This window comes from Lichenostomus cassidix, chromosome 7, assembly GCF_008360975.1.
Source record: "Lichenostomus cassidix isolate B80296 chromosome 7, HeHo_3.0, whole genome shotgun sequence".
Lineage (NCBI taxonomy): Eukaryota > Metazoa > Chordata > Aves > Passeriformes > Meliphagidae > Lichenostomus > Lichenostomus cassidix.
This window is the reverse complement of record NC_139488.1, coordinates 23995295-24139473: the sequence shown is the minus strand read 5'-3', so window position 1 is coordinate 24139473 and position 144179 is coordinate 23995295. Positions and strand designations below refer to the sequence as shown.

The window sequence follows — 144179 nt, the reverse complement described above, 5'->3', positions numbered from 1 at the left end:
TATTTTAATTGGAGACTTTCTTTGTTTAAACAATAAAGAAGTAATATGGGTCATTTCTGTTGTGGAGCAGCACAGACTGTCTGTCAGGCAGAGACAAGACTTGTATAACAATGAGATGGAAAATGCTGACTTTATGTTCTCTTCTATTATACTTGTGACCTGGACTTCTCCCTCTCTGTCTTTTTTTCCTCTCTCTCTCATGCTTTTTTCCTCCTAATGCCAAGCCCTGAAAACATCCCAACTTGCCAAGCTCTCTTCCTACAGACAGCTGAAGCTGCTAATTGCAATCCCATCAGTAAAACGCAGACCTGCCCCTCATCTCTCCTGTACCATTCCTGTCTTTCCCTTGCACTTAATGAAGTGTCTCACACTGCAGAGGGAGTAGTTTGTAGACCAGGCTTTCACCAAGATACTTACAATGCTGTGCTCACAGCAAGGAATTAGAGCCAAAGCTCTCTAAAAATCAGAGGAAGGAAGAATAATACACTGTTTTGTAACCTGGGCAGGCAGTGGGCTGCAAATACAAAGTGACTGGGGATGGCTGTATTGCCTGGATTGCTTTGGATGCTGCTGTGTCTCCCCTGAGACAGACTGTTTGTTTCCTTAGGCCCTGATGTAGCACAGCAAGTCCATGCTCCAAGATTCATCCCTTTGCTTTTTGTCAAAAGGTCAAGAACACTCTGTGGATACAGTGTGCCTTTTTCTTGAGAGGCAGAAGAAATGTGCTTCCTGGGAAAGAGCAAAATCCTTTGGCATGGGAGTACTGTTGCACGGGGGTTGACCTGCGTTTCAGATCTGCTGCTGGAGGCTGGTGACAGAAGCTACTCTTGTGGCACCCAGCAAACTGAGTGAGCTTCCTGACATGGCATCACAGCCTGACACCATGCTTTGCTTCCCCTGAGTTCGAGTTCCTGTGGTTTGTGGGTGCAAACATTATTTTTTCTCCGCTGTGTTGGTTTGGTTTGGAAGTCTATCCTTTCCAATAACATGTTGTACTGAATTAACTTTAAAATTGTGACCTGAATCAAACTGACTTGGGGCGCTCTCTAAAATTTCCCCCAAAAATGGTCATCAACATGTAAGGGGAAAAATTGCTCATAGGCTGCCTTGAACATCTGGCAGCATTAGTTTTAACTGCTAGGAACCAGAATTGCCTACAAACATTGTGTTTCTGGCAAACTCTTCTCAGGCTGAAAGTTTTAAAATCTAAGTGGTTGAATGTAACAGAATTTTGTGCTGAAAGTGTTCCCAGCCATGGAAAGAAAGAGGCAGAATCCTCAGATGCAGCCAGGTTTGGTGGGGAAAGTATGAACCTTTGCCATGCTTGTGATCACCAGGTGCTAAATGCAGTATAAGGAAAAGTGCTCCCAGGCAGAAAAAGCTTTTAATTCTCATTCATTTATTTTTGTTGGTGTGAATGAGATGTATATCTCACCTTAGACAGACCCTCAGTGCTAAATGTGGGCAGCTGTTTCCCCTTAAACTTCTCTGCCAACACATCTTAGGCAGGGCTCATCTGCTGTCCCAGGTTTAGGGCTGTCCCTGCTGCTCAGCCTCGTCATCCCCTGGGCTGAGACCACCTCCTGCCTCTGCTGCTTCACATAGCTCTGGTCTCCAAAGGTGAACAACTGGTAATGTATCCCATTGCTGCTAAAAATACCAATAAGGACCCACACACACACGCAGAGAAATCAAGGAATTCATCAAATTAATGGACAGCCCCTGCAGCACTGTAAATTCAAGCATATGGATTTCAACATCTTCAGGGGTTTTAATGCCATTTTTCCCTTCTGGTATCTAAGTGTTATAAAACTCTGGGCAAGTCAGTGAACCAGGGAATGAAACTGATTTGAAATAAAAGCAAAATGACTCAGGGGTTTAATTGTCCAGGCTGGGCAAAGTGAAAAAAAGTAAATAAGCACTTTGTTATACATGATGGAAAACAAATTGGAGCGAGTTCAATGCTGCAAACTTTCTTCAGGCAAAATTCTCATCAGTTTTACTGGCAGGGGCAGGTATGAGTTCCCAGAGCAGGACTCAGTGGCTGGAAATCATCAAGAGCTTCCAGAGCCACAGGGCATTTCTGAACATCAAACTGGAAACAGCCAGAAGGTGGGTGATTTTCAGAGCATTCCACCTGTATAAATCTGGTTTTCTTAAAATATCTCCACCAGAGCAACAAAAGGTCTGTTGTTGAAGTTGTGCTCCCTCAAATAACATGTGTGAGGTGAAGAATACTGAATTTACCACCCTACAGTGGGTTGAATTATTTTCATAAAGTACTTCCGTCATGAAAGGTCTGCTTTTTTCTTTTAATTACAGGTGATATTTTTCACAGGAAAACTTTGTTTCAAGTTGATGATCTATTTTTTTTTAGTCAAGAAGAGTCAAATAAGAGGATTTTAGCTTTGCACTGACATTTCAAAAATGCCAAGAACATCAGCATTTGTTTAGATCAAAGATGTCACTATTCATCAATCTGATAGTTCAGAACTGGGATTTTCCAGAGCAAAAGCATTCAACAAAAATTTTATTTTCATCACAGCCGAAAAACACCTTTTCAAAAGTTTCTCTCAATCTTCAGATGTAATTACCACGTCCACCACTGGTCCTGTGTCTCAGAAGTCCCAGAATGGTGTGGGAGTGGGGACACACAGCTGCCACAGCCCCAATCCTGGGCACTTGCACAGGGCAGGAGCACCTGATCCACCTCTGGGAGAAACACAGCACCTTCTCAAGGGCTCACCTCTCTCATCGGAGCTTTAGAGCTGAGATCATGAAGAGACTCACTTTGAGGAGTCAGAGATGTGCAACATCCCCTGCATTTTGTTATTGTAAAGAGAGCAAACAGCACAGCCCTAGCCATGAGGCTGCACAGGTATCTCCATCATGCCCCCATGCTGCCACCTCTGCCTGCTTCTCCATTCAGGTGGGCACTGCTGCCTGCTACCCATCCACACAAAGGGAGGGAGTCAGGAGAAGGGTCCCTCCCTGTCTGGCAGTGCTCACCCACCTCTCCAAGATGTGGGTGTGACAGCAGAGCAGAGACACTGCACAACAGTCCATAGAGCTCTGCGGTCAAGGAGAGAGTGTCTGGCATAAAGTTATGCAAAACCACTGGGAAAGTGAAGGAAGAACAAAGAAGCACTTCCCAGCATTAAACTGGGCAGGCAGGGGAGCTGGAAATTCATCTGGTTTTCCCACCCAACAGGAGTTTCTCTCCCTTCTCCAGGTGGCAGCACTAAAGACAAGGTACATGATTTCCCCCAGGCCCGTTCACGTCGCGAGGCTGAAAGCTCCTCCAGAATTGGCAGCACTGCTAAAATCTAATCAGGTGCTTCTGTGCAACAGACCCAGAAGCAATTGCAATCAAGCCAATTGCTGCATCTGATTACACATGAAAACCCTCGTGCCGCTAAGTGTTTTGCAGTGCTTAATAAAATGTGCTGGTCTTGCCTCAAATTGCATCAGGCAGGGCTGGTTTGGGGTTTTTTTAATGTTAATAATTATGTGAAAGGAGAGAAAGAGGAAGAATAGGATGGAATTTGAAAAAGCAACCAGTAAAAGCAAGGTAAAACAGGCCAGAAACATACTCATTCCCTCATACACCTTCATCGTAGTGAAATGAGATCTTCAGGATGAACTTCATAGAAATCCCAGCAATCCCAGGAGGGAATATGGCCAGGTGCCCATATCTCCTTTGCTGGCCTCATGACATATAGTCACACTGGTTAACCAAAGGCAATGATCTAATGCCCCAGAGAACAGTAGATTTTGGGTTTAACACACGATGGGTTTGGGGGCACACACACACAAACACCCCTGAACAAAGGCACTGCACAAGCCAAAACAAGCAAAACCCCCAGTATTTGTACCCCTTCTGGCTGAGTTTCTGTTTTCCCCAAATTTCCAGCAACCTGCATAAAATGAATTTTCCTTGTTAACCTATCACTCAAAAGCCATGGGTTTTGCAATTGGTACATCAGCACAGCCCATACTGTGTTCCCTAGAGTTACTCTTGATTTTAAATGGACCAATTGGAGAACAGAAACTGCATGCCTGTGATAACACTGGAGAAATCTTGCCTGCACCATGTTTCTAAGTGGAAACTCAGCATTTCACAGACCCTGCTGGTCACACAGCTCCTCCAGCCAGTCCCACTACATCCCCATCTCCCACACATGCAGTACAGGACCACCATCATCCCAGTCAGTATTTCTCAGACCTTTGTGACCATCAGAGTGTGATCCCTTGGCTCTCTGGGCCCCAATTCCATGTCTGTGCAGCTCAGACTTGCTGCCTGGGCCAAGCACCTCCAGCAGTGCATGGTTACTCCTGAGCTCAAAGGAATGCATCTGCCAGACACACAGAGCCTCAGCCATTTCCAGAAATTCCCAGAGTGAGGAAAGCCCCATAGAGCCTGTTTGAGCATATAAGAGAAACCAAGAGTGATGGAGAAGAGCGATTAATGAGCACAATGACAACCACATGCATTTTCTTTTATAACATAAATTGTCCCACTGTCAAATCAGGTCTAGTAATGGCAGAGGAATTTATTTTGCTGCAATAATGAGTGAAAGCTTGAAGCTGCCACAAATCCTGGAGCAAGAGGCCACTCATCCCTGCTGCAGTAATTTTCAGCTGTGAAATCCAAAATTCCATAAAGAGGAGATACTCTCCCCTACCACTTTGACAAAAGCAAAAAGGGAGCAAGGAATTGCAGTGGGAGAAGAAAGCACCAGGTCAACAGCTATTCCCACACACATCCAACCTCTGCCAATTACAGCAGAGACTTGCCTCTGCTTCCTGGATTTCAGCAAGGGGGCCATTGGAGTTGATGAATTAATAACCTTGGAAAGTCAAACCTGTTTCTTGCAATTGCTGGTCAGGGTTTGGCAGAAGTGCTGCAGGAATCACTGTCTTGAAAGGGAACTGCAGCTGGAAGCTGGGACTTACAGACACCAGTGCACATCTTCTTCCCTTGAGGAAAGACTGAGCTCAGCAGCCAAATTCCAGGGCAGGATGTTGTATCCTAGCACAATTAAAGAAATTAAAGTCATAAAATGTTTCATAACACAATAAAGAATACTGACAGCAGGGAATCATTAAAAACACTATTATTTTAACATAGGGCCAAGACAACCAATAGTCAGAAGCACTACCTTCCTCTTAAAATGACTCAGCTGCCAGGAGTGGGAGGAAATTTGAATTCTCTTGCTCTTCCATGCAGTTCCATAGGTCCACCACATCCAACTCGTCCCTTTGGGTTCCTTGTAAAGGCCTCTGTGCCCCCCTTCAAAGCTCACCAAGATAATGAAGGGCACGTCTGTGGTTTTGGAGTTGCTGTTGAAGTCCATTCAGAGCCCCAAAGCAAAGGCATCAGGAGGGTTAAAGCATCCTGAGTGCTGGAAAAAGCACTGCTTAAAACATTCAGCAGACGGATGAGGCTGTGCATGCCTGCTCAGAGACTCACATCAGGAATTAAGCCTGCAGTGCTCATTAATAATAATGGGAACTAAATGCTGTATTGCATGTGTCGTGATGGGAACGAGCTCCTTCTGGTACAGCATGGGGCTGTCCTAAACAGATGATTTAATTAGTATGTTACAAGTATTGATTCTGGGAATAAATATGAATTCAACAAATATTGCTAATGAGCTTCTCAACCCAGCAGTATGTCCTCCACACAAACCAGAAGCAGTTGCTAATTTAATAAATGCCATATCCCCATGCTGACAGGAAATCTTAAAACCAGTCTTAATGGCAAGACCAGAAATAATCTCTGCCTCCCTCAAATCTCTGTTTAAAATCAACATGTACAACTGGCCTTTCCATGTTCTCATTTTACTGTGGAGGTTTCTCTTTTAAAAGTTATTTTTTTAACAAGCAGAATGTCCATGTGAGGACTGGGAACAGGCTTCCTGAGAGGGGTCTAGGAGATAGGTCTCTGCTAATCCTTGGGGTAAAGCCAAATATCTACATAATATTTTCTGGTCTTTTCCCTGCATAGAGGTGCTGTGAGCCTTCACAGACACCTCTGCCAGACATGAGGACCACTTCAGGCCCTGCATTAAAATAATGTGTTTAGAGAAGTCCTTCTGCACCTTCTCCAGTTCATGCTTGCAACTTCCTTTCTTTCTGTGCTTCTTCTCATTCTGCTTCTGACTTAAAGTCTTTGGTGGGGGCTAAACTCTACTGTCTGCACACTTCTGCTGGTGCAGCAATAGAGGGATCAGCACAATTTTAGCCATCTTTCTCCAAAATCTGGCCATAAACCTAAGTGCCCAATGGGACTCCAGGTTGATCCACAGAATATGAGCAGCACCAGGTCCAACTGCAAGTCATCCCCTGCTATCCATCAGCAAGTCAGGCCTGTCCCAGATAACCCTGCATCTCTTGGTTCAGATTGCTTCCTCCTGATGACCCCTTGCACCACCAGATTTTGGCATCCATTGTGCCTCAGGGTGCTTGAGTAGCTCCAAATTGTGAAGAAGGGAAGGCTTCTCGCTACAGCAGTGAAGTAACCCTATGCAGTAAATAGGAGAGGCTTTGCAAGGATTCTGTCCAATGAATTTGACCTTCACTTAATAGTTACTCATAAGTATATATATGAACAAAAACATTCGCCTGAATTATCTACATTTTTGCAAAAGAGAGATTCCCAAGCTTGTATATATGCTCATTAACTGATGCTTTCCCATCTGCTCTTTGCAGGGAATATGCAGGTTTGTTGATGATATTAGCTGTGGTAGTCAAGGGAAAAATCTCTGACTGTTGTGCATTAGCTCAGCCTTTCTCTGTTCTGGCAAGTTTGACTTATCATTAAACATCCCAGAAATGCCAGCTCTAAAAATCATTTCTACTTTGATGTTATTTTCCACCTCTGAGAAATTGCTGCTCTCTTTTGGGGATTTGATTTTTATTAGAAACTTTTTTAAAGGCCAAAAAGGTAGAAATGCATCAACAAAATCAAACTACTCTATCTCCAACTCAAGAACTGAGCCAAAACCCTTCCACATTTCAGCCATTTTTCTGATGCACATTTTCCAATCCATCTCATTCTCTCCCTTCTTTATTACACAAATATATGAAAGAAAAATAGATTTTTTTTTCTAGTCAAATTTATTATCCATTATGTTATATGAGAACCTAAGAACACTCAGTCTGTGTTTAAAGTGTCCAGCCCAGTATCCTTCCACAGCACAGGAGGTCAAGTGAACCTATACAATATTTTCCCCCAAGAACTCCTTTCCTTCATGAAGTCATTAGCATTTTCTTTGTGTTCATTAACACTTGCACATAATAACTAATTACATGTAGTTCAAGAAGCTCAGATTCAGTGTTAGTTTCTGATAACTAGTTGGTGCTAATCTCTACTGGTGTTGAAAGAGCTGAGTGCCCTCTTCCCTGTTCCCATCTAACTAAATGCCAATCCATATGCACTTATACAGGGATCCTGAGCAGATAACATTTCTCACCATTTCCAGCCTCCCCAGAGAAGTGTTTTCACAGCAAATGTTCCCAGCCTTGTGAAACACTTAGTTTTTCTTGTCCAGTCATGTCTCCAGAGTGAGCTGCTCACTATCAGCTGTGTGCATCTGTAGGCCAGAATCACTCTCATGAATAAATAAGAAGGCATGATCAGTTATCAGGAGTATCAACGTGCTGGAGAAGAAAGCTCACTAGGGGAGGGGAAAAAAGCTTTTATTACTTTTATATGCCCTTTTAGTCCTATTAGAATGGAAACTGTGGGGCTAGAATGTGAAGGGAGATAGAGGGCTGGCAATGCTTGATTTTATTTTTTAAAAAAACCCGAAAATTTATGCCCATTGTCAAGTTCCTGTTCCCACCTGGGAAATCCTGTGTGGCCTTTAAGCCCTGCTCACAGAGTGCAGGGGCAGTGTAGCAGCACCAGTTCCAGGAGGAGCTGTTAGCGCAGGAAAGTCCTCACAGTTTGGCTTGTTGAGGAGCTGGAGCACCACCAAGCCTGGGTTTGGGTCCCAGGACTGCAGCCAGTTTCCTTCTTATAGCAAGAGCTGCTTCTGTCCCTCCTGCCTAAGCAGCAAAGGATGCAGAGCCTGGCCCTGCATGTATTTGTTATTGCTACCCATAGGCTGATACAAACCTTCATATCTTCCTTTTGGTTCAGGTATTCCAATGCAAGAACTTCAGGCTTGATTGTTCTCTGCAAGCTTTTCCTATAGACCTTAATAAAGAATTGAACTATATAACAATTATGGCATGGAGATTCTGCAGGGACCAGTTTTGAGTCATTGCTAAGAGATCTTAATGATCCTTGAATTTGTGAGGAGGAGAGAGGACCTTGCTTCTCTCACAAGTCCATTTTTCCCATGTAGGATCAGGTCCAAAGAAAAAGGTGGCAATTTTCTTTCAGGGAAATTTCTGCAGGTTTGATTCTGCAGAGAAAACACTGAGATGAAAGGTAACTTAATGAGTTGTTTGGTTGGCTTTGTCTTTGGTTGGATTTTCTAATGTCTAATAGATTGTCAGGTCTGAAGGTTTTTCCAAGTCTGGACAGTAATAGCAGTGCACTCTTATCTGGACTTTACTGTCTATCAAAAGCTGTGATCATGCTGTGATCACAGCACAGAAAAATTCTCCTTAACCTCTTTCAGGTCTCTTCTTCTCACAATATGTGTAGAAACTGGCTATATTTGAGATTTTTACCCCTCTGCCAGATTTGGTGACAATTCAACCCTCTAAAAAAATTCATGCAGGTCGAAGATGAACACACATGCCTAAGCAGTCACTGGAAGCACAGACATGTAAGTCAAGGACAGCATGACAGAGGATTAGCTAATCCAAGGTTTTCCTTCAATGCTGATCAATGCCAGCTATTTTAGGAAACATATTAGAACATGGCAAGCATTCAATGATACTTCAAGTATTTTTCCAGCCTCCAGGAAATCCTGTTAAAGGTATTCCCAAAACAAAGGGGATACCCATCAAAAGATTTTTTTTTCCAATGAATTTGCCTACTTATGTTTGACCTGCATGTAAACTTCTGGCATCTACAGCAATTGCAGCAAGGAACTCCACAGCCTAAGGGTACATTTTGTGAAGATGATTTCCTTTTGTTTGCTAAGGCTGCATCATGACAGTTTCATGCCCCCGTATTGAAAAAGGCATGGGGCTGTATTTCATTAGATTTAGGGAAAAGCAATCAAAAAAATCACCCCAGTCTGTACAAAAAAGTATCTGGCCTGCAGGCTACTCCAGAGACCAACATCAGAACCTCACTAGGCATGTTAGATGTTCAAACACACACAAACCTGAAGGTTACTAATACTTGGTTTACCCATCTCTCATGTAAAGACTTCTGAAAAAACCTCTGAAACCCAGAAAAGAAAAAGTATGGGAATAAAAGTTCTCAGTCCAAACTCTCTGTCTTAAAGCTATACATCACATTGTGAAACATCAAAGAGATTTGATTCTGGCTTTGGAGACTTTTGTAAGTTCTTTCCCTATATAAGTAGCTGACCCATCTTTTCTACATACAATATATTTAATATTATCCAGTGACTACTGGAATCAATGAAAGCCCTCCAGTTCAGCTGAAAATAGTTAATCAGGCTCCAAAAGCTGATCTTTGTTAATCTGCTTTGAAAAATCTAAAAATCAAGGCTTATTTTCTCTTTTGAGGCCTCTCAACATCTTGAAAAACTTCTCAATCAGACCCTTGGATTACATTATTTCTTAATCTGCTCTGCAAACCTAAAATAGAGGGAAAAAATAAGATTATCAATGCACCAAAGAATGATGAAGGTGATTCTCTATGTAGGAAAACTTAGGGCTGCTAATACTGAATATAGGTCAATAAATCATTCTAGTAAGAGTGACCTAATTAACACTTAAGCACTGATTTGAATGCATGAAGCTCATTATCTTGGCTCAAGGTTCATTCTCACAGAAAAGAAAAAAAAAAAATTAAAACTAAAAAACTCATGGAAAACTTTGTGGAAGCAATGTTTCCAGACAAGATGAAAGGCAAATATTTCCTCCAGTTCCCAGTCTTAGATTCCTCCTGAACAACAGGAGACAATAGGAAACACAAATAACTAAATACTTCTGAATGAACTAAGTGCAAGGTAGTTTAGACACAGTTAATCTGAAAACTAGGAATTATTTCTAATAGATGGAGGAGACAATTTCTAGAACAAGAAAAATGTGATCCATAGTCCTGCCTTTACAATGTACAGCTGCATATAAACTCATGTACTCTTATTCAGTGTTTGGGAAAGGTGTATGAAATTGGGAAATTGAATCCATTTATCTCATTAACTGAAAAAATACCCAAAGTGGAATCCTGTTCCATACAGCTCACTTGACTTAATTAACTAAAGTCTGAATCAGTGCTTGTTTGCAAATACTGTCATTCTAAATCAGGAGTCAGAACCAGCAATTGTTCCTTTTCTATTAGAATAATTGAGGAGGGTGCTATTTGATTAGCCCATGGCTTTATTGATTAATTTATCATTTCTTTGTTTGGCTTGGATTTTGATTGATTTCCTGTGCTTGCAAATGAATAGGTTGTCATGAATATAAAAGCACTGCACTCACAACCACCACCACAGCTCACCTATCTGCTGTTTTCCTGATGTTCTCTTCACTGAAACTGCCTCCTTTTGCCGTCCAGCAGTTCTCACTCACAGCATCTGCTGCCTGAACTAATGAGTGCACCTGGGCTACAGCTTCCAAAACAGTACAGGGTTCTTACCACAGACACAACAGGAAGAGCACATAGTCACAGTGCCTCTTTGGCATTAAATTAAGGTCTATTCAGACACAAGTCTCATTGTATCATGGCACCAGATTGCAGCAGACTATGACATTTGTAGAAATTGCTGCTGATACGCAATAGTTAATATTTTAGGAAGAAAACAGAGATATGATGGTATTACAGGGCAAGACCATACCCATGTGGTCACGCCAACTTGTCCTGTTGATTTTGGAATGGTAGAAACTCACACTGGTTCTGCAAAGGGAGCCTTGCCTTTTGAGTGAATTCCCTGAGATTGTGTTAAAGCATGCATTACTGTCTTTCCTCCCAGTCACCACCCATGGTCATGGACTCATTTGTAAGCTTCTTCCACAGGCACAGCTGGATGTGTTAATAACCAACCAGCAGGTTGGCTTGGAATTGTACTGAGCTGGGGACTCAGTCCTGTGCTGCAGATCAGCTGGGCAGTGACAACTTGTTGAGCCATGGGAGCTCTGGCACTGCTGTCACCTGCACCTGATCTTCTTGGCTTGAGACCAACACACCTTGTTCACCCACTGCCACCTTCTTACAAAGCAAGTAGGATAAAGCAGATGTATCTTTCAAGAAAGCCAGTGTCAGAAAGCTCAGCATCAGCTGTGAATGCTGGTAATTTGTAATATGAAAGGGAAATCAAGTGAAAAGGGAAATGCTCCAGACACTCAGTTCACCACAGAGTTTGGGTTTGTTTGTTTTCTAGTAAGACAGTGATGAATTGCAGCTTGAAATAATGAAGGGCACGTGGTCTTTGGGAGCTGAAACCAGCACCCCTGAAAGCTTAGTGTTCAGTGAATGGAGTAGCTCCAGATTTGAAGCAGTATAAAAACAATATCCAAATATCCATGTTCTCTATCCTGCTTGGGGACTGAGATTTGTAGGCAGGGCTGTTCACTTCTCCACTTTGCTTTTTAGATCTCTGGCAAATTATTTCATGTCTTTGCCTTTCTCACGTGAAATAGATTATCTTATTGCCTGACTCTAGCTGGGACTTGTGAGGAAGAAGCATCCAATATGCCCAATAACTGGGTTTGAATGAGGGAAAGAATGAGGAGAGAGTAAAAGAGAGTAGTAACAATCATACTGCCTGACATTAGGAAGAACTTAATTAACGCTTGTTACTTTGGTTAGGTTTGATTCTGCCAGTTCATTGTAGAAAGTCCTAGCCCCAAACTGATCAGAGTCCCCTTAATGGTCCTTATTTTAAAAATAAATAATATTTAAAAAATAATAATCTGATAAAACAAAAAGCTTGCAAGCAGCTTGTTAGTCTTTTCATACTCACAGATTTCTCAGACTAGCAGACGAGCTGTTGTTATTAAAGAAATCTAACACTAAAGAAAACCCCAAAGAACCAATTCTCACACATGCCCTTTTAGAACTTAGACTAAGTAGTTCCCATAAAGCACTAGTTCATTATATTTTTAGATTTATATGAAGGTTCTTCATGTATTCATTAAAAATTAATCTGCATTAACAGCATATATTTTTTAGTATCATTAAGGTCACAATGTTTTTTAAAATGTTTTCCCAAACTTTTTATAGCTACTTGATCTATTCATATCTTATAAAAAACTTGACTGCCTAAACAACTAGACCTCAACTATTTTAACAAGTTTTTCTCATCCTACTGCTGTCCTCTAAACATATTCCATTTGAAAAAATTAACAGAATATGTGAGACTTAATCATTGGAATTGAAAGATATGATTTTCATTTGGGGAGAAAGCACTTGGCTAAAAGTAGCTGATTATTGTTTCTGTAATGCCAAACACCAAAACTTCTAAACAGGTAGAACCTGTAGAAGTTGAGATTCCTCCTATTTACTGTTATCAAAATACACTACTCCAAAATCATCGCCAGGACTATCAGAAATTAGAGGGCATGTTACATTTGAATATGGAATACATGAGTTACTGAAAGGAATTTGATCTTATTGGTAGAAGTTCAGCAGCTAAGAGATGTAGGTTTGACTTGTGCCTCTTCCTCCTGTGTCTTTAGGAAGCCAATTAATAGCTCAGTGCATCCATCCATCATCAGCAAAAACAAGTATTGCACTCTCACCTCGTGGAAGATAAATCCTTTAATGCTGTGCAGTGTTCAGGCACTGCATGGACCCATTGTCTGAGTACTCTGTGTTTAGTTTTCTAAACCAGCAAGTGTTGTTTAATTACCGTTCTGTCCACAACATTGCAAGAAATCAAATCCCAAGTGAGGATAGCTATTCTTTTGTTAGCTCCTGCTGCACTATTGGAAAAATTAGAGGGGCTATACTAAAGAAAAATTAAACTGACAGTTGACAAGAGATGAACTACAAAGATCAATTAGGAAAGAAGAACCAAAAAAAAAAAAAAAAAACCAGGGTGGGGAAACTGCAGAAATAAGCACTGTGCTTTTAACTATGTGGCAGGAGCAATGTTCATTAGAGTAGTACCATTAGGAATTGAAAATGGGAATTCTGATTTGTATATATGTGCCTTTGTAAATGTACTTACATATATGTATGCATGTATTTATTCTCATCTGTACATTAGTATCTCTTCAAATGACAGTCATGAGTTCTTTATCTGTCTCTGAAACACAGTCCACAGACACAGAGTATATTATAAGATAGTCTCTTACTAGTAACGGTTTGAAAATATAGAACAACAGACAGCTTGAAGTGGACCCAATTCATCTGTGATGAAAAGCAGAACAAAGACAGTATTTCCAGGCTAGAGAGAGAGAAGGCATAAATGTGGTGCAGATCAAGTGTTTGAACATTTTTCCATTTACCCCCATAAAAGTTCCATATTAAATTGAAAGGGTTACACTGAATTTTTAACAGCATGGCATAGCCCTGTTCTATTGTTACTTCCCTCAAACCTAATAGTAAGCAAACCACAGAGATAGAGAGAGGCACAACTCGGGGTTTCTTCCCTGATTAAAAGACTATGGAGTGTGATAAAAGCACAAAAGCTGCTGGGAAGTTGGGTATCCAGATACCATCTTTTAACGTTTGTCACTTGATGGGCTGTTGATGTACCCAGGATGATCCTTAGAAGCCAGGTAAGTAACCCTGCTAGCCCTTTTCATTAAAAGACTGCGCAGCAAAGAATGTAAGGTAGTGGAGAAATAGAGAAAGTGGGATACTCTCCTTTTCACCTCATGAAATAAACTATAATGATAACAATCCTGAAACATCGATCTGTGCTGCCTGGCATTATAGAAACCTCATCAAAAACTAATTAAGAGCCAAATTCCACACTATCTACTTCAAGATGTATTTCTAAAAGCTTTTCATGCCCCTCTAGAGCTAATTCTGTGATCTTATGAAAATAAAGCTCTCATCATTAGTCCCAGGCACACAAAGACACAGGTAGGACCTAAGCAGCCCTTTTTGCCTGACTACTAAAATAGCACTTTGCTTCCAGGTTTAGATCTGATGCACAACAGAAAAAGTCAGGAGGTCAACAAACACAATTAGATTCAAAGCACAGACAAGCAGATCTTCACTTCAGGCCACATCTCCAAACAGCAGCCAGTTGGCAGAGAGAAGCTCAGCAGGTTAGCCTTGTCCTCTCTGCCCACTTGCCAGAACAAATGGTGCTATTTCAGTCTGCCGTGGCTGCAGGCAAACGATTAACTCTCAGGCTGATGAATTGAGAGCAGGACTAAGTGGAGCAACCCAATTTTTCCGTGGGGTTCTCTAATCACAATTCACCACCTAGTAGGAAGAAGTGTAATCTTAGATTTTTGCAGCCTTTCTGCTGGGTAACATGATTATATTGCAAAGCCATGATACAGTATAATGCTGTATACCTTTATGGAGCCTCAGATGGCAGCAGCATTTTTGCAGCATTGTAATACAAAACCCAACCCACATTATACATAGAATATATTTAGTCCCTCTTACAGAGAAGTTGAGAAGATACGACTAAGCTGATCAATAAAGAGTCTACAAAACCTCCCTGCAGTGAAGCAATATAGGAAAAATGAACTCAGGATGTGACAGAATTCAAAAGAAGCGCAGGAGAGAAATCCTGAAATTAAAGAGAAATAAGGAGTCATCATCATCTGTGAGTTGAAGAAAAGTATTTAAGTGGGTTTAAGGTTGACCAGGACATGGGTAAGGTGAAAAAGGATTTCCAACAGACTGAACTGAAGCCAGAGAAGTTGTGGGGATGAAAGGAGGAGAAGGAAAGTATTCAAAGAAAGGGACAAGAGTGTTTGAAGTGGAGAGTCAGTAGAGGAAGCCTGAGAAAGCCAATATAGGGCAAGGAAAGAAGAAGGATTGAGAAATTCGAAAAGAGACAGGAGAAGTAAATTCCAGTAGAAAGACAGAGAAGAGTTGAAAGAAACAGAGAAATGGGTGCAAAGAAAAAGAAATTCATTACATCCCAGGAGATGAGATCCTTTGGGAAAGCCAAAGGAGTGTGCTGAGGCATTCACACTTTAGTTCATTTTCACTTCTGGCTTTTGACAAGAGGTTCTGCCTTTGCTTCATCCATAACCCTAGAGAAAAAGTCAAAACAGTCAAAAACAGAAAAAGTCAAATCAGAGAAAAAGTTAAAACATTAATATATTAGATATTTTCCTGGCTTACTGTCTCTGGGAAAGAACAGTGGGAACATTGCTCCTAGGGAGAAGCCTCTGGCTGCCCAAGCCCTCTGACCTGGACAGGTACCTTCTCCTTTCAAGAAGTCCAAACCCCACACCCTGGCAGCACCCTACATCAGGGAATGCATAAAGCTGGGTAAACCCATGATTCCTCAGATCTGCCTGTTTTGCCTTCTCTGTGATGATGTCACTTTGCCTGGCTCAGAGCAGCTGACAGAAAGAAGTCTGGTGGATGTGTTGACACTGCTCACCTTTCACCTCACCCCAAACCAAGTTCCTTACACCCATCCAGTAGCCCTTCCCAGCCTGGAGAGAGGGCAGAGATTCTTGTGTCTTGCTGTTTGGCTGTCAGTAACAAACAGCACTGGATGGGAAGCCTGCAGACTCCCTGGTATGAACAGGAAAGAGTTCTCTCTGGCCTGTCTGCCCACCTTTCTGCAGGTTGGTTTTCCATCGGCTTTGTGGCTGTCCTGCTGCACAGAGCTCATGGAATGGATAAGCCTGTTCTTGCTCATGGGCCTTTCATGTCTCTCTAGGCAAGCTGGAAATTAAAGACTGGGCCACTAAGCATTCAACTAGGGTTTCTATAGCAATTGGCTTCCCATTCCCCATGGATAGGCTGAGATTACACCTAGAAGCAGTAATTGCCACAGGTTTGTTATAATCTAACAAAGGGACTACTTACCAATACACATTCTCCAGCCTCTGTGGTATGTGCAGATTGTGTCTAGAGGCAAACTGCTACCAAATTTAAACTAAGGTCCCCAGACCACACAGCTAAAAGACTTGTGGTCTTATCATTTATATTTCATACAGAAGCTGCTGAGGGAACAGAGCTGGTTTAATCCCTCCCACCAGCAGCTCTCCCTAAAGCACGAACAACCTCCTTGGAAGCACTTCTCCACCTCTCACCACTAAGGGAGTCCAAACAGGCAGGCTGATGTAGGTGTCTGCAGTGTGGCTGGCTAAGTGAGTTCCGGCAACTGCAAAATGAAGAATGAAAATAAACAAACAAAAAAAAATCAGCAACAAAACCAAACAAAAAACACAAACAAACAAACCAACAAACCCCTCCAGAAGATTCTTTGGACTTAACCTCTTATTATTGTTACAGTGCTGATTCCACTGGTCTTTACTACAAGGATTTATCACAAGCCATTTTAAAAAGAGAGGGTGGAAGTAAGAGGATTGTTTTTGCTTTAATTGCCTTACCCAGGTGATTAGCTTTCTGAGATGAACTAGAGTAAATGTCAAGGGGAGAGAGTGTATACATGCAGAAGGGAATCTTCCGCCTCAAGAACTAATCAAACCTCCATAGAAGTTCAGAAGCTTTCCAAAAGCCTTTTCCAATTTTTTGATCACTCCAGAGATCTTGTTTGCAGAAATACACTGCAAGTCTGATGGAGTGGATTGGTATACAACCTTTTCACTGCCTCAAAACAAAGAAAGATATAATCCTGTAGCAGTCTGCAATGTACTCAATGAGAAATATCTAGCATTAGCAGAACTTGCTCTGCAAAGGCAAATCTTTTGGGAGCTCGTGGAACCACCTGAACCATCAGTAAACTGGAGCAGCCTGGCAAAACACAGATTCACAATTGCTACTAAGATGCTTTATCACAGTTTTCTTTTGAATGTTTTATAAGCTCAACACACTCATTGGTATGAAAATTGGACTCACTCATATCTGCTCAAAAGCAAGCTGGTGCCAAGTTAAAAATGCATCCTGTGCATTACACCTCTGCTTGGAAACCAAGGCTTATTGGTAAAGTCCATTTTGCAATAGGAAAGAATTGTAAAGAGAAGAATTCCCTTCTCAAAGTCCCTTCATGGCCTCTGCCACTTACACACACAGTAACCCCTGCAAAGAACAAAATAGTTCATACCTTCTCCCAAGACAATACTCAAGAATGGTAGGCTTTAGTTCATATTTGCTTTTCTCTCCCACATCTTATTTTTCAAGTAAACACATGAAAATCAGGATTGGAAATATAACAAACATTTGTTCTCAAACAGAGCAGAGATTTGAGAATATTGTCAAAGTCAGTTAATAAATTCAATAAATCCCTTAACGTTTTGTAAGATTGTTCCGGTGGTATCATCACACTTGAGACATAGGGTCTCACACTTGATTCTAACTCCTTTAATATGATTTGTCATGTGACCTGGCAGCAAAAAATTCCTTGTTGTGGTAATTTAGACACCCTTTCCTCTGCCTTCATCCCTGTAAGGACTTTATTCCTCACTTCCTACTAAGCATATAACACAGCACAGAGATGTTAGCTTTATGCCAGGACATGGGAGTTTCCAATGCCTCTAAAGTGGCCATGGCCCTGGGAAACTGGGAAAGGACTTGAGAGAAAGAGGGCAGAGACTCATTGTTTGTTTTTTTAAGTGCAGCCTCAAGGCCTGGCACACAGCATGCTCAGCTCCTCTGAGATAGGATGCAGTGCTACCAGGGCTTTAGAGGGAGGGGAGGGCTTTGAAATATAGGGGAAAGAAGCCCCCCTGCATTAACAGCGTCAAGTAGAGCACTGTTCTCAGCAGGCAGGTAATGAGATCACACCACATTGAAAGTCAATGAAGACTTTGAAGTTCTGACTTTACAAAGACAAACTGATTCTTACATTTTTTGCCTTTCCCAAGCTAGCAGTTCTGGCAGGCACCTGAAAAGAAATGGTAACTAGACGTAGAGTAAATATAAACAATTACTGTGTTTTCCCCTGTGTTATCCCAGTGGTACTTGGCATTTTAAGAGTTTAAAGTTTAATTACATCTTTGCTTTTGGTACATTGGATAGCCATTCACCTATGAAGAAAAGCATCTGAGAGGGTTTCAAGCTCATTTAAAACACTCAGAAGCAAAAACTGCTGAAGCGTGTGAGGCTGGCTCTGTGTTTTGATGTGCTATAGAATAATGTAAGGAATTATTTATACATTCCCTAAGTGGAGCATTTTCATTGTGCTTTCAGCTAACTTGCAAACTCCACTGGTCCCATCTCAGGAAAGCTCTCTCTCCACACTTGTTAATGTTTCAAGTAATACACTGAATTTTTCCTTGTCCTATAGCACTATTGTGAGAAAAGAGATATTTGAAAGTCTGCCCAGATTGCAGTGTTACAAGAAACGGGGAAAGAGATGATCAAGAACATTTCAGTCACTCCATTGCTCACAGAATATCTCATTTATTCAGATTACCCTCTCCCAGCTTCCTCCAACCACCTTGGTTTCTGATGCTTTTCCTGACATTATTTACAAGACAGGAGCTGGGGACCCTTCATCTGGAATGTCTTTGAATGTGTTCACTAGCCAGGAACCCCCATTAACAATATTAAGCTCCAAAGGTCATGTCCACAATTTCATCATGTGCTCCCCACAATAAGCTGGCAGGGCAGGCTGTTTTGAGGGACAGAAATGGCCATGTAGAAGGCAGCTTTTGATCTTCATCTGGGGGGCAAGGAGCTGGGGGAAATGGCCATCATCAGAATGCCTGCAGAGGTTTCCTACTTGCCTGGTTACATCCTGAGTCCCACCACCCTCCTTTGTTTGCCTGTGTTTGCCTCCTGCATCCCTCTTGTGCTGTCCTGAGCATCCATCCAGCTGCTGCCAGGGGCACAGAGGCCCTGCTGTGCTCAGCTCCACCAGCCTGAGCTCCCGAGTGGGGGAATTGATTTTGCTAACACAGGTCTGAAAACACAGCTTCTTCTGCTGTGGTAAATCAACACAGCGCCACAGGATCGGAACAATAAAACACGTAGCAAGCTGGGGGTCTATTTCCTCTGCCTGAAGGGTGCTCCATCATGCCAAGCTATGATTACTGCAGCCCCACGCCAGCAATCTCCTCCAGTTCTCAGGTCCAGTCTCAGTAGTTGGCTATAGGAGCACATAGATGTTTGTTTTAATCTAATCACTGCTTATTTTCAGTTATCCAGGAAAATGAGAAAATCTTTCACATACACAAAGCCCTGTATTTCTTTACCTCTGGCTCTGAGTGGGCTGGTGGCAGAAAGACAGGACCTGGCCACACATGCTCTGATTTGGGGAAAAGATGGAAAATGTGTTTAGTTAGGGCAACAAAATCGTAAAAAAGAGCATAAAGAAACAGAGGAAAATACATTATCAAAATCAGTTTAAAAATGGTTTAAAATTTCTTATACATACATGTATACATATATGACTATATTTATATATGTAGTCGCTGTGTACTTATGCATAAAAATATGCATTCATGTATAGAAAATGCCTTCCTCACCACATGTGGGCTTCACTAAAAAATCCACTATTTTCATTCTATTGTGTGAGGGAAGTGCATAGCCTGGTGTGATTTCTCAAAGAAAGAAGGGGGAGCATTTGATGACACTGACTCCTACTCTGCCTCCTGCCACTTGCAGTGAGGCTTTTTTCCTCACTCAAAGCTGTCCAAAGGATTCACACATGCACACATACACTATGCTTGTATCTTTGCTCAGATGCTTGAATGACTGTTCTGGCCAGCAGTTACCCTCTCAGTCACAGGGAAAGCTTGTCTTTCACCAGCAAACTTTGTGAGAGGCCTCTGGACTTCCTCGCTGTTGTTTCAGGTTTTGTTATTTCTCTTATTTAGCTGCAGAAAATTGTTAAAGAGAAGTCCAGCTCCCCACAGTGCCTTTCAAAATCATTTCAAATGTACCTCACTGGGCTGAGACAGCTGTTTTTCTCTTCTCAGGGAAAAAAAAAAAAGAGAGCGAAAGACATAGAGAGAGTCCTTTTTCTCCTTTTTTTCCACCCTGCAGACTCTCTTTTAAAAGGCACGTGTGTTTCCACTTCTGACCAAGGTTTCACAGCAGGAAGACAGTATCTGTCCTACCACCAGCAGCCTCCAAGCCTCACTCTGCAGCCTTTCCCTTCCACATGGAAAGGCTGCAGAGCTTAAGGCGTTACCTCTGCTTCCCTCTGCCATAGCTGGGGGCAAATCCCAGGGTAGCATCACATCATGTTGCTCCTTGTCCCTGAAGAAAGAGAGCTTACAAGACTTTCATTTCAAGATCACAGTCAGGTGTACCATGCACCAGGACCAGCTGTTGTCAACTCCTTGGAAACCTCTCTGGTAAATCATGGTGCCTGGGCCTCTCATCCATCCATCCTAAACCCCACCATGGCTCCACGTGCTCCTGCAGGACTGCTCCAGAGAAACACCCAGGGTTAAGGGAGCACAGTGACACCTGCACTCCTAAACTGGACAGTCCTACCAGGTCCTGCCTCAGGGACACACTAGGGATCAACGTGAAGTTTCTCACAGGTTTGCAGAAGAAATCAGGGTGTCTGCAAGACTGAGTTGTGTGCAGGCCACCTTGACCTTGGGCAGGGCTGGATTAGACTGTGGAAGATATTCAGGCTGCTGAACCCGAAAACATTTACAGAACCAGGAATCTATCACCTCTCACAAGGCTACCAGGTCGATGAGCAAGCTATCTTCTTGCTATCCAGCTTTCTTTTCTGAGGAGTCACTCATCACTGGCATGGGATGTCCCCAGCTCAACCAGGGAGAAGAAATTGTCAATAATTATGGTTTAGTCAATCAACCTTTTGGACTCTAGCCCTCACGGGGCTACTGCTGACATCAAGAAAAGGGATAAGGGGTGTTGGGGGATCAAGGCTTGCTAAACCAAGGGCCAGATGAGCAGAATTTTAAGGCATTGGAAAAATTATGTCAAATATGATTTATAATCATAGCTGTTACAGAGCAGATCCAATGAAAAAAAATAAAACTCCTTTGACAGAAAGAAAGACAGCTACAAAATAACCTTTTTGAGGCACTAGCATTCCCATGAAGGAGTCTGAAACCAAATCTATACTGCAATCTAACAGTTTTCTGCAAAACCATGCTGCAGTCCATTGGCTGGGTCATGCACATGAGCTGAACTGTGACTCTGGGATCTAAAGGCATCAGTCACTTCTGTCAGACTAGCGTTAGTAGTTGTGAAGCAGGAACCAGGATCTGATTTCTGCAAAGGAACACAGACAAGTTTGGTCAATATAATATTTGCTGTGCCTACACTGACAGCTGGATTGGATCCAAGCCCCCTGGCCACCCTCTGATTTACTGGAGCCTTTTAGCAGCTGCATTTCTGCTTTAGCTCAGTGGTGAGCCAGAATTAGCAAGTCCTGCTGAGATCCCCAAAAAAGGGTTGTGGTAGGTCAGAGCAGTAGCCATGGGGAGAAAATGGCAGGTTTCTGTCAGTGTCCAGTTAGGGATTGTGGCAGCTCTGTGGGAACATTTTCCTAAGATAAACTAAGTAAACATCTCATTAAGACCCTTTCCCTTTCCTCTTGGCCATCAGTGGATAGTCACTTTCTCATCTTCTCAGAGAAACTCCTACACTGGATTGCCACAGGACCAGCACTGAGTTCAGCTACATCATCCCTGCAGAGAGCTGTCTTGGTTCATCACGTCAAAGTCACCATGGCTCTCCTGCAGGCTCTCACAGCCCCCAGTCTGGATAAACACAGCACAGAGTCAGGGCAGCAAGAAACAGATACATCTTAGAAAGTCATCCCCAAGCTTAAGTAAAACACAGCGAGCTGTGAACCCACCCAGGGGACACTCAGACCCAATCACACTCAAAGCTCAGGTTCAAAATCAGGCTGGAGTAGAACATCATGTTGATGATCAGGACATTATTACAGAGCAGCTGGGCTGCAATAATTGTACTCCTCCTTAGCCCTTGGTGACATCCCAGATAATAAAGTATGGTTTGTCCCCAAGAAAAAAAAGGTTACATCATGCTGCTTCAGTCTCAGAATAAAACTATGTGAACAGAGGGGCAAACAGCAGTGCCCAAATGCCTCCCAGTAACTTACTGAGCTGCTTTTATTTGGAAAATTGTCTAAGCCCCATATTTAACAGTATTTCTTTTAATATGCATGCTGGAGGCTGTTTCTCATGTCAGGCTGAGTAGCTTAGGGCTGTTCTGTGGTCTGTAATGGAGCACACTTTGTTAAAGTTCCTGTGCAGGTGCTGGGAAAGATCACAGGCATTACCCTCCATGCCAGGGACACATGCACCACTCCTCTCAGCACATCTCACCAGCCTCTCCAATTGCACAGGAGTCATCCCTATGCTGTTTTATACATTTTAAAGTCCATTACGGCTGACACTTATGCAAATGTAAGTGTCTCATCGTTATTAAAAGGGACATTTAACTTTGAGCTCCTATAAGAGGGATACGTGTGTGTTGTAGCCATCCAGGAGCCTCTCACACCTTCTGCCTACTGAGACAAATGGGTCATTTCAGCCAGCCACCCATCTTCCTCCCTGTGCAACCATGAGCTATTGGCACAAGGGGCTGAGGAAAGCCAGAGCCATACTGACACTGACTGACTTGTTCTATGCCTGCACCAAGGAAGGTCAGACAGACATTTTAATCTTCATCAGCACAAAGCCCTGCATCTGAAAAGGAAAAATCAAAAAATAAGCTAAGCTCTCACCCCTTTCCTGATTTCCAGTTACTTCGCCTATGTGTGGAACTTAGGGACAGGGCTGGCAGTGTTAGGCTAACAACTGGAATTCCAACCTAAATGGTTCTATAGCTGTATTTGGTCACATTGCACTGTTTGTTAAGTAATCTCAAAAAGCTTTTTGAAAGGTGGCTCCTGGCACTGACATACTTGCAGAAAGGGCAAATGGAAGTGTATCATGGTGAGGGACTTTGCCTGGGGTCCCAGGGATTAGGAGCAACTGGAGATGGTTTTGAGGCCTCAGCTTAATTCAGCCTGCATAGTCCAGGCTGGTGCTAGGTAGCTGCTGGAACTTTCAGCTTTTGTTCCTACAAGAAAATAATTATTTGGTCATGAGATTTCTCATACACATATATCTGGCATGTACACATGGAATTAGTTATAACTGCCTCAATTCTAAGCCACATGAAGTCATTAAAATTCATTCCAATTAATGGCAATGAGCCGAAAACAAACCCAACACCTGCAAGCCAGAGAGAAATCAGCAGTTACAATACTTTACATATGTCACCCTACCTTGGAAATTTTGCTGGAGCTTTAATGTGCAGGCTGTGAATTGAAAATGGGGATTTTTTTGCTTAGACAGATCTTTCCAGGTGAGGAGTTGAGAAGGTTAGGGAAGCCAGTGCCCAATTAACCTCATTGTGGCACACTGCATGCAGCTGGTCCAGAACTCCCTGCTTGCAAAAGTTTAGAAATTTTTCACTCAACTTATAGCCAAGGAAAGTGAAGCACAGAAGGAAAGGCAGAGTGGCACTAGAACTGGTCTCTTCTGAGTCCCACCTCTAGGAAGAACATGCAGACAGTTTTTGACCTGGTAAGGGTTGAACAAGGAGCACAGTCGGCAATCCCACTAGCCCACACTGCTTGGGCAGGGAGCTGGGAGCCAGGAGTGTCCTGGGAATCTGTCTGCCAAAAGCAGGCACGTGCTGGTGGGGAGAAGAGCCCAACAAGCTGCTGAGGTCCAGCTGCAGCTGCCCAACACCTCTGTCAGTCAATTACAGCCCTCTGGGGAGGGAAGAGATCTTGAAAGCACAAGAGCGCACAGGTTCTTTTCAACAGCCCAAAACATCACAGCCTCTCCCAGCTCCACACCAGCCTCTGTGCTAGAGGGGATAGAGCTGAGTCCCCTCCACAAAAATACTTCCTTTCCAAGGGAAGGGAAGAGCTCCCCAGCTCGGGAAAAGTTTATTTATGGGGACTTCTCTTTAGTCTCATGTAGAGGAATATGCAAACTGCAATGAAACCATTTCCTTGTGTCACTCCATCAACACATACATCAATACATACTCTAGGCTGATGGAGCTTCTGGGGCAGGAGGCAAGAAAAAAAAAGATAAAAACTTCTGAAATTCATGTGAACTACTTCCCGTGCTTTTGTAATGCAGCAGCACTTCAGAGACAGAGTGCACATTGTATTCATTCTCTCTTCTATCTGCAGTGTTGATATTTGCTTTAATGATTTTTTTTTTCTTCTTCCCTAGGTATTCAGTGGGAATTGTCAGCATCTCTTTTTCCCTGCCAGGAGTGAATGAACCACAAGTGCATTTTGTATTCAGCTTAACAGACTGATTGACTTTAGACTAAGTTTCACTGTTTCCCATCTGACTTTCATTACCTAGAATAAGATGGTAAGTCAACCTGAACTGAAAGTAATTAAGGGAGTTTTGGAAGGGGAGGGTAAAAAAAAAAGGCAGAAGAGAAAAATCATTCTCTCTTCAAACACATAATTGTACAAAAATAACACAAAATGCAAATGACTTATAGATGTGCCAATCTGGCTCATTTGTTGTCACTTTGAAGACAGTAACTACAAAGGGCTAATATTTGTAATCTACTGACAAAGTAGTACTGCTAAAGTGTGCTATTTAGCATCTTCCAAAAACAGACTCCTCCTGGGTTTGTCTAAAAGTATCTGAAGGAAGCTTAGAAATCACTGCTCATTCAGACATCCCCCAAAATACCAAATCAGGCAGGATATGGGATAGACTCCCATGAGTTAACATTCCACCTCTTGGATTTCACACAAAGTCATGTACAGCCCTTTTGTCAGCATGACTGGCTGCAAGTTCAAGAGTATATGGTTTTAAGAGCTCTGTTCAAGGCCAAAATATTTCAAATGTACCTTGTCCAAACTTGGATTTGCACATGAAAGGCAGGATTTCTTGTGTAGCCATGACCAGCAGTAGAAGCTTTCAGTACTGGTAGATGAAAAAGGTAAAATCCCAGAGAGCTGTAAGGGACATCACAGAATCATATTGGAAATTATCTAAATATACTCCAGTTTGCTTTGGAAAAAAATACCAAACAGACTTGTAGGGACAACATGCATAGAGAATGCCTGTGATGACACTTTGTAGCTCCAACTGCTTCATCCAAAGAAATTTCTCTTTTCAACAAGTGCCATTAAAACTCTGGTATTTGATGGCAATTACCAGAGTATTAGGGGTTTGGGTTTTTTTCTGGGTTTTGTTTTTTCATTTCTTCTCTAGGCGTTCAGTGGGAATTGTCAGCATCTCTTTCTCCCTACCAGGAGTGAATGAACCACAAGTGCATTTTGTATTCGACTTTGATGAAAAGTCAAACTTCATCAAAGTACGACAATTGTCCTTAACATTTATTTACCTGGAAGTTGGCTGCTTGTGCTTTAGGCCCAAAGAAAGGCTGTTGTACCCACTAGTTTCTTCAGTTTTTAATTTTTCCTAGGTATGGCTCTTGATCTAATAAGAAAAGATATTATCCCTGTCTGCCAATCTCATCTCAAATATTTATGGTGATTATGCTACTAGGGGCTGTAGAATTACTTATTTGTCAATATATGCTCACTAATTTATTTGTTCATAATATTTTTTTTAATTTACCTGCAAGGCTGATTTTTCCTTCTCCTTTATTGCTGTAAAGCAATAGATCTTCTTTTATGACAATGATTCCAAGCACCAGAAACAGGAAAGAAGGCTCACACCATAAAAGCCTTGGGTTTTGGCTGCCTTCATGATGCAAGGCCAGAAGATGGGGTAGATGTTTCTTTTGCTTGTGCTAATAAAATCATTTCTGTGGGTCTGTGCCCTGCTTTCCCTTGCATCCCTGTGGTGTTCACTGACTGCTGCAATGACCCACATCTCTCACTGGGCACCTTCCTGTGGGAAAATGTGATTTCCTCAGGATTTCAACTTACAACACTTACCAGAGGCTGTGTTAAATTTAACTAAATCTAGAGAAGCCAGGTTTGATGCAGAATGAGAGATTCCTCCTCCTCACATTCCTGTTTTACAGCCTGATGGCCAGTTTGGTCATTTGGGAGATGTTTCTGCACCCTTTCAGCTTCTTCCAGCTGAGAGAGAGACACACTTTTAGGAAAAAAAAAGAAAAAAAGAAAAAAAAAAAAAAACAACAAAACAGGTCACCAAAAAACACTGTCCTCTTCATTTTTGTAAACACCAAAGCTCCCCAAAGCTTTGATTTGGATTTGCTTTTAGAGGACATTTGGATGTCTGCAGAGCACTGCGGGAACACCAGAGCTGAGCAGAATGAACCCACGTGCTGGGCAATTACCCAACTGCTAATTCCCACAAAGAGAGCAGCCTCTGATCTGGAACATTCTGGAAGGCCAGGAGCCTCCAACCACTTTGGGCACATGTGGGAGCTTTGTTCCTCTAACTTCAGAGGAGCTGTTTTATCTGGGCACCCCAGCAGCCTGCGAGTGGGGCAGCCGTGTCAAATGCAAAATAGAAATGAGCAATGCCTATAAAAGAGAGATATCATGAGAAGCTGCCACGTGGGAATAATGAAAGGCTCAGGCAGGTTGCGCTGATTGTGCAACGTACCCAGGGCCTGTCAGCTCTGATAACAATGGCAGCCATCAATTCCTGCAAAAATGGCAACAGCGTGAATTGGAAATTGTGAAGAACCATTTAGGGTCAAAATGAGATTTTCTTCAGAATGCATTTGTCGGCGTGTTCCTATTCACTTGAAAAGCTCTGGACAGATCAGAAGGAACGTGAAGTAGCCAAGGTTGGGAGCTTTTTTATTATTATTATTCCTCCTCCTCCTTACAAAGCAGTTTTAAATGCCAAGGGCTTTCACAAAACAACAGTGGTTTCAAAGCTGCCAAAGGGCAATTTGAAAGTGAAAGGTATTTTCTTCAAATTACCTTGGAAAATGATACATGTTATGAAAGGGGTTTACTCTTTGGAGTGTTAAAGAGATACCAAAAATCCAATTTTATTGTCAGATTATGGAGGCAGGCAGTGGGGGTCTGTGTAAAATTGCCAGAGCTCCTCTTTAGATTCCACAGATGTCTATTTGCTTTTCACAGACACCTACAATGAGGTATCAGACAGGACTGAAAGGGACAAAAGAGTTGTGGTTGTTTGGAAAATCTGTTTTGCTAGAATATTAACAAAAAGAGTCAGAGCTTACACAATCGTTACCTATTAATAGTGGGGAAAGCACACAGCTTGAGACAATGCTGGTCAAACCCCCTGGAGAGACAGGAGTTACGAGAAATTTTTGTATTGGCTAAAAGAAGGTTGAGCCAGAAGAAGAAAATAAGTCTGTGACCCTCTTTGTCAGCTTTAGATTACAGTATTTAGAATGCAGGTTTTTAGCAGGGTTTTCTCCCCACACCCTTTGGTGCATGGAAAGGGTGTTTTTTCTTTTCATTTTTCTAAACAGCATGACATCTATTATTCCCCAAGGGAAAGAGCAAATCAAGTCAGCCTCCCAAATGTACGTTTTCTAACTGTAAGAATGGATGGATGGAAAATAACAGCACAGGCCTTTGAAAAAGGAAAATTGAGTCTGAAATCTGAATAGGATGAACATAATCGCTGTGTTCAGTGCAGAGGAGAAGGCAAACCTCAGGACTGAATTTTGCCCCAAGATGAGCAGAGAAATGTAAACCTGGGGATGGGTTCAGTCCTGCTACACAATAGATTCCTTTTGCTTATAACTCCTGGTTCTATTTTCCCACTTTCTGTGTTCTTGAATTGGTTTTTATCCTTCAGAGAAAGAAGAATCAGTAAAAAAAAGGCTCCTTTTTGAAGAGCCTAGCACACTTAGTTTCCGGACAGTAGGTATTTCTTTCTCTGAAATCACAGAAGATTTCTTTTCTATTCCAGTCCAGACTGACCAGTGAGAGCTTTGTCCCTGTGGGCAGAGATGACGCGCATCGATCCAAACCCGAACATGACAGTAATGGATGATGCCCTCTGACAGTTTCTAGGAGACAAATTCTAACTCAACTAAGTCAGAGCAGTCATATCCAGCTCCCACTGGGGTCAGGTGCTCCACACTGTGGTTTAAGTCCCTCAACAAGCACCTAGCAGTCAGACAAAGAGGTAAGACTCATGAGAATGGGGAAGCCTTTTCCATCTCTGTGTTTCTTGAAAAGAGAAAGCAAAAAGTTGCTTCCCCTTCTCAGAGAGCCCCTCTTCAGGTGGAACCAAATCTGGCAGAGGGCTGTCCCCCTTGATCACCCAGGTGTGACCTTTTCCTGTGCTCAGTCATGAGCCCCACTGGGAGCTTTTTCAAGCTGGAGTCCGTGAATGCACAGAATTTAAGATGCACTGGTACTTGCTTTGCATTACAGGCGAGGAGCCACAGCCTGGGTCAGTGCTTGCTGTGAGCCCAGTGCAAGCAGGGACAGAAAGCATGGTAACCTCTTTCTCCTCCATCTTTGACCCTTTAAAGCACATCTGCAATAAGGGAGCAGAGCTGGCTTTGTGATTTCTTTGAGCTCCAACACTTGCCTTTGAGGGAGAAAGATTGCAGCACAAGCCAGTGTGAAACACATTGTGTTCATACAATCCAGGATATTGCAAAGAATCATCAGGAATACAAACAAGCTTCAGACAGCAACTCACTGCATTACTTCTAGCTCGTCCTTGCCTTGCCAACTAAGCTCCTACAAATGCAAGAGAATTGACTTGAGAATTTCTTTATGAATCAGAAAAGCCAAAGGAGAAAAAAGGGGAAAAATAATTTTATATTTGTTGTTTGCTTTGCTATTGAGGCTTCAAAGTTCTTCCACACAAGTGGCAGATCTGTGTTTTCTGAGGCTGAAATGTGCATGGGTGCACACACAGGCACTGTCACAAAATATCAATCCCTGTCTGTCAACTGCAATGGAGTCTTTCCTCCTGTGTTTTTCAGAGAAGCCTGGAGACCATGTTCCTCAGCCCATGCTGAAGGGAACAGTTCTGCAGATAACAGACTCAGACTAAGGAGTATTGTAACTTTTTGGTGAATTTGTTACCTTAGGTAGATGTGTTAAGTTTACGAAGCCAAACACACCAAATTCAGGCACTATGCCCCTTTGGAAAACAAGCCCTAATTTGTTTGAAAATAACATCTGTGCATATACATATGCAGAGGGACATCCTCCCACCACCAGAAGCTCTGATTGTACCTGCTCTTTGAAAGCCAAAGTTTGTTGTTTCATGAGTGTTTCATGAAAATTCTAAGGAGAAGCTCAGCTCACTCTGGAAAAATGGCATTCATGATTCACATTAATGTCCAAATTATTGCAGGTCTAGGGGCTGGGGGGATAGAGAGCCCATTTCCTTGAGTGAAATATTAAAAAGCAAGGCACTTGACCATTTGTGCCAATCATGGTTTGCCAGGGACCTTACTCAGAGAGGGCCTGAGGGTTGTTGTTCCTCTGGCTGGTTCTCAGCCTCCCTGATTACACGCTGCTCCCCACTGGCAGCTGCAACTGGAGCAATTTTTTCCCTTCCTATTTTATCCTCAGATGCTGGCTTTTCAGTCTTACCATGTGTAGGCAACAGATGCTTTGCTTTACAGTGAATAACATGTTTTGCAGGTAGAGAGGACAGCCTGGGGGAAAGAGCAGCTGCTTTTCCAAGCAGAGTCTTTGGGGAGCATTTGTTTGGAGCTGGTGAAAGCCTTGGGTACCCACCTCACAGGAAAGCCTGAAGACTGGATCAGAGCTGGATCTTGGTGACACCCACAAGGGTGGAGTCACATCATGGAGTGATGCAAATTCTGCTTCCTTCCTCTGCCAGGTGATTTCTATTTATTATGATCAATATCATAAACCATCTTTCAGTGATTCATTCCTGCCAGAACCAAAAGGTTTAAGCCTTCCTCCTGCCCTTGCTTCCCCATCCATTACCTGCCGTGCAAGGTGATAAAAAATGCATCAGAGACTGGGAGATGCTCACAATCTGGGGATATGCAGGAGAAAGCTGGCACATCTTATTTTGGCCAGCTGGGAAAGGAAAGCCTTAAGAACAGCTTGGGGCTCAGTGTGTGGTTCCAGAACAGCAAGAGCATGTGCTACACTATTCACTCATCTTTGATATCCCACTTCCATCATCATCATCATCATCACAAAGAAGTAATCGATTAAAAATTAATATCCCAGCTCTGAGGTAGCAGTATTATTTCCTAATAAGTTTCCTGCCAGCCACTGCAAGGCAGTAAGTCTGACATGACATGGTCATAAGAGGAAACATATAATATTTCACCCTTTTTCTAAAATATCTACTCAAAATTCATCCCCATGCCTGTAGAAGTTTCCAGGAATAGGGAATCTTGTTCTTCCTTCCTCAGCAATATAAGGAGCAGTAGTTAACAATAGTTAATGGTAATATTTGTCTTGATGAAGCCTTTTTCAGTGTTTGGTAACACCCTCATCATTAGAGACCTCTCTTCCCCCTGAGGTGCTTAAGCATCACCATCGCTGTCCAACAATTACTTTTGTGTTAACTCCTGGAAGTCTTAGAAGGCTAAAGAGTGAGAAAGGTCTCATACCTTGAGTTACTGGTTGTAGGACTTCCATTCAACCACTCTTCTCTAAAATTTCTTGTCCAGAAGGTTCATAACCCATAACACGGAATTTCATCCACTTATTTATCCTCCCTAAGGTCTTATCCTTCCCATAACAAAAGGATGCTGGGAGCTGAGACATTCCTGCCCCAAAATCCTGGTGTTAGAGCTAGAGCAGGGGTTTTATCCCTTATTTATCCAATACCTCCCCAAATCTAGCCTCTGCAGTGCTCAGAGTTATGTGCCCCACAGGCTCAATGCTCAGTGTTCTCAGCCCATTTGCTACATACAAGCAGACTCTGTTCAAAGCAGGGTATTTCTAGGCAGAGAAGGGATTTAACAATCAAAGGAGGAAACAGCAGCAGTCAAAAGAAAAAATATTGACTTGTCCATTGTGAGCTGAAAAGTCTAATAATAAACAATAAAGTTTCTCTACTCCCCAGCCTGAAAATGTCTGCTTTTCAGATTAACTCATTGCTTCTCGGGCTCCCTGCCTTCATTCCTTTAATGTTTAACACAATATATTAAAGCAGAAAACAATGCCCTCAGCTCCTTTTGAGGAAGCACTATGAAGTAAAGTATATCATAATCTGCCTCTTTATCTTTTCTCCAAGGGAATCTTTGATCTCCTTTCCTCATAAACCTTCCTGGTAAACTGGTACAGCTGATTATCTCCTGCTCTCTGTTGGACTGGCTCTGCCATTTGCTTCCATTTAACCTCTTTTTTTGCTTTGACCTTTTTGCTCTGAGGTTCAGTCCCCAAAGTCCCAACAACCAATAAAAAGCCAGCAGAGCACTTGGGGTTTGGATGGGCACACTGTGTGCAGTCTCTTTCTGCAGACAAGTGCTGGTGACCTTCACTTACCTCCACCTTCTGGGCAGAGAGTGAGATGGGAGAGGAGGAACCACACAAGGGGATAGACCTGCCCCTTGCACAAGTGTGTGCATACATCTGGGGAAATCCTTCATCCAGCAGCGTGGGTTCCTCCAGGTGCTCCTGGCCTCTGCCAGTGCCTGACAGCCCCACAAGAAACTGGATTCTGTTTTGCACTGGAAAGTGGCAAAGCTGAAAGCAAAGAGGTCCAAGGGCAGAGTGAGGATTCAGGCTCCCAAGTGACAGCCAGGCTGCAGCACAGCAGCACACAGAGCCCAGACCCCCTGTCTCTCAGCCCTCTGCCTAAACCACAGGGCTATTAAGCTAATAGGCATTAGTGTATGATTTTTCCCACAGGAGCATTTATTTCCTTGTGTGGTTAACTGCTTTGTCTTGTATTTCTCACTGTCATTGCTGTGTTGGCATTCTGCAAGCTTCCTTATTTGCTGTTCTTTGCCCTTCTCTCTTGGGTTTCTGTCTGCGCTGGGATTGAGGTAGACTGGGGCGTATTTCATCTCACCTGCTGAAGTAATGATGTTTGCCATGAGAGAAAGGGTTTGATCAGGGAGAAGAAGGGGGAGGATTTAGAAGGAGAAAAGCAGTGAAAGAAACATGAAGGAAAAGTAACTCAGACAGAGAGAAGAGATTGAAAATGTTGATTTGACATCTGATGCTTTGGAGAAATTCTCAGCTATATCTACTAAGCAGGAGCCTTTGTGCTCCCTTTCTAGCAGCAGCAGGAGAGACACAGCAGCAGGGACCTGTGCTGCAGACAGTCAACAGAATATCTCATCCTCCAAAAAAGCAACTGCTGTCCCTGTTCTGAGGGATAAAATGCCCTGCCTGGATTTTGTGGGGTTTGCAAATCCTGGAAAATTGTATTTGGATCCACTTTACATATTGCTACTTCCCTGTATTCTTTGTGCTTTGCCTTTTCCTACTTCAAGCCAGAGTCTCTATAGCCTGAGCAAAATATTCCTGCTGGTTTATGCTTGGGGGAAGTGAATGCAGGAACAGAAAGCAAATCTTCTTTCTGATGGGGCTGTTTCCCCTTAGGCAACACCAAGTTGGATTCCACATAGCCACAGAGATATAAAAAACAGATCTGGAAACAAATGGAGATGGTCATCCAGCACTGTGACCTGCTCTGCCCAAGCACTGCTGACACTCTGCTCTATCAGCACGACCAACTCGAATACAGCCCAGTTATTTCTTCACCATACCAGGAGCAGATCCACAGCACAGCAAGGCAAAAGGAGCTGGTGAGGAAAACCTCCAGCTGGATGAGAAGTCATAATTCAAAATCCAGCTAGCTGCCCTGGGCAGTACCACAGCTCAGGGGAAGCTCTGATGCTGTCTAGAACAAGTGGAGATGCTTTACTTCCCAAATCAACAAAGCTTCACGGATATTTCAGGCCTTAAATCTGCCGCTTGACCAGGATGGGATGTTAGCTCTGGGGCTGGGATAATCCTGAGTGATGCATTTCAGAGAAGAAGCACACAGATACATCCATGTCCTCACCTGTGTGCCATGCCACCCAGCAGGATGCCTGTGACAGGACACCAGGACACCTCCCTGCCAGGGCTCCTGAAATCTCCACTGCAAAGCTGACAGAAAGCCACTGTGCATAGCAGTGGGTGGATTTATGATTCATATATAGACACATAAATGTATTTCTGTATCTCTTTATGCATCATGAGGGCTGCCTTATTTCTGTCTGGGAGCCCCTGGACAGATTTACATGCTTTTAAGCACATGGGCCACAGGTTTCACATAAGAAGCACAGAGCATCCACACAGCAGATGGGCTGTCAGGGGAAAGGTAACAGTACAGCTTAGGTACCTTATGTCAGACTACACTGGATATCCAGGAAAAACAAGGAAAATTCTTATCATGAAGCTGAACAAAGATTTTTGTGGATGAAGGGGACATGCCTAGGAAAAAATGTAATGTTCTGTTGCATTTATATCTATTTATACAACTCTGTCTAATTAGACATATTTGACATAGGATAAATATATTTGACAGATAAAAAATGTCATGGGAAAATAAATCAAACATATTTAGTAGACAGATTTTACATCCATATATCAGCCGCTTGAAGTTTCTCAAACCCCTGAAACTCTGTCAATCATCCCTAGGAGACAGGTCAGTGCTGAGAGCACAAATGAAACAGCAACCAGCACACCACGGGGCTGTGCCTGTTCCAGATTGCTGTGCCACTGCTCCCTCTCAGCCAGAGGATGTCGGGATGAAGTGCTGTCACTCAAAGGCTACACTTTCCACTGGGACTAGACAGTGCTAACAATCAATGGAGTGGCATTTTATAGTGCTTCTTTCTGATACTTCTTACAGAGGTTACACACTTCTCCTTTCTACCACTTGTAGCAGAAATGTGTGTTGGCCCACGTAGCCACTTGACAACAAATAGAAAAAGTAGAAATAACCTTCTCTTCCTCCACGGCAGTGATTTAATATCGCCAGATGTGAGCCCAAACTCAGCCTTGCTATAAAGCCACTTGAATTCCAACACAGTGTAACTGGAGAAATAGAGATGTTACCAAACAGGGACTTTTCCAGAGTGCCCTTAATTAAACCCAGCACGGCAGGATGCAGATCCCTGCAGTTTGCATCTGTGGGCTTTTTCGAATGAAACCCCTGATGCTCCCTCTGGGGACACAACTCCCCGAGTGTCAGCGAGAAAATGGAATGAGAGCAGAGAAAAGCACAAACCGCAGGGCAGCACTGCCACCCTGAGCTGCTCCTGCGGAGCTGCACAACAGCAAGGCAGAGACTGAAGTTCAGCTGCATAAGGCAAGAGGATCTTTGTGGTGCCTGGTTTCGGCAGCAGCTCCCATAGAAGAAAGATCTCAGACTGCTTGTGGCTTCAGCCAGACATGTCACCAAAGTGGAATAGATGTACCTCATTCCTAAAGTCCAAGTAACTTGTTAACCAGGCACAGCACTCAGAGCTGTGCTGTCTAGATAAAAGCCTGTCAGATGTCAGCTGTGACACCAGTCCATCAGTTCAGATTCTCTGTGACAGTGATGCCTGATGGGGTTTTGTCCTTTTTCATTATACTTTTATACTCTCTTTATATCCTTTTTACCATTTCCCATTCCTGTAGTTTTTACTCCCTGTACCTTAGCCCCACATGTTTATAACCCTTGTACTATAGCCTTGTTCAGAATTCTTTGGAGAAGACGAAACAATCTCCACAATCTCAAGAGCATGAGGCACCAACCTTGAAAGAGCCCCATCACTGGGACATGTTTTTGTAAACTAAGTTGTAACATTTTTTGGGAGGAGGTAATTTGAATAAGGGGGCAACTACTTCATTTGTTAGGCTACTTATTGGGGAATTTTAGATAGGTATGCTAATCTATGAAGTCCATAAATTGTATACGCGTGATATCATTGGTCTCTTAGTTGTCGGTGTGCATCTGGGATCCTATTAAACCAAGGTAATACCCTTTTCCTATACTGCATGTCTGCATCTCAATTTTTTTTTACCAGCAATTTTAGGCATCAACAGAGCCATTGCTGAGCCATCCAGCCTTCCTCACTGGGAGAAATTCTGCCGTTCAAAATTTTAAAAATAAAAAAAAAAGAAACAAGAAGTGTTTCAGTGAGAGAAACTTTGTTTGGCATCATGATATAAAGGCACATATCTGGGCATTTATCTGCAAACTGTGGCAGTGCCTCAACCCTGACTGTAAGATCGTCTCTCTCCCCACAGTGTACTATTCCTCTTCTGCCAGGGCCACCCTTCCAGCATCCTTCCTTGCTCACAACCTGCCTGCTGCAGCTTTCCAATGGCTGAGGGGTCATGCTGCTGCCAGGGGACTTGGCCACCCCACAGGGACTCTTTTGCTTCCTCACAGGAGCTGAGCCATCTTGAAGGAAGAAATGTGCCCTTGCATGTATGTCAGTAACACACACCAGTTCCCTGAAGTGTTCACGGACATACTCTGTCTGCAAAGCTCTGTGCAACACTCAGCACACTGACTCTTTAACATTAGGCTGAATTTAGGAACAAAAAGTATGATATTCTTTCTCATGCACAGGTCAGTGCTATAAATCTGGCTTTCATAAGTGCCTGGTGTGATCAGTGCTTTCACAACCTTTCAGCTTGGCTATAACCAGTCCTGTGGCTTTCACTCACCACAGGGTGTTGCAAATGGAGTACTTTGGTCCAGCAGCCCAGGCACTTTTACACCACCAAAATTTGCTTTGTCACAGAGTCCATTAAGGGGAAACGGTGCTGTGCTGCAAAGCAACTCTTCTGTACCCCTGTAAAATCATATAAATCTATCAGTCTCACTGCTGGGAGTGACTGCAAACAGGCTGAGGGAGCTCTGCAGAGAGCCAGGGCTATTAAGTGCTACTGACTGGACTCAAATTTGCTGGCTCTTTTAAAGTCCATGTTAATGACTGTAACACATACACCCCAGCTCCTCATCAGAAAAGTTGGCCTCGTCTTCTACTTGCTGCTGAAAAACCTGCCCAGCTGCCATTATGCTCTTCTCTTCTCCATCTGATGGCTGGACCACACTCCTGGGTGTGATCCATCCTCAGACAACAGAATTTTGTCTGAAAAATGGGCAATACAGCTCACTAACCCTAGTAAGAAAGCAGAAAAGAAATTTTAACTCTGGCAGATGTAGGGCTTTATCCTAATTACAAAGCTGTTTTCCCCAGCTGAGATGGGGCCTGTTAACTTTCTTCCATCACATCCCATGGACCAGTGACACCTGCAAGACAATTTGCAGCCACAGCATGAGGCAGGATGCAAGGAGCATGCCTCTTGCTGGGGCTCCACAGCCTCCCTCCCACTCTCATTTTTTTCCCCCTAAACTCAGAGTCAGGCTGCAACACTGCAGGGCTGAGGTCTGTGTGAGTTGTTTCTGCTGATGGAATGCAACTGCTGCATGGTGGAAGGGTCATAGCAAAAGCCCCAAATGCCACAGTGACAAGTCCTACAGGAGCTGCAGAGGAATGGTTTGCAAGCAAGGACTCACCCCTGTCAAAGCCCAGCTCCTGAGCCAGCCAGGGCTTGGGTTGCCGCAGGAAAGCAAGATCTGAATGTCGTAAGGAAGAATTAAGTCTAAAAGAAGCCATAACACGAGGGCATTGCTTGTTCTCCATATCTGACAGCTGAAGGTGGCCTGCTGCCCTGTAATCTTGAATTTGAAGAAGAAAAGTCATACAGTGCTCTCTCTAGTAACACTGAAAGACACTTTGGCCCTTCTGCAATGGCCTTTATAAGAGATACATGTTCCTTCCAGGCTTTCCCAAAAGGAAAATCAACCCCTAGGATACATTTCATGCTAGGCTACATTGAACTGTTGTGACAGGTTTCCTGATGAGAAAACATGAATAAAATTACTTCTGGAGATGAGAAGAAGTCCATCTCATCCCATGGAAAGCCCAATATGTTAGTGATTTCTGACAGAAACTGGACATCAAAACCTGTTCAGGGGCTAAAGAGGACATGGGGTGAGGGACCTCTAAACCAGCCTCAGCTGCTATGTTTTTAAGAGCCTGGAACTCCATGAGCTCCTGTGACTGTGCAGCAAGCCTGGGGCATGGGCAAGGGCCAAACCCAGCTCTCCTGAAGCCTGTTGCAGCTGAAGTTGCTTTCCTGACCTACCTACCATTCTTTAGAGATGGTCTATATTATTCCAGAGGCAAACCTTTATCAATGGCAAGGACACCAAGTTATACATTTGTCTTGTTTACCTTGGCATTGGGTATTTTTGTAGCTGTCAGCTCTCCGTGACACATGACCAACATTTCTTCTTGAAAATGGGACTTCTCAGAAGCATCCTGGCATCTCTGACAGCAAAACACCCATTATTTCAATAGCATTTAGGCATGGAGGCTTCTCAGTCAGTCCCCACAAGTATTTATCTGAATCCTCCAGCACCTAAACACCTTAGAAAATCCAGTCCAAACAACACACTGTAGCCTCCCACTAGGATGTCTGAATTGTTGCATAATTGACGTGAAAAACCCAGCAGCCTCTGTGCAATTTCCCAGCTGACAGCTGCTTCCACTACAGCAGTGCCTACCTTTGTGTGAGTGAGTATCAAAGTGGGACAGCTTTTGTACATCATCACATTTGGCCGGAAGATAACTAAGCAGCTATCAAAGCTGAGAAATGTAACAACACGGATAACAGAAGATGGTTTCAAAGTACAACAAAATTCACCCTTTTTTCTCCCTTTTTTTTGCTTATTTTTCTCAGTTTTTTCCACTGAAGCAACTGCCTAGAGACTACCTCACACCTGAAGACAGTGAGCAGACAGTGACCAGAAGCAGAGTTGCTTTAGGAATGCTGCTGCCATGAGACATTCCATGTATCTCAAAGGTTTGCCCTGAATACCTGTCCTGCAGAGAAGGGCTGCTGGAGCACTGCTCTCTCTGCTGCTATTTTGCCAATTGTCATTTCACCCTTAGCCATGGAGAGCCCAGTTTTGTTTTCTGCGGCTTGAGATCTTTCTGCTCAGCAAGTGTGATGGCTGGCACCAGCCCTTTCCACAAAACCAACCCCTTGGTTTTGAAAACTAGGCTGCATCCAGTCCTTCCTGGAAGGCTGGCAGTGGTTTGTTGAAACATCCATGTCCCCAGGATGTGAAAACTGCTTGAATGAACAGTGCTGGGCACAGGGAGGGCAGAAGAATTACTTCAGTCCTCTACACACAGAGTCTGTTACACACACAGAGAATGAAGCTCAGTTGCTACAGACTCCCCACAGAGTGGTGCAGCCATGTCAGCAAACACCTTCTTCAAGCTACATTTAATCCCTTCAGGGGCAACATCACTTATAAACCTGCACATTAATAAAAAGCCGGTATTGGAAGACCCATTCATCTCCCAGTGTTTCAACAGAACACAAATGAGGCCTTACAGGAGTTAAAGAGCACCAGAACAGCAGAAAGTTCAAGTGGAAATGAAAAAGAAGTCATTACAGATTTAACCAGCTGTGTAAAACCCCCAAAGCCTAGAATTAAAAGCTTTTAAAAAGCCTTGCATGGACTCACTGACTCATCAAAATTTAAAGACGGAATTATTCCAAAGGAGATGCTAACCAGACCTTTAACTCAATGATGGAGAAAGAAGTGGAGCAGGAGAGGATTTAAAAAAATAAAGAAAAAAAATCCTTTAAAGTATCTGATAGACTTGGGCTGGTCAAGCTACTGATAGCAGCACTGCTGAGTGGCTGTAAATCCCATCCTCAGTGTGGAGCACGAGGCAAATGCACACCTGGAAACTCCACAGCAAGTTGCTCCAAAAGGCTTGAGCATGTCAGATCCCTCACACTGCCTTCTTCCAAATAGCTCACCTCTCAAGGGCTTGCAGCCACCGTGCCTGAGTAGGGGTCCTGGAAGGTCTCTAATGCAAAGGTATTCCATATATATCCTGTGCTGTATCCATAGCTGTATTCCATATATATTCCATATATATCCTGTGCTGTATCCATAGCTACATCCAGGAGTCACAGCAACCACAACTCCTGCTGGTTGTGACCCTGAACATTGGGTTTCATCAAATTTCCACTGTTCTTTCATGTTTTTTAGCCTAATAACTGTAAGGACTATTGCATTTCAGGTCTGAGTACATACTTCCTGCAGAACCAGCTTAGAAAGAAGCAGAGGTACAGACAACCCAACCTGCACCTTTTAACACCCGAAAATTCTCCATAGGAAACTTTCTTTCAGGCATCTTGATTCATATGGAAAAGCTTGGGGTTTAGCTCTTTCTAGATATTTTAATACGATCACAGCATTTGCTGTGACTTTCACAGTTGCTGGGACTTTCTTTCCCCTTCAGCTTCTTAACACACGCTAAGATCTACAGGATTCCCTCCTGCTGCTGGACATAAAAATGGTGCAAGACCAGAGCTCTTCTTAGGAGTGCTCCATTTATAATCTAAACAAAGATGGTCAGCACTCCAGCTGCATCACCCTATGTAAAAAAAAATGTTTCATTGACAAAATCATAAAGTTTTGTAGAATATTTGTAGTATAAATGTTATGTTTTAGTGTTTTGGTTTTCTACTTTTCACTTCCACAATAGCATTGTATAATTAAAATCAGGAAACAGATGTTTATAATAAAAATGGAAGCGTTGGAAGAGGAAAATACAGAAAATACAGGAGTTCTGTCTTTGGCAGAGGGATGCTGTGCATCAGCTCATTGAAACTGAGTTTAACCTTTGATTTCAATTTTCTTTTAAGGCCAATTAGGAAGTCTCAGGCTAGCCCACAAATAGAAAATCAAACTTTTGTGTCAGTTCCAATCCACATTCATTCCTGCACCACCTTCATCACCCAGAATTTATTGCATCAGAATAATCATGGCAGAGGAAGATCCCATTTTTGGCTTTTGCCCAAATTTCCAGACAGTCCTTGAGAAAGCTGCAATTCCTACAAAGGGCTTGGACAATACATACAGAGCTCTGAGAGTGTGCTGCTATGGCCTCTTCATGTAGTCCAGGTTCTCTGAATTGTACCTAACCCTGTCACAGATCCCACGAGAAGCCCACATAAGATAATGCTGCTTAAAAAAGCTTGAGTATCAAAATGAATCAAAATCAAGCATCCAGCCACAAGAACGACACCTGGAAGGAGGAAATCAACAACACAGTCTAACTTTAGGCAGAGAAGACCTTCCTGGCTGTCTCACACTCTCATCAGGAAGCCATTTGTTTATTCATTATTATTATTATTTATGATAAATGGAGTGTGCTGTAAACCCAAGGCCGGAAGAAGCTGTGCAGCTGGAATAAGATGCTCCTCAGATGGCTGCTCTGGGGAGACTGAGATGTTTTTGCAGAGCTAATTGCCTCATAAATTGGTTTTATTCTCCTGGCTGAGGCTAATGTCTTCTTTTAAAGTTAATAAAAAGAACTCAATTTGCTGATTGTTCTGGACTGGTACTAGCAAAAAGAGCTGCTCAGGGACTCTGGAAGGGCCAGACAGCTCCTCAAAGCCACTGCAGCTTGGATGCTAAGTGGTGACAAGCAAGGTGTTCCCTGTCTGCTATTTAATCTGCTTTCCAGTGATGCTGTCACGTTGTGTGCCTTGGGTATCCCCAAAAACATCTGAAGGGGGGAGATTATAATTGACAGCCTCCTGTAGCAGTCTCCTGTAGCAGACTCCAGGGCCTGGGGATTGAGAGAACAGAGCACATGTCTGTGCCAAAGGAGCATGTTATCAGCAGGCATGATGTGAGCTCACGTCCCAGCAGCACTCCGACCCACAGCAGCCTTGTGCAGCCTCAGGGGCTCCTCACACCCACCCATTCCATGGGCCAGGGCCACCAGCTCACTAACACACCCCTTGAGGGATCTGCATCCCTCTGCAGATCAAAGTCTGAACAGCGCTGCTAAGGTTTGTCAAATGGGGCCTGCAGAGTTACATCTGAAACTGGTGCACATTGACAAACCCCTCCCAGCAGGTGCTGTGTCCTGCCACACAGCCCCACAGCCCCAGAGCCTGGGAAGAGCACCAGCACATCCTTTTTTGCCCTGGTCAGGTGAGAAAGGAGCCATTCCCAGCTGCTGATCCTTACCCCAACAAGCAGAGTGAAGTGTGAGCCCCTCACAACACAAACTCCCTGCCTTTCCAGTCAGTAAGTAAAGGAAATCCCTATCCATGATTAGGATGCAGTACCTCATGTGGTGCTTGGATGCTCCACACAGTCATTGCAGACACACCAGCTGCAGCCACCACACCTATGGGATCTCTTCAATAATCTGAGAGAACTGAAAAGGTCACAAACCTACAGCTTCTTACACAGACAAATTTCTGAGGAGTTAAGCAGGGCCTGACTCCAGGAGGAAAACTTTAGCACATATCCAAGGAGACTGCTTAAAACTTGGTGCTCCTTGGCCCCCCAAGCATTGAAAGGACCAAATCCTCTGCTAGTGCTGAGCATAGGGAATTCAGCTCTGATGCTGAGCTTAATTAAATAGAAATATGAAGTAAGAAAGAAAGGCTAATTAGATAGAAATGCGGAGTTACAGGATGCGAATGCTGATTAACCTAATAATAGACAATAATGCTGTTAAAGGGAGTTAAATGGATTGTTTAATGGATGGAATGATCTATAGTATATAATATATAAAGTACTTAACAGTAAACATTTAATTACCTCTTCAGTTGCATTTTTCTTTACTGTGTGGTGAAAAAGTGCTTCATAAAAGAGTTACTGGATGGGAGTAATTTACAGTCCTGCAAAAACATCTGTATCATACGGGAAAGAGCAACAATTTGTCAGAGACGCAGCAAAAAGCTGGAGACACAGTGAGCAATGCTGGGAGGTGCCAGATAGGGCAGAGCAAAGCAAATTAAATACCTGTCCTCCTGGTACACCACTGCCTCTGTGGGACAAGAGGCACAGCCTTCCCTGATGTGCCTCCCACAGGAAAGAGGGCTTAGGAGGCAGAAGATGGACATGACACTTCACAAGATGGCTCGAGGTGAAACTTGCTGAGGATTTAGGAAGGGGGGACTCATCACAGAGCAGCAAAGGCAGCTTCTGCAGTGCATTACAGGGAAAGTTCTTTGAGGCTGGAAGCATCTCTGGTCAACGTAATCATCAAGTGAGAAGCCACGACCCAGCCCCTAAAACACCCTGGCTGCTCCCAGCACGGATGCTCTCAGTTTGAGCTTTCCTCAGATTTCCCCAGAGGGGCAGCCAGAAATCTGGCATACAGAAGGTGTTTTTCAGACCGTCAGGATGTTTGGTACCAAGACAAGGAGCTCACGGATGTCACGAGTGCCTCCGTGTGGCAGCTCACACCTCAGGCAGCAGCCTTCAATAGCAAATACAGCACTTTGTGCAAAATCAATAGTCAGGGCTCTCCTGGAGGCCTCTAATAGAGATGTACAGAGGCAATCCTAGACATTAGAGAGGGGAAGTCACTCCAGGAGGCTCTCACAGGTCTCTGGAGATAGGAGAAATTACAGTCTGCAGCTCAGGGGTTTCTGAACACGCTTCACTTCTGCTGTAATAGCCAACGTCATGACTATCACAGAACGTGCCCTGAAGGGGAACATGATCCCCATTGGGACACAGAACAAGGCTTGCACTCCTTACTGGCACAGCAGCAGTCTCAGTCCCATCACATTCATTTCACACCTTGGGCTGTATCATGCTGCTCAAACGATGCAAACGTGTGCAATTTAATTGTAATGCCTTGCACTAGAGCTTTTCTTTCTCCTTATCGTCAAGCAGCTGGGACAGAGGTGATGACCTGCACTTGGTGGAGTTCAGCCCTCTCCCTGGCAGGGTGACGTGTGGAGTGGATTGCTTCCTCATCACTTGGATTCAAAAAGCAGCCTTGCTTTCATGTCCTTGTTACTGCACAGCTCTGTCATCTCCAGTGCCTGGTGCAGCATAGGTGGCACCTGAATTTATAGATATTAATTCATGAGGAAGTGCTGAGACAAGCAGAGTACGTGTGAAGAAGTCAGCCTCAGTAAGAAGGAGCACAAGCAAGATGTGAGATAATGCCAGGGCTAGGAAAAGGAAAGCTGTTATTAGATTGGGGCTCTGCCAGAGTTGTCTACCTGACTTCTATAACTAACAAGTTCCCTTAGAGATCTCTTCCCCCAGCATCTGACAAAACGATCTCACCCAATACTTCTCAGCAGTGCGTCAGAATGGCTCACAGAGCCTGCCCACTGCTCCTGGCAGGGGGCTACACCTCGGCCAGTGAGAAGCAATGCCTTTCCATTACCTGCACCACGGGGCCAAGGAGAGCAGGCTGGCCATTAACTGCCCTTGATGAGCTAATTAATCACGGGCACTTGTTGAATTCCTGTTCCCACTCTGTTATTAATGGCTCTGTGGGTTGGGCCGCGCAGCAGAGGCTCCTCCACCTGCTGAAGCAGCAGTTCTGCTCTGCAAAGGGCATCAGTTTCACCCAGCCAGCAAACAGGAGAAATTGCTGAGCGCTGCCCCAAACTCCCATCTTCTCCTCAGCATTGCAAAGTGACTCTTAGCTCCACACTGGGGCTCAAGCTTCCTGTCACAGGGTCTTCCCAGGTGGCATGGGCTCCTACTGAAGGACAGCCCTGGTGCCAACTTTCCCTTCATGTGGGCATGTCACGGAGAGACTGACACCAGTCCCTGCCAGTCCCTTGCAGCACATAACGCCCTGGCTTTCACCTTGCCCACTCTCAAGCACTCCAGCTTCACCTGGTGCCAAATGTCTCCTCCATCTTAGAGGCTTCCTTCTCCAGCTGTGTTCCTGGAGGGAAGCCCAGTCTTCCCTCAGTGTGGTGAGGGCTGTAAAGGTTGGACCCAGGCACCCATGAGCCTAATTCTGCTCCAGATGTGCTGCCAGGGCTTGTGTGGCCACAGCCTGCACGTGGCCAATGAGAGCAACTGCTGCTCGTTTGGAGCAAGAAAATATCACTGAGAATGAATTATGCAGCTGAGCAGAGACTCTGACAATGAATTATTCACTGCTCCCACTCGTCCGTCTTCTCCCCTCCCATTTCCTTTGTATTTCTAGGTGATGGGAAAGAAGCTGTGTGAGGAAGGGCAAGCAGAAGGCATGCACAGGGTGCTCTGGGTCTCACTACCGCCCTGTGAGCTTCCATTCACCGCAGAGCTGGCCCAGCTAAGCCCCACAGGAGCTACTATGCCTAGACAGAGCCCAAGTCACCAACTGCAGTGACAGTTCCAAGGTCACAGCCTGCCTCTTGCTCTCCTCTGCTGCAAGATGTGACTCAGGTCCATCCCAGCGCCACAGAGGTGAGAGGCTAAAAGGCACTAAACCCTCCAGGCTGTCTGGAAGCAAAGGAACAGCGCAAGCACAGCCTGGCCAGCTCCCTGAGCTGGCTCTGGGGCTTGTGGAGCTGCATCCTAAAGCAGTGGACTCTGGCAGTCCATCCATCAAATGCTAACTGGCACCAACTTACATCAGATCCCAGTCTGGCCTTTTGCCAGCACTTGCTATTTAAGCACCAAGTCCCATGTGCACTGGTGCCAAGCCAGTCTGGAATCAGGCATCCAGGGGAGTGGCCCCAAAACAGTCAGCTATGAACTGTGAATCCCTTTAATCCTGTCCCTCACAGGTCCCAAATCCTTGTGGTCACAAACACCCCCTTTCTGCTGACAAAGGAAACATCCCATTTAAAGAGCAGACCCCAAAGCCAGCCTGGGAACTAAGAGCTCACTCAGGTGGGGCAGCAGGCCAGAGGGAGCTGAGAGAAGTCTGGCCAGGTGAGGCAGAGTGCCCTTGCAGTGCCATACTCCCATGAACAGACCTGCCTTCTTGCCCCATGACTTTGGGGTTAGTAACTAATAGAAAGCAAAGGTCTCAAATCCTTCCCTACGTCACATTCACTTGGTGTCACAATCAACTGGAACAGAGATGGCTGCTACAAGAGCCTCCTCTGCTGTTGTAAGGACCACCATCACCCTCTTCACCCCATGTGTTTGTAAGAACTCCCAATGTTAAAGGTGCCTGGACATAAACCTCCATAAAGTTACTCACCTCTGTGGGGAGAAAAATGTCCTGAATTGTTTCAACTTTTTAATATAAAGGTAGGAAAAAAACAGAGAGAGAAACTGACACAGGACTTAGGATGACACAAATTATATTTCTGAACATCACCAAGAAACAAGATGGGACAGATTCATCTAGTACTTGTGGAACTGGGCATCACAGCTCTAAATACAATGGGAATTGTTCAGCTTTGTTTAAACAAAACAAAAATGAATTAAAAAACCACTCAACCCCCAAACATTTCTCAGGTCATTGTGATTAAACTCAGAGACTGAATTAACAGAAGGAAAAGAGATTGCTAATACATTGCCAAAGTCGTTCCCACTTAATTCAGCTAAAGAGAAGCAATAAGCCCAGGACTGCATCTGGCAAGTTTCAAGCAGGGACCTTCTACATGAAATGCAGACTAGAGTCACAATTAGCAGAACAAGAAGATGCAAAAGGAGGTGAAGGAATTATAGCCATAGGACACATACAAGCTCATACAGGCCAGTCTTCACAGCTGCAGTTTCTCCATTTATTTGCATAAGCAAAATTTCCAAAAGGGCCTTCTAGCACTCAGCCTCCATGTATCAACTAGACCAATACTTTGTGAGGGCTGGTGACACAATCCAGCTCTGGGCACCACCCAGGACCCTTTCCATCAGGAGTTTGTTACGCAAAAAGGTGTGAACCAAAGCATGCAAGCAGAGAGGTGTCTGCACCAGTACCAGCTGTGAGGGTACCTGTGTGGAAACGATTAGCTTCCCTTTGGTGGCCAGAGAAGAAAAGCTGTTGCTTGTTTTCCTGATACCAGCACCGTCAAACTGCATTTTGTAGGATTTGCTGATGGACATGTTTGTGCATCTTCTGGTGGGATCTGCCCTATGCTGCCATCATCCTCAAAGAGCATGGGAGAGGCTGGGAAGCGAGAGGACCTGGAGAAGGGGGTCAGATGCTGAAAGACACACAGACTGCTGAAATCAGAGGCAAGTCTGCTGGATGCATACAGGCCTTGTCTGTGGGAGATGTGAATCTTCCTAGAAAGGGCTGAGAGTCACTTCTGCACCCTCCAGATGAGGACATTCACTATTTTGGGGCATTGACTGCATCCAAAACATCAATGGCAGAGCATTGCATCTGTGTGGCATGGAGCAGGAAACAAGAAGCTCTGAACTCAATGTCACTGGCAGGCAAGAGGCACCTCTTATCAGATTGACCATGCACATCTTGGCCATTCATATTTTGTTCTCAGCCCTAAATAGTTTCTTCCTGGAACAAAGAGGTGAGGCAGCCAGTGCATCAACCCAAAATGAAAGACATAATGGATCATCCCTCTGTTCTCCCCCATCTCCTTAGCCTTGGGCTTTTTCCCTCCAAGAGGGCACTGCAAAACGCAATTGTGTTGACATCCCAATTCCAGACAGAATACGGAGCTCTCACTCCTGCTCCAGGGCCCCTTTGACTTGGGGCTGTCTGCCTTGGCCACAGTCTTTGGAGAGTGAGACAGGAAAGGGCTCTGCAGCTGTGAACAAAGCTCCAAGGATTGTGGCACAAATCACACAAAGCAGGATCAGCTTTGAGCAGCTGGAAATTAACCTGCACACCACCTTTTACCGCATCACCTCAACAGCCAAGAAACACAAAGGTGACAAAAGCAGACAGCTAAGGAATGGCCAAGGAAAATAGCATAGAGTATGTAGGAGTCTTGCCTGGAACACCACACTCATCTTTACCTCTGGGACCTTTCCTTAATTCTATCTAATAGATATATTACTGACACTGCGAAGATAGAATGGGGGGGTAAAAGCAATGCCTAATTTTTTTTCTTATCAGTTGGGTAAATATTAATTCCCACTTCATACTAGGATTAGGCTCAAATTGGAGTTGTATCATAAATCTGTAACCAAACTGAGACCAAGAGAGCAAGAATGTCTTCCTAAGCCCAGCTACAAAACCAGTCAATGGCATGGGATGAGAGATGCTTTTATTGTTCACCCAGCAGAACAATCAAGTGGAAGATTATTAAATGGGGAAAACAGCAGCTTTGATGGGCCAGATACCAAGTAATCCCTGAAATGTGTCCAGTGTATCTGTCATTGGAGCAGAACTGGGCTTCTTTGGGTTCTCTTCAGTGGATAATATATTCACAAAGAAATACAGTTGAGGGTTAACTGAAACCAGTCATCAGATTAAGAAAAAAGGCAAAGGCAAAAAGACTATTAACATAAAAACGTTTTCTTTCAGCATTTTCAAAACAGAAGGTTTCACATTTTTGCTTTAAAGCAACTTGTTACAGCTCAAGATGTAACATTTGTTAAAAAGTTAAAATGCAACCCTAGAATGAATGTTTCATTTTGGTATGAAAGGATTTGTTTGTTTCAATTTTTCCCTTTTTCATTCCACTGAGAAAATGGAAAAAAAATATTGTCTCAGGTCACCCTTACCTTTTTTTCTCAGATTTCTCAGTTCAGCCTGCGAACTGAAAAACCACTGTGGGCACTGCCTACTTGGGAGTCTACTGTCCCTCTTTTTATTTGAATCAGACCTAAACCAAAGATGGGGAGTTCATTTCACCACATAATACCAATCAGAATTAAGATATTTAGGAGATGTAAAAACACTGAAAATGGGAGGAGCCATGGCTGTTTACAAGGGGCTGAACATGACCCAGGAGACAGATCTCCTGGCTCCAAAGAACACTGCCATCTACAAATTCCTGCTATGCCATCCTACTTTCATATAAGGCAATTTACAAACTGTGGGTCTGATCCCGCATTTTCAGAACCTGACTGAGATGTGCTGACACCACTTCTCTGTGAGCAATGCAAGATCCAGGTAACCCACCCTAACCTGCTCTGAACAAAGGGCTTGGGGGTTCTGGGGTCAAGGGAAGCAAATGGAGAGAGACTCAACACTCTCCCCACCAGCAATGCTGGAGCATCACTCAACGTGACCTGAAAACAACATCCCTTTTTTTGCAGAGTGCTACCACTTCTGCAGGGACAATACAGTACTGGATAGTTGCTCTGCAAGCTCAATAAAATGAAAAGGCCTTACAAGGATTTTTGTTGGGACAGTCATCTGGTTCAAACACAGCAGAGGACAACAGCAAAAAAAAACCCCACAATAAATTAGGTATCAGCACAGCTTTCTAAATGGTCTAGAACAGTTACTACAAGATAAAAATCACAGCTCTGGTACTTAGAATCTCATCCTTTTTTAAAAAAAACAAAGCTATTATCCACAGGTTTTGCACAAAAATAAACATTTTAAGCTGACAGCATTATGTTAATTGGATCAACCCGCTTTTTAATATATATATATATTTCTATGTATATTTAAATGTATATTTTTATATGAATAATCTTTAAAGGAGTAATGGGAGTCACAAATGCATAAAAATAGATATTTTGGAAAAAAAGGAGTAATAATAAAGACAACCCTGATGAAAAAGGAAAAAAAAGTCAAACAGGGCAGTATTCTAAAGCAACAGCTCACCATACTACAGCTTGTGGAGTCCAGTCCTTCTGTATTGTGAGTAGTTGCTCCTAAATACTATTGGGGTTTCTAACAGTGATGCAAAATAAATTCCTGCATGTTTTTCCTTTGAAAAAGGAGAAGGGATTTGGGTATATAGGACAGATTTAATGCCTGTGACACTGCTGAAAAGAACTAGCATGGATCATCTCCCAAGTTGAAAACAGGAGGAACTCCAACAATACTTGCATTTATAAGAATATATTTTCTAATCAAAATCAGATCTGTTCCTCCAAACTAATTTTTTTTAAAAACACAATTTTTGCCCTACAATGCTTTTCTGTTATTCTACAAATAATCCAAACTGATTGGAAAAGCTGAGATTTTCAGTACTCTGTCAGCATTTCGTGCAGCTTTGACACAAGCCAACTCCTACTAGTTCGGAAGATTATTTCAGAGTGATCCTGATCATGGCGTAACCTCACTGTTAAAAATCCCTTCAGGGCAAAACAATCACGGGGGAGGAGGGGAAGCTGTAAAAAATTAAAATAGCCTGACTTGCTTGCCAGCTGCATCAGTATTCAAGTAAAGTTTAAAGTACCTTCGTGGGACTTTAGAGTCTTGGAGAGTCAGACCGGCTTATATTAACAAGTGTAATATGCACTTAGAAACAGCCTTGTCATCTGCTTGTCTAAACTAAAAAAAAAAAACAAACTCAAAAAACAGAAGCAAAGGAAAGGTAAAGAAAAGGACTCAGCATCAGTATTAGACTGCAGAGTGTCTCCTTGACACTGACACTTTGATATTCTTGCCTTCCTTTCTAATGCGTTACAATAGCATGAAGTCACACAGCCATTTTAAACGAGCATTTCAAGAGTCCAGTTTTCATAGAGGTTAACTTCATCATCAGCACAGCACTGGAGAAAGCTGATTCTAATGATATTTCACTTACAGAACTCTTCAAAGGAAAGTAAGAAATACAATTCCACAAAAAACAATGCCAATGAAAAGCACAGAAAGCAATTTGTTTTTTCTCAGTGTTTTTTCTTTGATATTCTTACAGAAAAAAAAATCTTCTCTTATCTCTGTCTTTAAAAGCAAATTTTCTAACCAGTAGATTTTAGAGCTATTTTCCTATTTTCCATCTACATGAATCTAAGCTTTTCTGAAACCACCTATAGGTTGGGCTTGGGTTTCTTTTGTGGGGGGTAAGGGCAGGGGGTGAGGATGTGTGTAGCAGAGGATTCCCTCTCCTAAATTTCAGAGACAACCAAATGGCATCTGCTTATTTTGTCTTGTTTCTCCTCTTTAATTCCTCCATTCCCCTTAGGATTTCACAGGCCAACACTACTGTGAGAATTTAGGTGTCCACATTTGAAAGAACTTTGGACTGAGCACAGCTTCAAACATTTCACCTTCTTATGCCCTTTCCATGTAGTTTCTTCTATCTTTACATGTATAAAATCACAGTTTATGCAACATTGTTTTAAAGGAAGAAAATAAAACACACACACACACACACACATACATTGTATTGGTGAACACTATACACTAAATTCTTTTTTCAACAGCATAACAGAAAGTTTGGCCTACTGCAGGTTGAACGTGTAGGGAAGGCTGAATTTTTATGGTTGCCATGCAAGCCACCTTCAAGACAAAACAGATTCACCCACCCAAGAGCAAATGCAGCTTCTGCTCTCAAGCCATTAAACAAATACTGCCTTTCCAAGAATTAGACTGACATCTGACAACTCAGTCAATGCAGTACTTGGAGAACCACACTGAGTTGCTTCTGCATCAGTCCTTTGAATCCAAATGCTGTTTAAAACAAAGGGGGAAGAGGGTATCTGAATTGCCTTATTATTATTAATATGTATGTATTTCAATAACACTTTGAATTTCAATTAACTTCTGAAACCTTGCCCTTTAAGAAGAACACACCCTTTAAGTAGACTTTTTTTTCAGGCTTCTATTCCTTTAAAATTCTCTCTTCTTTTCCTTCATTGTTCTTTTTCAGTTATCTACCAGAAAACTTGCTTTCTTCCAGCAGAAATACAGCTGGTGGCCTTGAGCTTTCACTGCACCCGTTCTGTGAAATTCTCAGGGAAAACCCCTCGGCATTGGTCAAGTTCCTTATGCTGGATCCAGTCAGACTCCTTCACACCCATCAGCCATCCTTCATCCTGGAGGAGAAGACAGAGATCAGATGCTAAGGGATAAATGAGCAGAGATTTTTCTTACACAGTGCAGGCCAAGGAGGTGTCAAGGCATTACCAAAGCCATGCTCTTATTTGGCTTGGAGACAATCCAGGAGGAGTTTGGGGGAGAAGGAAAAAATGCTTTTGTTTCCTTTTAAACAAAGAAAAGACTACATCTCACCAGAGTTGGTACCAAAGCTCCCATCTGACCCAGACTGTGCTGACACAGTGACACTGTAAAAAATTAGCAAGTGTAACAGAAACATGTCATAATTTACACTCACTGAAGCAGGAGAAATTCTGCCAGAAGACACTCCAGAGCCACAGGATGGGAATCACCTATATCACCCTTCACAATCCAACCATGAGGGGTCTAGCATTCTCCATAGCCATAAAAGAGACAAACACCTCCAGGGTGTAATTCACCCCATCCATCTCAGGCACAGGTCTTTGGAAAGGATGAATCAGTCCTGGGAGGTGTTCTGCTCCAGTCAGAACACCCAGATGATTGGCATTTTAGAGGTGGTGCAGGCAAAATGAGTCTTGTTTGCTATGCTGAAATCCTGATCTATGAGAACTGGGAGGTGCGGAGCTCAACCCATCTTCCCAAAACACAGCAGTCTGTTTGGTTTGATACAAGGTGAGGTTAGCAAAACTCCCAAATTTTGGCTACAGTAATTTAAGACACAAGGTCTCTCAATAAGGTCTTCCCTAGCCTCCAACCTATACATCTACAAACACGGAAGTATTTTCACTGAGGCAAAAGGAGCCCTGCTGGGCAGAACCTGCTCATGAGCAAAACCAGACTTTCTACCCTGTGCCTGCAGGCTGTCTAGCATTGAGATTTCTGCTCCATCCTAGGCACAGGAGGGAGATATTCAAGGTATTCAAGATATTCAGGGTGGGAGGGGCCTGCAGTGACCTTGCTGAGGTGTGCAACCACCCTGTTTTCTGCATGCCTTGGAGCTGCCACCATGGCAGCTCCCCTTCAGCATGCAAATACTCCACTCCTTTGCAGTGGGGCAGCTTGGGGGTTGAGAGTGCAGCATGAGAGCTGCACAGCTCTGGGAGCCTGCAAGCTCTCTTAGCCCTGACTGCTGCCTTAGACTGGAACGTTCAGGAGATGTCACGGGAATGACACGAGATGGGAGCCCATCTGCAGCAGCCAGCTGCAGGGGCTGTGGAAGGATTGACATGCTATAAATTAGGAAGACAAACAATGAGGCAGAAGACACTGGGCCCAAGTGTCTAGAAGGCAGCTTCCAGCTCACAGCACATCAGGCACAAAAGCTCATCCATTTGCACGTGGTGCTGTGCCATACAGCATGCATCATTTCCCACCACATCCTGCCATGAAGGGTCTCCTCGGCTGTAGGGAGGAGAGGACCCAAATTGGGCCTTGACAATTTTAAACCATGTCACTTGAAGTGCCATCTTAGAAGTCTTGCTGCCCTCAACCCTTTCTTCTGTCAAGAGAGATGACTCCAGGCCTGGATGATGTACTCACAAACTGACACCTAAGCTGCAAGATGGGGATGTGAATCAGTCTATTACTCTGAGCTCCTTCCACTCACGTGCACAGTTCATGCACATGTTAACAGCCAGCAATTCCTGGCCGGGTATGGTCGAGGTTAGGGAAACGAGCTGTAGCACAGGATACACTGTAGAAGGGTTAGAGGGCTTCAGTGCAGCTACAGAGTCATGTTAGCAACACTCAGAGCTCACCCTCTGCAGCTTGGAGAGTCTTGAGTTCATGGCTGTTGCACCCACATCCAGCTAAAGTGCAAACACAGGGCATTGAAAAACTCTGCTCCACAAACGCCATCTCCATCCACAGAAACTAGGGGAGCTGACACTCATTTCCCATCCAGAAAGCTTTCTGAGAAAGGACTGCTCACAAATGCTTGTGCAGGGCAATCCCACCCAGTGCAGAGTCTTGTCTCTAGAAGGAATCACTGCCTGTTCCCCAGAAAATTTCCCCCCCCAGCTGTGTGGGAACTGTTGGCATTTTACAGCTCCATTTCTCAAGCATCAACATGATCTGCCTGCAGAATTCACAAAGCCAACAGCTAGGCCATGAAGAGGATCCACATCTTCTGAGGTAGCAAACTACCTCACCCTCCTTTCACCCCTTGTGGAATCCAGATCTTATCTGAACTTGGCCAAACCAAAAGAGCTGATGACTGCTGAATCGACTTGGAGATTTCTCTTTCTTTTCCAAACATCAACCTGGAGATGTGAGCATGAATTTTATAAACTCACCACCTCTCTGTCAAAGTAGTAAAACTCCTGCAGATTGTCATCTGGGTGCCCTCAAATGCAGAAAGTGAGGAGGAGTTACTCAAGGCTTCTAGAAATAGTTCAAATTAAAGAAAAGCATGACCAAGTAAATTCAGGTTGAAGATGGGCAGCAAGACTTGTTCTCTGGAGCTGAGACCTGCTCCAGCCTTTGATTCTGCTGCCATCTCCTGACCAAACACGGTCATTTGGAAACAGCCACTGCTGCACTGAAGTGCAAGACATCATCTACCACCAGCTGCTTTCTCAGAGCTCCAATATTTCTCAAAAGAGAAGAAAATATCATAAGGCGTGAATCACTTCTTTCAATGACACAGTCAGTGCTGTAGTGGTCACAGGCAATGTGCATGAAGTTTAAGAGCAGTGAGGAGGCAAAGTATGGGCTCTGTTGGGCTCCCTGATCAAGAGAGCCACTGTATTGGCTCAGATGTTGTGACAGGGACAAGAACCCATGGCTACTCCACATGCTTTATGCAGGACAGTGTCTCCACTCTCCAACAACAAGCAGAGTCCTCCCCTCTGTTGCAGGAAGCCAATCTCAAGCTCAAGGACAATCAGCTCTCTTGCCAGCTCCCAGCCACAAACTAATGGCTCAGCATCCAGCCAGCCAACTGTTAGTGAAGAAAGAAGCAGCTCTGGAAACCCCCTTGGCTCCAGCTGGCCCAGGCTCACACCCTGCCTCCCCCACTCACCTGCTCCTCAGGGTTCTCAAATGGAATCACAAGCACCACATCGCCAGCCTTCAGCTGCAGCTCGTCACTGTCAGTGGCTGTGTAATCGTGCATGGCCTGGACCTGCAGGGACAGGGGAGAAGCACTTCCAGCACTACAGCCTAAAATGCTGCTTGTAACCAGACTAGATGTTATGACACTCCTGTCATTCTTCAGGGTTTTGTCATTCTTCTGCATTCAGCAGAACTCAGAAAAAAAATGGGCATGACTAAAAGCAGAGAAGAGCATTCCTGCAGTGAGATGCTGTAATTTCTCACTTTCAGGGCATGATACATCTCTGCTGTCTTGCTACCACACTCCATTATGCACATTAAACTTGTGGCTTATCCTCACCCAAAATCACTCCTTCCTCCACACCTTTGCTGCAAGTGATCTTTGGCACATTCACAACACCCCCCCCCCCAACTTCCCTGTCTAGTCCTATATTTTTCTCTGTTAATCATGGCTTTCTAATTTCCCCATACTCAGAGTCCTCTGCTCCTGCTGACATTCACATCCCTTCTCAATTTGCCACTTTGCATCAAAGTTTAACTTTTCTTGTCGGGAGCACAAATTTTTATCCACTATCCAGAGTCAGTGACTGACACTACCACACAGAAACAATTGCAGCAGAGAGAACAGGTTTTGCTGCACAGTACAGCAAGATCTTTAGATGTTGATGCTCTTACACAGTCATTTGAAACACCTGAACTGCATGAAGCTGCACTGCTGGAGAGGAAGGTATATCTCTCCTTCAACTTCCCTTCTGCCTTTCAATGTGGCCTAGCCCATGGCCATGCTGAGTGAAAGCAGTTAATTCCTTACAGGGAAGAGAAAAAAAAAAAAACCACCAGGACCTCAATGCACCATGACCACACACTCACCTTGAACAGAAATCCTGGGGGCATGTCAGCTCTCTCAGATGAAGCACCTCCTTCCACAGTGCCATTGACTGTTGCAGGGAAAGTTTCCACAACAACAGCAGGCAGAGAGCTCTGGTAGGCAGTGGCAGCCAAGGAAGGGAAAAGAAAGCCATTGAGAAAATAGAATCCAAAACTAAAGCTCCAAGCCCACCCTGGAGGATCCAGACCCCAACCATCCCACGGCTTCAGTGGGTTTTGCCAGTGCCCCAGTCAGTGACAAAAACACGCCAAGGGAGAGCAGAGGCAGCAGTGAGAAGGCAGGATTCGATGTCTGCTGTCTTCCTCTGCCTAAGGCTGCAGAAAGGCAGGGATGATTTATAGGTTTTCTGGAACCATAATGCCTGGCATTTCCCAGCTGCTGTGGTCACAATGCATTCTCATAGAGCCCTTGTGGAACAGAAAACTGAAATGGGACAGCCTGTAGGAACCAAGCTGCTGTGAGATGGGACCTACCCCAGCCCCTAAAAGAGCAGCAGTGTCACCAGAAAAAGAGGAAGCCTGAACATTCAAGAGACACAGCCAGAGCCCAGAGGACAGGGTAAGTAAAGTAAATGGCAAGAAAGGGGGAATCCAGCTGACAACACAAGCTTAGAACAGCATGGGCTGTGGGCTGGCTTCACAACATGGGGAAAGGGACAATTCTTTTACTGAATCTGCCAGCAGAACTTCTGCCTAAGCATTACACAGATAAAATGCAACAACTAAGTCTGGTCTCTGAGTAAGAGCATTGTAACTCCTCTGGTGGCAGGGTTGTGTTTTTCCAAGCAGCTGCACAGTTCTTTTCCCAGATCAGCTTCCCACATCTACCGCACAAAAATGGGATGTGACTGAAAATAGGGACTGCTGTCCCTTGAGGTGTTTACCGATCCTGAGTCAGCTTCAGCTCCAGCTGCTGCTTCTGATCCAGCTGCTTCAGCTCCTGCATGGGCTGCTTCTGCAGGCTGCAATACAAAAGTCATCCCAGTGGGAAGTTACTCTCATTCCAGCTCCATGTGAGTGCAGCAATGTGCAGCTCATCCTGCCCAAGTGCTCTGTGCCACTGCCTGGGCCATCTGCTGACAAACAGGTGAGAAACTGCAGGGTCTGGCTACATTTCTGTCTCCCTCTTTCTCTGCAACTCATGGAAATCACAACAAAGCCAGAATCCCTCAACTCCAGCCATGCAGCAGGCAATAATTCAGAGGAAATCAATGAAATGCCAAAAATCCTGTGCGCCTCTTTCTCTTTACCATCAAAACTGCAGACCTACTTTATACACACACAGTATCTATTATTACATCTAGGTTCACCACTTGTAAGAGAATGCAAGTTCTCTTGCACACCAAAGGACAAGGATCTCTCCATAGCCTATTTCCAAGCATCAACAATCAAAGAACATTGAAGTACTTGCCTACTCCCAGAAACAGAGTCCAGACCCAGCATCAACATGACATTGGCACTAAATCAAACAGGACACTGTGCTAACTTTCACTCCCTTTAATTTTGGATAGGCCCAAAGAGTTGTGAATTCAGCTTCTGTTGTGAATATTGTATTACTAAGAATTTTTTATTAATATTCCAGATGGGGTGTATAACACATATGTGTTGGTGGAAAGTTTCTAATGCACAAAAGCTGCCATTACCAAGGAGATTCAGTATCATCCACAAATCCCTGCCTGGCAAAGACTGTTCCAAAAAGCCTGGTTTCTGTGCACAACAAAAGACCAACCAAACACCTATGACAGGCTTCCAGCGCTTCAGGTTTTTATTCTCCTTTGTCTGAAGAAAGGGTTAGCTGTGTTTTAACACAAAATTAAAGACACTCATTTGCCCCTCCCAGAAATTGCAACAATGCAGGAAGTATGTTGGATCTGGTAGCATCAAGGCTGCAAATCAGTCCCCTGGGAGACTTGCCAGGCAGCATCTCAGAAGACTTCCAAGATTTGCCATTTTTAATACATGGGAATACCCAGCTTTAGCATTCCTACATGCCTCATACATTTGATAAACACGTGCTGTCCTGCTTCAGTTGGGATAGTTGATTTTCTTACCAATAGTTGACACAGGGCTGTGTATTGGATTTAGGATGAGAATGATGTTGATAATATTGATGATGTCCTTGTTGTTGAGCAGTGCCTACACTAAGTCAAGGACTTGCTGCCAGCAAGGAGGCTGGGGGTTACAAGGAGCTGGGAGGGGCCATAGCCAGGACAGCTGACCACAGGGCTATCCCAAATGTCATCATGCTCAGTGTATAAACCAAGGGGAAAGCTGATCAGGCACCACTGCTCAGGAACGGGTTGGCCATTAGTCGGATGGTGTTGAGCAATTGTTTTTTATTTGCCTCACTTGGGCTTTTTGGGGTTTTATTTATCTGTTATTTTCCTTTTCAATACAATTTATTATTATTATAGTTTTGTAGTTTTTTCTGTTTGATTAAGGTGTTCTCATCTCAATCACAAGTTTTCTTGCTTTTACCCTTCCAGCTCTCTCCTCCATCCCACCAATAGGAGAGAAATGGGAGGGAAATGAGTGAGCGGTTGTGTGGTGCTTGGCTGCCAGTTGTAGTTACACCAAGACATATGTACCCCAAATACATCATATTCAAAACAAGGCATTGTCCAGATTCATTCACACTGCAGTTCTCATAGTCCCAACCTTACAAAAGCCCAGAGTAAAGCAATGACCAGGGTGAACCTTACATGCACACCCATGTGGCTACTAGCCATGCACTAGCACAATGCTCCAAGCAGTATTCCAATAACAGCAGCAATAACGAAGAAATACATCCTTAATAAAAATCCATTACTTTACCTTCAGCTGCTCCAGTGGTGTCATCTAATACATGTTTTCCTGCCCTACCACATCCTTCCTCATGTCTCCCCATCACTATGTCCACAGGCTATACTGCCAGAAGATATTATAAAGAGCAGAGCTGTTTCCATCCCACAGAGGATTCCCTCAGCAGCTTTGGTAGAGCTAAGGTAAATACATGCATATGAAGTGCTACAAAGGATTCTCCTGTTTAATTGGTTTAACTCCCAGGTTGGTTTTTGTTTGGGTTCAGTGAAACTGGAACTGGGACAGATGCTAAGCCAGCTCTATCTGACCAAGCATGGATTTTATGTGGACAAGTGAAAAGGAGCTCAATGTGAGGGGTTTTGGTCTTTTTTAGAAGCAGCTAATTTGCAAAAATAGTACTTAATAACCAGAGAATCTGAATCTAAATTAATCCCCTGGATTTCAACAAAGGGCATTTTTATGTCAGCTACTAATTTTTCTGTTTTGTATACCTGTGGAGCATCCCGAGGCCTATAAAAGCATTTACAGTCAGGGAAAGATACTACAGGGAAATCAGTCACCCACTGCTGCTACCAGGTTTGAAAGCTTTGCTTATTCCAACAGCAGCATCATGCACAGCAAATGCACATTTCTGCATGTGCAGAACTAAGCAAGCTCTGCTGCACTCAAGTTTCCATGCAGTTGTTAACCTCATGGCCTACAGGACTAAGGAACCATACAAGGCTCTCATCCACAGCTAAGAACATTTACAGCAAAAACACTTCAGAAAACTTGAAGAGGACGATTCCCCAGCTTTAGGGAGCTCTGTTCTTTGACCGTGTATGGTATGCCGAAGTAAGAATTGGTACGGTGAGAACATCTGGACTAGGAGCATTTCCTGGTTGAGTGAATTCTCCTTTGGGTAAAATCAATTTGCAGGGTGAGAGAAGTGGCCCAAAAAAACTTTTTACAGCCAAGGCTGTAAGCACAGCTCAGTCAGATATAGTCAAATCACCCCTGCCCATTCACCTGAATGAGATTTTTCCTAGCTAAACTACTCTCTTCTTCCCTACAAAGACAATGCACATACAGGGGAATGACAGATGTTAAACACTGATGGCTGATAAAACACACAAGGGAAACCTTCTTCCTCGACATCACCCAAGCTCATGTGAAGGAGAGCAGAGGCCACAGTGAGTCCTTAGGCCAGGGCTAAGTCATGTCCTCCCAAGTACTCACTCCAGGGGGTGATCAGGCCCTTGGGAACAGGATGGTTGGCAGGACTCAATTGCCCAGCACAAGCCAAGGCCATGAGCTCCCACAGTGGACAGAGCCAGCTCCAGCAGCAGGCCTGAGTGCCCAGATCTGTCCACACTGCTGGCTGTCAGTCCAGAATGGCTCCAAAGTAGTTGTGCTTGAAGTATGTCCCCAGGGGCTAACCTGAGAGCTGCCCAGGCCAGACACATAAGGAGGGAAAAACTGAGGGTCAGGTTTTGGTTCAGAGGCAGGGCATGTGCTCGGTCTCCCTTGTCAGCAAGCTCCAAAGCCGAGGTTGAGGCAGATGCCAGGCAAGTCTTGGGCCTGCTCTTAACTTTCAGTTTAGACAGAGGGTGAGCTAATTCACATCAGCCTTTCTGACAACAATGGTCGATGAATAGCAAACACCACAGGTAATTCCAGATGTATATATACATCCAATGGTACAGGCAGCAATGATGAGGGGCAGCTGAGATGTTTATGCATTGCACACAAGACCAACAGCATGTACAGAGTTTAGGAAATACTGTGATGTGGAGAGTGAGGATGATGCCACAGTGGGATTAAGAATGAGGAGAAGGTCACAGCATTATGCCAAGGGAAAGATGAGTGAGTTAGCAGGGAAATGCAATGGTCTTGTGCATGGGTGGAGTTGTAAGTTTTAGAGTGCCAGACCTGACTTGCAAACATGTTTGGCCCTGGGGCTTCATACAAGGTGCATAAGTGGGTTCAGCAGCACATGGAGCAACTGTGGCGTGGGGTGTGCAGGAAGGAAAAGGAGTGAGGGAAAGGAGACAGGTATGTGAACAGAGATGGCACAGGCATGTGAACAGTACAGGATGAGAGACAAAAGCCATATGAATTTCTTACCTCCCATAAATCCCAAGGTAAAGACTAAGCATGTCAAAGAGCAACAAAAATAAAACATATTTATACATGATTATTTCAGTGAGTACAAACATTACAGACACTGATCAGACTGAAGCAGACATACACATTTAACAGCACTTATCTCTGCATGTTTTGAAAATATCTGTTAGTACCTGAATTTATACACCCCTCCCTGCTGCATATTCAAATCTAAGTACCAAGGCATTTAAGTAAGCATTTTTTCTACCCCTGGTATGGAGACAGTCAAGCCACATTCAGTTATCAGTGGCAGATAACATAGTCATAAAAAGGAAGAAAAAAGCAAACCAAATTCATGAGTTTTCATGGTCCATTAGGTTAAATATGTTCCCATATACCCACACCCAGTAGAGTTAACATGATTTCAGAATAAGACATCAACACCTGCCCCAGTCCTGGCAGCTTTCAAGGCCACATTGCATAAGGCCTTGAGCAACCTGGTCTAGTAGGAAGTGTTCAACCTATTAACATTCTATAATTCTGTGGTGTCTTTCGATCAGTAGTAAAATACCTTAACTACTTTGTCATGCTGCCCACCCTATAGGAAATAAATCTGACTGCTTTGATAACTAGGTGGTCTTCAATATGTTTTGTTCTTTGGTTACCAATAGAAATTATTGATTTTAGACTCTCTTTTAATAACTTCTGAAGCTAATAGTAATTAAGTTAGAACACTAAATATGCTATTGCTGAGCACTTTTAAAAAACCCACTTAGTGTAGTATTTGTTGCTTGCTGGAAGGGTAACAAATAATTCCACCCAAAGTCAAATTCATACTTGTATCCTATGTCAGTATATATAGAACTGCATTATCTGAATTCTAACTGGTAATTCAGAAAAAAAAACCCTAGTAAATATTTTTTAAATTTTTTTTTTTAAATAAAAAATAAAAAAATTGAAAAATTTTTAAAAAAATGCTTATCCTGGTATGCAGCTTGTCCTGGAAGGCAAGTAGACATAAAATGCCCAAGTACCCACATAAAGTTCCAAAAAGGGATAGCTTTGATATATTGGTGTGTATCAAATTATGATTACTGGTATCTTGCAGATACAGTATTTTAATTCAGGAGAATTAAATGCGTAATATTAGAACTCTCTGATAAGGGAAGTCTTATTCCTACAAAAATCTGTGCCATACAGACCTACTTAACACGATGATTCTGGAGAAGTACTATAAGTATCCCAATTACATTTATTACTAATTTTAATGGCCTCCACAGGCAAAAAATAACCAGCTCATACATATAAAATGGGAAGTCTCAGTGAGGACAACAGCCATATCCAGGATGCACTTCAGACGTCTCCAGTCACTGAGACATAAAATGAGGCACAGTCCACCTGCCTCTGACAGAGGACAGGACCAGGTACAGGCCAGAACAGAATTAGGCATCTTCCTTTTGGGTACCACACTGTGGCAGGCAGGAAGCTGCCTCTCAACTATGAACACAGGCTGTGTCATACACAGGAAAAGAAGGGCTTCACATCACTTGAATATCCATCTACAGCTTTATTCACCTTAGGTAACTGCAGATTATCAAAGTGTCTGTTAATTAAAAATCCATTTGAGAGCAATTCATAGCAGGAATGCAGAGCTCACGCTGAATTCCCACCCAAAGAGTAACAGCTTAAATACATACAGCATACAGAGGATGCTGCCCTAGGGAGGGACATACATTAAGTGGATCATCAGACCAAAGCCCAAGCACCCCACAACCACCTAGTGCCTGACTGTGGCCAGGCCAGCGGCCACCTGGCTCTCCCTGGACTTGCACATCCAGCAGAGAAGACCAAGGTCCCCATCTGCAAGGCCCAGGCCTGGACACCCACACCCACCCCAAGGTCCACCCCCTGCTCAGGTCCACGTTATCATTCAGGTGGGTGCAAGTCACACCACGCGTGGCAACAAGTCAGTTATGAAGGGAGAAGGAACGGCGATATGAACCAACCTGGGAGGCAGGTGTGGGGGTCTTCCCCACAGTAGCATCTGGTTTAATGGGATCAAAATCCAGATCCAACAGGCTGGCTCCCTCCTGGAAGGGCCCAGGGGCATCAAACTTGGCAGCAGTGAGGGAGAAAAGCAGTATGAGCATTAGACACAGGCACACACGTGCACGGTGGAGGGAGGCTCTGGGATATCCCAGAGCTGAGGCTGCAAGCGCAGAAGAAATGGTAGCAGTGCAAACACTGGATGTGACTCCGGACTGCCTGGTGCCCACGATCATAGGCAGTTCACATGGGCGCCCTGTAAACCAAATCCAAGCCTTTTCCACAGCACTCATTCATTTTCTCACCCGGCCAAACGAGCTGACATGGTGTGAGCACCTGATCTGCTGCGGTCAAAAGGATCACTGCCACTGACAAGTCAGAAGGGCTGCTCTTCTAGGTGTGTCTACTCCCCACAGCTCATCCAGTTGCCTTTATACTGACAGACCAAGACTGAGTGCCTTAGCCTCACATAAAAGAGCTGCCATCCATACAACCTATCTCAGGAACACAAATCCAGGCAGAAAACCACTCAAACTGCTGGAAGGAAAGTCTGAGAGACCTCAGAGCTAACTCCCAAAGCTTCTAATTTCCTCCTGCCTTCTGAATCAGAAACACAAAATATGGCAGCTCACCCTAACTAAGGGATTTGAATTCCTCCCCAGTTCAAAAATGCTGTTTTCAACCATTTCCATTTCCAGGTATCCCATAAACTTATATACACATCTTCTAAAAAAGCATAAATTTAAGAAACTTTGCTAATTTCTTCAAAGTCAGCAGAATAACTCTCTTTGAGTGATTAATGCTCTGCCCAAAAGACAATGATCACACATTTGCTGATTTTCATTAATAAAAAGTCACTACAAAGGACACAAGTTATTAGTATTTAAAACTGGACTATTACTTTGGTGGTTTAATCTAACCACTACAAGATGCTCCTTTCCACTCAGCTTCAGAAGAAGCTGCTGTCTCCAGGAAGTCAGGAAGATTTGCCCCTGTTTCCTATGACCTCCCAGTTCACTGGCTCTACTACTTCAGCTACCTTTTCAATAACACAAAATATAGCAGGTTGGTCTCCACAGTCATATCAAAATCCTGCAATGGAAAAGCTTCTGGTAAGTAGAAAGAGATACCACTTTAGGTAAATCCTCTGAATGCCACCAACATCACCATCATTTTCACCTCTTCTAATTTTTTCTTACCCCAATTCTCTTACAGTTTTTTTTCTGCCTTATAAGCATGTCTTTCTGAGATCCACAAGGATGAGGACAAGAAACCAAGCTCTGTCATCTCACAACAATAAGCCCAGACCAGCATGCAAAAATCAACTGGCATTCTAGGAATTCTGGAACGATCTTCCAGCACATCCAGGCGACCCTTCAGAGAGGTTACAACCCCTGTCTTTGGTAGTGAGACATCAAAGGTTGCAGCCAGGGAATAGTCCTACCTGCCATTCAAGACTTAAATGCAAGGGCTAACACCCCTTGCCTTTACTCAAACTCACACAAGACAGCTCACTGGAACTAAGGCATCTGACAGGAACAGCCCTGGGCAACACACTGAGTGCCAGGGGTTGTTGGGCCCTTCAGTGAAGATTGTTCTGGAAACCAGAGTCCTCCCTCAGAACTCCCATCTGTTTGAAAGTCACAGCAGATCCCATCCTGGGTCAGAGCACTGATCAGGTGCTGAATATGTCTGTCTAAATGCTGGCATTCACATGGAAATACATGATACAGACCATGGGGCAGACAGAGCTGTCCATCACAATACAGGAGAAGAATGGAAGAACAGAAAATGATAAAGAGTTGCTCAGCTGCCTGCAGTCCCCACCTTCCAACACTGATGTCAAATCATCTCTCCACTCTGCAAGTTTTATCTATTGCAATGCCAAATCTGACATGGACTTCCTTCCCTCCCCATTTCATCTCTGCTCCTCAGCAGCTGGGTGGAAGGTGGCAAACCAGAGGCAGTGGAGCAGTGTGATGCAAGGAGAAGTAAGGGAATGAGTCACAGATGAGCACTAATAGAGATATGATTTGTGCTTTAACAAGCATTTAAGAAAAATATATATACACACATGTATATATATATGTATATATATATTTAAATAAAGTAGATGTAGGTATCTCATGACACAGCCAGAAATCTGGTCAGGCTCCTATACATATGTATAAGGACTACCATTCTTCTAGATCCAACACTGAATTTCCCACCTGGACAGCCTCCCTGGCAGTGATGTAAATCAAAGGGGAAGTGAAGAGAAAAATCCAGAATTTGAAAATGTTTTCCCTTTTTCAGGGCTTGAGAAGGTGCCATCTGACAATACTGTCTTAACTGCAGGTACAGTCCTGCCCATCTAACTGCATTAGCTTCTCTTTGCAAAGAAAACTTTGGCAATTCCTTTTGGCGTTCCCTGGGCTGGTGTGGGCTTTAAACCCCAAGCGCCACAGGTGAAGGCATGGGGAGCACAAAACTGTCTTCTCCCAGAACTAGCAGAGATGCCAAGGTCAGGAGTTAGGGATGTACATGAGCAAAAAAAAACATGCTTTGTCCACACTCAGGATCAGTGAGTCTGAAGAGAGCATATCATAGGATAATGAAGAGAGTTATAATCTATGTGCACTGCACAGTGATTACTTTCTGGCATCTTGACCAGCTGCATTTCTCCTCTTTCTTCTATGAATGAAAGCTCTCAAAGGGCAACATGTTACTGCCTTTTAGGTACCCTCCCCTTTAAGTCAGCTCCTAAGTAATCCTTTGCCTTCTGAGGTCTAATGCTGAGCTTGCTTTCCTCCTTCACCTGACCAGGTTTCATGGCTTGACATCTCCAAAGAGAAGAAATGTCTGAAGGAAGAGTTCAGAGGCAGAGAAGAATCAGGCAGGGCATAGCAGCTAACCTGCGAAGGGGTTGTCACACTTATCTCAGGGACAAAATTGTCATCAAACAGACTGATGATGTTCTCCTGCTTGATCTCCTTGGAGGGGGTGACTTTTGGAGGCGGAGGCACCGGAGGCCCTTTCCTCAACTGCATGCAAGTGAGCACATGGCCACAGCACAGACGGCGACACCCAAAAAAACCAAAGACAGGAACCAGGTTAGTCACAAAAACTGAAGGTGAGGGAAATCACAACCACTGGCACAGAGCAGGGTCCAATCAACTCCATCTGAAGAGAGAAGGGAAGGGGTGAAGGGCTGAATTGAAACAAAACAAAATAAATAACCACACGCCTCCAGAGAAGGTTTGGCATCATTAGTTACACTTCAGCTGTGGGCAAGTTTCCCTCTGCAGAGGAGAAGCGTAACACAATTAATATGCATTGACAAGACATGCATACATAATTAAAGCATGTGCAACCTTCAGAAGAACCACTGGGAAGGGAGCAGATAAATTCCTGAGAACATGATCCAACAGAACAGGCCAGCACTGCCTCCCTCTGGCGTACTTACCGTACCTAAGGGAATAAGAGAACAAACTCCATTTGTCCTGCCATGGGCAGGTGACCATGAGGACAGGCTGATCTGCCCAGTACTGGCTCCCAGGGCAGTGGTTAGCAGTGTGCTGTAAGAAAGGTCTGCAGGAGCTCTTGATGGCATCTCGGCTTTAGGCAAGAACAACTCAAACTCCTGGGAAGCCATGACTGCTGTGAGCCCAACTCTGCTCTCAGTTTCACCAGTGAGAACTGACAGTAATGAAGTCATGTTTCCCAAATGGAGTTCCCAATGAATACATAAAACCATCTCACCCTGTAACTCTAACCCATTCTAATACCCCTCATCATGATAAAGACTCAGCCTGACACTGCATCAACAACCCCACAGAAGCTGTGGTAGACCCTCCCTAGACCAACCCATCCACATATTTTCCACAATTTCCCATGCCCAAGGCTTAATGATCATTTCCAGATCAAGTCAGACTTTGAGGAGCTGCTGCTGTGTTGGGACAAATCACCCATACAAATTTCCAGCACCACAGTGATGCTCAGCAATGACAATGCCTTCCATTTACAATGAAGTTTTACAGCTACTTGATCTTCTTACTGTGCCCAAGGCAGCAAGACCAGAACCTGACAATGTGCACCCAGCATTAGAGTGTCAAGCCCAGATCTGAAACACAGAAATCCATTACTCCTAAGCCTGTGTGCACACTCCTCCAGCATATAACTGAGTTCTACAAGGCCTTTATTCAGATTTCTAAGGACATGCATGGTTTTCTACTGGATTAACGTACTTTAGAGAGAGTAATTGTGTATGAAAAAACACTTTTTTTTCTCCCTGAATAGCTAGCTAAAGGAAATAATGGAAGCAAGTGTGTTCACTTCCAACTTTTCACTGTTTGCAGAAGGTGGTGTGTCCATATTCCCTGAGAACAATCCCTTCCTGAAAAACCCCTGCCTGCCAGTTGCAAGATGGGACCAGAAATTTCAGGGAAATGCTGTTCTCAGAACAGAACCCTCTGTAGAAATGAAGGCTCCAATTACTAACTGTCAAGTCAAAAATATCACAACTCTTCTGCTATTTATTTCTCTAATATTGTCAGTCGCCTTCATTCCAATGCAACAGTATCTTAGAGACTGCCACACTATCCAGCATTACTTCCAACAGCAGCCTAAAACCACATTTCAAAGACAAGATGATTGCATATTGATGTTGGGTTATACCCACAAATTCATCGTGCACTAACAACTTTGTTGCCTAGAATAAACCAAATCCTCTAAAATCTTTCTGCTGACTTGGATCCCACAGAGCTTTATCTGCCCAAATTCAACATACTAGCACTGATTTGAAGAGTCTCATTACAGAGTTTCAGTAGTGTAACTGAGAGCAGAAGTTTGACCTTTTAAGTTTCCCAGACCCCCTGCAGTCCTGCGTCATCATCAAATCATTCTGCGGAGAGCTGAGATCATTCACTTCTTCCAAAAGACAGAAATAAACTGTTTTCAAAAATTAAAGGACAGTAAAAGAGTTTGGGGTTTGGCGTTTGGTTTTTTATTTTTGTATACGGAACAGTTCAAAATTTAATTAGCATTTATTTGGTCCGTCCTGGTTTTGTCTTTCTCTCCACAGCCTTTGCTTACACTCTGCATTGGTATTTCAGACATGAAGTGGCCAGAGAATTGTTCTTGCTTGTTGCTTTATCCTCCCACAGAAGGTGAGGCTCCTCAGCCTCCCTGGGGGGACCACAGACCAAATCACTTACCCATAGGTCAAAAGTAATGACACCTTTGAAGATTTCAGTGTTAAGGTTGGACACTGTTGAGAGAGCAGACACTTGTGTTTCCCAGCAGGCTGGCAACCTGACACACACTTGGTTTCTAGATTTTATCCATACAGACACCAGGCTCGGCTCTGAGTGTGAAACTCATCCCTTTGTCCTCCCTCCCTCTGGAGCCAGCTCCATCTTTTAGCAGCTACTGTGAATACAGAGTGGAGCTCTTGCTTTTCACCACAGTGATGCCTGGAGGGATGAATACAATACAGACTGGGAAAGAGCTGCCAGGCGGTGGCAGCATTTGCTGCAAATACAATTTCAGTCTTGCCTGTGGCCCATCAGAGCCAGGGCTGCACTGAATATACTCCAGCCCCATTCCTGCAGGCAGGCAGGCAGGCAGCAAGTGAAGGAGAAAGCACTTGCAGGCTGGCAAAAACAAGGGTTATGTGTGCTATTTAAAGGAAAGAAAAGAAGCCAAACTCAGCAAGATGAGTTCACAGTGAAGTCTGCTGTGAACAGCTTAACACATCTATACGATTTCTTGTTCCAAATTATAGTCAAGTTCTGGAAATCTCTGGAGGAGGGAAAAAAAAAAAAACCAAGAAACCTGCAACAGAAAGGCAATTCCGGATATCCTGTCTTCTCTCCCCCATACACACAGCCTACTCCAAAGGTCCTAACCAGGTTGGTGGTGAAGCCACTTTTAGGATCTGCACTGCCAAGCTGTTCAGAGACCCTGGAGAAGTCCTGAAAAGACACTGCCAGGCATCCACACATCTCACAGGGCTGCAAAAGAAACTTTGTCATGCATCCCGTTCCTGTCCCTCAGTAATCCCAAAAATCAAATATGCAGTGGAGAGAAAATATTGTGAGAGGCTATCCGGAAACAGGAGAAAGCCTACCCCACAGGCCTGGATTTTGAATTACACTGCAATGCATGGAACAGCAAGGAAGTTCTGGGTTGCACCCTCCTCTTTTCAGAGGCAGTGGGTTTTTTTACCAGTTTGGCCAGAACACCTCTCAGCTTTAATTCTTCCTGGAGGACGACTCCCCAGTGTCCCACTTACCGAGATCCAACAATTGGGATCTAACATAAATTTGGCCTAGTTACTACTTTTCCCTACTAAGCTTTTCACCCACTCAGCAAGAGAGGGACAGGAAGAGGAAGCAAATGTCTTATCTTCCCAAAGTAAAATATACTATATGATATGCTGAATAGCTACATCTACTGTTTCGAACATGCTGCTGGATAATTCCTGTGTAAGAAAAGGCCTAACGAAGGCCACATGGAAGGTATCAGACTCCATACAATGGACCATCTTCTTCCTGGAACCCACCAGATTTCTTCATAGCATAAAAATATTATCTTCCTTTTTTTTTTTTACATGATATCTTAACTTGATAGTAAAGTAAAACGCCATCCAAAGTACAGATGTTCTCCTTATCAATATTAAGCTTTTTTATTTTAACTTTCCTCAGCTACAGAAGTTCTTGAGAAGAAACTGGACCATTGAATTCCACAGGTTAATTCAAATGTGAAGAACAAACTTCCTCGCCTAGCTGCAACTCCATCCTCCCTGGATCTTCTTGGCCATCCTACCAGACAGCAAAACACATTACTGGCCTTTCCCCTGTGAAGACATCCAAAGACACTCAGTTCTCATGATATAAAGATGGCCAATAATCAACTTGCATTCTTAGGAACTTTTCTCAGGAACCAGTGAACGAAAACTACCATCATGTCATATTCTGCGTGCTCCATAGCAGGATGAGGTCTGAAAAACAACTGATGGATGTCTTTGGCTCACAGAGCTTGTGCCATCAGCAGAGACATGTCAATGTCATGGGGACACTACCTGAGATGGTGACTTTGGGATGCTTGCCCCAGGTGCTTCCAAAGTGGATGGTTCCAGCTCATGGTTGACAGTCTTGGTCTCAGGGCTGGTGATAGGAGATCCATCTGGTGGAGGCGAGGGGCTTTTATTTGCTTTCGCTGGGGTGCTGTCACTGAAGGAAGTGGAGAGAGAAAGGGAGAGAGGGGGGGAGAGAGAGGGAAAGAGAAAGAGAGAGAAGTCTGAGCAAAGCTGAGGAGGAGTTGTGCTAGCCAGCACAGATCAGTGGCCTCCATTATCTCTTTACTTCACTGCCCAGACATGTGATGAACCCATTTGGAGCTTCTGAGAAGCATCTTTGCTGAGTCACTTGCAGACCAACACACTGCAACAGCATTACTTTGCAGCAGGCTCCTCGCTAAATTCCTACAGAATTGATATACTTGTCTCAAACACAAACAAAAACAAAACAACCAGGCACCCTTAATTTTGCTGGATTTTAACATAAGTGCCTGACATTAAGTTATAGTCTTTAATACTGAGGAAGCAGATGGGAAAAGGAGTTCAGTGCTGCTCATTTAAATTCTACAGATTAGAACTTTTCTGCATGGTGGTCTACAGACACCTGCATGGGTTATGACTAATAGATTCACAACACCTGAATGAAGGCTGTAATGATAAAATATCGTATTCCTTGATGTGGTACAAACTGGCTAAGCTAGGAGAGAGGCAAAGTAGCCAGAAGTTTAACAGATCATTCCAGACAGCAAGGGAATAGTGAGGTTCTGGCTACTAATAGAGATTTCTCTATTATGAAAAGTCTCCCCAGTTGGTCTTTATTCCAAGACTGCTTCTGACACACAGTCAAAAGGGATTCTTCAGGGAATTAAGATGCAAGAAGCACATGCCAATGGCATTTGTTGGTTCACAGCTTGGACAGATTTGGGCAGATTTTTCCAGGGAATGGCAAGGGGCAAATGCCGTTCCCTACAGGCATGCCCTGGCTGCATGTCAAGTCTGGCTTCAAAACACAGAATCATGAGAGATTTAGTAAAAAGTTGGTTACCAAGAATTTCAACAGGGAAAAATGTAAAAACATTTTCTCAACTGAATTCGCAGAAACAGCTGAATCACTTTGGCTGAAATCCAGCTCCCCAAAAAAACCTAATCAATATATCTGAAGTCATGGAGAAGCGCACACACTGCTGGGGGATATTTTAGCAGAAGTGATTACAGTTTGGCAAAACCATATACAGATGAAAATATAATATCACAGCATATTGCAAAAAGGGCTGTGCAACCCCATCTACAGGGAGTGATATTTGACTCCACTTATAAAGTCACAGTTCCTGTGAAATACAAGTCCTTGAGAGAAGCTGAAACAGATCCTTTCCAACAACTTGAGACACTAAATCCTGGCATAGAGCCAGGACTAAAGCAAGGCAGATCTGATCCTGCAGGGAGATCAAGCAATTTATTATTTTGCTCTGTCCCAAGACAGTCCAGAGCCTCAGACATGTACATCCACTCACACTTGGATGCCTGAGTTGTGGTGGTCACTGGCCAACATGCATGATGGCCTCATTCCTAAACATTTGTTTACCAGTAGGGGATAGCAAGAGGAAGAAGGGATAGCAAGGCATTTCAACAAACCTCCTCTTACAAGCAAGCATCTCACCCTGCTCAGCATTCCAGCTTTCAGGCTCCCCATCCCATTCCCTCTTCATTCACTTCTCCCTCACCCATTCCCCCCACTTTCTCCCCATATCCACACCCCACACGCACATTTCCCCACAAAGCACTTTTTCTCAGGTCCACATGCAGGTTGGACACTTCTGATTACACTGATGCCAACAGCACACCAACATGATGCAACAAACCCAACGACATTCTCTGCCAGCAGCTCTCAACCAGGGGCACACACACCAAGGGAGAAAGAGGGAAATGAAGAAGGAAAAGGGAAGAGGAGAGACTCAAGAACATGTATGCCAACCCCTGCAGTTCTTCAGTCTGACTGAACAGTGCCCTTCCTCAGAGGTTCCCAGAAATCACTTCAATACATGGGTTGTGTAAAGAATTCTGCAAAATTTACCAAATTGTGCTACGGATTAAAAGTAGTAATGGTTGGAGGGTGAAGATAAAGAAGTCCTAGCCTAAACAGGAGTCATCAGGAAACACCAGAAATGTCAAAAAACATTCTCTAATGTTAGAGTTGGGGGGTGGGGGGGGAAGTACATTTTTCCTCATCTGGAGTTGAAAGCACTTTGGAGAAGATAGGGGACACAGCGATCTACACACCTAGACTGCTAGGAGTTCTCAAATGCCTGGACTTCACTGGGAATACTGGGACTACTGCCTATCAGGTGGCCTACCAAGACAAGGGTAGACTTTTCCTTCTAGGGACTTGAAAAGGCCAGTTCTCCCAGTGAGACAGGAGATCAGGCTTATTTTCTAAAGGCCATAAAACAGCTTTGTAGTGCCATATTTCTGGTGCCTGGCAGTGACTTAATTTGGAGATATATTGGTAAAAGGCTCCCATGTGAGTCATTGTAGGACAAGGGAAGAAACTGGGCTGTGAGGGCCCCACACTAAAGCCTTCATTAAGTCACTACTATTTACAGCTTGTTTGATGTGTTGGCCAGTTCCCCTAGGAAAATGCCAGTGCTAATTTTGGCTGAGCCTTTTTCAGCCCCCTGAGCGGCACCTTCATTCCTGCACTTGTTGCTTTGCACGGATTTAGCCAGTGCAACCAGCATCAAGTGAGATGGTCACCAGGATCCTCTGTCCTTCACACGTCCCCAGGGAGCACACACTGCCCACACAGAGCAAAGCCTTGTCTCCAACTAACTGCTTGCTCCAGGAAACACAGGAAAAAGCTAGTGTGGAGACTGTACCTACTGACCAAACATGAGCACCACAGTAAAAGCAAGCCAAAACAACAAGGTCATTGCTCTGCCTTTTTCCTTCCCATGAGAAGTTGGGAAGTGATGCCAAATCCAGGAATATCAGGCAATGAAGGGAAAGGGGTGTCAACTTTCTTCTGCAAACAGGGAGCTGGGTCTAATGCCGCTGAAGGGAAAATCAAAATATCCCAGCCTCTTTTAGTGCTGCTGAGCTCCCAGACTCTCCATGGTGCTGCCTCATTTGCTCTGGAAGGACAGAGTAACATCTGCAGATGAGTTTCCCTTGCACTTGTAACAATCCGACATCAGAGGATAAACCTATTTTCCAATATGGTAAAAACAGACCAATCTCCTCCTGCCAAGTTCTCGAGTTATAAAAGAAAAAAAAGGTTGGCTTCCCAGTTAGGGCTCACATTGGGCCTTTTACCTAAAGGTAATTAATTTTTTTACCACCACAGAATGCTGGAGAACTATTTAGATATTTTAAAAAACTGAAAAGAGCAGGTGGGAGAAAGAAGGAAAAAAGAACCTACACACTCAAACATATGGGGGCACAAATGTACATTCTTGCTGCAAATGAAAGACTGACCAAGTTCCAGATTCTCCTTCCTTGCAGCAGGGATTGCACATTTCTCTGTGACCCCAGCAGCTGCTCCAACAGCAGAAAGCCCCAGCAGTGCCCAGGTCAGGCACCTTAACTGCTGGATTTTACCAAGGCAGAGCAGGAGGACATTGTGGCTAGCGCTCACTGAGCAGGGATTTGCTAGCTCTCCTTCTCTTGTATAATCCATCCATTCTCAATGACTGGAAATATTAGACCTCCTGCCTGGTGCAGATACATCAGCCCAACCAAGACCAGAGAAAGACATCCAGAGAAGTACTCCAGTGAATCCCCATTTTCCTACAGTAGAAAACCTCAGAATATTGCTTTACTACTTTTTATTTTAGGTTAAAATATCCATTCTTTACTCTCCAACCTCCCACTTTACAAAGTATGCATAGCTGAGGCAAAGAGAAGGGCTGCATGACTTTCCCTAGTCAGCAGGAAGCCAGATCAGAAAAACAAGGATCCCAATCCACCATCACTTTCTTTTATTGCTGGCAGGACACTATCTTGATGAGTGTAATTTTTTTTTTCCTATAAGGATCCCATGGAGGGAGTATCAACAGAAGGAGTAAGAACAACAAAAATTGGAGCAATTTTCCATGCCATTATGCAGCAATTCCCACTTTGCTCCAGAGCATGTTCTTGTCAAGAGTCCTTAACCTATAATGACTCGAGGCATTGCAGCAATCCAGTTAATGAATGCCATCACTGTTTTGAAAAGCAAGATGCAGACATTAGTCTTTATACAAGACAAGAGGCTTCCTTTTCCTCCAGCCCTGCACAAAAATTTTAATGGATGGAGCAAGATAGCAAGGATCCTCAAGAACAGAGCAAGTAAGGAGCAATGCTGGAAGTATCTTTCTTGCATCTCATCATTCTCCCAACTGCAACAGGTAGGTAACATAGGACTTAATAGGATTTCTGGGTATGAAAGTCCTGCCTGCTGGTCCTCCCTGGCCAGGCAGGGGATGAGAATGCAGCATTTCAGACCTATTCAAAAGGACAAACCCACAAGGTGAAACTAGAAGCTGTTAAACACCACAATGGATCATATTTCCCATGGAAAACCCAGCACTGCATTTTCCATCACACAAAAACAACTGGACAGACAATGCCTGAGTTTTCACACTGCCTTCTTAGATAGGAAAAGAAGCAAGGATTCAAACCAGGCACACAAGCAGTTAATGGGATTATCCAGACACAGAGAGATCTCAGCAGGACCCAGCAGGCCATGAACACATGCAAAGGACCCCTCTCCCACCACAGGGTTAACACGTGCCAGGCTGTTAGAGTCCAGCAACAGCCTCTCCAGTTTTAGGAGCTAAACCAAACACGTATCGAAATGCTGCTCTCCATACCGGTACCTGCTCATCTTTTTCCTCAGCCTGGCGAACAGTTTAGTTTTCTTTCTGTTGAGGATGGCACGCAAATCATTTCAGTTACAGGATGGCACAGGCAAACCAGGGAGGAAAAGTTAAGGTTCCAAGCACTCACTTATTTGGTGCTGCAAAACTCGCTGCAATTAAGATGACAGGATCTCCCCTCTCTCTCTTTCTCACACACACACACACACACATACACACTTTCCTTCATTCCTAGAAAGCTATGGCCTGGTTTGGAGAAATTAGAAGAAGGTTCTTTATGCCTGTCAAAGACCTACAGATATATATATATATATAAGCAAACTAGAACTTTCTCTGCACTTTGGAATAGGGGACCAGGGTGCACATGGAGAGGAAGGAAACTGTACAGACCACCAGAGTACTGTAAATGTCCTTTCATAGCTCCTCACTCTCCCCTGTGAATATTGCTGTAAAAGAAACAAGCTCTCCCTTCTTCCTCATGCAATCTGTGCAGTCTTATACATGGAACCTAATCAGCAGCTTTCCTACCACATCTTTTTCCAGTTTGCCCAACCATACTAGGATAATGCCACAGATCTCCCTGGTCTTCTGGGCATCTGAGCCCTGAATGTTTGAATTCTTTCAGAAACAAATCCCAAACATATGTCTGAGGTTCCCAGAAATACACCAGTTGTTCTGTGCTACTGTGCTACGCTGGCCACAGCAGCATTTCTGTAGAGCCTCGCAAGAATGCCATAATGATGTGCACAGATAACTGCCTCTCGTCTCACACCTCCTCATTCATTTCCTGCCATTGTATCGATCTCCAATCCCCTTCCCAGTAGAAAAGGTTTAGGGAAGCATCTGCTCCTACTGCAGACCACAATAATCCATCAGATGAGTGAAGGCTATTTCCTCCTGCACACTCTGCACCCCAATGAGAGGCCAAACGTGCAGCAGACACAGAAGTGCCTCACAGCATTTCCTGGTCACTGCAAAACATATTTACTACCCTGGCAAACCTTTCCTACATCCTCCCACAACACCCTGCTCCACTGTGCTCAGGAGAAAGAGAGTTGCTCTGGGGCAGGTCTGGTACCTCAGCTGAGATGCACTGAGTAGGTGATGAAGCAGCAGCACTCAGACTGCTGCCCACACAGGGACCTCTGTGAGTCCACTCAGCTTTGGGTTTTAGGGCCATGTGGTCTTGTAGCCATCCAAAGAGCACAGAACTGCAGCTGAGACACCCATTACAGCCCTAGAGGATGCTAACAGTTTGAGGCAGGGGCAGGAATTGCAAAGACAGGTAATTTGTTCATTGAAAGCTCTTTAAGGCCAGAAACTTCCTGCCACAACAGCAATGAACATCTCTGGGCCAGGCTGTCAATGCTGCCTGCAATCAGTTCCTCGAGGAAGAGAGAAAGGAGGATGAAGGAGCTGGGCAAAGGCACCACAGTCTCCTCACAAAGTTTCAGTCTGGTTGGGTTGTGATGATCAACAGACATCACATGCTAACTTGGAAGAAGACATTATTTTCACAAGTAGCATTCCTACTAGCATCACTGAAATCTGCTGTCAGCAATCCAAAATTATGGGGCCAAATTCAACCCAAGCTTCCTCTTTCTTTAGAGCTGGCAAACACCACACTGGAAGAACTGCTGGACGAAGGCACACAAGTCATCTGTGCATGACTGCAACAAGGTAAACTGGGAGGAGAGACAAGGGAGCACAGAGGTCTCAACAGCTGGTCTATCCAAACCAATGCACTCAGACCACAGCTTGCCCTTACTTCATGCTGACTTCATCACCTCTCTTCATCAGTACACCAACTGAGGACCTGGGCTGTGCTCCTGCTCACCCAGCACATGGGATTCGCAGCAGCTGGAAGCCAGAGTCCAACACTATTTCATCACTCGTGCACTTGGATGGGAGCCAGTCAGCCTAATCCAGAGCCCAGCCTCTCCCTCCCTTCTCAGTGCTAGGGAATGTGCAGACTTGCACTTAAACGTGCAGACAGGACCCAGCTGAGGGAAGAAAACTGAAGGCCCAGAGGACATTCACTTTTTGCACACACACAGATTGAAAGTGCTCTGAGTTCAGGAGGCCTCATATTAGTGAGGCTGCACTACTTCCACAACACACAGGAAACGCCCTTTAGGTGGGTACACGGGATGGGCACAAGGCTTTGGCAAAATGGTGATTCCTAGTTTGGAGAGCCAAAGAAGGGGCTGAGGAAATGGGCTCTTGGTGCTCAAGCTACAAACTGCAGGTACCTGATGAAAGGTTTTGAGGGAAAGAACAGGACAGGTGCTGGGCAACTGGACCCAGAAGGAAGGGCAGCTCAGTAGCTGGAATTAGACTTTAAAAAGCAGAGCTGAGAATCATTTGCCTCAATACCAGCACCTAGTGAAAGTTTAGGCTCCAGGTGCCATCCTAGAAAGGTAAGAGGTATTGCATTGTGTCACCTGGTCCCAAGTGCAATCGTGGGCATGCTCTAGGAAGTCTCAAGAGGGCACTGGCAGGTAGTCAAATCACGCCCAACTGACAACATGGAGGCTTCAATACCCCTGGGTAGAGATATCCCTGTCCCACCTCCCCTGCTGAGGGAAAGACACCACCCACAGTTACTGACCTGGGCTGTGCTTTAACAGGGAAGGCATTGCCTGCGTACTGCTTGTCTAGACCCAGCAGGACATCATGAAGATTTTGGTTCAACTGGAAAAGACAAAAACAAAAGAAAGAAAAATAATGAGAAAAGAGCCCGAATGCCAGAAAAGTCTGGGCTGGCCGGCACAGACTGAGCAAATGCAGGCTTGTGGCAGAACATGTACTTTCTCAGCTATCCCAAGAGAGGACAGCCCTGAATCTGCTTCCACTTCTCTGTGGGGTATGCAGTGCGACAGTACTTGAGCTGTCAAAGAGCTGCTGGCACCTCTGGGAATGCTCTATCTTCCTTACAGATCGTCCTCTTTGCTTCCCTATCACAGGGGCCAACCAATGTGCTGCCAGCTACCACTGCAGAAGAACACTGAGTGTTCACCTGGGATCTGGGTGCCACAACTGGAGCTTCACTCTGGATTTGCAACCACAAGCTGTTCCTCAGACCTCCTTACCAAAGCTTGGGATACGGCCATTTCAACTGTGGAGCCCAAGGCAGCTGGACTTCAGGTGAACAAGCCTTAACTTCACCAGCTACCTGGGCCTTCTAGGCTTGGGCAGAACCTGGGATATCTTTGCAGAAATGCAATATTAGGGGTTAAACTCTTCCTGGCAGCAAAAGTTGCAATAGTCACTCCAGCCACTCCTATTCTGAAACAGCCAATCCATAAACAAGACAAGACGCCAGATTTATCACTGGTAGGAGGAGGGATCCCATGCAATCAATGTTGGAGGCATTGTGCAGGCAACACCAGCAATTAATTGGATGCTGTAGCAGTAATAAGAAACAGATGGTTCTTATGGAACAAAGCAAAAGCCCTGCCCTCACACAAAACTCCTAAAGAAAGAAAAAACTGTTGCAAGAAAAATCATACAAGAAGAGAATTCCTGTCTAACAAGCATCTTTCCCATGTTTCGTTGAATGTAATTTAACAGCAACAAACCAGCAATGATAATAATCCTCCCCATTCTTAACACTTAGTTCATCCCTCAGTGGAGAAGAGCAGGCTATTAACTGGAAAAGACCCCATAAAATGTCAGCAGGGCTCAAAATTGATGTGTTACACCAAGGCAGAAGGCCCCTGACTGCTGGGAATTGAAGGACTATAATGTTTCCTGTTGCTTAGTGGCTGTTTTGTTGTCAGAATGACATTAGGGAGCAGAGGGAATAGAAGGGTTTTCCAGCTGGGCTCTCAGTCCCTCCTCAAGATTAGTGCAACATTTACATTTTCACATCTTGGAAGCAGCATACAGGCCTAAGGAATTCAGGATTTCTCTAGCTCTTAACTGAATGAACAAGAACATATTTGTAAATGACAGTGGCAATAGGGGACTTCCCACAGACTGGTCCTGAGGTCTCCTCTGAGGTTTTTGTGGTTTTTGTTTGTGTGGATTTTTTGTTTAGTTGGCTTTTTGTTGTTTTGTTTGTTTGTTTGTTTGTTGGGGTTTGGGTTTTGTTTTTCTTTTATTAACTAACAGGATAAGCTGTTAGTTGCCTTACCTTGCTCATTTCTTTATGGAAGTTCTCTTCTAGGCCTGCTATACTCTGGAATGTGTTGACATAGAAACCAACACGACTGCCAAACGAAAAACAAGACAGAAGAACTTAATGGACACAATGCTCTCTCAAAACCTTCCAACCCTGCCTGTTCTGCTACTTCCCACCCACCATTCCCATTCAAACTCAACTCTGTCAGGTCTGGTACATGTGGGAAGAGAGGGTGGCAGGGAAGTGTGAAGGGAATGATGGAGCAAAGGTCAGGCACAGGGCCTGTTGGTCTTTGTTTCACCTCCCTTTTCATCACCACAGTCACTGGTATGGCAAACCCATGGTTTCCCAAGTCTTTCAAAAAGTTGGGCAGAGTTGGTGGCCCAAAGAGATTAGGCAGACAAAGCAGAGAAATACAGTTTCTCTTTGTGGTAAAATCATGTTTTTCAGGAAAATCACAAAGCACAGAGTGAACCTGGCTGGGGCAAATCCTAGGACAGATGGAGACGATCCAGAAAAAAAAAAGAGCAGACACCCAGTCTAGACTAACAAGAACAGTGACACAAGAGCTTGGATATTTGCTTCCTTCCAACCAGCCCTTCAAAAACTTGCAGCACTCACCTATTCCATAGCGAAGGCAGTTCCTCCTGCAGATCAACATTCATCTCTTCAAACACCTTCTGAGCCTTTACTAACTCTTCTTCAGCCTTAGTAACAGAGAAGGAAGGTTGTCAGCTCCAGCACAGACAAGTACCCTGCAGGGCTGGGACAACTGTGACTCTTTGGACTTCTTTGGGAGACCAGGAAAAATTCTGGCATGAGGTAATCAGCATCCCAAATGAGTCTCCCAGGAACCAGGGTTGCACCATAGGTGACCCTTCAGTTTGAATGTGTTCCTCTCAGGTTCTCTCAATGGATTTCCCCACTTGTACACTCAGCAAGTAATTCAAACAACCACTAATGTGTTCTAAATTATTTAAATTTCCCTGGCTTCAAAAACTGAATGGAGTTGGTCAGGCAGTTCAGCCTCCAGCTTGGATACAGATGAAGGTAATAGGGGCCTCTGCCCCTTGCCAGGTCTCAGAAAGACTTGAAATCCATCCCAAATGGCATCAGAGAACAACCTTCCCTGGTGGGGACTCTCTCTGCTGAGGTAAGGTCATGCCAAAGCCCAGTCTCTTCTGAGGAAGGGAGCAGGTCTGCATCCTTGGCTGATACAGCTCTCCCACAAAGCTGACTGGAGAAGCAAGGAAGGGTATGCAAAGCATGAGTTTTGCCAGAGGGAAGCCAGGCTGCAGGGCTTCAGCAGCAGGTCTTGGTTGCAGTGGTCTCCAACAAGCGCAATCCCTGGCTGGCTGTCGGCCCCAACACCAAAAAGCATCTCTTTCTCCCAGATGAGAGTTTAAATTTGATCTGTTCATTGGACCTAGACACTGACAGATCCCAACACTGTGGATGAATTTTGTCAGATTTCAGAGACAAAAAGGACAATCCTGGTTTCTGTTGCTGACAGCAGACACCAGCAACAAGCACATGCCCTTTCCTGCATCTGTCCTAGGTGCCTTCTTTCTCTTTACAGTGCCCTGACTTAAAGTTCTCTAATTAAAACGTTTCTACTCTGTAATCTATAACAGCACAGCATTCCCCCGTACAGTGGGATGCAGAATGGAAAAATCCCTGCATGAGCAACTTGGAAGGTCAGCACAAGTGCCTATATATGTGACAAAGGCAGGAATTTCACAATGCCACAGGCCCCTGCAAAGAGCCCACAAGCCATGGAAGCTGGATCTCCCTATGAGCCTGCAGTCAGATTCTTATGCCTTCTATGAAATCAAATTTTATCTTCTTTGTGTCAGCTTAATTAAAGAAATCCAGCTTACTGCTCCTGCTCACATATGACAACAGGATTGATGGAAGAAAGGGCTTAAAAATATTTTGCAATTAGAATCCTGTTCCTCACAGGCATCACTCTCCATTAGATAGTATAGGATCCTTTCACTCTCCATTTCTCTCCTGACTCAAGAGCAAACCACAGGAGCTCCTACTTTCCAGCTAGCTTTACCAGTTAAAGGGTTGCTCATTGCTGCCAGAGGGAAGGCTAAGGCTCTTTACTAAAGATCAGAGGAGAAAGTTTCCCCCAGAAAAAGACACAACTGGGAAGTATTCAGAAATTAAGCAGACCTTGTGAGGAACAGGCAAGGGGAGAAGGGGTCATGATGCTTCCACCCAGAAACCCCTGTTTCGCTGCCACACTCACTGAAAAACTCAACATTTCAAGAGGGTTTGAACTAAACAAACAAAAAATCTTTAAAACAGAGACACAGTTTAATGATGAGAGACAATGACCACAAAGACTCATTCTGCCTTAAAATACCTTTATGAATGAATGTTTCTAATACAACCATTTTAAAGGGAGTAAAAAAAAAACCCAACCAGTCCACCCTTTGGCTTTACCTTACTCTAATTTCCAACTATACTGGAAACAGAATCAACCCAGGAGATGTGAAAGCTGGGAGATGAGGCATCATTGAATGCTGTTAGTTTTTCAGACATGGTGAATATCAATAACATTCTTTCCCTCTCTCGTTAACCTGTTTATAAGGTCAAAGAACCTAGAAAGCAATGTGTGAATATTGTGACATCCCGAAGCAAAGGCAAAATCAGCAACAGGCAACGTTCACTCTAGAGTAGTTGCAGGAATCAGGGATCTATTCTGTGCCTGTGGCTCAGCTAGTGCTCTGACTCCCAGGTATAGCATTGAATTAATTCTTCAGTCCTTAGTCAGCCCAGGGATCTTCTCACCAGTGGGATTTATTTTGCTTGGAAGCAGAAACCTGGCATTTGATAGCCCTGACTGCTTCCAGCCAGAGGCAAAGCCAGACATCAGCCTGGTCATAGGCCCTTCTAGAGGAAAAGCCAGCTCATGGAGTGAGGTGGGGAAAGGCAGAGACAGCTTCCAGGGCAGAGGCCATTGCCACCAGAGCTCTGCACTTTCTGCTTCATCCCTGCCACCCTGAGAGGAAACTGAGGCAGAAGGACATAATGCCCATGTTCATGAAATATGATCTCAGAAAATCTTTCTCTCCTCTCCCTGCCTGAAAGGGGGAAGGTTTGAGCAGGAGCTGGACAACATAAATGCTTTCCTGACCTTCCACCTAGCCAAAGCTCAGAGTGCCAAGCACAACCAATTCAGCTGTGGCAGGGGCAATTTTTCCACACTGTTTCTCCTACTACCACACATCTCAGCCCTCCTGAATGTCTGGTTTATGTCCAGCCTGGTGCTTTCAGAAGGCTGTCTGGTGGTCATTTCTCTTCAAAGACTATGTTGTGAACTGTGGTAATTAGGCACTGCTCAGTAAATAGTTTAGAAATCCAAGAGGCAGGGGTAAGGGAGAGAGCACAGAGACTCCCTCCAGGCCCAAGCCCCACCAGTCCCAGCCACACCTGCCTCTCAGAAGGACTCAACTTGCTGCCTTTCTCCTACAGAAAGAGATACTGTTCAAGAATGTTGGTTTTTAGTCTACCCTAAACATGTCAGCGGAGCTTAGTCAAAAGATAAGAATTTGCTGTTCTAAGCCATTTTCCTCTTTGTTTCAAAAAGAACAGTCACTAACATTTCTAACTGAGAGTGTGCAACAGCAACTCCCCCAGGAGACTTCACAAAAAAACCCCACTGTGTTGTTTGTGTTATTATCTGCTAAAGACCCAAAGAGCCAGCAGTTTGCACACTGGAGGGAGGGACTTTGATTTACAGTAGAAACACCAGATCTCACTGACCCCATTTTTGCATGGTGGTTGTAAAATTATCAGGCAAGAAGAGACAGCAACAGAGATGCTGGTAAAAGGAGACTTTTTCTTTTTAGGCTTAACATTCTGAAGCTTCTCTATAAATGCAGTGTCATCAGCCCTCCCAGTTTTATCAAAAGGTTAATGAGATTTAGGGCTGTCATTAACACTTCCAGTCTTGAAATCACACAAATGTAAAAACTGAAGCCTACCTGCTAATGTGTGTGAAGGCAAGCTGGAAAACCTACAGGTTCAGAATACAGATAATGTTCTTTACTGAAGGAGGCTTTTTGTTAGTTTCCAACCAAAAGTAAAATTAAAATTTAATGAAAAAAACCAAGTAAAAAAAACCTCAAATGCTCACACAAGTAGAAACAAAAAATTAGGGTAGGCAATAGCATTACTTAGCTGAGGAATAAAAGGGATCATTTTGAAAATATCTGTGGTCACTAAAAACATTAATGCAATGTATTAGAGATTAACGCCCCCACACCACAGCGGGTGGGAAGATTACACAGTCCCTTGCACATGGTTTAGGGCAAAGTCACCCAGTACAGTGAAATTATGGAGTGACTCTTAGTAGCCTAAGATCCACAGGCAATGGATGAGGGGGCAGTAGGTACTGCTGCTCTGGGCAATCTGTGCGTGCTGCTATTACACCAGCCACCACAGCCAAGTCTGAGAAGAGGAAAATGCCCAAGAGCTGATTGATTTATATATTTATTTGTGACTTGAGAAACTTCCCACACCTGTTTTCCAGTCCTCCAGAAATACCACCAGTCAAACAGACCAGTCAAGAACCACAACTGTGCAGGCAGTTCCCAGCTGGGCCAGCAGAGGCACAGGAAAAGCCCCCCGGCAGCCTGCCATGTGTCCTTCTCCCTTCAATCAAGAATGAATACATATTTCCTCCCTTTGCTCTGCATCTTAAGCTGGGCTGCTAACAGCTGTTCTTTCCCCAGGCTTTACAGATGTGGTAATCGAGTCTTTTCCCTGATCCACAGTCATAAAGTGACTCTGAAAAACCATGGGGCTCCATAAGGTGAGATCAACTCAGTGTTTCTAAACTGCAATTCGTTCAGGGACAAGGAATGTGAGGACACAGGAGCATTTGAATGAGAACAGATGAGCTCACCAGGAACTTGTGAGCAGATAACTGGTGCTCTCCCAGTTTGGGTAAGGATTTACTATCCCTTGCTCATTGAAAGCATTTTTTTCTCACTGACTGTCTTCTGACAACTCCCTCTTCCTTCCCCCTTAAGGTGTTCCAACAGAAACACTGATCGAGATTTCATCAGGAAGTCACACTTCTATGCAAGTAGAATTCAAATTTTTATTCCTCAGCACTTCCTCTGAGCTGCTCATGTCCCTCAAGATGCTATAACCTAAGTTCTGCCAGATGACACCACCATGACCTCAGCCTGGAACTGTTCGAATATATCACACAGGCTGCAAATTGCCTGATCTGGGCTCACCTCTTCTCCTGGGCAGATCAAAATATTATCTAAAAACGGCTCTTTTAAACCACAACAACCAGGACAGTGCCCATTTGGGAAACTTTGACATTACCACAGAAGAATGTTGCAACCTAACTCAGCAGCCACAGAAATCACAATGTTGGTTTGGTTTTTTTTTGGCTTTACTCAAAAACATGAATCCACAAGCCAATTTTTCAGCATTTCCTTTTTTCCTTTTTTTCAAAACAGCAACAAGAAAAATTCACTGTTTCTCTTAGAGCAAAATGAAAGCAGTAATTGGAGGAACTGTACTACATCACCCTCTGTCTTGGAGTTATTCCATAGCTCTTTCTTCATCCGTATTTCATTTTAGAGTGAGAAAGCAATATTCCAGTATCAACACACCTGACTAGAAATCAATTGGGCAGGCACAGATTCATTCACTGCTCAGCAGCTTCCATGTGGCTTAGGAGTGTCAAGGACACACTTCACAGAGAGGACTAGAGTGAACGTTGCCTAGAGATTACTGGCATGGTACAATCTAGAGCCCAAAATAGCGCATGCAGGGTTAGAGCCAGGTAGATCAGCAGTCACCTGATTTCGGAGCAGATTAGTTTGTGCAACGAGGTGAGCTTGTAGCTTCCCTTGACACCACTGAGGCGCAGCTTTCTCAAGCAGCGAAACAGGCTGGGGGAGGGAGCATGTTTGAGTGGAAAAAAAAAGAAAAAAAATAAACAGAGAACAAGAGAGACACAAACATATATCTTTTAGGATAAAAAAATTAAAATCACAACAGAGAGTGTATTTAGAGGCTGGGCCAAACCAGTATCACCAAGGCGAGAGAAAAAAACAAACATCCTGGGACTGATCAGTTATGAATCCTTTGAAGCATGCCAAGTTTAGCAGTAATTAATGCTCCCGTGTGGGCTGGATACTGCAGACCAGCCAGGCAGCTGTAAGAGCAACAGATACAGTTGTTAGTGACCTAGCACACAGACAACCCTACTCCAAGGCATGGCTGTGAAGTTGGAGCTCCTTAAAGAGAGGTCAGGATTAATTAACCATCATAATTATTTGCATGCAACAGCTGAAAGTCCACAGTGATTTATTTTAATAGCAGGATGTAAGTTTAGCAATAAGTGGCAGGGGTCCTGGGTGGGAAAAGAACATCCATATATTAGAGAAGAAATAAAAAGACCATGTTGTGCCAAAAATTATTTGCACTGCTGTTGCTGTTACTATACCATGAAACCTTAATCAAGTCAGTTCCCACTTGTATCCTGTGTCAGAAACATGATTTCTCTTTCCTAGGTGTCTGTCATCACATTCTAAAGTAACTTACACTGGAGCAACCCTACTTTCAAAGGTCACAGGAGCAAAACTCCAGGCACAGGAACAGAGAGGTGAACTACCTAGAGCAGCTGAGTGCATGCTGAGCCCTGGCTGCTGCCCACAGCCCTGCAGAGCTGTGTGATTGCAAATGGCAGATCACAGGCTGGGCAGTGAAAACTGCCCACTTGGGAAGACCATACACACACAACTCATGGGACTTGCTGCTCCCATCTTTGCAGGATGAGGACAATGCAACGTGTCACAGATTATCCTGTGCATGAGCTTATGGCCTAAATTACAGAGTGTGGAAAGATCTGTCTCTAATCCAGGACACTGATCCAATGCACACTTTGGCTAATGAGAGGAATCTGATCAAGTACTAGGAGACCTCTGCACAGGCTAAATCAGGAACACAGCACCAACTCCTAACTCTTGATATTTCACTCTTCAAACTGCACTTTTTTCCATACCTGCTGTATCATCATAGCTGAGCATTTGGGGCAACAGTGAGTGCAGCAATGATAAGGGCAGCCAACCTCTGCTGCAGAGCACCAGGTACCAACCTGAGTAGACCAGTTCCTACAGAAACCATTTCCACTGGCATGCACCAATAAAAACAACACACCCCAAGGAAATTCTGCTCTTACCCCAAACACAATGAATTACTTCTTTGAACTGAAGGCACACCCAGCTGGGCCTCATGCCTTGCATACAGAATCAAGACTTGCTTTGCCACACAAATGATGCAGTGACATTTGGGCCATCAATCTCTCTCCCCTTTTGTCTGTCAAGGTTAATCACAGTGCATGCAGTGCAGTGTAGATGACTGATGACTTGGAGCTTAACAATAAAAGCACTGTAGCCACTAAATGCATATCTTTCACTCAGGGGTAGAGGTGCATCCTAGTTTCTTCCATGCAGGAAAAACATCAGCATCTCTCACATAGCTCATATTCCTCCCTACCAGAAATAACCCTAAGCAAAGGATGACAACTCTTGTCTGCCTGGTTAAAAGATACAGGTCCAGGCTCTTTCTCTCGTGTACTGCTTCTACCCTGAAGAGTCACAATTTACCATGGCCCACACTGAAGAGAATTAAAGCTGTCTCCCAAGCCCTGGACTATTCTGTTGTGTCAAGAAGTGTCCTGGGAAAGGAAGCATATGGGTTCAAATACACTTAGGGTACACGAGGAATCCATAGCTCATTTTAGCGGCCGTATTCAATCCATGCACCTACTCTAGAACAAAATTAGGACTATTATCTTTCTTCAGCTACATTTAAAAAAATGCAAACTTTATTTTTAATTAAAATAAATCTCATTAAAAATAAAATCCTTCACTTGAGTGTTGGGCAAGCCTTGGATCAAGATATTCACAGGCAGGAAAGAAACCTGACAAGAGAAAACTCTTATTTTTCTGCTTTTAGCCATATTTATTATGCAGTAATTGTGACCAACAGACAACAGAACACATTCATCAAGTGTGCATAGAGTGCATTTCCATTGATGTACTTGTCACTAACACTCCTATAAGGGTCTCTCTCCTAGGGTATCAGAAGACTTCACAAACACAACCAACCTCAAGGTAACATTCAAACATTCTTACCACTGCTCCAGGATGGGGAGTCAGAGTCCCAAGAAGCAGACAAACTGGAACATTTTTCTGGAGCATTGCATTTTGCTTCCCCAAGGGGCACACAGGCTTTTCTGCCAGAGGTTACCAGTTCTGTGCATGTGACTAAACACATGCCCAAGTATTTGGCCACCAAGACATGCAGACTGATGATGGTGGGCTGAACCAACCCAACACAGGCCATCCTGACTTCCAGGAAAACTAAACAAATGAGAAGCAAATACCTAGCAAAACCTCACCAGTTCACAACGCCTCAATGATCTTAAAGGTCCTTTCCACTATTAATGAATTCTATGAAAACACAGTTAAGAGGTACAGGTGACCTTAAAAGCTGCTCAGTAGGCAAATGCAGACCTCCCAAAATGAAAGAAAGGCTGCATATCCTCCTGTTTGCCTTACCTTTGCGATTTTGGTTTCATCCTTCTTCTTTGCAGTTTGCAGGGCTTCAAAGTGGTGTCTGGCACTGTCATAATCCACAAGCTTCCTTCCCCGCTTCGCGATACGAGACTAGGAAAGATGGAGAAGAGTCATGCCAATCTTCTTCCCAGCAGCCAAAACCACACAACCTCCCAGGAAAAAGATCCTCCTCTTCACCCAACTTCCAGAGCACCACACACTCTGCCCACACAAGAACTCTCCCTGGATTCTCCACACAGGCTGCCCAGAGAGCCACCTATGACAAGGAGCATTCTAGAGGGAGCTCCTCAAGACGAGAGTAGACCCAATCCAGGGCAGGCAAAGGGATCCCACCAAGAAGCCCCACCTCTGGGTGACATGAACATTTTCAGAACTGTATCTCCACTGCTTCCTAAGCCCCATGATAGGCCTGCATCCTACAGGCACTGCTGCATCATTTTCAGGGCTTCCTGAGGGCTGCAGCCAGTCTCTAATTAACCAGCTCACTAGTTTGTGCGGGCGTTTAAGAGATTAAGTTCAACAAAACAAGGTATTTCTGTTGCCAGCATAGCAAAAGCACTCATCCATATGCTCAGGATATGCCTAGGACAGCATTTTGAGCCCTGTGACAGGAGCTGCAGACAGCAGCGACTGCAGCCACAGGCCAAGGTCTGATGTCATCAGCACTTACAAAAGGGAAGTGCAAGGGAAGACCTGCAGGGCTGGGTCACCAACAGGCAACACCAAAGCCGTAACTAATACAAGGAGGGAGCTGACTGCATACCAGACTCAGATGCAGGAATGGAGTCCGGACAAATCCATGGTTGAGAATCCAGGACAGACAGTCAGGCCTGTGGCCTGATCCTCTGTTACCCTTCTTGAGCTGAAGAGCCTCAGGCTCTCTCTCTCCCAGCAGAGTTGTACTTTATTGAGGTTCTGGCCCACTGGGCTGCCCTGTTTTAGGAACTATCCATCCCCTCAGCCCCCAGCCTCCCACACTGTCTGCAAACACCCCAGACTATCTGGGTAGGAGCACAGGTCTTCCCAGCCTGACCATAAACACTCCCCCCACAGCTCAGAGAGCCTGGACCAGCATCAGCAATCAGCAGTCCAGAGACAGGCTGGAGAAGAGAGTGAAAAGGCATGGCAAGACGCCAGGGTGATTTCTAACTAACCACAAAACCCAGGGACGTGGAAAGTGCAGAACATGGAATCAGCACTGAGATTTACTTGCAAAAGCGGAATCCCCTCCTCTCCTGCCCTTGGCAGGGAGCTGTGGTTTCCTCTCCCCAGGCTCCTGCAGATAAGCTGCAAAACCACACCGAGGGCTGATCTCTCTGCCAGACCAGCTGGGAGCAGCTCACACATCTCCCACACATGGCTTCTCTGCACTTCCAGCAAACGCTGGTGCAGCACTGTGTGAGTCACAGCAGAGCTGCAGGATCTCAGCCACACACACACCCAAACTCATTGCTAAAAGCTCAGCTCACTCCAAAAGAGGAGTCACGAAGAAACTGAACCACCCCACAGACAAGGTCACTAGAAGACACCTCCCAAACATCACATTGCCAGCCAGGAAAGAAGGTATTGGAGACGGCTTCTAGCAGCACAACCATCTATGGTGCAAGTAAATGCATCTTACAAACACACCAGAGAACATATGGCCCCATCTGGGATTTAACAGATACCATTTTCCCCCCAGGTCAGACTGGTAGAGATAGCTGGAGTTTTCCCCACCGCTAACATGGCAAACAGCCACCTCCAGGTTTTCCTGCTCCCCCACCAGGGAGTTTGATTTAACGTCACCCATCTCTCAAACACAGTCACTCCTCCATGTCTATGCAGCTCCCAGACTTCTAACACCCACCCCCATGTTTCTACTGGAGTACATGGAAATGCTGCAAGGTACAGACACACAGGGTGTGAGCCCTCCACTGATCACACTGTAGGATTTAGCCCAGTCCTGGAAGGCTGCAGGGCTCCCTTTGGGACTCCAGGACAGCTGCAGCTGAATGTAACAGCTGAACTCCAACAGAGTTTACTACTTTGCAACAAATCCATCTTAATCTGAGCCTCTTTAAAAAAAAACAAACAAACAAACCCAAACCAAAGCCAAACCATCACAAAAAACTTTTCCCCACCATACCCTCCTTTACTGATTTTTGGTTTTACAGCTAGTAGAGCACCAGTTTCAGTGCAAAACAGAAAATCCCCATTTCCACAGCTGTTCAGAACTTGGGCTGTAGTTTATCTTCTCTGGGCTCACTGCAGAGACCTGCACTCTTATCGCATATTCTGCAAAACCAACCAAAAACTCACTCAGAAATATTAAAGATTATGCAAGAAGAGTCCTACTCCGAGAAGTACAGACACTGACCTGCAAAGAAAGTTTAAAGTACTTTTTGCATTCCCATTTGTCAAGTTAGAGAAGATGGAGAGGCCTTGTTCAGGGGTGAACATCCAAAACTGGATAAACTATTTTCTTTAACACACAAAAATTCCTTACTAAAGGCATGCTCTGTTTTCACATTCCCGCTGTGGATCCCTTTTCAAGTCCAAAATATCCAAGGGAATTTTTCCAGCCCCTCAAGTGATGATAGATTCAGAACATGTTAGAATTTACCAAAAAAATAATGCATGCATGATCTAACTCATCATACATTTTAATTACTGGGCCATTAATAAAAACCAGGCCTTCACACAACTAAATTAAAATCCCCTTCTCTCCATAAATCAACTATTTTTATCACATTAATGCCAGAATTCCAGGAAAAGCAGAAAACCTTTATTTTGTGGAAAATAAAAACCAGAAAACTAGTACCACAACAACAAAAAACAACTCAAATATTCTGTAAATTACATAAGACTGGAGCTTTTTTAGCCTGCCAATCTCAAGAACTCTAACTCCTTACGTGAGGCCAAACTATACTTCTGTACAGCTATAGCAACATTCAATAACTGCATTTCTAGTGGTTTCTACCACCTGAAGAAAACAGACTTGATCTGAGCACTTCTCACTGCTCTGGAGTAAAGAGGGTAATGCATCCAGCTGAATTACCCACAAAAATTTACTGACCTTTTAAGTTCATACCACTGAAAGTCCATTTTAAAGGAATAGCCAACTCTTGCGAAACACATCTGTATCTTATTGTAAGAAGCATCATAAAGCCACTCTTTTTAGGAAGGCAAGCAGAAGTGACTAGTGCTCTCTAAAACATTACTTGAATTGTGCATAAAATTACTTTTATGCAATAATATAAAATTCCCCTTTTCTAGGGCATCATCTGATGACTGAGAAAGAACATTAATGATAAACACCTTAGGGAGCCATTCAGAAGTCAGCTACCTCTAGCAATATTTTAGTATCTATTCATCATTGCATACCTATTTGTTCCCACACTTTTCAGACCTGTGGGTGAAATTCAGGCTGCTGAGGTCAACTGTGGTGATTCCAACAGAGTGAAACCACCAGTGTCAGTAAATGGTGTACCAAGAATCTTAGTTTGCAGACCTAATGAAAACTTCAGTACAAAGATCATAACTTTTTCCAGTAATATAAACAAACATGATAGTTGAATTCAGAGAGAAAGGCTAGGATTTTCAGGTTATGTGTGGTGGTTTTCACTGCATACCTTTTAATTTGTGCACAAAGGCTTTTTGATATTAATGCCAAGAGAAGCCCATAACTCTTTCTCAGCATGATAAATCTTACTGCATTTGAAGGTGCCCAATATCTAACACCTTGAGTTTTGGTGGAATTTGGGTGCTCCCACTCTTGCACTCCTTTCAAAATCCCACTGTAAAATCTCAGCAGGACTCCAGCAGAATTTAAAAATCCTGAAGATACTCAACATGGAAAGAAGTGATTCTGAGGTGACCCAGTGCTCAGCCAAAGGGCCTGGTAAAATGTGATTTGGACCAAAGCAGTGCCAAAGTCCGAGTCTACAGCAAGGCCAAAGTAAGCCCTCCTGCTCAGGAAGCAGCACAGAGGCTGCACTGCTGCCTGAGGCATCACAGCCCAGAGAGATCAGCCCTACAGCCTTCAGTGGGTGGAAAGCCACAGCCCTTCCTCACTTCAGACTTTCAGGGGCAGAAGAGGTTGGAAAAATGAAGCAAAGAGTCCCAGGAGACAAGGACATTGCTGTTCAGGGCTCATTTTACTAGCCTGTGACCTGCCCCCATTTGATACAGCACAATCCTCCTGAAGCAACAAATACTGACAAACGTTTTAAGAGACATGTGGTGGGGAAAGGGTTGTTTTCACTGGAAAGTAGCCAAGCTGATACTTCCCATATGGTGATATCATTACTAGTGCTTCCATATGATGAAGACATTTCCTGCATAACCTCGAAATGAATGGAGAAGAGATAACTGTGGGGGAAGGGAAGGTCACAGGACATCACTCAAACCCAGGTCCTTGGGTACGATCTCTCCCAAAAAGACACCTCTCCAGTGTTCCCCCTTCCCTGAAAAAAGCTGGTTACAGACACAGCAGACTTCAAGAACTCACAGAAATCTGCCTTCCACAGCAGCCTCTACTTGTAAAATACATTTGCCACTAACTGCTTGCTCAATGTTTTCTGCTTACAAGAAAGTTAAAATACAAAAAGACAAAAAAGAGAGACTGAGACTTTCTGAGCTATTGCTGACACTGCCCCCCTGCACTCTGATGCAATAGGGGATTTCATGCTTCAGACTTACATTTTCTCTTCACCATCTTTCCCCTGGATTCTCCACTCTCATTTTAAGCCCCAAAAATCTAACAAAACATTTTCACATAACCCAGAGCTGCAAAGATCTTGGCTGCTCTCAAAGAAGACCTTGGAGGAACACAGTACACATATCCTCCTAAAGAAGATGGGAATGTAAGAAATTGATCTTCACAGCTTTTATCTGCTGTGACTCTCTAGATCAAAAGGTTTAAAGAGAATCTTACTTTAATATCTGGAAATTGGCCAAGGTATGTATCCATGGTCAGAAGTGCTTGATCCACCAGCTTCTGATGGAAATCCGTCCATAGGAGATCATTGTTCTGAAAAACAAAAATAATGAGTTAACTATTAAGAACACAGGGCTCCACATTTGTTTTTCTCTGTGAATGCTACAGTCAGCAATCTGGGGCCCTCAGAGCTCTTAAGAAGTAGTAATTTCTTTGGAAAACTAATGATCAGAGAAGTCAGTTGAAAACAGAGATCTTGGCAGAAATGAGAATGCCTGGTGCTGTTAATTCAGGTGTCCTCTCCAAGAACAAAATGTCTTTGAAGGCCTGTCTTTCCCCTGCAATGTTAAACTCAAGTCTGTACAGTGGAAGATGAATGTCAGGCTGGCTTTACCTCCTTCTCCCTGCAGCCACAAAAAGGGACACCTGACTCCACAAGGCACCATTTTCTGCTTTTCATTACAATACACCTTTCTGGAAGAGCATGAACAGCAACAGAAAACAACTCTAGCAGTCTTCTGCTTTCACACCTGCCTTCAGAGCCCAATGGAGGCCACAGCCAAGGCTTGCACCCTGAGCTGTGCCCACTTTATCTTTGACCTTAGCTCAGGCACAGTAATTTCCTATCAACACCCTGGATTAGGAAATTACCCCTCTCTCCTGTTTTTCCACTTGAACAACGGGTTTTGGCCAAAGTGTTAAAGAAAATTTCCCACTTTATGCTTTCATTTGGCAGGAATAACTCTTCTCTCTCACCTGTCTTTTCAAAAGCAAAATATAAACAAGGCATTAAAGGGGGAGGTGGAGAGCTGGAAATATTCCTGCAGACTCAAAGGGTAACTACAGTTAGTTCTGAGGATTCATGCTCCCTTTGACCTCTCTGCCTCAAATTTTCTGAAGAGTCAGTCTCTTAAGAGGCACCAGAGTGGCTCAGGAAGAAACAAGGCCAACGGAGACTGTGAAGTCAAACCAGCTGAAATACAACTCCATTATTTACTGCAACAGCACTTCCTACTGCAAAGTTTCCATGTTAATGAAAAAACTGATCTGGAAACATTCAGGTTTTGTTTGTGTTATCTGCTTTGAAGTCATTATTTCCTGGGCAAGATACAGATGTTATTTCAGGTGAGATTTTCCACAGGGTAAAGAAGGGGAAGGAAAGAATCCTCCTCCTGCTCTCCTGTCTACTCCTTCACCACTCCTCCAATGCCACAGACAGCTGCAGATAAGCCCAGTCCTGCAGCCTCATGGCAAATGAATCCACAGAGCTGAACTTTCACAGCTGCTGCTCAGAACAGCTGAGCAAGAGAGCAGAGGGTGCTGCCTCCAGCTGGACCCACCACAGGCACAAGCCAAGGGGATCCACACTGCCAAGGGACAGTCTGTGCCCTAAGCTCCACAGAAAACACCTGGGCAAGCTGGACAGGCATCACCTCACCAAGGGATGAGAACAGCAGTTTGGGGTGACACATGGCGCAGCCAAACACAGGAGCAACTGAAACAAGGCAGCTGGTGGTACTGCCACGAGGGGTTGTTGCAGCTACACAATTGGCTGCTCTAACTATGCTTTAGCCATAGCTTTATCTTCCCCTTTCTCTTACACAGAACATAAGCAGCACACCCTGTCAACCCTGCTGACTCTCTTTTGGCATCCTGTGTCCCCATTTAGCCACTTAGGGGGCAACAAATTGCTCCTTAGCATAACTATATGGCTCTGTGTAACATACAAGCATCTGGCAACAGTGTCCTACAAAAATACAGGCCACATCCTTTCAGCCTTCCTTTCTTCACAAGGCTAAGTTTGTCTCCAGTTCTTCTGCAATGTCATACGCTTCAAGAAATGTGGTGCACAGACATTGCTTCCAAAGCTCATCTCTGCTGAGAGAGCAAGTCTGGACATCCCCACATCCTGGACAAAGTCTTACCTCTGCGATTTTATTTGTGTCATCTCTCCCAGGCCAATCTGGCTCATAAACTTCCTGCAAACACTCTGTCAGCTTCTTGGAGGCCTCGTGCATAGCTAGGAAAGAAGAGGGAACTGTTCACACAAAGAAGAAAATAATGTGTTCCTCACAGTTTAACCCTTATCCTGAGGAATGGAGGCACAGGAAGGTTACAACAGATGCTGAGCTCTTCCTTACTAAATGTCTGACCCTTGATGACACAGACATGGAATGTAACCAGACGGAAAAAGGAACCAAGGATGCAGTTGCATCAAACCCTTTGTGTTTGTCCTCCCCTAGGAGAACATATGAAGGTCCATCTAAGACAGCACCACATGTTTGGAATCAAAGCATAATCCCATTCCATCCCAGCTGGTCCTGAAGGATTCTGGAAGATTTGCCCTAAACAAAGCTGACCTTTCCTGCGACTCACACTTGGAGAAACACCAGAAGGGGGTTTTTGCAGAAACCTCACTGCCTAGGTAAGCCTTAGAGGGGAATACTCATCTGCTCATGCAGACCTTACCTTTTACAGAAGCCAAGTAAGTTCGGAGGTCCTTCTGCAGCCTCGTGCCTTCAGTCTGTGAACGTAAGGAGATCATCAGTTACTCTCTCAGCGAAAGAGAGCGCCAGAAGCACTCAAACATTTCTAATTAAAGAAAACTGGTCTTGCAGATGGGCTACACAACAGTCCTATGATCACATGAAACCTCAAGCTATCACATTTTCTGCATTTTTTTGCTCTGTGTTCTAGGAACTTCTAGGACTTTTGCAGCAAATGTAGTCATAATTCCTCTCATCTTGTACTCTCTTTGGGTTAGTTCCCAATGCTTCCCCAGACTAGGAGACTTTTTGTTTATAAAACTAGCCAGCTCTTTCCGATCCCTCGTTTCCTTTGCTGATGGCAGTAGGAAAAGAACAAATGTGAACTCATCCAGAACTTTCGAGGCATGGAAATCAAATTGGGCCATGCTGTTGGAAGCAGATGGAGTTCTCACAAAGCTATGCTATCACTGCCACTTCAACAGCTGGGCAGATTTAGCCTCTGCTTAGAGAGCACAGCTGCACTGGGAGCACAAAGGATCACAGCATGAGCTCAGTTGAGACAAGAGGTGCCTGAGCGAGTGGTGGGGAGAGCTGATGGGAAACATCTGCTTTTGAAGTCAGTAGCTCTGAGGCAGCTGTTGGAGATGTCCTGTGAGCTCCCTGTCTCTGGAGTTGTCTTCAGCTGTCAAAATTAATTATGCTGGGGGCCCCCTCAACGGGGCACAAACTGGGGGGGAGGAATGACAGCAGGCTTTGGGGTGCAGTGGTTGCTCTTCTGAATTCTTGTTTTGCAAGATATGCAAAGTCCCACCAATGGACTCATTATCATCCTGCAGCTGTATCATTTTTAAGAATGACTAAATTTGAACAACTTTGAGGTTATCAAAAACTATCAGCAGGGAAGGTCCTTTGCAGAACTTGCCACACACTTGGGCACTGCAATGTCTGGAGCAGTAACATTCAAAATTGTAGCATCTAAAATCAGAAGGCCTGAAAACTGGAGCATGCAATTGCAGCAATGCAAAACCAGCCTTCTGTGTTCTCCAGGCATCCTCACCAGTATGTGGTGCTGCATCCTGCAGCTGGAGTGGCCTCAGTCACCTCTTGCTGATGTTTAAAACTGGGAGTTACGGCTGATCTCTGTCATTACTCTCAAAAGTACTGAGCCTGCCAGAGAGAGTGAACACACTTCACAGTCTATAAGATCTGCAAGCAGAAAGATTTTCAAGGATAGACCCATGTTCACAGTTTTCATGTTCACATGAATCCTGTTTTCCCAGCTCCCCTGGGCACCTCTGGTTCCTGTCCAGCTCCAACTCTGGCATTTCCGTTAATCTTTTTCTTGTCCACCAGTAAAGCAGCTCCCTCACTAAAAATGCTTTTTTTTTAATATTTTAAGCATTAATGTTTTCCCATAAAACTTTGGGGTAACTTTAAGACCATTGCTTTCTCTCGGCTCTCTTCAAGCAGCCTACCGTGAGCTGTCAAGTACTGCCACAATTCTGCATAAATTATAGAATCATTAAGGCTGGAAAAGACCTCCAAGATCGCCAAGTCCAAACCTTGACAGAATACCATTATGCCCAGTAAAGCAGTGCTTCGTCTATGTGTTTTCTGAACACTTCCAGGGATGGCTTCTCTGGGGGGCCTGTTCCAATGTTCTCTCCAAAACACCTCTCACAATGCAGTTAGACACTGTGAAATACTGTACAAAACAAACTTCCAACACTCTTGTGTGCACATTTAAGAGATGCTTCTTAAACTAAATGGTAAAGAAAGTAGGGAAAAGAGTCAAACTGAAATCAGAAAAACTGATTTCATTCTAATAACAGACTGTAACCCCTTCACATCACCTCTCTGGTTTTGCAGTTTTAGTGGGAAAGATTTTATCATCAGCAGGGATGTTCGACACCTGAGGGGGGAAGGAGGTAATGTCCTGTTCCAGGTTAGATTAATGTAGGGCTGGAACAACAGACTTTGTAATTACAGGGAGGGGAAGCATTAGAACAACAGCTCCAGGTAAGCCCCCACTCAGTAAAACTTTAGAATTATTAGGACACAGAGCATGAACAACTGGTGAGAAGCTCCACCCTGGGGCTGCCAGGAAGGCTGTTAAGCTTGTTTTACCACATAGGGCTGAAATGGAAACTGCTAGGTATGAAGGGTTCTTGTCTGGGAAGAAAACGTCTTTCTGAGCTACTGACTGTAAAGGGAACCTACTCTGCAAGAGGGAAGATGCAGTCCACACTGCCTGCCCTGTAGCTGGAACTGTGCCAACACAGCGTGGGGCAGGCAGAGGTGGGTGCAGCCTGTGCCAGCAGCAGCTTCCCTCTCATGTGCTTGGTGTGAAAGGCTTTGAACCAGCCCAGAACTTCCACACAAGTGGCAGCTCATGAAGGGTATTGAAACCCAGCTGCTCTGCCAAGCAGAAGCACACACAGTGCCAGGTCTAAGTGCTGCCACCAGCCTCACACAATCCCTCCAGTGGGTACTTCAAGGCAGGGCAAGAGATACCAAAGCCTGGCAAGCCCTGGGCAGGGGCTGAGCTGCACCTTTACAGCAGGACTGTTGTTCCCAGATCAGGAAGGAAAATACCTGCAACAGACCCTTGTGCCAGTGACTGAATACAAGTGACACTGGGAAAGAGAAGGGGGGGGAAGTCTTCAAATGGACTTTTGGGTAGGGTAATAGACAAAGAATCTCCATGAGGGACTAATGAGGGGCAGTTCTGCTGCTTGCCAAGCCTTCAAGAGACAAAGGCAAGTCCTGCAGCTCCATGGTTGTGCCCAGCTCTTTTGTAACAAAGCAAATCCATCTGTCCAAGCTAAAAAGTTCCTACCATTCAGGGACCTCAGAGTGGTGCTCTTATATGAATCTGATGGACAGAAAGCTGGGAAGAGCAGTGCTTCCCTTTATGTCCACTTAACCACTATTTGAGAGAACCACAAACACCTTGGTTGAAAATGAGCAAGTGATTTTTAGACCTGCACTCCATTCCATGTCAGCCCACACACAGAAACATGCGTCAAAGTGGTCCAACACAATCATTAGAGTCAGAGGAGCCTCTAAGCAGGCAGTGAACAATGCCACTGCCTGCTCACACCCCAGCCAGTTCCACAGGAGAGCAGAGCTCTTCTGTCATCAGCCTGCGCCAAAAGATCAGCTTTCCTCCAAACTTCCATTTCCCATGGGAGCAGACTTTGTAATGAAAGGTCACAGAAATCTCAAAGATAACTATACTAGACACACCTCATATATACAAAAATAAAAACAAGTGTGTGTGTATATGCACATATAGCTAATTTTTTTACTCCCCTAGTCTACCCGGCATGGTAATTCCTAAGCTCTGCGTATCCTAAGAATACAGCTAATTCACACTTGTGGTTTGCCCTGTAGAATAGGCATCATCTGCATTTTCTGCATCATCTGCATTTGTATTAGGGGAACTGAAGGCCAAAGCAAAACCAAGCAGCAAATGCAGAGCAGTCTCCATTATTTTGGGGAATTTAGTTCATGGTTTGCTCCGCAAGACAGGAAAAGAAATTCAGATGTAAGGGACACAAGAGGCAATGCTTCTTAAAAAGGCTCCTCACTGCACCACTGGAACTCGTGGCTTTAGAAATTGAAAAGTTATCCCAGACAATCACATTTAGAAATTTGGATTTGAGTTTTTTGATATTTCAGGATTTGATTTTTGATATTAAAGGCATTTAAAAAGGTTATTTCTCAATGGCTTAAAAATTATACCGAACAAGTCACATCTGATAATGTCATGTTGTCAGAAAACAGATAAAATGTATTCTGCTGTGCACAAGAGAATATCATTGCTGGATATGCTACAGTCATGCTGCATGAACTTCTGGGGCAACAGCTACTATTGCTGCCAAGAGAACAAGCATTAGTGTCCAGGAATCTGTAATCAGCTCTGGTCAGACATAAGACAAAGTCAGACTGAAGGATTTTCATTACTTTCAGCTGTGGCAAATCCCTACTCAGCTGGTTTTGCGACACATAACCACATCTGCTGAGTCTCAACAGACACGATGCAGCTGCCACTATCAGCTCCAGAAAAAGGTCCTAACTGTGTCAGGCCACAAAAGGCTAACAGATTTCTTCAGCACCACCTGAGCTATGCTGGGGCACACATTTCCTGCCATGAAACACAGGCAACGCTTCCCCTATCAACAAGCACCAGCATGTAAAACCCACAAGGTAACTGGTGTTTTCCTTTCTGGATGGCTGAAGGCTCTAAATAAAAAATGAATTAAAAATAAAACACACCCAGTTGAAGATAGAAGCCTACTGCTGTTGAAGTAGGAGGGTGGGGAAAAATTGCTACACTGTTAAAATATTTCTGTGCACTAAAATATTGGGGATGAGGCAGACACATGGAAGAATAATGACTCAGGCCTGACGTGACACAGGGATTGTGCAAGTATGGGGAGGAAGTCAGATTTAGGTCCTAGCCATGGAAGGATGTTCCCTTTTCACCGTTTGCTTTCTTTGTCTCTTCTGCCCTTCACTGTGCTTAGGAAACTGAAACTGCCTTGTTCCACGTTATTTTTTTATTTCTAATCTGTTTCCCATCCTATCCATCTTTCAGGGACACAATGGTGCTCTTACATCTCTGCTTCCAGTGGAGCAGGAAAAATTACATTACAAAGCAACTGCTAACTGAAGAAAGTGTTCTGGTTGAGCTATTTCTTCTTATAAAATTGGGTCTAGAACAAGTACTATTTTTACTGACCTCTTCACTCTCATGACCAGTGACAGGACCTGAGGAAACAGTATGAGGCTGAGGCAGGGGAGATTTAGGTTGGGTATCAAGAAAAGGCTCTTCACCCAGAGGGTGGTTGGCACTGGAACAGGCTCCCCAGGGAAGTGGTCACAGCACCAAGCCTGTCTGAGTTCAAGAAGCTCTTAGATAATGCTCTCAGGCACATAACTTGACTCTTGGGGTGCCCTGTGCAGGAATAGGACTTCGAATTGATGATCCTGATGGACCTCTTCCAACTCAGCACATTCTATGATTGTCCCACTGATTCCATGAAAGGAACTCTGGAAGTCACAGTGTCATTTCTTGAAAGTGAAAAGTTATGAGTTATGGATCACTTCAATAGGCCTATGTCACTGTTTAATTTAATGGCCTTTAATTGCATACTGCAGCAGATGACTGGAAGCTAATACTGAAAGCCAGGGGGCAATTACATACCACCAATTATCTTACCAGCTGTTTGTTGAAGTTCTGCACACACTGTTCAAACTGCTCATCTTTTGTTTCATCTGCTTTACCAAGCTTCTGAAGGACCTGTAGATGGAGAAAAGAAAGGAAAGTTCAAACACAGATCCAAAGCAAATACAAAGAAACAGTCACACGGTTTTGGTCCTGAGGCTGAGAGAAGGAACACTAAAAAGTAACCCTTATTCCTGCACTCTGAATTTTTGGAATATTTTTCCACACAGTCATAGTTTGAAAACAGACTTACAGATGAGTCAGGAAGAACTCAGACCTCTTACATTCCACAGTACTGAAGAGCATGACTGAGGCTTGTCTTTTACTGGTTTAACGCTATATGCAGACAAGGCAATAGCAATCCACTTGTTTATCTCCTGAACCAGCAAGACACAAACCACATACCTAACATGCCTTGTATTGTGCAGTTACACTTATCCTGATTTAAAACTAGTCTCTGCTCCAGACAGAGTGGGGTTCTGCTCCCAGAACAGCCAGACAGCTGTTCCTCAAACACAGAAAGCTGTGCAGGGATCTCTGGGAGAGAGGGTGGCTGGAGCAGTGAAATCCTACTTTCTTTCCACCTTTTCTCACTATGCACACGCTTGGCAAGGGCTGGCTGCTGAGAGTAACTGGGGAGCTTACACCAATCATCTGTGTGACACTCAGTCCAAGTGTCACTTCTGAGAGTGTCAGCAGCCACCTCCTGCACAGCACAGCTCCCCGCAGCCTGCAAAAAAATCCTTATCGGACTACTTCTCTTATCACCTTTTTCTCTTAGTTCCCTCTCCATGCAGCTAAGTGGATTGCGCCCAGGCTTGGAACAAAAAAGCATTTCATGCTCTGGGCTGGCAGGTACATTCATCAGAAGAAGTCTGGGCAAAGCTGTGGAGGAGGGCAGCAGCTATTTGTCATGCCCCAAGCAACTCCAGCTGCACAGAGAGTGGGACATACACTCTAACTGGTTAAGGTCGATCACATCATCTCTCTTAATCAAAACTAAAAACCTAACCATGCCCCCCCCCAAAAAAAAAAAAAAAGAAGAAAAAAGCCTTGTCTCACAGGGACAGTGAAACCAGAAAAAGCCTACCCAATCCTTGGTCACATGAGGTTTTGCTGAGCCAGAGGTGAGCTATAAAGGGACCTGAGGGAACTCCTCAACAAGCAAGGCAGCCCTGTCTCTTGCATGACTGCCCAAGAGGCAAAAGGCACTGGAAAGCTGGAATCTCCCTTGCTCTGCTGAGCACAGCAGAGCAGCCCTTTACCCACAGACCCCAGCTGCCATGTTCAGCCCCTTTTGGGGAGAGGGGGATTAAGACGCAAAAAGCAGGTGCCTGTTACTGACATCAAGCCTACAGGTAGACCATTAGTAAGTGTTCCCAGACCAACCACTCTGAGGGACTGGTCTGGCCAGAAAGCCATCACAGCCACCCAAACCAGTTTTCTCCAGCTGTCTTTGCTATGCATGATCTTCTCAAAGAACATAAGGAGCATTTTTCCTCTGCAAAATCAGTCTTTCATGACTGATCCCCAAAATGGAATTGAAAAGGATCATGCAATGGGATGTAGAATAGAGTATTTTCAATTTGAAGGGACATGTAACAGTCATTTAGTCCAACTGCCAGTGCACCTACTGGCCCACTCTCATTTTTTTTATACTGTTGAGGTGGAGGACACCTGTTATGCCTATTTGGTTGATCTCCGTTCCTCTCCCATAAATGAACAGATATTCCCATATCATCCTTGACCACAGTAAGTGACTGTAGTGGTAGACATGATAGATCAGTATGGTCATTCAGCACCCAACTCCTAAATCCCCTTATTTTGGCTGGGGGATTAAATGTCTAGGAAGGAATCACTGTTTTTCATTCTCTCTCTGATCAACAGCTTCTCTTCGCCTCCAGAAATTGCTGAGGTATTCCAATGTCAGCAAAAGGAGGGAAAAGGACACACAGGCAGAGCACCCTCTTTGTCACCAAGAGCTGAATCAAGAGCCTCCAGAATTATAAACACAACTTTCTACAGCTCAAGTGACAGCAACAAACACTGCAGCTACAAGTGCCCGATGTGCTTGGTAAATCTGTCAGCACAGCAGGACATAGGCAGCATGAATATTCCCTTCTTCTTCACCAACCCTTGGCACACAAGAGCTTGCTGGAGACAGAAGCAGCAATGCTGGTCGCACTGGCAGAGTCCTGAACACCCGACGCTGGTGTCTCCTGTGCTCACCACTCCAGCACAGGGGAGCACATCTCACAGCAACACTGCTGCTGAGGCTACACATTCCTCTGCCATGCCAGCATGGGAGAAGGATTCAGTGTGGCCTCATCTTTCTCATCAGGTGGTATGGGGAACTTCCTCCAGAAAGAATGCTGCTTAAAAGCCTGCAACCCCCCTAGGCTCCCAGATTTATGGAGCAGGGATTTCCCACCTGCTGGGTGACTTTCCAGGTGTTCAAAGAGCAGGCACACTAACAGCACCCATCACTGATAACAAAGTATGCAAGCTGTAAATTCCAAAGCAGAATGACGTTCTCAATGTGCAGATCAATAGAATTACTGGGGATACAAAGGAGATTTTCATGGGGCAATGCATCTGTCTGGCTAGTCAGGAGATGGGATGCTTTCAGGCCTGGAGGGGAGGGAAGGAGAGCATTTAACTTGGAGGAATCTGAAGTATGTCACCAGGGTCAAAGGTTTAGAACAGCCTCAGTGCCTCCCAGTGTAAAACACCAAGTAGCACTCACAGACTATTCATTAAGGAGCCACATGCCTTGGGGAACATGCAAGCTCAGTCTGGGATCATCTGGCCAGCTGGGAAAATCTTGTTCCACTGTGCTGAGGTGCTTTGCACAATTCCTGTAAAACTCTGGGCACTGGAAAGGGCTCTAACTCCCAGACTATCTGTAAGGAAAAAAGCTCCTGCTGTAATAGGGAAGCTCAGGTGAGGAACAGCTCTGAATGAGGAGACAGAAAGCAAGAAGAAACCCTGCGTGGTTCCACAGTGGTGACAAGGGGTGGGTGAAACAGATTGACTTGGGGATGTCTGCACAGGAACAAGGCAAGGAAAACAAAATCAGTTACAAGAGAGGCTGGGAGAAGTGAATCCCTGGCTACACAAAAAAACCCTCTCTTGCTTCCTACGCTATTCTCCACCTGGGACATGGCTTGTGCCCCATGTCTGCTGCCCCTATATGCAAGCCCCAGCCATACAATGATACCTGCTATGACACAGCAGAGAGACAACAGCCCTGGGCTGCAGCAGGCCAGTGGTTATCTTCTCACAATGCTCTCCCTCATAACCAGACCTGCCCCACATGAACAGCCCAGAGGTCAAACCCCAAGTCATCTGAGCAGCACAGAAGGATGGCACCACAATGCTGACCCTCAAGCCAACTCCCAGCTCCCCCATCAAAGAACTGTGCTGGTAAATTGTACTAACAAATCCCTCTGGACTCCCTGAACCAGGCAGGCATGAAGCAGATGGCCCTGGGTGTGCTGCTGACTGCAGACATGTCTGTGCTCACTGCTAATAACCCGTGAGCTCACAGGACAACTCCCCTCCCCAGGCTGGTGCGTGCCGTCATAGGTCAGGCTATTCCGGGTGAGCCACGGCTGCTCCCTCCCTTCCCCTGCGACAGTTTTTAATCCTCCAGCTCACTGCAAAGCCAGATAAAGTTCGGATGGAAACTTCAGGCTCTTTGATAGCTATTAATGGAGCAGATTTACCAGGGCCGGCGACAGGACTCCACCAGAGCTTCCAAATCTCGGGGTGGATCAGAGATGGTGTGATGCGTCAGCTGCTGTCTGGCGGCAAACCACACCAGCAGCGGACATGGATCTGGCATTTAAAGGATTAAGCAGCAACCACAGCTAGGCTCCTTGGTCTGCCCTTGACCTCAGGAGTCCTGGCCCTGCATAAGGAAAGGGACCATTTCAAGATGGTGCAAGGAGGGAATACTTTGTATGAATCCTACAAACACCTGGTGGAACAGATTTCAGAGGAGGCTCTAGCATTGCTGTGGGTTTTGGTCTTGATTCACTATGGATTCACTATGACAGGATGGGGCTGACATCCTAGCCAGTGTTTTTGGCCTCAGGTACCAGACATCTTTTCCAGCATTTCTCAGAAACCAGGTTTCTTCCAATAATTATAGCTAGACCTGCAAATGCTCTGCATTTCTCATATGCTAAGACCAACAGGAACAGACCAGCTACTGTAGCATCTCCAAAGAGAGCCAAATTCCACCCACGGAGCCTCAGTTTTTCCTGCATTTGAATTTAAAAGCAACAAGCTAAACAAGCAGACTCAGAGTTAGACTGAAATTTTAAAAGCACTTTAAGAACCTAGAAAGCAAGATGCTATTATCAAATCAGTAAATGATCACATTCATCTCATATCACTGATGTGTTTGTAATCTGCTGATGTGGGCTGATCTGCAGTAAGCTTGGAATTGCTATACTTTGAGAAGTGAGGTAAACACAGAAGAGGTGACAGGGAAATATGAAAATCCTCATACCAGTGACATGTCATTTCCTAGCAATGGTCAGAGAAGCAGACACACGAAATAACCTTTAAAAACAACAGTTGTTTTTAGCAAAACTGAAAATGTGCTTAGGGATATCCAAGTTGTAGGTTCTGGTCAAAGACCATTATATTCACACGATGACTGATCATTACCTAAATACCACAGCTTTATAGGACTCAAAAGGAAGAATCTTATCTGTCTGCAATTTACCCTTTGTCCCCCAGGTGTGTACAGGAGGAAACATTCCTGACGGGCAAGCCCCCATACTGATTAGCATAGGATCTCCAGTGCTCTGCTTCAAGCATTGGGCAGGAAGGGAATGGAGATCTGGACATCAGCCCAGTGACCACCAAACTCTGATACGGAGCAGCCATCCCCAGCAAGGACAAACACTTGCTGAGAGTGCAGCAGCTGTCAGCATCAAGAAGCAGTATCAGACTAACTAAAATGCAGTCCTTGCTCAAAAAAACAACTGTAGCAGATTCACATTTATGCTTTCTAATAAAAAAATATATGCCAGCTGCTTAATGCAGCCACACTCCCCCATCAGCACCTTCCCTCACTCCCTTTTTAAACACCAATGCCACAACACAACAAAAGCCCTGAAACCCCAAATATTCTCAACAAACCCCATGTAGATTCATTATGTGAACCAATAACCTAATAAAACTCTATCTTTCATGACATATGGGTCACCCAAGCCAAAGACCAGTTTAGGGAACGCAAGTGTGGAGCAGGAAGGCAACAAAATAAATGCATTTATTTTGTGGATCCCAAACAAAGCTAAATCTGCCTCTGAAACATCTGAATTTAGAGTGGTCGAGCCCTAATGAAGGAGGAGTCATTAAGCCCACAGCCAGGGAACTTCAGCCCTGCAAGTTCACATCTTACTCCCCACTTTATCAGAGAGGGGCTGCACTCATATCTCACTGAAATGCCCCTAAATCACTCCATCTCCCGACCTCTCCACCCCTTATCAACAACACCTCTGACTTTCGCTGGGTCTGCCAACTCCAGTGCATACATAATCTCCAAGTACCAACTGGGCACTGAGCCAGTAATTACTGTGACTAATTTTGAATTGCAATAAATTGGCTTGCGCCAATGGGTCAACTAGCAACAGAACAAATAGGTCTTTGATCTCAGGCTGCTGCCTGTTATTCCACGGAAGACATTCTACTCAGAAAAGGAGGAGAAGAAAATAGTGTCCAAGTCAGATGGAAAGCACAAAGCCAAGTAACTTAATAAGGTACAAACAAAGGAAGGTTCATAAGCTTTTTAAGCCTCATTTCTTCTGTGCCCAGATGCAATGTGACTTGTTCAATGAAGTAGATTTGTGCTCGTGGAAGACTTTGGTTATTGCATTCAGATTTGGGGAGAAAAGCGTGAGCAGCAGTGGGAATCTGCTCCCCCCTCCAGCCCTCCCCAGGAGCAGGGCATGTCCTCCTGCCCTCCATGCCTGACTCCAGGCTGGTTTTGGGGACAGCCTGGCTTTCCTCATGCAAGCCTGACACAATTAGGTCTTTCTTTGAAACAACTGGACAAAGGAAGATGGGGGTGGAGAAGAAGAAACTCCAAACATATTAACGCTTCATTTTAAATTGAGGAAATTATTCCCATAGCTGAGCAATCACCAAGACCCTTGGATCACCGGAAGACGGGAAAGGGCAATGTCAAACTTGGCACACACAGAGCAGTTCTTGTTTGCTTCTTACTTGCTAACAAGGTTCTATAGATCCCACAAAGACTGGACATTGCCTCTGTTACAGAACTAAGTGTTGGGAAATGAGGGTTCAATGCAGCATTTTGTTAGAGACTTCCTGAATGACCTGGAAAAGCCATGTCTAATGTCACATCCATCCAGCTGTAAAGAGGAGTGTTTGGTCAGCATGCCACAGAGTCACTGAATTTATCCCTGGCATTTCCAGCTGGCAAATGGGAAAGAGAGGAAAAGAGAGATGAGATGGCCAGTTTTGAATGCTCAGCTCAAGACACGTTGAGTTTGATTTTCACAGGTGTTCCTCTAGTTAAACTATGTGAGAATTTGCATGCTTAGAGCCATATTCTAAAACCCAAACAACTAAAGATACAATTTTCTGTTCACATCCCCAAAAGTATGTTGACAGTGAAGAATCTAAATCATTAGGATAGACTGCAGGAAGGTCCTTTGCTAATGAAAGACTTTAAGACAAGCATTTCAAGTGGGATTTAAGCCAGATTGATCCCACTCTACATAGGGGACCTTGTAAGGCTCTTCCAAAGAAATTCTTTTCAAATCCAGAAGATGACAGCTTCAATGAAGGTCAATCACTCTTCTCCAAACAAATATCCTTCTCAAAAAGACCTCATTTCCTTCCTCCATACAATATGAAGTGTAACATGAGCCCAAATGTGACTACGTAGTAACAGCACGTATAGCCAGAAAAATAGCATGTATGTGCCAAAGAACCATCATCTTCGCCAAACAGCACTGTATTAAAAAATTTCTGTAGGAGCCAGTCATGCTGCATTGCCTTGCAGGCTCATCTCAAGTATTTGCCTCTGACAGCTGCTAAACAGCAGCCTTGCCATGACCTGCACCTTCAGGACACGCTTCTCAAGTTTCATGTGCCTCAGTGTGGTCATACTGGCTTGCGTTTCATGCTTTATCCTTCCCTCTCACTCTGTAGTCAATAAAGAAAAAAAATAGAAGTTACAGTTTTCACACTCCAAATTATTTCCTGGAAAACCTGCTTCCCCATAATGGACTCAAGAGAGGGTTCATGGCAACAAGTTTCACCAGGCTGAAGTCAGCATCTTAAAATACACAGGACATTGAGTGTCCTAAGACCACCGGTGACCCCAATAAGAACAATCAGGTCTAACCCCAGTTTCTGGGCATTCCTCCCACAACTACCTCCATGGGTTTAGTGGACCTCAGGGTGCTCCTGCACCCAGAGCTCAAAAAGCTGTTCTCCAGGCTGTTGGAGAACTCCTGTCTTATCTAGCTGGTCTAAATTGCTATACCCATAGGTAGAACTCTGTACCCAAGATAAAAAGCCCTCTTGGGCATGGGGGCAGAAGTCCAATTAATCTTCTGCACTAGGAAAAAGGCCAGGATTATTTTCTCTACCCTGGTTACCTCTTTGTCTCTTTCTAGTGCTCTCAGAATCTGCAGTATCAATCTGCTGACCCTGCCCTCCATCTCAACAAGACTAACGTCCCCGAGGACCCACATAAAAAAAAAAAATCTTTGTTTTTCAAGTAGAACCTACAAGAGTTTCTCTCCAGCCTATTCCCACCGTACTGACAATACTCAGTTCTTTCTGAAGAAGGTACCAAACACTTAGCCTTCAAGTTCCATGCTGTGATCAAATCACTTACCTAAAATGGGCTTTGACATTTCTCTGCCTTAATGCCACTCCCACTCTGGGAAGCCTTCACTACCAGGATCCGCTAACGCTGTCTCTAACTATAGTATACTGTCAACAAGTGATGCTTTTAAAAAATGTCCATAGTCTTTTACATTATTGCAAGGCACACCGCTACTTCCCTGCAGAACTGGGCTACAGTATCTACGTAGGATGGGTTGATTCTTGGCTTCCCAGAACACAGCAATGGGGCTTCTGCAAGTCAGAATTCTAAACCAAAAGGCACAGGAAGTACTGTGCAGTCTGCGCTGATTCCAGCCTCATACAAACTCATTAAGGAAAAAGATAAAGATGACATTCAAGTGTACACAAAGCCCAGGGGCTCAGTCAATTTTTTGTGGCATCAGCTTTGCCAAAAAGCCTATAAATAACGTCTTTGAAGAAATGGGCAAGCTCTACATGTACTCCCTTGCTTTTACTTCAGATAAGCACTTTCAGTGGGAAGAAAATTGTTCATATTACTCTCGAATTGATCCAGTTGAGTTCTAAGGGAAAATAACAGTACAAACTTAAAACCTTCAAAACCCCTAACTCAAGAGCTCCCCAGTATCACTGGGATATATTTAAAAGCTACACCACAAACATGTTGGTCCACCTAAAATGTTACCTAAAGTATTTTGCAAAGAAAGGAAAAAAGTCACAAATAGAATTGCTCCCTTAACAGTAGTATGTCCAGTATTTCTTATTAACTGTCCTAGGAAAAGCTCAAAAAATGCTGCAAAGGATTTTTAAAATTAGCAATGCAGAAGCCTTCTTTTATTCAAGACTCCATGGAAACACTCACTCAGTGGTCAATAGTGAAAAGACATTTCTGAAAAAATCCACAGGTTTTTTAAGCCCTGTGACCAGTCCCCGGATTTTCTTCTAAAAACAGGTTGCCAAGGACAAGCTCTCTTCTTCCAACAATGACTCCTGTGAACACATTTGCATCAAGCAGATTTGCTCTATTAGATACCAGCAAAACAGACCCTGAACTTTGAGATCTTTAGAGGGAACATATCATGAAGAGACTATGCCAAGACCACCTCGCTGGCCTGGCAGCAAATGCTTTAATCTCTGCAATCAGATCCAGAATGCTTCACTGTTTTCTCCCAAAAGCACAAATCAAAGTGAAGGAGATATGGGCACTCACCATACCTGTATCAGGTACAGTACAAATGACATTTTTTGACTGCACCATTTGGGGAGAACAGGGCCCTCCCACATTTCACCACCTACATCAGGCACATATTTACCAGCAGTGTGAAAGGGGATGCTGTCCCCATGTCACCAGTCACGTATGTTTCCACAGCAGGCAATGAATGACATGAGTTCAGCTGCCCCCTCTTCCCAAAGGATCACAGCTATGTCCTCAACACAGGGCTGTGCAGACTTCTCAAGTGCTTTTTTCTCATGTGAAAGAAGATGCCAAGGGCAGCTGAGAGAGCCCAGCTCAGCTGACATGAGCACAGGGCAGCAAGGGGGCTGTGCTGAGGTTCTGTCACACCTGCACCAGACAGCAGGGACTGCTTAGAGTCTTTGGAGGGACTGCTGAGAGTCTTATGAGTTTGGCAGATGAAGCCAGAGTGGGAGAGGCACCTCAGGGTGCCTTTGCTTTTTTGCTTTGCTTTTTTTTAAAGAGAGAGGGCTCCTTCATATGCTAAAGCAGCAGCATTGTTTGCTAAATCCTTAAACATGGTACATGGCAAAGCATGCAGTGCTCCTAGTTATCAACTCAGTCACTTCTGTCCTTCAGTTTCCAGTTCTCAGATATCCAGATCTGGTTCAAGCTCAGCAGCTTTTATTTTTGACAGCAGTCTCAGAGCTCAGTTACCAGCCTTGGACAAGATGGTTCTGCTCAGCTTCATGCTGGAAGGGTGTCGACAGATGCTGAATATATTACAAACAAGTGGACATGAGCTCTCACTCCCTAAGGAGAAGAAAAAGGCACACTGAGGAAATTTGGTCACTATAAATCAGTGGGAGGGAGGTCTGTTAAAAGATCTTCAGATTGTTTTTATTCCTGCTGTGCACCATACATTCATCAACATTAAAACAGGTCCATGAAACAACACGGGAATGATAACTTAAAATTGCTGCAAAGTATTTCAAGGAGAACATTAGGCAGCTAGAAATGGCTCAAAACATCTCTTTATTTGATGAAATGTGGAAAGAAAGTATTTCCTATTCTATTTTCCTCCAAGAAAGGGAGTACCAATCTACCACTGGTATCTTTAGAGATGTCACATGGAACACCTAGGAATACAGGTACTATCCCATACATAGCTACTGAAATAATAAGATTCATCAATCAGCCCTGGAGCTCAGTACCTTCCATTCACAGAAGTGCTTCTCTTCTCCCTCACCCTGGTACTCCATGCCCCAGAAAATTCCAAATCCAGGCAACTGGGATTGCTCATTACGGCATCAGTGCAGCTACAAAAGCCTGGTCAGCTTTGTGTCATCGTTCATCCTGTGTGACCTCAAGGCAAAAGGCCTTTCTTGTTCCAGATTTGTTTGATTACAGTGGGATTCCAAGCCTAAAGTTTTACCCTTCAGAAGTGCTGCAGTACTAATACACTATCACACTAACAGGAATGAATCTGGACCATGTGTCTGGCCTAGCAAAGGGCAGAAGGGTTGCAAAGCACACTTCACTGAAAATCCTCAAGTCTCCTACAGACAAAAGATGCAGCTCACACAACAAATATCAAGTGACAGTGGATAACACTGCTAGCACTGCTTACATAAGTGTAGTTTTGCAAACTTGAAGAGCAAGGACTGAAAGAGGTGGAAACAAGAAAGGAAAAGGAATGGTAAAAAGCCCTTTCCAGCAAATTTTTCCCACCTGTCATAAGCATCAAATTGTTTCTGACAAGGAACACAGGAGCGAGGTAAGGTGGACACAGAGACATGTGATGACTGCTGACATGACACAGCAGTTCTGAGGGGGTTGATACAACCCAGTCCCTCTGTCCTAATTGTACATTTGCACCTTCGTTTTAGACAAAAAGGAAGCCAAATGCAGGAGCTTTCATGCCTTATAAAGGATGGATAAATCCAATTTTCTGAATGCTGGTGTTGTTCTCAGTTCATCCATTTTACACAGATGGCTTCTCTGGACACCACTTGAAACCACACATTTCTGCCTAAGTAACTCTGTAAGCACTGCCTGAAGCCACAGGTGAACCCTCCAGAAACATGTGTTGAGTAAGTTGTTCATGATGTTCAAAAAGTGTCAAGGCATTCCATCAGCTTTCATAGTACATTTCTCATCATAATGTCAGGAGAGCATTGATGCAAATCCTTCAAGCACCTAGTGGAGGATATGGAGTGTCAGGGCCTAGCTGAAGAGGCAGATATTTCTATTTGGGTTAAAAATCTACTGCCAGACCTGGCCTTGGAGAAGGTGGCATCAGAACAAAGTCATGTTCCTGAAAGAATGAAAGCTTACCAAAGGTCTGTAATGGGAGACAAAACCATTCCTCTTTGGGTCCTTAATCTGAAATAGCCTTCTAAGCAATAGTGACCTAAAGGTGCTCTCACTCAAGCACCATTTCACAGTGTTAAGTTATGCATAAGCTCAGGACATTTCTGGCTCAGCCATCACTGGACAAGGATCTCCTACTCTTTCTCTTTCACTGTGCTTCAGCACCATTTGCTTGAAGATTAAATGGAACAGGCTTCCCTGATAGTCCTCATCTTTCAAAGCAAGGCTGAGAAGCACGTTGCCAGCTCTGTTCCCTTGGTCTAGCCTGCTGTGGGAGGCAGGAGGATTTTTCTTTTGCAGCAAGGTTCATTAACAGGAGACTCTTCCGAAACAGTAACAGGGATGCAAGGCAAGAAATGGAATCTCAGCAGTCAGCTAAGACCACATGCTATTTCCAGACATACACCCACAAAACATGTCATTAGCTGTGCACAGGTGGGGCTAAGGCTACCAGCCAATTCTACATTCAGCTTGTCCAAAAAAACCCAAACCCACCTAGTCATACTGACAGCCGCACAGTTATAAATATTTACCATGCATTTAATGAGAGCAAACCCAAAGTGCCAAAATACGTAATAACCCTTTAACACTCCGGTATCTTAAATGAGAATCTCCAGCAACTTGTCCATGCAAATCCATGAAGGTTTAACACCTCCCTCTTTCACATTCAGCCACGGTTTGAAATTCCTGTTACATTTTCATTTGCAGAAGGCCTCTCCTGTTTTTGTATCTTATTAAGCACATACAGGCAGACAAACACAAAATCACCATCTAAACTTAGACCTGAGAAGTTAACTCTGCCGTAAATGTCACCAGGTTTAAGCCAGGGCTGGGAGGAGAACAAGTTTGTGTTACTGTCAATCAAAAGCCAGGCAGAGACATATTGCTGTATCAAACACCATTGTCAGCTGTCTCCCCCAGAGCAAACACTGGGTCTATTCTCAGAATCTGCAAGCCCTTGCTGTGGCCATTAATAACCAGGGGAACTGTCAACAACCTGCAGCTCTCCCAGGGCCCAGCTCCACATGCCACTACTTGACATTACAGCCTCACTTGGAAAGGCCTGAAACTTCCAAGTGGATTTATAGAAAACAACATTTCATCTATGAATCAAATCAGCTGCCCTGATTTGCAGAGCAGCATACACTAGTGGGCTAAACCAAGCACAGGCTGAGCTCACCTGCAATATCACTCAGGGATGTGTCACAAAATACCAGCATTTGCTTTGCCCATCCCAGTTACACCCAGTTAGAATGAGACATCCGCGTGCTCAAGTGATATCCCCCTGCTGCTGTGTCCTGGCCTCCCTCTTGCTTGGGTTCTGTTCACCATCTTCACACGCTTTTATTATACAACTGGTACACAGAAGCAGTGCCACAGTTCTGAACGGTCCCAGGTCCTGCAAGGAGAGTCGGGCACACAGTTCTCACCCTTCCTGCACAGCTGACTTCGCCCTCAGCACACTTTCAAACGGGGTTTAAGGGGCCTCTTGGAAATTCAGGGGGTCAGAGTCTGGGCTCCTCTGCTCCCTCCTACAAAAGCTGTGCAAATCAAAGTCCTTTGCAAACCTCTTGAGCTGTTACAATGAAGAACCATAAACTTATCATGCCCACATAATAAGCAAGAGCGGAGAGATGAAAAGTTATAAGGAAGACAGGTTAGCTTGCCAGAAATTATTAACTCCAATTGCATTTTCATTATCAACCCAGGATCTCCACTTTTAAAATACAACTCCCTTCCCCATCCCATCACAGTGTTTGATAAGCAAAAGTCACCTGGTATTTACATAGGTTAATGTTTCTCATTTTAAAATATGGGATTAACTTCACTTCAACATAAGGAAAACTCTACAACAATTTCAACATGACACATAAACTGATATTTTCAGGGTAGTTCTGATTTTATTCCTTTGACTTTGTCAATTGTGTTGTTTACAGGAAGCTTGAAATGGAGACAAAATAAAGATATTCTAGTCTGGATCCTAGCTCACTCCTGCATGGGGGCAAACTCTGCTGTGCCCTGTGGTCTTGCAGCATAAAGGTCAGCCATGAACACAGGAGCAGTTAACAAAAAGAGGAATATCTGGGTTGTTAACACACAAACTTTATTTAACATTGAGTTCATTTATTATGAAGATTCACCTACTTATTAATACAATGAGAATTATACCTTCATGCCAGATCAATCGCTAGGATCTTGCAATCTGTAAGTAAATAAGTGAAAGAATCCCAGGAATCAGAAAGCAACCAGCACACCAGAAGGAAACCTCATATAACTTGTAGCTTCAGCTGTGATAACCACTGCCCCCTCAGTCAGGAAGTTCAGCACCACCTCTGGATTCACAACAGAGATTTCTCTCCCACCAAAAACTTCAACAAGTTCATGGGTTTCCTGTGGGAATTTTCATCTTTTTGTTAAAAAAAAAGGAAAAAAATAAAGAAAAAATAAAAGAAACCCATCACTGTTTCAATTTTTTTATTAAAGTTGAGAGTTCCTACAGAAAACACTTGTCACTAACGACCTGATTTTGTCAAAGTTTTCAGCCACAACATTTGTCATGATAATGAAAATGTCTTCATACCAACCCAGATACAGAAGATTAAAGACCACCTGACTAGTTCTGCGAGTCATTTGGTGCTAATCTTGTTATACAGGCTAACAATAAAATCATAATGTCTGTCTGGAGCCCGAAGGCCTTGCTGACCTTCTGTGGCTAAGGCACATTGCTAGCAGCACTCACAAAAGGAAGGCTGGAACTGCTTCTAGTTGCTTTTATCTCCTCTTGCCCAAGAGTTTATTTGTAAAGGGTTACTGGGAGGCAGAAAGCCTAGATACAACTCAGGCTGTCTCTGGATCACAGCAACCCTCTTAAACCACATCACTCCTGTTCAGATCTCACAGGCATTCCCTGCTGCCCACCCTTGGTTATGCCACCACCAACTGCACAGCTTTGTACAGTCCCCTCAATCATTCAACAGGGGCTGCAAGAACACCATCAGGACGTCTTTGTGTCTAAAGTCACTAAATCTTCTATGCCAAGATTTCTGTATTTCACAAACTTTTTCTAGATTCCCTCTCCAGTACCAAGAGCCAGTGCCTTGAAACCCCACCTTACACACTTTAAGCCACACACAGAACAGAGAAGCCCCTGCCAGTATCTAAGAGCATTCAAAGCTTCTTACATTACATCCCAAATTCAGTATGTTAAACTGACATGCAGTAGACACCATTGTACTATGCTGGATGACCAGGAAGGATTCAAGTACACAATCCACTTAAGAAGTTGGACCAAAGAACCTCCCAATGCATCTCTAGTCCTGGACTCACTCTGCAGCAATATGGACACATATGTCCCAGCCTTTTTTTCCCAATTGTAAACAGCACAGAGAGTTAAACAGACAGCAAGACCAGAAGATACTGAGTTGAAATTACAGATCTGGCAATAAACACAAAAGAATGTCGCGTGATTTTCAGCATGTGTTCTGCAGACCACAAGGCCAATGAACAACAACCGTGGAAAATGAACTGTATACATGGCATTTACAGAGAAGGCCAAACCCCTGGAAAAGCAAAATAAGGCCCCATGACCCCAGAAGAGGTTTGAAGCCCTGCTCTAGTCCATCTGGAACACGGATGAGACTTTTTCATGAGGTACATTCCTCTTCATGGTTTTGAGGGAACCTCCTTCAATCCCACTGACACATTCACATACAACTCAGCTACAGGGATGGAAAAAACCTCCTTCACCTTAGATACAACTCACAGTCTGCCAAGTCAAACCCCTCCAACAGGAGCCAGTCCCTGGTGTGTCTGACACAAGAAGTACCTCAATAAGACTAACACAACACAACCTACTCCAATTACGAATGAAGACTTAAACCTGAAGTGAGTGGGGTACAAAACAAAACAACTATAGTGATGAGATTTCTTTCTAAAAACCTTATAAAGGCCTCTCTGTTATCTGTAATTCCCAGGCAGAAGTAAGGGGAACTAAGTAAGATATTTCTTGGTCTTTAAACACAGAGCCATGCCAGACTTGCCAGTACAGCTGTCCAAACATGCCACATTCCATGTTATATATCCAGTAAGGCTCCTACTTCAGCCACATTCAGCAACACTCAGGTCATGGCTGCGGTCACTGCTGGGAGTGGGTGAGGACACACCTCAGTCTTTGGTGCTGCAGGCATCAGCATGTGCTGTGTGCTGGCTCATATGGGTGTCCTCCCAGCACAGCCACATCAGCCTCCTGGGCAGCTCCTACACACTAATTTTGGCTCAGCGTGGTTTTAATAAAAATGAATCATGACAGCAACCAGCAAGCATTCCACGGCTGCTGCTATCCACACTGGTAGCTCAGGAAAACAAAAATGGCATGTGCACACATCTCCATGCCTTCATTCCCACGAGGTGAATGCCATCACCTAAATACTTCTGCTGTCACCTGCAAGAAAGAGACAAGCATTGAGGCTGCTGTCAGCTGCTGCTCCTCCATCCCCTACCACACTGGACAATGCTGAAGATACCTGCTGGGTCCTTCAAAACAGTGTTTTGAAGATCAAACATGAGCTTTTGAGTTCTTATTGGCAAGAGAGGTGCTCTGCTAACTCTCTTCCTCATCAGTCATGGGCACAGACTAAAACCTCCCTGTTGGACCCTAGCCTGCCACAGGTTTCACTTCCCACTCCTTAAGCAGCTCTGTGTGACCACAGTCAAACAAGAGCAGGAGGAACTGGAGTGCTCCCATGGAGGGGAATAGAAACCTGAGAAGGGAGGAGAACTTCTTGTACCAGGTGGGTGTTCCCCAGCTCATTCCCTCAGTCCCAACCTGCTCCTCCATCACCTCTCCCCACCAACCACCACACTTTAGTTTCAGTGATGTTCAGCCTGCAGAGCTTCAAAGATGTTAAATGCTAGTACTGAACAAAGACAGGGCTTAGGAAAAACAAAAGGAAACCCCAAAACAAAGCAAACGCACAAATGAGATTAGCTGCATGAAGTATCTTTAAGAATGAAGGTAGAAGAGAACAAGGAACAACATCTTTGTGGAACATGTTTGTCCCTGTGGATTCACTGTTCTCAGCACCTGGCCATAAAGGGTCACATTCACCCAATATTAAGTTTCCTCTTGTGCAAACCTCAACCTCATGCGTTTTCTCCCTCTCCCAGAATATGACAACAGGAAACAGTTTCTGGTCAGTGTGGCGACTCCAAGCTGAGACACACGAACCACACACGCATGCCAGGGGGCTCTGAAGTCACACTGGAATCACTGCGTGATGCCCCAGCAAGAGGCAAGTGCTGAGAAGCACGTCCATGCCCCGGGCTGCAGCTCCCAACAAAAGGAGCCTTTGTCCCCTGGTGGCTTTCGTGCAACTGTGCCAGAATCAACAGGGATCGATTCCAGCAGTGCTAGGAAACAGGATGGGCCAGCAAAGAATAGGCTGGGCTGTTCCTACCTTCTGTGCACCTCTGACTTGCACTGGGGGGGGCTGCATATCAAAGGGACCTCGCTTTTAAGAAGAGTACCATCCTAAAAACCTTCAGGCACTGGATAGGAGACATGGAATCCATCTTCTGTAGACAGCTTAAATATACAAAACATTCAAAAGTATTGCCGCCTAATCACTTCCAGGTGAGAGAGACCTGATGGCAGCAGTTTCCAGAGTCAGAGTTCTGCTTTAATTCATCTCCTGCAAGAAACAACAGGACCTTCCTTTGAAGTACATTCTCCAGCACAGATGGATACAACATTCCCTCCACCATCATTTCCAGAATGGAACTATCCTGCTCAGGGATAAAAAGAAAATCTGCCTTGGACTGGAGAAATTCCCAAAGCACAGAGAAGTCTTTGCAGAGGCCACAGTTTCATGAATACTTCAAAGCTTTCCCAAGAAGGCCACTGAAAAAGCCTCATTTCCCAGACTCTCTCCTGACTATATCACTGTCCCTCCTTGTGCTGACTGAAGAATGCAAGGGGTAAAAGCTGAACCAGGACTGAGAAACAAACATCAATTCAAAAGAGCAATACAGGTTGGTTTGAAAGCAACCAATGGTTTCTGATGTCCCAGCCTGGCTCACAACGGGTGGAACTGATTTTCCAAGCAACACTGCTGTACTTATGCCTTCTTGCAAATTGTTAGGCCATTGTTTTCACTAAGTCACACGACTGAGGGTGGATTTTGGGCTAGATCAGTGGCTGGGCTATCTCAGCATAATGTCTTGTTTCTATCCGTGAAGTCTCTGGAAAACATTACGGTTTAGACTTGCTAAACTTGTATTTCAACACTAAAAATTTCCCACCCGTTCCTGAAGAAGGAAAATCACTGCCAAGCCTTTTTCAAGACAAGCTGTTGAATTCTGGTCTTAGCATTTGAATTTTTTTTAAACTCTTAGTTATACAAGGGAGATGCAGATAAGTCAGCCACAATTTCAGATAAACCCATTTAAATTCAGTGGTTTCGGAACTAGTTTTTCGACTGAAAACTTTGGCTTTGCTCACCAAGAGTCATTTCCAAACCTCAGTTTTTCTCAGTTTTTACACACTTTCTATAAGGCTTGAAGTTCTCACTGAGGTTCAAGTGGTTCCAAAAAAAAAAAAAAAGTGAATCTACTGTTCTAAGCCACACAGAGTATGACCCAATATTATGGAGATAAAACTGTAATGGCAAAGCTCCAAACCAACTTTACCACTTATCTTCACAGTTCATATAACTTTTGGGGTAGGTTTTTCTGTCCACTCAAGGCAAACCTTTCAAGAAACTGAGCACTGGGTTCCTGAGACTTCATTACTATCAGATTTTTGAAGAGGTATCTAAACTATTACAAAATTGCTTTTATAGCTAAACTGGTTTTAAAGTTATCTAGCTTTTTAAGACTGTTTCTCAGACTGATGAGACCATTCCGCAATTGTGGTAGCTACTGTCAGGATGAGCTTTGGAAAGCAGTTAAGAGCTTAAAACATTTCTGTGTGTCCAGCTTCCATGTAGTGTCCAATATCCAGCTCTGGGGCAGCCAAAACTAACTGGACTGTGTACCAGAACTATCAAATGCTCCCAGGAGACAAAGAAAACCAGGAAGCCAAATCTCAGAATCCAGAGGTTTCACAGGTAGCATGACCTTGGTGTCATATCTACTACATGCTATTCACTTAGATATATTACATACCAAGTGCAGCAGCTATTACTGAGCAGGAAGTGCACTCCTCACTATCCAGGGTCCCTAATTCCACACAACTACTTCAGAGCCAAATCACTAATTAAACTTTTGGATGAGAGAAGAGCCAATGCACCTTGTAATGTTATTTCCTCAGTAACAACTAGAGCCCTATTATTAAATGCAGGCCAGGATCAAAGGTGCAGCTTCGTCTGGATTCTGGTCTGATTGCACAGCTGCCACTGGCAAAGGTTAAAGATGATGGAAGCAAAAGAAAAAATAGAACAAGGAGAATCTAGAATGACAACTAAACAGATATTACTGTGGAATAGCACAGATCCTGAGAAGGAAGTCTTAGCTTGGAAGAGGAAGGGCTGCCCATGTTTGGGCTGGTCTGTGATTAGAGGACAGAAAGCTCCTAAGAGTTGTTTGATGTGACAGCTTCAGGTTTTTTAAGAGCAGGGAAACACAAGCAAAGCAGGGACACGCTTTCTGACAACAAAAAGGAGCTGGGAGCACAGCGACAGGACCAGGCTTCCAGGGCTTCCCTTGGATCTCTCTGGGGAAAGCCCTTCTCAGTAGCTGAGGAGGGTATTCAGGCCATAAGCACTTGTCTTTCTGCCAAGTATGGAGATGGCTGGGGATTACAATGTGGGATTGAAAGGAAGATGTGATTGGAAGTAGGAATGATGCGCAGCTGATGCTGTCCAGGCCTTAGGCACTTTGCTAAGCAGATGAAAGGAAGACATAAAAGAAAAAGCAGAGCTGATCACCAGTTTCTTGTGAAAGGGAGCATCCAGCTGCAGCTATTTTTCCATGTGCACCTGCAGACAAGCGTGAAATGCTTGGACATCTTCCTCTGAAACAAACACAGAACCTTCTTCTTTATCAAAAGAAACAAGCACATCACACAACAGCACTGGTACTGCCCCAGTGCAAGCACAAAACACTTTCTTTCTCATCTCTCACTTCTGAGCACGGACATAAATAAGCCAAAGATGCTCCCTGAAAGCAGGCAGTTTGTCTCTGCCAATCTTCACCAGCATAGACAACACAAACCCAGTACATTTCTGCTACAGAGAGCAGGGCAGTGTCACCCACATCACAGCAGCACTGTCAGGAGAAGAGCAGGCTACGTGCAAACGCTTGGCACACATCTGTTTGAAGATTTTTTTTTCACCCCAACACAGAACCACTTCCTCTTCATTATTTGAAGATGTCAGAATGAGACCTCTAGAGAACAAGTGAGTCAGCCACAGCCGTACAAGGAGTATGCAACAGTGGTACAAAGCAACCCTAAATTACATGCAGGTCAATAATAAACATTAATGTTTATTACAGAAGGAAATCAGAAACTGTCACAATTCCCTTCAAACCCAGGAAAACCTGCAGTGAGAAACTGCCCCTGTCACAGATGCACTGCTCAGTTTTGTACAAACCATGATGCCCTTCTGTATCATTACCTTTCCCTTCCATCAGAGTGGGGAGGGTATTCTCACACAGCCTCTGAGAAGGCACAATATAAAAAATCAAGTGCTTAATTTAACAGCTCCAAACACTGTCCCTTACCACTGCTAGGGCCATTGTGTATGGCAGCAGTACACTCTTGCAAGATAACATTTCTGGCAGGTAGGCAAGTCCAGCTGGCTCCTGCAGCTACTGCTGAAGGAGACAAAGATGTTGATTATGTTCTTGGCTCTCTTTCAGCCTTCCGGGTTTCAAGCACTGGGTAATGGTGAGGGCAGGATGAAAAACTGTTTACTTTTGCAACCTTGAGACAGCTTTGCCTAGGCTACATCTCAGCCACACAGGATTTTTTCATTCTAAAAAGCAAAGACACCAAGCAAAAAAAGTGAAAACCAGTCTAAAGGGTCCAAAAGAATATTCCCAAATGGTCATCCTCAAGGTGAGATCTACTGCTTGGGCAAGACAGGATTGAAGCATGCAGGATGCAGGGATATTGGTCCCAAGATATATTAACACAGGTAGATAAACACAGCTACTCCAACCCTCTCTTTTTCCTGCCATCTGCATGTTACTAGCAGGAACAAGTTCTGAAGCCCAAAGAAATGAGTTGCACTGGTGCAACATGCCCCAAGGACAAAGCACAAGAACAGAGGAACTGACTGACCTCACACCATCTCCTCCTCTTCTTCTCCCCCCTGCAAGACCCTCACAGTTGATTGAACAGAGGATAAACTGGCTTGCACCTTTTTTTCCTTTACAAAAATGGCAAAATCAATCCAAGCATGACTGACAACTAGAAGGAACACTAGAGAGAAAGACAGCAACAAACAGAAAGCAGATCAATGGGTTTTAGTAAGAAAGCCATAGAGCCAGGCAGCAAAGGCAGCAGAAAGCACCATACATGAATTTTCATCTCTCAGCCTGTCACCATGAAAACAGATTCTGTTTTGATACATGTTCATCGTGTTTCCAACCACTTGTCAACATCCCTGCTTATCCTGGCCACAGTTTCAGGATAACACACTAAAAATCTGTCTGGATTAGAATATGCACATGAGGTTAAAATAAAAGTTACCGTGATTACTGGGGACAATATCCCATAAATAAAAATATCATCACAAGGTTACTATAGTCAGAAAACTAAGAGAGGTAGCAGCAGGGGTAAGAAATTAAAGAAGAGTTTGTTCTCTTGACACACACCCTCTTTTCTACTTTCTAATCTCCCATCATCCAGAGACTCCTCACAGGTAAGTGCTTTAAGCATGGCACAAGAGTCTGCACATCTTTCAGACCCCAGGTTTCCCCTTTCTGCATCTTCCCCAGCAGCTTCACCATAGAAAAAAATCTTAGGGATGGGAGGGAATAACAGAGGGGACAGGTCAGGGAAGGAACAGGAAGGACTTTGATAAATATGCACAGCCCAGCTCTGATAAGCACAGAGCAACTGAACAATGCCCTCTGCTTGAACAGCCTTCCCTCCAACTCCAACCTTATTTTTTAAAAAAAAGAAAGCGACATCACTCAAGTCTTTTGATTTTTCATGTGCAAGGGAGCTGATGTTTACACTACAAAGATATGTCTTAGTGCCACAGATCCACCAACAGCTCAAGGAAGAACAGAGAAGTAAGCTCTGAAGGCACAGGTTCCAAACATGACAAATTCACCACCAAAAAGAAGTACTTGTTTCATCTGATGAGGTGAAAAAATGCTTTTCTTCTGTTCTCCACTCCATAAAACAAGGAATTAGTCATCCCTTAGAAAGGACACCTGGTTCCTCAGCATCAGGAGACTGAAAGTGCAGGAACAGTTAATTCTTTTCTGGTCCCTTCAACCCTCAGCCCTAGTCATTCTGGCCAAAAATATCCATCAATGCTTTTGATACCTTTCCATATCCAGCAAGACTGGCTTCAGGCCCATGCCATCCCTGGGCTGAAGAATGTGCTGCAGGGTTCCTCCCTCAACAGAGAGGTCAGCTGTCCCTCTCCCTGCCACTGCCCATCACTGCAGGTTGGCAGGCAGACTCTGCAGGCTCTCAAGGAGGGCTTTATTCCCAAGGCCTGCCACTCCACTGTCCCATCCTGGTTTTCATTCACAGCCCCATTCACGATGGTGAAACCTTAACTCACTCAAGCAACCAAGCTGTGCTGCTGTTCCTTGCTGACCAAGGGGCCCAGTATCTGTGTCTGCTGGGCTGTGAGGACATCCAGCCTCTGCCAAGGGCAGCAGTGGTGCTAAGAACCTGTTCAAGGGCAGGACTTAGTCCTATAAACACCTGCTACAGAAAAACAAGGCAAACCATCACACTCTAGGGATTTCTCTGGCAATCCCTTTCTTACCTGTCCTTCTAAAGTAGCACTTTTTTAGATTAAGAGCTGGAACTGGTGTCATTTCCCCTAAAGAAAAAAGCCTCATTTCCTCCTCTGGAAGCCTCACTCCAGCCCTCACTCTCTCCTGTTCTTCATTACCCCTAGTGCAGTTGGATCCTGTTTTTCTGTTAAGCTCCCTAAAACACATTTGTTCATTTTACACCATCAGATCTTCTCCTGTGACCAGGAGAACATTCCCATTCCCTTCCAGCAGCCTGTGCAACTCCCAGCACATTGTGCTGCTCTCAGCCATTGACCATCAAAAGGTTTCTGATGGCCAGGTCACTCCTGCACTCCCTCTGTCCACCACAGACAGGGGCAGCTCCTCACCAACCCTGTCCACTCATGGATGGTAGAGATCCAAATGCCTCCCATCTGAGACCCCAGTGTCCTGTCAAGTGGGATTCTGTTCCTCACACTGTGGGACAGGGCTGGAGCTAGGAAACACAGAGGTTTCAGAGCAGTTCCAATTTAGCATCCAAGGTGTGGAGGGACAGAGGGACCTTTTATTTTTTTCATGTTTTTTACCAGAAGACTTCACTGGCTGCCCCACACATCGCCACAACTCACTAGTGACAGTTTTAATGACCCAACTTCCCAAAGAAGCACCTTACTATCTGCCTCCTCAAGCTCTTCAGGGCCAGTCAGCTCCCCAGAGCTGTTTCTTTGGTTGACTTTTTCACAAACAGACTGCACTGTTCTGCTACCAAGTCTGCCAGCCCAAATTCACCTCCTGAGCACCTCTCTCTTCCTTCAAGCATATATTAACTCCCATTAATCCAGCCTCCTGGATAATCAGAGTAATGCTCTTTAAACAGGTAACACAGGGCAAAGCCACTCTGTCTGCAAGTTGTGTTAGAGGGCATGGTGACCCTGCAGGTAGCGTGATTGGGAATATTATGTTCCAGAGTCTCCAAATAATCCATTTATGGAGAGAGCTCCTCAGAACAGGACATGAGTACTGCAGAAAAGGCACTTTTGCTGAGTCTCCTGGCATACTCAAGTACACCTGGCTAGACAGCAACTTACTGCAGTCTTAAAACGAAGTGTTCCCTCTCCTCCACCAACCACATCTCACCTAATTTAAGAGTGACTTTGGATGAATCATTTGTGCCTGTGTGAAAGAAAATCAACTTGAGAAGAGCTAGCAGCATGATTTTCCCTCCTTTCCTGGTAAATTCTCCAGGTCATTAGCATCCATACTACAGCAGTTGTCAAAAGTCAGTGCACTGGAACACTGAGGGAGAAGACACTGGGACTCTTCACCATTACAACTGGTGATGCTTTGCTGCTTTTCTGACTCCCTGGTAGCACTGACCTTGGAGCAGGAACTGAAAAGAAGGCTTTGGCACCATTGCAGGAGAAACCAAACTTGTGCACCATGAACCAGCAGAAATGGAAAGCTGCTGTTAGCACCTATCAAATACCTTGAAATTAAGGTGGCAAGTAACATTCTGTTTTCTCTTCTGTCCCAGGAAAAGAGCCAGTTAGATCTCATTAATCTGTGCAGCCACATCCTCAGCCCTCACTCCCCCTCCTGTTCAGTGATCACAGTCAGCTCACCATGTGCATGAACAGGCTGGAAGGGGGCAGGTTTTTCACCCATTCCTGCCAGCCTGACGAGCTCAGATTCAGTGAATTCAATGATCATGGATAAAGACAAAGCTTTTCATCCAAGAGTAACAACTGTTTCGTGCTGCCATTTAACATTAAAAACAAACCAAAATTGGTTAGGTTAGGACACTAACATTAAGGATGTCGCTTCTTACATAAAATCCCTCAAGTGACTTTCAGAAATGACTGAGATGCAGCACTAACCTCTGAAAGTGCTCTCATAACAAAAAGGCCAGTACAAGTGGGAGACTGCCCCAACAGCATTGCAACAAAAAGCCAGCCATGGAGATAGGTTAATAGCAGTTGTTTGATCTAAACTGAAGTCTGAGTAGAAGCAAAGATCTAGCTTAAAATTCTGCACTCATTGTTGCAAGAGAAAATTAATGCACCTTCTGTATGTCTAATATCAGCCTTTATAAGGATTGCTTTTCTCTAGAAAAGAGCCATACTGTGAGTCTAGGAAAACAGAAGAACACATCTCCAGGATGCAAGAGCTATTTTCCTCAAGGCAACCTACAACATGTTTACAGAAATACACAAATAAATCCCTGGTTCTCCGGATGTTTTGCAAGCACTCTCTCACCACCTTAGCACATGGGCTACCAGTTAAGATTAAAGGTTCTTTTACCTACAAAACCACAGGTTCAAACCAAGCATCTCCTCTCCCACAGAGAACCCTTAGAAGAGAGACAACCCTCAAGACTGCAAACTGGCTGGGGCCTGTGGTGAGCATCTAGCATTGACTTTACAGGATTTTTTTTTTATATGAAGATTTTAGTCCCTTCACTATTTTCAACATTTTAGGTTGTTTCTCCCTCCTTCTTCACCCACAGTTTTTGCAGGTTAGCTCCTATCGTCAGTCAAGTCTAAATTCAGTGATGCTCCAGCAGGAGTGTTGCTGTGACAGACAGCAGGGAAAAGCAATTCCCCTTCTCCCTGGCAGGATGCTTGGTCTCTGCAGTCACACTGTGCTCTGCTCACACACTTGCAGTGCAGTTCAGTGTCTGCCTACCCCTAGGCCATCCAACCACCTGCAAAAGCAGGTTCCCTTTAAAGGCTCCTCCTACATTAGTCAATTTATCTTATGTTACTCCTCTCTCTCTCTCACTTCTTTAGGTCATTTTGCATTATGCCTGCCCTGTAGGTACAGCTCAAGCACTGTGTTTGAACTCTAACATGAATTCAAGGGTTGGTCCTAAGCTATAACCAACATTATATAACAAACTGAAACAAGAATTATTTCTTGCTTTCTTCTTTCTTAAATATGTCTATGTTCCCACCCCCTCATCCACCCCCAAATATTCAACTGATACATCATCTTCCCTCCAGGTCTAACTCACTGTGTTATTAAGTGGACTTTTTTTCCTCCCTTCTATAAATACATGAGCTTGCCTTGCTATATAAAACCTTATTAGGAAAAAATATTGGTGTTTATCTTTTCTTTTTCTTTACAGATTTTAGCAGTTAAGAAGAAAGCATAGATATTTCCCTCTTCTCCCTTTACTCTTCACCCCCCCCATTTATCTTACGGGACATGAAAATGTCCTGCTTTTTCACCACCCAAGCTTTTGAGAATGAAAACAAATTCAGGCAACTGTGATTTAAAATTCACTTCCAACTTTTTCCTCATCTGTTTTACAGCCTTCAATTAGGGGTTTCAGAGAGTCAGAGTATAAAAATTATGAAAATTATGTAAAATTAGGAAATTAGATGCTAGCTACAGGTCTAGTTGAGCTGAACTGGGAGTGAGGCCAATGCCCCAGCTCAGGTACCACCCCACTGTCCTGGGGACCTGTGGATTGCTAGTCTTTTCCCTGTTACCATACTTTTTGCTGCCCCTCTTGTCCTCCATCCAGAAATTACCATAAAATGTACCTTTGTGAGGAGAGACTTAAAAGAAAAACAGGTAAAGCAGCAAAAGCAGAGGGCTGGTAATGGGGCAGCAGAAAGCAGAACAGAGGAGGAAAAGATGCAGCTGGAGATGAAACGTCTCAGTGGTAGATGTGGTTTAAGAGTGATGTGAAACTGCTGCCCCAGCAGGAGTAGCTGGGTCAGCTCAAACTTCAGTCTGGCAAAGACAAGACTTTATCTAAGGCAAGTGGATGCAGACACAAAGAAAGTGCTCCAGCAGCAGCTGTACAAAGCAGAAAACAGGGCAGCAAGATAACCATTCAGAAGTGGTCACTTCTCCCACCAGAACAAACCCAATGCCAGCAGCAGGCACCTGCCTCGAGAAGTGTGGGAGATTAAGAATCTTAAGAGCTTAAGGCAGAGTTTTCAGACTTTGAATGCTTTAATCTTGACACCTTAAGCCGATGGCCCAATTCCTGGGGTGCTGAAAACTCAGCTTCACCAGAAGGCACACAGGCTCTATTAGGGTCAGCCTTGGTCTGTGTCCAGTCTGGGGTGCACAAACTGCACATGAGTACCACTCCCCCACCCCTGTGCCACAGAACTGCCCCAGAGACAAAGCACTGACCCCTCAGCTGTGGGGTGTGCTGGTCACACCAGCCCATCTCAGCCACATGCAGTTGTATGCCTAACTCCTAACTTTCTGGGCAAGTTTTTTCTACTTGGTTTGCTCTCATTCAAAGCAGGCAGCTAAAAACACTGTATTCCCAAGTTCATGCTATTCAACAAACCAGAAACCAGAGACAACATCTATCTATCAACACCCTGAAAATAAAGCAGGAGGAAATGTCAGTCTCTGAGAAAGCAGGTAAATTTCCACCCTCCCTCGAGCCTGCCCCAGCCCTAAGCATACACCAGAGACCAAAAATGTGGCACAACTGTGAAGCTAGATAGTCACCACATCATAGCTCTGTAATTAATAAAGCCAAATGGCATCACTTAATTCAGCTGGCATCAATGTGACATTCCAGGCAACAGGGCTTCAACAACATCAATGTCTATTACTTGGGTAGGCATTTAACATAGCTTAATTAAACCCTATCTATAGCCAACAGTAACACTAGCAAGAGGAATAGATAGTATAAATAGTGTTGTTTGCACAAATCCCCCTTCTCAATTCCTCTGCCTCCTCCTCTGCAACACTCATTTTAAATGCTGATACTTTTGCAAGAAGTATTTTTATTTTTACACAGGCCCTAATGCAAAATGAAGCAACCAAATCAGGAAAAAACGTAAAAGGCATTTGAGGCCATGGCTGAGCTGCAGACAGAGATAAAGGAGCAGGTGCATGCTAGGAGGGAGAGGGGCAGAAGAGCTCTTGTAAGGCAAAACAATGCTAGAGAGCAACTCCAGAAGGGCCAGACTGGATGCAGAGCCCTCAAGAGGCCAGTAAAGCTCCTTCATGGGCTCACAACCACATTGCTAAACAAGGATGAGAGTTTCTCAAATGTAGGGCAGATTTGGAACATGATACATGCATGATGGGGTGAAGGAAAGACACACATTTGGATCAGCTATTGGAATTCCCTGTGCTGGAAGGCGATAGCTGCAAGGGATCAGACATGATTTAGGAACAGTGCCCTCCAGGGCCAGGTTGAGTTACAGAATGTGGTTTTTCCCATTTAAGTGTGAACATATGGATCAACAGATGATCAGCTCTTGGTTCTTCCCAGGCAGCTTTTGAACAACTCTTCTCCTTTCCACCCAAGAGGACTGCTTTTACTTCAGCAGAAATGAAGGATGAGGAACAGCAAATTACAGCTTGATAGGCCAAGTTCCCCTGCTGTGAATAGTGCTAAGTCCATCAGCTTCTTTGCCTGAGCACTTGTTAAGAAACTGGGCCATACTGGTTTTGGAGAGGAAAAACACCACAAAGTGCTCCCTAAAGGGCCTCCTCAAAAATTAAGGCGTCAACTGGAGAGTTGGGACTGCCAGCACAGAAAACATTCCAGCTAGAACACCCCAGCTCTACGTCACCTTCATCCAGCATGATAAAGCAGCTCTTGTAACCTGCTATATCCACAGTCTCATCATGAGGGCATCCAGCCCTGATAACACACACTTCCTCCCTGAATTATTTATGGACAACAAGGGTCATGGAATAAGGAGAGCAAAAGCCTCTAGCTTGGCAAAAAGTTCTAGTCTGGCAACTGACTCTGACATCCATTCACAGAGAAGTCCCAGACCACGAGCAATTGGGTGCAGCACACCATTCCAGAGCTCTGTGATTGATGGATCATGTCACCCCGCTGACCTTCTGACTCCCACCACAGTCAGGCCTCTAAACCATCCCCTCCCAGCCCTGCACATAAACTGGTCTTCCTCTCCAAAGAAAGACTCTCTTTTTCCACTTTCTTCAGCTATTTTCACAAAAATTTTACTGCTCACAAATAGCTGTGCAACTTTGCCTACAAAACAATCCATAACAAACTTCTGCAAAAATTTCTGATAACCCTTTTAAGTCTTTTGGAATACACTTTTACTGAAACAAACCAGAATTATCTTTATTAACTGAGACTGTCCAATGTTTATATTGGAATTGTTTCAGAATAGGGAATGGCCTTTTTTGGCAATACATAATGCAATCACACTGCAGATACTAACAAATAATCATACTGACTGCATGCATGATGAAGGAAACATTATCAGACTGAGTACATCCTTTTAATAGCTCAAGTTTATTAACACACAGTTAAGCTTGGCCTTTCACAATGGCTGTCCAGTCTAAATAGACTGAAAAGAGAAAAATCCCTAGTATTCTACTGCAAAGGTCAGTTCAATACACCAAAGAATAGTCATTTCACTCTTCTGCTGAGGAAATTGTACCTTAAGGAGTGTTTCAGTACAGAACCCAAGTGTATTTCTCCATCTGAATGATTTTACACTCTTCTTGAGCACTGTTCCTCTTATGGAAGCTGCCATCTCTCTCAACAGAATTTTTCAAAAAATGTATTATCAAGCAACCTTTGAAATATGCTGTCCCTCAGTAAAATAACTCAAACCCCTTTTGTGCCTCTTGTGAGAGACTCAACACTTGGACCAAGGGGTCATGTTGCACCCAGAGCGGGGAAAGAGAGTATCTCTCCAAGACAACATTTTACTGCCTGAAAATTCAAAATTAATGAGCTGAATGTTCAAATTTCAGGAAAGGAATTCCCTGCAATTTTTTTAATACATACTCTTTTTTTCTCCTCAATGTTTTGCCCATTTTTCCCACAATGACTGAAGAAGTAGGAATGGAAATAAGGTTAGTCCTTCCACACTCAAGACTCCTGGAGCTGGCAGGATCAAGACTTTACAAGTTATAACAACTTACAGGAATGGTTAACTTTACCTACAAAGGTACCGGAGAGCTACAAGACCAGCATATCTGTTAAGTAAAAGGACGCACAGATCAACATTTCCCTCAAACATCAGTCTTTTATATCTTACTCGGTATAAGTTTACATCTGTTGCTGGCACCATTCCAAGTAAATCCAATGGGAAGAATCACTATTTCACTTTGTAAATACCATCCAACTCAGTTCTGAGTTGTTTAAGTCAAGCGTTATTGTTTCTGGCCTGATAAAATGTGCAATCAAGCCAAGTAGTACAAAGGAAAAAAAAAAACCAGAAAGCATAAACACTTTTAGCTGTGTTTTCAAACACTGCAGTTTCTGTACCATTGAAGTTCCCTTTCCATCCCTGCTGGCAAACAAGCATTCAGCTCCTTCTAATACAGTTCAAAGCAGAGTATTAGCAACTGACCAGTGAAAAATGTTTGTACTTCAGCTGTATCAATCTCTAATCTCCCTCCTGAGGAGTTAACTTTGAAAACAACTGAGAAACTAATGCGGCTCTTAAAGCAAGTTTAACAAGAAGTTCTAAACCTATTTAAAATAAACAAACCAAACATGATCAATGCAGAATTACAAAAAAATACATAATTTCAGAACAGGTTACCAGCTTTCTGAAACTGCATGTCAAATCCTTGCAGAGAGGGCAGCACTTCTGCATATCAAGAGATTAAATACAGCCCATAGTTTTCAGAGGGATCAGTTGCTGTTAAGTGCTGCTTTCCTCCTTATTGGTGAAGTTTGCACTCTCCATCCTGCCTGGCAGCCTATATTAAGAACACACTGCCACCCAGACTTCTCCTTTCTTGTAAAGAATGGGACAAAAAGAAAGGCGACACTGTCTGGCTTTCATGGCTCTCCCAACGGCGCTTCTGTGGAAATGCTGACTTCCAGAAACTTTAACCTCCCTGCTGCAGCTCTGAGTAAAGTTTACTCCAGCCCAGCCTAAACAGTAGGAAATTCTATGTTGCACGTGTGTACTAGCTGAGATCTCAGGAAACACAGCACTTATTCCTCATTTCATAAAGCTGCTTCATAGTGATACTGTGAGACCTCTGTCTAGGTCTGTGAATGTCCCAAGCTGTGGGTTCCAAGTTTTCCACAAAATACAACTCCCTGCTCTGGCAATCCCTTCCTGAATGCAAGCTCCCAACATAATGAAGGAGAAACTGAGGAAAAAAAAAAAAAAAAAAAAAAAAAAAAAAAAAAAAAGAGAGAAGAAAATAAATTAAACTACTGTACAACCCAAGCAAGTTGAAGAATTTCTATTTACAACTACCAGGGCTGTTCCCTTGGACCACAGAACTACAAATCTAAAGAGAGGTACTTTTTGAGTCGCAGTTAAGAAACAAAACTATGCAAGCAAGTTGGCATGATGAAAATATATCTCAAAACAAAAAACAAATACTCATTAATCCTATTTTCTGCTAATAAATACATTTTGACTTTTTTCCCAGCAATGCAGCACAGGACCTACCCTGCAGTACTTGCCAGCTACATGAAGATCAAACAGCTTCAGAGGCTAGGAAAGTGCCCAGGGAAACCTGAACTGTCTGAGGTCCACCAGCCACTTGGATGCACCTGCTGAAAAGACACCTGACAAGATTTATTCATCCCTTGCATCACTGCCAACAGCTCAGGCAAATCTGTAGAGGTTCCTCTCTCCTGTTCTGACAGTATCAAGTGCTCAACTAATAACACATTTTAAATTGATTTTAAGTAGCAAGACAATGGAAATTTCTTTCCATTCTTTCTTTTCTCTCCCAACCCCTTCCTGTGAGAGATGACCCCTTTTAGTTCAGCAGTAGGAATGCCAGAATGGTACAGGTTTGCATTCAAGATTTTAGTTGATAGAGAAACCCAAATTTACAGTCCCCCAAAGAAAGGCTAAAACACAGCTTGAAATCAGAATGGACCTTGATGCACTGTTCTACCTGCCAGCAATGCTCCAAGACGCTTTATTCATATTTTAGTATTTGTTCCTATCTCATTGCTCTGGGATGGAGAATGCACAGTCTGCTGGTCAGTCTTATCCCCCACGAGACGCAGCTGGTCTGCACACCCTGAATTGGCCAGACCACTTAGGGGCTGAGCTGTGGCCAGTTCAGGATGACACACCTGTCTGTTCTGCTTGGGCAAATTGAGTCTGGCTTTGTGACCATGTCAGGCTGCCAGTACAGAACTTCTGTGAAGACAGGCTGATCCCTCCATGTACAGGTAGACAGCCAGGACTGTAAGATGATCCTTGCAAAGCTGCAGAACTCACACAACGGGTAGCTCATGTGTCTGGTCACCATCACAACAGCAGGAAAAAATAGCCACTCTAATACCTGTTAACCTAAGGTACCTTCTTGTCACTCCAAATGTTTCTAGAACCAGAGCTTTATTATACATTTGATCCCAAGCAACAGAGTCTTGTGTCTCTACCCAAAGAGTGATGAACAAAGGAAAGCTTGCATTTATTCCCAAAGACCCTAGTCCAGTTAGATGCTGAACGTCTCAGGCTGCACAGAGCTTTCCCCAACAGTTTGGTTAGCCATGTCATTTGCTAGTCACAGCTGAAGAGCAATCATGATATGGGAAAGAAAGCAAATATCTGTGCCTGGATACACAAACCTTGCCTAACAGTCAGCACGCAGGATGGACGGAGAGGACAGACAAGCTTTGATGTCATCCAGTGAAAAGAGATCTTCCAGACCCTGCTTTATAAACCTGATTTCACAAGAACTGTGCTGAAGAGGACTGGCTGCAAGACTAGAACTTACAGGGAAGACAGAGTGACCAGGAATAGGGTTGAGCCATTTCCAATCAGAAAATCCATCCATCCATCAGATTCTGCCTCATATAAGAAATCTGTTGCCAATAGCCAGACAAAAGGGCACCTTCAGCAGGGCACTGTAAGTGCCCTGCCAATCAAACTATTCCATGGGCAAGGAAACATGTGGAGCCTGGTTTCCTATTTCACCTCCTCCCTGTACCATGTAGATTATCTGATACCAGTAATACAGTCTGAGCTCACAGTGGAATAATCCGAACGTTAGGGGCATTAATTCAGATCTTCCTCCTGTATCCAGTGCCTGTTTTCCAGCAACCTTTAGGCACAAAGTATCTTTGAGACTCTACCCATCACCTAAGCCCTGCATTGAGAAAGCAAGCTAACACACAAAGTAAAGAGCCCAGTCTTTGTCATCTGGGGAGTCCCCAAGGGAAAAAACAAAACGTTAATTCTCCTGCCAGATCAGTAAGAGAACAACACTTGTAGCTCTTCAGGCTATTTGTACTTCGCTGGCACAGAAGGACAGACTGCCACCAAATCATCCTGCCCTGTGCAAAAGAAAGAAAAAACCATAGAAGCTTTGAAAGACAGAAGGATCCTTGAAGGAAAACTAATAAGGAACTTCTCTAAAGTAGGTAGATGTAATACTTCACAATAAGAGAGCTTTCTGCATCCACCATTTTTATAGGAAGGCTCCCTCCCCATCTGCAGAGTTTCTACAGTTCAGGGAGCCTCTGATAGGTGAATCGTGATGACAGCTGTATTTAAATTTCCTTTAAGCTTCTTGGGTACTGCTCATTAGTATAGACTCCCACCTGCTTCAACAGGGCTGGGATTTCATTCCAGGTATTTCCTCCTACCATGCTCCACCTATTGGAGCTTGACTTAGGAGAAGAAAAAAAAAGTCTTATCAGGGCAAACTCAAAATGCAAACCATGCCTTCTGCAAACCCTGTTCCACCCAAACCACAATCTGTGAGACCAAGACTACAGCCCAGCCTCCTTGGACTGTGCAGCCAAAGGAGAGCAGAACTTTGCGCTGACAGATGGTTTAAAGAGAAAAACTTCAGATGTGAATAAACATCAGTGGAATTAACAAAGCCAAGAAGAGAAAGCAGAAGTGACATTTAATGGCAACACGGCAAGTCAGCAGCAGAGTCTGAGACCTAAATGTGAGCCCTCAACGCAAAGGAATTTGGATGTCCAAACTAAATTTTGCCAGATCCTACATGGAAAACAAAGCTTTCCCCATTGGTTAGGGATGGAGAGGGAGAAAAGAGGATGCCTTGGTTTGTTGGTATATCAGAAGAAATCCATGACAAAGTACAGCAGTCTGTTCATGTCACAGAACACACACTCCTCATTTTGCCCAGCTTTATGCTAATGAAAAGAGAGCGAGAGACCACCACTACTTTAGGATAGGAACTTCCCACGCTCATTCTAAGTAAAAATAAGTTCATTCCTTTCTACTCGTCTTCACACAAAAAAATCTCCCAAGGCAGAAAAGCTTTCTTTCTTTCTGATGTCAACTTTACAATTCATCTCCTCAGACAGAGCTATTAATCTGTATGCAACGTAAATCAACAGTCAGTGCCCATAAATCCAATACCATCTTTCCACTCTGAACCTCTGGCTAACATGCTAAAGGAAAGCAAAGAGCTTGATCCTATGACAAGGACCCTCACCACCAGCCAACCTACTAAACCCCAATAATTTGCTTGCTGAGCTCAGCTCCCTCCTGGAACCCCGCAGAGGAGCTAAGCTCACACCAGGATTGCACCAAGTCACCAAGATGCTGTTTGAATTTGTTCAAAGCAAAAACCTGCATGTGCAGACAGACACATCCAGAAACAGGACATTATTAGAGGAAAATGAGAATTGTGGAAATTGGGGAGATTTTTTAAATTTTCAAAAGTGTTACGATAAAAATTGGTCATAAAGTAGAAACACAAACTTTAATCAAAATGATGGATTACAGACATAAAGAATAAAAGAACTTCAGAGCTTCACAGGCAAAGTTTAAAAGAGCTTGCAAACTCTAGGCTCACTCTAAGACACTGTGACATTGGGGGCATTACAATTTTACTCATATTTAAGAAGTTTAGAATTACGAAAAGTCTAGAGTTCAACATCTCAGTCTGAAAATCCTTCAGCTAAATTCAGGATGAACAGATTACAATTTTCAGCCTAAATATCCAAATTTATCCTAATTAGTTGCAAATGGTGATGAGTTAGCAACAGTTGCATGGATCTTTTCAGCTAGGTGAGTTACTCTGGACAGCAGCATCAACTTATTTGATGCATTTCCCTGGACAGTTGGCAAATTATCGCCAAATACTGTACTTCAGGCTATCTCTGAGACAGAGGTTAAACTGGTGTCCAGTCCATTCGTAAAAAGCACAGTGAACCATTCCATCCCATATTTCCTGTGGAATTTCTAAAGTGTCTTCCAAAAATAGCCAATAGTTTTGCTGAACGGCTCAAAACAAATAGCACTTCTGAAGGAATATCTTACATAGTTTACATAATAGGCATCTCAGAAGGGAAGAAAGGATGTGTACAGTGTTTCAATGTGAATTCTGTATTGAACAAAGAGACATCATTCTTTGCTTAACACAAGGCTTAAATTCACTATGAAGAAAACCGCTGAGGTCAAAGCCTCAGGGCTCAAGTTGAGAGGGAGATATTCTGAAGGGAAGAACTTTTTTATCCTCAATTCAAATCAAAATACGATATGGAAAAGGAACAGTCAGCTTGTTTAAGCCTCAAAAAGGAAAAGTTGAACCCTAGCCAACATCCTTTCACAAAAACCTAACACATTTTCAAGTTGTCTTGCCAGATCCACCTCTACACACCTCTGCTTACCTTTTCTTTTTTATAATTTAACACTTGGTCCTTATCTCCTGACACATGGTTCACCCCTCCTGCTAAACACACTATCACAGTTTAGAACTAAACACCACAAGAGCAGAGTGTCATAACCACTGGTGCTTCCACATCACTTCATACTCAGCTGTATCTCTCCTCACGACCTGAAAGTTAACGTTGATGTATTTGCCTTAGTGAACATCTGTCCCTTAGAGACACGGGTAAAATACTGAATGCTTCACGAAAGAAGAATTGTTACAGACAATGCTGTAGCAGTATGAGGAGGCAAGTCAGATGATGAAGCAAGCAATGCCATTTTTTTCTTTTTTGAGAGCCCAGAGAGCAAGGTTGTACTGTTTGCATCAGGATAACAACAGCTGAAGAGCCTAGAATTTGTGTTACCAAGTGCTGTGCAGTTGTTTTCTTCTTCTCCTTAGAAGAAAACAAGCTGTGCTTTTCTTTTCGCAAAGAGACAAACAACAGTTTTCCAATCAAGCAAACCACCTGCAATACACAGCTAACTCTCGATTATTATTGTCATTCACACATCCCCAAATACCACTAGGGTGTGAGCAAGGAAGTGAGCTAGATCGACAGCTGACAGAAACTTGTGGAAAATTCTCCCGAGGAAAAGAACCTGAGTGTGTTCTGATAAGAGGCACGGAAGGGCTTGGCAGGCCACACTTGGCTCCGAACTGCTCTACTAAAATACAATAACTTCATCAGCAGGCCAGGGAGCTCAGCCTCTACCACCTACCCCAGTATTAGTTACAAATATGGTTGCCATCTGGTGGCTAACACAGAATGAAGTTAGCATCTGTGATGAGTTCAGGGTGGACCAGATTCCCTGTCCTGATCCCAATGGATCAACAGTAGGGTAAAAAACCCACAGATGTGGCCATGCTCACTCTTGTCTACAGAGTGAACCTTGCTGCTGCAGCTCCATAGTGGTAGTCACTGGGGTTTTTTCCAATCACTCGGACAAGTTCAAGAGATGCTCCCAGTCTCAGTAAGTGAGCTGTAAGTAGTGGATGCAGCATGGGCAACATTAAGTCCAAGTGGTTTGGGCTGCCGTTCTGACCCAGCAGCGTTTTTGAGCAGTGTCAGAGATTGGTACAAGGCTCAGGCCAGCACCGCATTTAATCCCAACCCTCCTAGATTAAATCTAGCTGCTAAAGATAACTCGCAGGGAACACGAGCAGCAGTGGGCAGATCTGCTCGCCTGCCCTCCCTCAGAGATGCACCAGTCCTTATTCAGTCAATGTCATCTCGCAGCAAACCACTGAAAACCAAGATGAGCGTTCCTACAATAAAAGCAGCTGATCAATGTCCCTGCGTAAAACGCCCGATAATCCCTACGCAGAGCAGGCGTCTGGCATCTGATACAGCATGCCAGAGAGATGAACAGGAAAAGTATCCATTGCTTATTCCTGGCACCTTCTGCTGGCACAGGGGTGGGCGGAGAGCAGCGAAAGGGCTCCCGGGATTCCAAAATCCCCCCCTCCCTCGGCACATCGGCACAATCTTTAAAGGCCGTACGGCTTTGGCTTGACCACCATTCCAAAATGAGGAGCTCAAGGTCAGTACAGCAAGCAGCGACTGTCACGCGATGCTGCTGGAAGATAAGGGCGAGTGTCCATCTCCCTCCCCTCACCATCTTTGAGGTTACGCTTTGAGCGCTATGGCAAAACACAGAACTGCTCCCGAAAACGCTGCATAAAGCACAACCTAAACGCCACAACAACGGGAAGGTCTCCTCCTGTTGAAACAATAAGCATCTGCGGATCCAACAGGAGCGTGCGGCGCTGCGCGCTCCCTGCCGCTCCCGGCCGATCCCGATGCCATGTTTCCGCAGGCGGACGGTGAACGCTCGCCGCTCGCACCGGGGAGATTCGGCATTCTCGGGATGCAAAGGAGCCCGAATTCCGCAGGCAGGGAGGGCAGCTGCCACCCCGCCGCCAGCACCCGCTGCGAGACGCATCCCTGCTCCGGGGAGGGCTGTCATCCCCGGCAGCCGCGTCCCCCCCTCCCGAGCCCGCATCCCGGGGATGCCCCCCTTCTCCCCTACCTTCTCCTGCGCCCGGGTCAGCTTCTTCTGGACGTTGCTGGCGATTTTCCCCGCCGTGACCCCCTTGCTGCCCAGCTCGGCCATCTTGCCTCCTCTTTTTAACGGGCTGCGAGCGACGGACCGGCAGGAAGGGGGGGAAAACCCGGCGGGCAGGCGATGGCCCCGGCCGTCACCGCCGCCTCCCGCCCGCCGGCCGCCGCCGGCCGCCTTTTAAAGGGATAGTGCTGCCTTAACGGGACAAGCCATGGGGGCAGGTTTTGGACGCATTTCCCCCACCCTGCTTGCCTGCCTCCTCCGGGTCCCCGCCGCCGCCTGTCCCGCAGGAAGCCAACAGGGGAGGTTGGGAAGCATCGCAAGGGGTTGATTTGAGGTGGCAGAATGAGTTTGCTGTCTTCTTTCATCCCGCAGCAAAACGACGTTCTTGTTTTAAGAAATCTGTAGCACTAACTGTTATCTCTGATTGTCCAAATTCATAGGTCAGATGTACTTTTCCAATTACTCCTGGATCTTCACAAGCACAAAAGGGGAAATTTAATTTCTGGAAGAGAATCAAACCCCTGATTTTTAAAAGGCAAACTGCAGTTTCAGAGGGTTCCATCGTTTAATTATAGAATTATTAAGGTTCGTTGGAAAAGGCGTCTCAGATAATTGAGTCCAACCATTACCCAGCACCACTGTGTTCACCACTAAACCATATCCCCAAGTGCCACATTCCCCACACCTTTTGAATACTTCCAGGGACAGCGATTCCACCATTTCCCTGGGCATCCAGGGATTTCAGTGAAAAAATTTCAGTGAAGAAATTTTTCCCAGTACCCAATCTAAACCTCCCACAGCACAGCCTGGAGCCATTTCTTCTAGTTCTGTCACTTGTCACCTGGGAAAAGAGACAGACCCCCACCTTGCTACAACCTCCTTTCAGCTAATTACAGAGAGTGATAAGGAAGGTCTCCCTTGAGCCTCCTTTTTCTCCAGGCTGAGCCTCCCCAGCTCCCTCAGCTGCTCCTCATTGGACTTGTGCTCCAGACCCTTCACCAGCCTCAATACCTTTCTCTGGACACACTCCAACACCTCAGTGTCTTTCCAGAATTGAGTGGCCCTGAAACTGAACACAGGATTTCGGGTGCAGCCTCACCAGTGCCAGGAACAGGGGGACAATCACTGTCCTGGTCCTGCTGTTTCTGATGCCATTGGCCAGCATGCCACTGGCCTTCTTGGCCACCTGGCTTTGGTTGTGCTTTGCTAGAGCTAATGGGCAAATACCTTTTGTGAAACTGTGTTCCTTTACACGTTAGGACAAAGTTCTGCTTCCTGGAATACAGGAAGTCACCTCAGCACTGTTATTCATATCCCAATACTTGGCCCCCAAGCTTCCGTCAGTACCACACACCAGGGCTTGGGTGAGTGGTGAGGAAGTTTCTTTCCTTCCTCTCCTGCTTTTGCACACTCATCCCAGTTCTCTGTGGGAACTTAGGACTGAATACTAGGTGCACTCAGTACCCAGTACAGTACCAACAAATCCAATGCTCTGCAGGTAATTTAGATATGTAACAAACTTGCATTTACCTTTGCTTAAGATGGAAATACCTATGTTAATTTAAAGATGGTACCCAAACCTCCCTGCATCCCTAGACCATTTCACACAGTCATTACTTTGCCAGATGAAAATTTTTCTCCAGTTTCACACACACAGGGAATAGTGTAGCACACACTACTGCCATGTAAAGTAACAGAAGAATGTTGAAGGTGATTACTTAAAGAGAGCTAGGCCAGATTTTTCCAAATTATATGTCATTTATTGTTTCCCATTTCTGCTTCAGTATTATTTCTGTTCATTCAGAACTTAAAATAAAAACAATTGTCCTGCCAGAGCCCTTAGAAACTGTGGGCAGAGAACCTGTCAACACCTCTTTGTAAGGCTCCATGAGACACTGCCTCTGCATTTCTTGCCTGTTTTGACAATGTCTTTTTTAATGACAAAACCTTCACTCAGAATCCAACTTAAATCCATGGTAGACTTCAATTATGTTAGTAGATATACTATTCCCATTTAATAAAATACTAGGGCATGTGTTTTGGTTGTGTATGAGAAAAGTGCAGTGATAAAAGACATGCTCAGACTCCAGTGTGTGCATATTCATGATGCCAATCTGTATTGCAAACTGCAGATTTTTTCAGTTCTTTCCTGACTTTACATTTAGTGTTCATCTGTCTGTATGATTAGTATTTAGTATTAATTTGGTATTCATTTTCTGTAGTATTTATCCCAAACGCATAAGATTTTTTCCCATAACTTCAGCCTTACTAGTTATTTTCATATTACCTTTCATTTCCAATATCATGTATAATTTGTGTCTCACTGCCATCTCACTCACCCTAGCTGAGCTTCTAAGGGTGAAAGATGTACATGTGGTTAAACATTTGTAACACCACGTTTGAAAGAGCAGATGTTTCAGGGTCAGAACACATTCCTCTCCACCTTGCCTCATATATTTGCTTCTCGTGCTTAGGTCTTTTCTTCGGTGGAACTGGTTTTGAAGGGATTTTTGTCTGATTACGTCCTTTCAAGTGAAAAGCAAATTATTGCAGCACATGATCTGAAAAGAGAGTCCACAGCAAACATCAGACAGTCGTGAAACAAAAGCAGCCAGACACACACCGTTCACCACAATGAAAAATGATGACAAACTGTGTACATTTTAAAAGCTGGGATTAACATCGAGTACCCACCTCTCAGCATGAGTCATTTCCCAGTTATTTCTGTGCTTGATTGGATCAGCACCAAAGCTGCAAAGCATTTGCTGGGCTCCAGGTGTGTTGCAAAAGGTACTCCCCTGGCATGACCCACATCCTGTGAGTGGCCATGCATCTGAATGACCACAGAAACCATTTCAGCCAGGTAATATATGCAGGAGGTTGGTGCTTTGTGACCACGAGAGGCTTCAGTCTCACATCAATCCACCATTGTTCTGATCTCAAGCTCACTGTGTTTTACAAGCTTATAAATGTGAATAATTTCAATTGGACTGCAGTGCAATTATGTAGTAATAAACATACAGGCTAGCAACTTAATGCTTGTATTTGTTTATGCTTTGTGCATTATGAGATAGATATGTCTTACCTTTTGGAAGCCATTAGTGACAGATTATGCACAACTAGAGTTAAAAGAAATCAAAATTAATGCTTATGAGTATCTCCCACAACAAGATTCATTAAGTTCAATATGTGCATAGTCATCTAATCTATTCTAACACTAGACCCCAGAATACTTAATTTTACCTGACTGTAATCAGCTAAACATATTTAATTTAAGCTGAGTCACCTTGGCTCCTTTTATAGTCAAAAGAGAGAGATCAGTACCTCCAAACACTGATAAAAGGTAAACCAGAAACGTCTCCCTTCCCCCCTAACACCAGAGAGAGATTAGCTAAATATCTTAAATAGCTAAAGTTAAGAAAACCAGATGGGTTATGAAACCCACCTGTAGTCCATCTCCCTGGTGATAGGATGACTCATTTACACAGTTCAGAGGGAAGAAGCAAATCTGTCAAACACTCTAGCACAAACAGGCATATTTAACATGTGCATGCCCACCACTGCTTTTTTATGGCTTTCTTAATTGATTAATACTCTAGTCAATAATAACTATGTTGGGCCTCAGCCCCATAAGTGCATTTCACTTCTCAGTTGTCTCATTAAAGGGAGATGAACTGTTCACCTGTTTACAATTAAACATATGCTTAAATGCTCACTGGCTTGGAGGCTATTATTTTGTAGCTTAGATACAATTTATTCCCTTCATTGCACAAATTGTTGTTCCAGCTCTTTTCTTCATTATTATTAGTACTCCTGTTTTGCCAATTTTGTCCATCTGGGAGCAGGATGTTTTCTTCGTGATTCCTAATTTAAATTTTATACCATTCCTAAATGGTATAAAAATTTATTTTTCAAAGAGTGATTTCAGCTATGTATCCATTACCTTATTTTTATTTTTCTGACTTGAAGCTTTTGATTGTAGTTTGTATGTTTAAAACTACATGCTGTGATAATCAAAATCTTCCCTGCTACTTGTGGCAAAATCTTTCATGTATAATCCAATTCATTTAAATAAAATAATTCTAAAATTACAACAGTAATAGTCTCTACCATTCATGGAAGTAGAAGTATATATTCTCTGTTCCAGCTATAAAGAAGATTAAAAGCCAGTTAAATTGATTTTTGTTTCTTTTCAGCAAGTAGTTCTCATTTTAAGTGTATAATTACAGTTTTTAGAAAATATTTAGTAGAGTTCAGTTAATTAAATATGTTTGTGGAAAATATAAATATATCATTATTGAATTCTTAAAGTGATTACATTTATACTAAATAATATTATTTACAGTAAGCTATTTGAAGAACTCTAAAGCCCTTCACCCCAAGTACTAATATAATGCAAGATGGGTCTATTTCAATCATAATTTCTTTTTATCTTCAAAGCTGAAGTTCAGATATTAAGCAGCCTGGTTGTTTGGATTCATAGTTTTGTTCTGACTTACTCTGGCTGTAACACTGCAGGTCAGTTGGCCTCACTCCCTGCCAGCACCACTCTCTTGCTTTAGTGATGTCCATTGAAGGACTAACTTAAGACAGCAAATCCAACACCTTGAAAACAACAAATTACACAAAATATGTTATATAGGAAAATCTAATTGAGTTCTAACTCCAGCCTTGCCTGCTTTTTTCTTTCCATTGCGGATCATGCATTCTTCTGGGACAGCATTCCAGAAGAGCTTGCAAACCTGACTTCTGTCTTTTCTTTTAACCTGATAACGTTATCAAGGATAATTTGGATATCAATTTCACCATTATTTAGTTTGCCTTAGAATTCCTTTCTGGCTGACTATATTCTCTTGCAAACTCTCCCTTTGTTCTCCCACAGAAAGTGGCAGGAAAGAATCAGGAAATTTCTGCCATAAAAATAATAGATAAAACCTCGCTGGTTATGTGTTCTGTCCTTTAAAACAAGAGCAACGTGAAAGAACTTTGATTTAAAAATAGTGTCCTGAAGGTGTTTTCTCCCACACCTCTCAAACTCTCAAATTCTGTTGAATCTCTTCATTATCTTGTTATGAGAAACAGAAGATGACACCCAAGTGACTCTTCTCATGCCCTAAAGTAAAAAAAAAATAAACACAAAAAACCCAAAAAACCAAACAAAACAAACCAAACAAAACAAAACAAAAAATTCCCTTATACCATAGCACTGGGAAGGCTCCAAAGCTGAGAGCTTTGCCAGGCTAGTTCAGATGCACCTGCTCAGAAACAGGGAGAGGCAGGAAATAAAATTACGTTAAAACTCTGCCTTATGTCTCATGGAAGACTGTCCCCTGATTGCAAGCTTGCTTGAATTCTAGAGAATTTATGTGGTGTTCATGATGTATCTTACTGGGACCTCCAAACTTTGGCCGGTTTTTCACTGAATTTCAAAATTAAAATATAATTTCTTTTCCATTCACATGCCTATTTGGATGGTTGATATACCTGCATGTAACTTTTTTTTTTGCTGCCTGTGTGGATTTAGCCATCACAAAGTGATCTTTGGCCCTGAATTTGTGACAGATCAGCTACCCTTCACTACTAAATGGAGTGAGTAAAGAATGGAAATGGTCTGTAAGCTTTGCACAAATATATTTCCAAGAAGCTTATCAAAATTTCTCTGTACCCCATTGTGCAGGAAAAGTCATTTGGCGCATATGAAATAATTTTGGTTTTACTTTTTCATTATCATCAATCAGCAAGGAACAGGCAAGTGAATATTGTGCTTCCTTTGGAAAATATTCTGAGAATTCTGAAAGCCTTCAACTGTTTATTAAAATATTTTTAAAAATCAGGAATAATTATATACTCAAATGTATGGACAAGTTTATCCCCATCTATAGCTAAGGTAGAACACATGGCCCAAGTGGTGGAATCACACAAAGGATATCATATTACCAGGATGCCATACCAGCAGCATAAACTATCACTGAAATACAGAAGATATTGGATATTTTCTATCAAACATATGTCCACAAGGTTCCACACTTGTGATAACCATGCCAGGTGGATTATGTAATGGTAACAGTTGTCCCCGTTGCAATGTGTTCCTCCTTGCTTCTCTTTACCAAGAGCCTCATTTCATTTCCTTGGCAACGAAATAGAGTGACTTACTCACTGCACATTACTTACAAGAGCCATCTCTCCTTCAATTACTACAAGCTTACTATCAATTCAGATCATTTCAGTTTTCAAAATTATCCAACTCTTTCCTTTTGAGGGTTAGGATTTGAATTTTCAGAAAATAAGGATGGTAACTTTCCAGTTTGGGCAAATGCCGTTTTCTGTACATATCCAATACAACACTGGATACAACCTATTCATACAGTCTATTTTATTTTAATATTGTATCTAATATCTACCTATTCTAATAATTACTGACATTTATAATAATGTTTTCCTAGTCCTGGATCAGGACTGAACTGCAGAAAATAAAGCACAGAAAAATGCAAGAAAAATTATTCTTACCTGTAACAACTCAGCCATTTCTAGAGCTCTATCAACTCTGTAAAAAAGGCTTTCATGAAGATTCAGCAAAAAATAGCAGAGGCCTGAAATAGTTAGAATTAGTTGGAATTGATATATTTCTCTTCAGAAATTATGTGGCATTTTAATGTATCATTCAATGCTCTGACATGTTCAAGTCTCCCTGCCAAATATAGCAGAAAATATTTACAGTCCTAAAGTAAGTATCCTCTACAGTTTAATGAGTCACAGCCTTGTGTATACAGATATCAAGGTCATCAGCATGCTAGAAGAATAAACATAAATTTCAAGCTAAACTTCTCATTTGTTTCCAAACTGTATTTTGAAACAAGGGAACACTACCAGATAAATGAACCAAACATAGCAAATTGTGAACATTGTTCTTACCATGTCACTGCACAGGTGATGGAAATGCATGTTATTTCTACTACTGTGCTCTGAAAGCCAAGGCACAAGTCTGGAAATGTTGCAGCATCTGAGCATCTCTACTAGGAATTTTTCAATACAGGATGTTCCCTCAAAATTCCCACCTTTTGGAATCACAGGAATAGGTGTCCAGACAGGAAAAAAATGTATCTCAGAATATGTATCACAAAAACTGAAAACCAAAGAAGGCCGGGATGAATTAAGCCATCACTTCAAATTTTTCTTTTTTTTTAAGCCATTCACAGCCTTGTGTCACAAGCTAAGGAAGGACAAAATATGACACTTCTCTCTTGGACATGGAGGTAAAGATAAATTTATTATGTATATTGCAGAAATATGCTGCTTGTAAAACAAGCTTTCAGAAACTGGTAGCAAACAGCAACCCAAAAGGCACCTATGACAAGAGAAAAGTATTTTTGGTCTACATAACACTAGTGAGCTCCATCAGAGCAAGACAAAGCAAACTACCTGGATAAGAATAATCTTGCACAGAATTATCCTCTGGCTGTATGGGTGCTGTCAGATCTTCTGAGATCCTAGATTTAAAACAGCCAACTGAACAAGCAAAAATATCCCTTCCTAGCATGCCAACATGATCCAGGTTTACCAAGACTTACAGAGTAAACAGTTAGTAAGGCAACCAACCCTACATTCCCTAGAGAGAGCAACAAATAGGTACAAGCCACTTGTAAATCCTACCAATACTACACCTACTCATAGCCTCATAGGGGTGTGGTAATCCTGGAAACCACACAGTTCTTTCCTGCTGAAATTGCACATTCCCATTCTATTTAGAAAGCTTTTCTTTATGGGGGAGAACAAGAAGGTTTGACTTTGCCATTAATGAAAGATTTGCTGGAGATATTTAACTAATTGTCCTATCCTATCCTATCCTATCCTATCATCAATTAGCACAGCAAACAAGTCTTCATCTTATATTAATATCAGACTATATATATGGAAACACACACAATTTGTGCCTTTACACCTAGGGTGGAACAGTGCCCTAGATATCTTTTGATAAAGCTAATCAAATCAGTTTTGCTCTTTTTATTAAAAAGTATTATACAGGCTCCCGTTTGTTCATATGCAGCATTAGAGGCAGTTCTTTAGATACTAGTTCCATATTATCTTGAAATTAGAGGTTGCTGTTCATCCCATAGGAATGTCTAGCTGATCACAAAGACTCACTGCTGTCTTTAATGTATTTCTTTTGGCCCCTTAGTTACAACCAGTAGTCACTAAAACCAACCAATCACAATCACAAAAACCAATCAAAGGAAGTATCTTCTAGCTAGCAGTTCTTAACCTTTTATAAGTTGCCATCCCTTTAAAAAACAGTCCATAAACACATTAAAG

The 144179-nt window shown here is 43.9% G+C and overlaps 1 protein-coding gene across 10 annotated transcripts; it reads right to left on the bottom strand.

Moving 5' to 3' along the window:
- Positions 1–45141: 45141 nt before the first annotated feature.
- Positions 45142–136114, bottom strand: BIN1 (bridging integrator 1). Of its 10 annotated transcripts, none has more exons than XM_085066872.1 (19): positions 135834–136114; positions 98865–98945; positions 93618–93672; positions 93074–93168; positions 91146–91241; positions 86213–86320; positions 78228–78313; positions 77619–77694; positions 76092–76174; positions 73475–73525; positions 68631–68781; positions 64462–64590; positions 61528–61635; positions 59543–59566; positions 55519–55596; positions 54617–54727; positions 53715–53816; positions 52450–52500; positions 45142–50709 (listed from the first exon to the last, which is right to left on the bottom strand). In XM_085066872.1, the coding sequence occupies exons 1-19, from the start codon at positions 135915–135917 to the stop codon at positions 50602–50604; spliced, it is 1677 nt and encodes a 558-aa protein (XP_084922998.1). In that variant the 5' UTR covers positions 135918–136114; the 3' UTR covers positions 45142–50601. The 10 variants fall into 10 exon arrangements, with proteins under 10 accessions (XP_084922998.1, XP_084922996.1, XP_084922999.1 ...); XM_085066870.1 differs by lacking the exon at positions 52450–52500 and adding an exon at positions 83444–83536 and having other exon boundaries at positions 135834–136112; XM_085066873.1 differs by having other exon boundaries at positions 73481–73525; positions 135834–136111.
- Between the last annotated feature and the right edge of the window lie 8065 nt (positions 136115–144179).

Bases quoted from the DNA above. Each gene is read 5' to 3' on its own strand.
- BIN1 (XM_085066870.1), bottom strand. From the start codon at position 135,917: ATGGCCGAGCTGGGCAGCAAGGGGGTCACGGCGGGGAAAATCGCCAGC. The intron at 93,169-93,617 runs GTAAGGTCTGCA...CTTCTTTCCTAG, and splicing joins TTACTTGGCTTCTGTAAAAG to CTATGCACGAGGCCTCCAAG. The intron at 77,695-78,227 runs GTGAGTGCTGCA...TTCGTTTGGCAG, and splicing joins CTGCCTTCGCTATGGAATAG to TCGTGTTGGTTTCTATGTCA.